Source organism: Rosa chinensis, chromosome 3 (assembly GCF_002994745.2).
Source record: "Rosa chinensis cultivar Old Blush chromosome 3, RchiOBHm-V2, whole genome shotgun sequence".
Taxonomy (NCBI): domain Eukaryota; kingdom Viridiplantae; phylum Streptophyta; class Magnoliopsida; order Rosales; family Rosaceae; genus Rosa; species Rosa chinensis.
In genome coordinates this window covers 5112072-5223647 of record NC_037090.1, presented here as the reverse complement: position 1 = coordinate 5223647, position 111576 = coordinate 5112072, and the positions used below count along the sequence as shown (strand labels likewise).

The window sequence follows — 111576 nt, the reverse complement described above, 5'->3', positions numbered from 1 at the left end:
AAAGTCAAATTATCTGTGAATCCTACAAAATGGTGCATTTTTTGTGGTCTATTGGGGGCAGTAGAGACATTGGACTTTGTATTGGGGGGCAATAATATGATTAATTGTGACCTATAGTGTATTCATTTTGGTTTTGGGAGTTTAATGTGTCTGTTGGGGGCAATAATATGATCAATTGTGACCTATAGTGTATTCATTTTGGTTTTGGGAGTTTATACAATTCACTGGACGGAAATAATATGAATTTGGGAGGCAATAATATGATTACTGGGGGTAATAATATGGTTATTGGGGGGTAATAATATGGTTACTGGGTATTATTATGAGGCAATAAATTCAGAATCCGGTTAATCGCCAGATTCCGGTCACCGGTCGCCTGAGCCCGGGGCCGGCAGCTGGTCACCGGAGCACAGCAAGGTGGAGGATGACTTCTCTCTCTAAGTGAGAAAGAAGGAGAGGGCAAAAAAGTCCCAAAAATAAATAAAAAAGAATTAATTGGGTAAAGGGGAAATAATCCCTTAGAGTGTTTTGGGTAAACGGGGTTAAAAAACAGTTTGTGGAGCAAGTGGGCAATTTTTAGCCTAAAATCGGGTAAATGATCATTTTCCCTTCATATAAACCATTGTCTTATCAAAAAATGGTTGTTGTGGCAAAAAGCATTGCTATGTAGGAAGCAAGAAATATCTACCTGGCTCCATTGATCTTTTACTGACACTATTCTAAAGATGGTCATTCAAGTTTTCAATCTTGCTTGGCATGCACTTGATGCAATTTTGTAGTCTTTGCTATCCTTGTGTGCACTTGTATTTTGAAGCATTGAGGAATAGATAAAACGCTATGTAGTTTTTCTTCCACAAGAAATAATTATGAAAAATGAAATCATCCAACACACTCCATTATGGCTGGATTGGGCTGAAAACCGACCTAATTAGGCCCAACCGCTATAGAACCGAAGTTGATAGGTAGGCCAAAATCCTGAACCGACTGTTCTCTAATCCTAATATAGAGAACACATGTTTGAAGTACTTTTTAATACTATTATGTAATTAAAATGAAATTGTTAAATGAACTCTCGTGGTAAATAAAAAAATGGTCCGGATCAAGGGACACATAAATTTACACAATTTTTGACATTTCTTATAGACCATTGGATTTTAAATCTTTTAATGGCTAAGATTAATGGTGTGAACGATTTTTTTTTTTATTCTACTTTTTTGTTTTTTAATGGTGTGAGCGATTAACATATCAGAAAATAACAGGGCATATGACATGACATCAATTTAATTTTACAATAATGAAATTGGATTAGACTTTATTTCAAAAAGAAAAGAAAATTAAATTAGATTAAATTTTTCTTTATATAAATAGAAGATGAACATACGTATTACAAGATGTGCTTCTTAGACTTCTGGAGGGTATGGGCTTCTTAGACTTCTGGAGGCCTTACCTAATGTCCAGTATTTTAAATAAGGAGACTGCTGTTATCATGCACTCGATTGATGTCACAGATAAGCCAAGTTTTCCATTAGTTTTTAGTTTACTTTTCTTTCTCTACAGATTGATGGAGACAATTCTCAATGACTTCAAGGAGTCTTACTTGGGCTACTATACTGTAAGCACCTCAATTGCGAGCATTGGCGAGCAGCATAGCCGGTTTTTAATGGATGAGGATAATTTATATCACTTTGTTTTCTTATTTCCAGAAAGTGAGCTTCAACTTTGTAATCGAACAACCATTCCAATGAAATATGGTCTGTTTTACCTTAGATTTTCAATGTAACCTTAGTAGGTCAATTTATGCTCCTGTAAATGTTCAGGATGCCCCTATAAACGATTGTAACCATCGTATATAATCAATATAAGTTTTATTTTATTCAAAAAAAAAACTAACAAGTTAATTGAGTAGATGTATAGAAGAACACAATCAAAAAAGAAGAAAAGAAAAAAAAACAAAAAAACACACATGAACAAGAACGCCCAGATGAAGAACCCTATCTCTATCTCAATTAGTAATTAAACTAATTTAATCCATGAATTTGTCAGTATCAATTTGGTATTAAAACTAGTTCAATCTTATTTTGTTTCCCACGCTGCATAACGAAATTTCAGCTTTGATAGTTTGATTAGCCCATAAACATTGTCAGCAAGAGGCTAGGTTCTGTTAGAAAGTATATATGAGAACTTGATCAAATCCTCTTGAAGAAAAAGCAAAACACATCTCATTAGGAACTTAAGAGAAGAAACACCTCCAGACCTATATAGTTGAAGTCCCTAATCCTTATGAAGAGAAGTGAATGGAGGCTAACAATATGATAATTAATATATCAATGAGAGGAGTAGTTGAAATAAGAAGTTTATTACAAGAAAGGGGAAGAACGACTAATAGCTTCTTTGACTAATTGAATAAGATGAAATTGGGCAAGGGAAACAGAATACAATCCATACTTTTGATACCAGCTTGGAGAAGACGAATGAGATATACAAGAGCTAGGTTCTTTGTTTGTTGTTTATGTTTTTCTGGGAGGTATTCATCTAATTGCATTTTTTTTTTAAAAAGAAAAATTCAATCTAATCTAATTTTTTTTCTTTTCCTTAAAGGTTATTCTAATCCAATTTCGTTATTGTGAAATTAAATTGATGCAACGTCATATGCCCTGTCATTTTCTGATATGTTGACATCATTCACACAATTAATCTTAGCCATTAAAAGATTTAAAATCCAATGGTCTATAAGAAGTGTCAAAAATTGTGTAAATTTATGTGTCCCTTGATCCGGAGTTCCGGACCCTAAAAAAAATTTACATTCATAAACTTAGATGGTGTTAAAGGAAAAACACATTCTATGTCTTCGTCAAAGTGATTGACAGAGAGAGAATCAATCAATTAGCAATTACCATCAATCAGCATGAATTACGGACCAATTAGTAATTAATGTCATCATTGTAATTGATATTTCAGCTGTAATTCTCTCCCTATATAAAGGGGCTATGAAATGAAATGAGTAGACCAATTCCAATTGTCATTTTACTTTTACACATTATCAGCACGCTCAGAGCAAATAGCAAAAAAAAAAAAACCTAATTTTCAAGTTTGTTTCTTTCTCCCGTCGAAAAAAAAACCCTAGAAGAAAAAAACTTTTTCTTCTTTTCTGCCGCCACCCTAAAAATAAAATTAAAAAAATTCAACCTCAGCCTTACCCAGCGCTTCCCACCTGCAAGTACACCTCTTGCTGCCAAGCTTGCAGCCCTGTCACACAGCCTGCAGACCCTGCCTCAGCCTTGCATAAGCGCTGCACACACACTGCAACACAAGGGCCTGCAGCACTTGCAAGCCTCAAGCTTCCAGCCTCAGCCCAGCAGCCCATCTCAGCTCATCAGCGTCACAGCCGCGCCAGCAGCCTACCTGCCTGAGCAGATCCCAGCAGCCCCACCCTATCCCGCCTAGCTGCTGCCTCGATCCCGCCCCTGCATGACCGACCCAGCAGTCCACCGTGAGCAACAAGCCCAGCAACGTGACCCCTCGCCTGCAGGCCCGCGCCTCCCTCGCCTCGCTGCATCTCAACTCCTTGCCCTGCCGCTCTCCCGAAAGCCAGAAAACCAGAGAGACGAAGAAGACATAAGGAATAATAAGAAGAAGAAAAAACAAAACAAAAGAAAAAAGTGAACCGGCCCAAAGAAAGGGTCCGGCCCAGAGAAGAAAAAGAAACAAGAGAAGGCCCAAAGAAAAGGGCGGCCCAGAACAAAAAAAAAAGAAACAGGCCTTGCGGCCCATAAAGAAAAAGAAAACAAAACAAAAAGAAAAAAAAAACCTTGTGGCCCTTTGCTGAAAAAAAGAGGAAGCGGCCCAGTTTTTCTCAAGCTCAAGAATATTACTACGAACGCCTACATCAACACGCTTGAGAGCTAGGATCGTTTTCTTTTCTCGAAATCAAGTATGTTTTCTTTATTTTATTTTATGATTTTAACCAAGCATGTGAATTCTGTTTGGACCCAAAATAAGCATTTTGGCCTGACAAGGCGTGTTTTGGAGAAATTGAGTCAATGTCAGTGGCTCAAGCTATATATTGTCGACCAGTTCGAAATATATTATTTAGAGGCTAAATAAAGCCTACTATGGAAGATTATGCGAGCTGCAAGAAAATGAAATGATGGAAGCATGGAAATGAAAAGTCAACTTTAGCACATTTTCCTACTTCGACTAGGAGAAACCGAGCTAAACAAGGAAGGAGGGGCAGAAGACTAACCAAATGAAATTCAAATGAGTTAAAACTGTCCAGATTAATTCTAGACATCCCAAGAATCATTTCCTATGAAGAGTTCCAGTGCTAGTTATGAGTGAAAAGCCTTCAAACAATCAGTCCAATTTTTTGCATAAGCAAAACTGGAAAACTGGACCTGTAACGAGTCCAGCATCATTTTCGGCCCAACCACATGGAAGAAAGCTCTGAAAATTTGGCACAATGATCTACACTCATTTTTAATCATTTAATATGAAGAAGTCGAAGGCCCATTATGATTTCTTAGTGGAGATATAATTGAAGGAATAAAGGAGCCGAAAGTGCTTCCTTACCTCCCAAATTCATCATTCCTTATCTCCAATTAGTGTCTCCTTATCTCCTTATCTCCAAAATTCATCATTTCTTATCTCCAATTAGTGCTCCACTATCATTTTTTTAAGGCCAACCACTTTGGCATGGTAGCCTATAAATAGAGGTTACAATGAAACACTTCAACACACAATTCACAACAACAATCTCTAAGATTATCCAAGCCTCTCTAGAGCAACCCTCTCTTTCTCTTACCGGTAGTCACACTTCAGTCCTAGTCTCCTCAAGAGCCGACTATTAGTGCCACCAAACCTTCCAGCCAAGCTAAAGTCATGCTTTAGCAAGTTCTCCTCACTTCCTAGTAGTTCTCGCTCTACTCGATCTACAACATCGAGTATCGATTGTGATTTTGAATAAGCTCAGCAAAAGTCATCGCCACGAGAACAGTTTACCTCAACTGTTCAGTGCACGCCTATCTTGGGGATTTCCTTCCTCTTTGGGGCGAGAATATGGACCAGAACGTCCAGAATTATCCCTACTCTTAAGGTTTCGCTCTTTGCATCCTCCCTTGGAGGCGCGACTATAATTAGACTCCGGATTTGACTTGGTTCCCACGGGTCTGGAGTTATAGTTCTTCACAAGTATGTTGTCGTGCTTTTCAGCTACGTTTGAGGCACCAATTAGCTCATGAAATCTTGTGATGCGTCTAGCATTGACATCAATCCGATAGTTTTTGGCTATCATCAATGCAGAGACGGGGAAGGTGGAGAGAGTCTTCTCGATCAACATTGTATCAGTGCTGTTTTGTCCACAGAATTCTATCATAGACTTGATACGAAGTGCTTCTGAATTGTAGTCAAGTACAGACTTGAAATCACAGAAACGAAGGCTATGCCATCTCACTTTTAAGTCCGGAAGCAGGGAATCACGGACGTTGCGAACATGCTGCTCGAGTTCTACCCATAGTCTTGTTGGGTCTTCCTCATTGAGGTACTCATTTTGGAGCGGGTCATTCATGTGCCTTGTCATGAGAATGATGGCTTTAGCTTCATTCGCCTCTCTCATAACTCTATTTGCTTCAAAAGCAGCAGCTTGTTAAGGAGTACGCAAGTCTTGACTTGGCTCTTGGATCGTACTCAGGATCCCATCAGTCTTAAGATGTTGGGGCACATCATGGACCCACTTGTGGCATCCAGCGCCTGTTGTCTCTAGTGGAGCGAAGTTCAACTTGTTCAGGTTACTCATCCTAATAAACAATAAGAAAATAGGGTTAGTTTCGGAGAGAAGAAGGCTACCAAGAAAAACTATAAAATTTCTGAGCGTAGTCGCTTCTAAGAAAATCCGATTCCAAGAGGGGTTTTGGATTAGATCGAAACGACGATGTATGTGGTCGATCGTTTTCTTCTCAACAAACTCTAAGTTTAGAGGACTCTACAAGCTCCAAGGTTGGAGTGAGCACGAACCCCCACAGTTCAGCTTTTGGTCTCACCTATGAAGAAGAAAGGGGGGTAGAAGAAGGGATGTTGGAAGTCCCCGAGAAAAAGAAGAAGAAATTGAAAAACGGGAACTTTTAGAAAAGATTTACCTTGAAAAGTGGTCGGAAATACTTGACCGGAAAAGTTACTGTCAATGACCGGAAAAAGTGGCCGGAAAAAGGTTGATCGGAGGGTTGACCGGAGGTGCTGACGTGGGCTGCTGACTGGATGCTTACGTGGCAAGGGTCTGACGTCAGTGGGCTTTGGGCCTAGTTCTTTGCTTTTGGGCCGAGGTCAGCTTCTTTGCTTCTGGGCCTAGAGCTGCTTCTGGGCCTGTGGTTGACTGCTGGGCTTGGTTAACTGAAGCAGGGGCAGAGGATGCAGGAAGCGGTTCAGTGGTGCAGTCACTTCAGGCGGCCGGTTCGGTGGTTGAAGGCCGGTTCAGGTGGTGATTTTTCGGCTCTGGTGATCTGGGGTCAGGCTACAACTTCTGGTGGAGTATGGCAGCAATAGGCTGTGAGGAAGGCTTCGAACCGGGCAGAGAGGTTTTCGGTATTTCCGGGGGCCGATCCGGGTCTTTTCCGACCTGTTCTGGGCTTCTGGAGGTAAAAGCTTCAAGGTGGGCGGCGGAGGTTTCTGGGATTTGAAGGCTACAAATATTAGGTTTCAGGGTTAGAGCTTCGTGATAATAACGTGTTGTAGAGAAACTGAAATTGAGAGGAATTTGCTGTCTATTCTCATTGATAATAGGGGCCTCGTTATATAGAGGATTACAATGCATATAATCTCAATCATATAAGGAAAGTAATCGTACATTGAATAGGAATCTAGATCCTTCTAATTTAACCCTATTACCACTAGGTCAACTAACCTAAAGTTTGGGCCAAACACAAATTAGGGTTTTACTTGAACACGGATAAATTATTCTCAAATCTTTCGTGTTTAATTTTTATTGTGAAGAGGATATGTCAAACCCTAATCTCTCTCTAGCGGCGCTCCTTCTCGGGATCACTCTAACGCTACTCTCTTGTGGTGGCGACACGCACAGTAGTTCCTCACATCAATTTATTATTGACTTTTTGACCCAAAAAAAAAAAAAAATATTACTGACTCAAGCAAGGCTGTGTTTGTTTCACGGAATCTGGGTATTGAGAAAGGAAAGTGTTTCCTTTCTTGTGTTTTCCTTTGTTGGGGATGACCAAGGAAGGGAAAATGATTCCCAAAGGAAAAGAAAAAGGCCTCCCCCACCCAGCTCAGGAAACTGTTTTCCCCCCACGGCCCCACCCACTTGCAAAATTATATGACTAAATTGTCCCTGCTCAAAATTATTATTTGCTAATATAACCAAACTGTACTTGTTGTTTATATGATTTTTGCACTACCGAACATTGCTGGGAATTGCAATTTCCCATGCCTATGAAAAGAGCAAGGAATTGATTTCATTTCCTTTCCTTTCCGAGAACCAAAGGCACGTGACTCAACCCGTTGTTGCACGACATGCCGTGCGCCAAGAGAAAACCCAGCCTTCAAAATTCCCCAGTTCTGTGTTTGGCGGGTCTAGGTTCGCAGAGATAGAGACTCTTCTTCGTCTCGGTCTGAACTCTGATGAGCTCAAGTAAGCGCTTTTTCTTTTACCCTTTTGCCTTTTCAACCTCATTCATATTAATTTCGTTTTATTTTATAGAATTGAATTGAATTGTTAACCTATTGAAATCGCTGAAAAATTCTTAATGTCTGCTATAGTTTTCACGCTTCTATTTGCATAGAAAACCAAGGTAACAAGAAATTAATAAAGAACTTATCTTCAAGCAGTGAACCCAGTTTCTCACAAGTATTGGGTTTTTCCTTTCTTTGATAACACACAGCATTGCTTGGCTAAATTTGATGTTGTTATCAAGAAATTGAATTAGGACTTTTTTTCTCATTTCTTTAATTCTGTTAAGGGAGATTCTTAGGTAAAGAAAGTTCAAAGCTTTATTGGATTTGGAATAGTGATTTCGTGTTACTGCATTTTGACTTTGAATGTTCATCAACTTTTGCCTTAGGGGGCATTCTGCATACCATGAATGGCAATGGTGTCTCATCTGATGAAGTCATTGCCAAGCTGCTTGAAATGGGTTTCGAGAATTCCAGTGCCGTGGAGGCTGTAAAAGAAGTAGGGCCATCATTTGATGATGCATTGGAGTTTATATTGAATGGTTGTTGTAGAAGCAATCAGAGAGCATTGAGTAGTTCTAGATGTTCTACAAGCCAGGCAAAGGCTCCAGAGAAAAGAGCTTTGCCCTCCTCAAAACCGTTGGGTCAAATTCGGCAGTCTAGCATACTGGACCATTTCCAATCCTCGAGTGGACCTAAGCGGAGGAGGACTCATGTGTTACCTGATGTACCTGTATCAGAAATGGTGCGTGGTCCTGTAGAACAAGGTGTGGAACCTCTTTCTGGTGTGGATAGCATTGAAGTTTTATCAGAATCATCTCTGGTTGATTGCCTTGACATTCGATCAGATTGGGAGAAGAAAGTCAGCAGTCTCTTGCAAAAGCATTTTGGTTTTCTATCATTAAAACCTTTCCAGAAGGAGGTCTTAGCTGCTTGGTTGGCTCACCAAGATACACTTGTTCTTGCTGCTACAGGATCTGGTATTATTATCTTCCTTAAGTTTGTATCTATTTATTGCTATTCTATCACATAGGTGCCTATGTTTTATTCATAATTACCTTTGGCAGGAAAATCTTTGTGCTTCCAGATTCCAGCATTGTTGACAGGGAAAGTGGTTGTTGTGATTTCACCATTGATAAGCTTGATGCACGATCAGTGCTTAAAGCTGGCAAAACATGGGGTTTCTGCTTGCTTTCTTGGATCTGGACAACCTGATAGTACTGTGGAAAATAAAGCAATGAGAGGCATGTACAACATAATATACGTTTGCCCTGAGACAATATTAAGGTAAGGGACTTCCTTACTACATTGCTTTTGTTTGACTAAGGTGTTTCCAAGGTTCTCAGACTGAAAAATTGCAATTTAACATGCTGCAGACTGATAAAACCACTCCAAAAGTTAGCAGAAATACGTGGGATTGCTCTTTTTGCAATTGATGAAGTGCATTGTGTTTCAAAGTGGGGCCATGATTTTCGGCCTGACTACAGGTTTGTCAGATAGCCGTTTACAACTGTAATATATTTGTATGTACATATCAATACTACTATTGTGGTTGGATTTTGGGATGAGGAATAGAGGACTCTACTATTGTGCTCACATAAATATGAGCTTGATCAACCACTCTGAATCCCTTTTGTCCTTGCTGTGCTCTTAAAGTAGATATTCAATCCATTAAGGAACCACTCTAGTTCTTTAGATAGATGACTAACGTTGTCACGATTGCTTGACATATCAATTTTCAAATGTTTCAGGAGATTGTCTGAGTTGCGAAAGAACTTCAGTGCTAACAATTTAAAATTCTTAAAATTCGATATACCACTGATGGCATTAACTGCTACCGCCACAATTCAGGTTCGTGAAGACATTCTTAAGTCATTGTCCATGTCAAAGGAAACAAAAGTTGTGCTTACTTCATTTTTCCGGCCGAATCTAAGGTTCAGGGTAAGTTTATTGTTTAATTTTATCACATGTTTCAGTCTTATTCCACTTTGTGTGTGTGTGTGTGTTCTTGTGTCTAGTTTTAGGTTCTTTATATTAAATTATCTGCAATATTGGATTTGGTTCTGCATGTATAAATTCAGAAGTTTTCAAAGAATTCAATTTCATTGTTTGCTTCCTCCATTGTATAATTCATACAGGTACAGCATAGTAGAACATCAACATCATCATATGAGAATGATTTTTATGACTTGATAGACATGTATACGGGCAAGAGAGGAAAAGGTGAAAAGAAACAAATGATCATCTCAGAAGAAGTAAACGAAGCGCTGGACAGCTCATCTAACAGTAGTATGTCAGAGGCTGATTGCATTTCAGAGCATGATTTGGACAATATCGAGGATGGTAATTCCGACAGATATGATGAAGCAAGTTCACTCCAGGAAAATGGTTCAAGTGCTTCAAAGGGAAGGGAGCTGTCAGTTGACTACTTGGAAAATGATGTTGACATCTTTCAGAGTGTTAATGATTGGGATGGTTAGTTCATCATTTTGACATATTTATGACTGATTGACTATTGTGCATTGCACTGATCATTTCCATACTTGCAGTTAGCTGTGGTGAATTCTGTGGACTACCTCTTTGTGAGGACTTGAATACTAGAAAAGAAACTACATCGGAGGTACTTGATCCGCTGAGTCAACCAGAAGAAAGACTGAGACTTCTGCAACAGCCCCTAGAGAAAGGATCAACGATCATATATGTTCCTACGAGAAAACAAACGTTGAAAATTGCAACTTATCTTTCCAAGTGTGGAGTGAAGGCTGCTGCCTATAATGCAGGGGTATGCCTTGCAGATTGTTTCTGTTCTTTCTTACAGTCTAGTGTAGGGTTCTCTCAATCTTTCTGCCTACTAAACTAATCTGTTACTTCTTAAAAATGCCTTTCTCAATATTCCCAAAGATTCTAGGCTACTAGAATTTATTATATGGGCAAAAATTCAGTGCAGTCTAAATGATGTGGAAAGATGTTGGGATGTGGAGATTGGCTGCATTGCTGAAATGACAGTAATGTTCATACACTTGGAGATGAATACAGATGATAGATTGTTTTAAATTGTCTATTCTCTTTGAGTTCATTATCTTGCTAACTTAACGGGTCCCCATGCTGCTTGAAACTAGCTTTTGCTTTCTAAGCAACTTATATGTGGGTTTAATCTTTCTGCAGTTGCCAAAATCACGTCTGAGGCAGGTCCACAAGATGTTTCATGAAAATACATTAGAGGTATGAATTTTCAGGCTCACGGAAGATACTGGAAATACTGAATTTGATATTATTCTGTGCATGTATGCACATAAATCTGTGTGTGTGTGTGTTTTCTTTTCTTTTCTTTTGTGTATATATATCACCTTAGAAAACTATGCAGATGTTGTTGCATGTATTAGACTTCATCTTAGGCATGCGCTTACTACATTTTAAACAGCAATTTAAGATTTCCTTTTGTAATTCAGTGACCCTTGTTTTGAGATATCTTAGTCACCGTGAGCCTTAACATCGAAGTATTGAAGAGAACCTGTTGGTAGTCTTAGGAATTCTTGTGTTGTACTTTTGCACGGAAACTAAACTCAAATCATTGAAGAGAATTCTGTTGGTAATCTTGGGAATTCTTGTAATGTACTTTTGCACGGAAGTTGAACTTTTTTATGAATTCTGTAAGGCAGAATGTTTTATATATTCATTCTTTTTATGCCAAAAACAAGGTCAGACAGTATATTTTGATAATAAATGTGATTTCCCCTCACCTGTAGGTTGTTGTGGCAACAATTGCTTTTGGAATGGGAATTGACAAGTTAAATGTCCGAAGAATCATCCACTATGGTTGGCCACAGGTTTTTATTTTTATTTTTTTCTTCTCATCTTATTTTGCTTCAACGTTAAGGTATCATCATTCTTTGTTTAGTCACAACTATTGATTATTTCCCTTCATGTATTATGTCATCATTTCTCTGAGCTAACATTTTAATTGGTACAGAGTTTGGAAGCATACTATCAAGAAGCTGGTCGAGCGGGAAGGGATGGAAAATTAGCTGACTGCAGTAAGTTCATTTATCTCTTTAGAATATAAGAGTGAGTTGGGCTAAATTGAAGTCTTTAACCTCTTTGCCCCTTGTTGCAGCAAGTATTGTTTTTGAGCAAACTTTTTTTTGTTTCTAAGTTGATGGAAGAGCACCATCACTTTTTCCCTTTTTGTGGACTCGACATTGTCGAATAGCATTTCAACATAACTGACACCCCTGTTTTGCTTGAGCAGTTTTATTTGCAAACCTAACAAGACCACCATCACTTTTACCGAGTCGAAGAAGTGAAGAGCAGACAAAGCAAGCATATAAAATGTTGTCTGATTGTTTCAGGTTAATGAATTCATCTCCTTGTTTTTTATATATCTCCACTCTTAATATATTATTAGAGATCTGATTGGTTTCTCCTAGCACAATAACTTCACAAACTTGCACGCACCCACACATCAAGCAAATACATATGAAAGATCTATTTTCCATTGTTTACTTGCAGGTATGGAATGACTTCCTCATGCTGTCGGGCTAAAAAACTTGTGGAGTACTTTGGGGAGGATTTCAGTTATGAGAAGTGTCTCTCGTATGTATCATTTCTTCTCTTTCTATGTAATGGTTTTTTTTTTTTTTTTTCAGTCAAGATGGCTTTTGGACTAGAAACTACATTAATGCTTAATGTGTTATCTTTAAATGTTCCTCAATCAATCGTATATACTGCACTGAATCGATTTGTAGCCCTTATAAAGAAGAGATCAAATTAGCTTTTTTCTTCTTTTTAAATACACTAGCGAGATAGCCCGCGCGATGCTGCGGGTATATTATCAACATTATTTAATTTGACGATATTGAATTTACAAACATTAGGTACAGTATATAAATATTAGGTACACTATATAAATATTAGGTACACTAAAACACATTATTTTACATAGTACTTTAGCCAAATTTCAAAATTACATATATGTTACACATTATTTGAAGTCCGATACTTTAGCTAGATTTCAACACATGCTAACCAAGTAGGTATACATGAGCATATTACAAAAAATGGTTAAACTTCGCAAAAAACTTGTCGACGATAGCAGTTCAGACTCCGCATCTTTAGCTGGTTCTTTGTTCTATTTATTGCCTTTGTTCTATTTACTGCTATCAAGTCCTCACAAATGGTCACCTAATTAGCCAAGACAAAGTAAGAATGCAGCAGAAGGGAATAAGAATGGATAACAGTTGAACATGTAGCAAGTAACGGAAAAACAGAGAATTCCAGGAGCTGTTTCAAACTGGAAAAACTTAATCAAAATTTGTTATATTAGAAGAATAGAGAGAGTAGCTATACATCCAATGCTCTTGTTTCCAGTTAGTGTCGTCTTGAGTTCCTTACACCTTCATCAAAGTAGATGGCCTCCATGCCATATCTGTGTTGTACATAAAACATCAGGGCAATAAAGTCAAAAATAGAGACAATAGAAGCTGAAGAATCACTGACAATAAGAGTTGCTAATGCACATAAGCAGAAATACAATTAACCATATACAAAGCAAAGCAGAACTTACTCAGAAAAATACGTGTTTAGGATGCAGCTGAGCTACTTGCCAAAACTTGGTACCGAACATATTTATGAAGCAATGAATAAGGACATTGCTTGCTGGTATAGTAATATGTGGTTTGATTCATTACAACTCTCTCATCTGATTCAGTCGAGACAGTTGCAAGTGCATAAATTCCTGGAAAGAATGATGACAAAATTAATCCAACTATTTCAGTCATTTGGAGAAAATGAATTGTAATATATATGAAAAGAGTAGTAGATATGTTATTTAGCGATTTCTAATTGCTTGTACACAAATTCATTCTCTTTGTATCATTTATTTGGGATAGAAAAAAAAAATAGAACAAAAAAAAAAAACAAAAAAGCCAATCTTTTCAGGATTATTTGGTTGGGAACAAAAAATAGACAGAAAGTAGGATCAATATTTGGGAATCCCTCCTTCTGGAAAAATAGGTTCAGTGGGGGCTGGAATTTGGGCTCAAAGCTGAAACTATTAAATTAAAGTGATTTGAGTGATCAATCCGTCTATTCTCTACTTGATCAGAGTACGTATTTGAAAGAAAAAGCTAATGTTTAGGGTACCAGAATTATTGCATGGGTCTTTCTCCTTTTGATTCTTTGTGAGGTGATTTCTTTGTTTAGGGTTTTTTGGTCTTCAATTCCTCTGTTCCACCATAATTTCCATCGGAATAACAAAAGCTCTTTAAAGGCCAAGAACTAAAAGCCAAAACCTCAATTGCTAAATACTGTCCCCCGCAATGTAGAAGGTTCTTGTTCTGTATGATGGGAACTTGAGAAACCACTTCTGCAGAAAAGCATATGCATCATTGGCTGCATTAAGTAACCCAAGTAAATAGAATGAATAACAAATTACATTAAAACGTTACAAAATCTTACTAATATCTTGATTAGGCTTCAAAATATGTGTGTAAAATTGAATATAGAGCAGTAGTACTGACTTTAATTTTAAAAAGAACACATCTGTTAGAGAAGTTGTGCAGCAATTAGTGAAACTCTTTTAAGTTGTGCAGTAACTTACCTGTAAAGGCATCTCCAAGATTATCATATTAAGTAGAAGTATTGGGGTATGAAAAGTCAACCCCAACTGGAGATTTCAGGAATAGCATGTTGGCCTCTGCTTCATCATAGGCATCTAATTTAACATATTAGCACAACATTGTGATCACAAAATGGAGTAGCAAACGGTACAAAAGCAAATGAGATATTCAAGTATACAGAAAAGCATATTTGCAATCTAACTGATTTGATTAAAGTGTGAAGTAGTGTCCCATAGCCCATAGGCCATACCTTTATTCCATGAGTAGTTATTAAATCTAAGTCCATGGCCATCAGTTTCCACTATGAATGGACCAATGTCTTGGGTTGCTCCATATCCCACAGAAGAGCACTCGGGAACTGAAACATATAGCATCTTGTCACCTTGGTATATAACATGAAGTAGAAAAAAGTGCCTGACCATGGATTAATTGTATATAAATTATTGGAAACTGTGGATGAGTCGGAAAGGGAATAAAAAAAATTGATCTCCACTAAAACAGTAAAACCAAGTACATTAGGATTATTTACAATATATTCGAATAGAACTTTACACAATTTTTTATTGGCAGTAATTAACATGTTTAATATTTTATTGGCAGTAATTAACATGTTTAATATTGGGTGACGAACTGTCTAAAGATAAGGCAACATAAAGATATGAAGGATATACGCTGGCTTTCTCTTCCACACATATATAAATAAGCAAAGACCATAAATCAGACATGTTGATAGTGAAATTGAACGAATACAATGGAAAATAGAATCATTGATGACAGTATATTAAGCTGAATCCTGAACAATATGGAATAAATTGCCTAAATGACAGAGATCAATCCCAGATTTCATTGATATATAACAGAAGGACCAACACTGACTTCTATCACCCCTAAATCATCCGAATCCGTAATAGACAGGAGATGCAAGTTTATTGGATGCAATCACCTATATATAGATCAACATCCCGGTATGCAGCATATCCATTTATATCTACATCAAAGTACAGCAAGTTAAGTGATTTGCTAACAATATCACAGAAATGCAACCTAATTAAATGTGCAGCATCACCCGGAGCCACTGAAAAACTTTCATGTAATATTAAAGATTCCACCTACAGTTGAGTTATCCTTATCCATCTCTTGGTCAATCATATAAAAATTATCCGGCCTAATCTCCCTACTTGCACCTCTACTCTGATAATTCGGCACATGAGTGGTCAAGGTTAGCAGCCGATTTCAGAGCAAGATACTCCACATCAGGGACCTAAAGTCTCCATAATGTGTCACTAAAAGGAGTTAAGTTTGAACCCTCAACATTGATCCTATAAATAGTCTCTAAAACCTGCGAAGAAAGGTTTCTGTACTCGTCTACAATGGCATCCACCAACTTAGCACCATAGTCTACTCTATGAAAAGAAGTCTGAATGGCAGTTCCAGGTTTTGTCATAAACATGAATTCCCACCTCTAAGCCTAACACAATTCAACTCCAAAACTCCAGATCACCGAACCATGCAAGAATTAAAAGAAACAGAGATCAAACCTGGTGTCGGCATGCGCCAAGACTCCTCAAGATTGACAAACCTAGATGCACAGATCAAATTTTCTATAACCCATCATCAAAAGAATGGGAAATTTATTGAGACTCGGTAGATGGGGATATGGACAAAAGAACAGATGAGGGCATAGGAAACGCACAGGTGTCAGGAGTAAAGTAGGTAAACCTCAAATACAGATAGCGTTGTGTGTTTTGAAAGTTAAAAGAGTTTTGTTTCAGCTTTGCTTCCTTCTGCCACGGAAATTTTGTTTTCAATCCCTGCATTGATAATATCTAAGCTGCAGTTCAAACTGGCATTAATTTGAAATTACAAAATCGGGGTACACCAGAAAACACAAAATGTCGAAAGAGATATTAAAAATGGAAGGTTTTGAAACATACAGCTATTCAAAGGTTACATAACATGAGCACATTCTAAGATCCTAACCGTCCAAAATTTGCAATGAAGCTCTTGCCAAAGGTCTCTGCAAAACAACAAATATGTAAATAATAATATTTTTATTGTGAGCCTTTGTGATTAACAAACAGATATATTGCATAGCGAGAAAGTCAAAGTTAGAAAGTGAAACCCTATTCTTGTCCAAACATAGATATAATTGCATATATACTAAAGACATGGAAACTAAATCATTTGTATCACATATTTGGATCAACAATTAAAATGTAAAAGTTTTCAGATTAAAATCACCCATAAGTATACATGAATATTTACAAATGTCTGAACTAAAATATGTTAATGGTATGGGAGTACGAACAATTATAGGAGAGATCTTTAATATCGATTCTTACCGTTGTTCTATTTATACAGGAAGAGCCGTTGAGAGTGAATATATTGAAAGTATTTATGTCTTTCTCTATTGATTATTTGTTGTATATCAAGTAACAAAATCTTTACAGTATATGAGAATAATTAACATTTTCACAATATAAAATCTTTATGCGTTGTTGAGAACTTGAGATCATAGATTCCGGAGAACATCTTTATAGACTATATTTTTTGTATATTTGTTGGGTATTTCATTATTATTGTTTATTAAAATTTTTATTCCTTCTCTGGATGTAACTCTAGACAATGCAACGTATAGTTGTCCATGAGTGAAAACAGGTTCTGGAAGATATAAGCCGACTTGTTTCAAAGACTGTCCTTGACTTTTATTTATTGTCATTGCATAACATGGTCTTATTGGAAATTGACGTCTTTTTAAAACAAATGGCCATTTATTTTCCGATGCTGTAAGTACTATTCTAGGTATATAAAATTTATGATTAATGTTGATGCCAGTTAAAACCTTTGCTTCAATGATTCTATCAAATAAATTGGTAATCACTAATCTCGTACCATTGCACAAACCACATGTTTGGTTTAAATTTCTCAATAACATAATAGGCATTCCTTTTTTCAAAGTTAATTTATGAGATGGTAATCCGTTTAGTTCAAGACTGTTTAGAAATTCTGGAGGATATAACATATTTAAATTTTCTATATTTTCAGTTGTCGGACATATAGTGTCGGAACTTAAATAAATGGCTGCGTCACCTGGTAATAAATTTATTACGTAATTATTGATATCATTAACTGTAGCATTTTTTGGTGTAATAATAGCGCGTTCTTTTAAGTAATCAAATTTTTGGTAATTTGTATCAAAATCTGGGTAAGTAGCAAGAAATATTGCGCTAATCGGATCACTATAAGTATGAATAAGCATATCGTCTGGAATTTCAACCCAAGAAGCATCTTTATCATCTGAATCTTGAATAGCACAAATATTTCCATCACCGATTTGTAAAATCCATTCTGCAAATTTTGATATTCTTTCTTTTTCTTCAATGCTTAACCCTCTCTTCAATAATCTCATATTTTCTTTTAAATAAAAAATTCTAAAAAAAGGCCATAGACATGAATTATTTAAAGAAGCATCTATTATTTGAGCTTTTGTTCCTCCATTAATAACTGGTAATATCTGTCTAAAATCTCCACCAAGTATAATAGGTTTTCCTCCAAATGGAACATTAGTCTGAGATGGACGGAGGTGTGATAATATATCCATAAGAGACTTGTTCAAAGATTCGAAACAATGTTTATTGGTCATTGGAGCTTCGTCCCAAATGATTAAATCAGCTTTTTCAATCAATTTTGCTAAATGAGTTCCCTTTTTTATTGAGCATATTGAAGATTCTGTTATAGCAAGAGGTATTTTAAATCTGGAATGAGCAGTTCTGCCATTTGGTAGTAATAGTGAAGCAATTCCAGATGAAGCCACTGCTAATACAATTTTTCCTTCAGAACGTAATTTGCTGATTATTGTATGCCACAGGAAAGTTTTACCTGTTCCTCCATGACCATATACAAAAAAAAGTCCGTAACTCTTATTAGAAACTGTTTGAATCACATTTTCATATATAATTCTTTGGTCATCATTTAATTGCAGTACTAAAATTGAATGCTCTTTCTGCAAAGCAAGACAATCATAGTCCAATTCTTCTCTCAACAATTTGTTCTTTAGTTCCAGCATTTTGTGTTCATTTGGCATAGGCAATTTATGATCTTTTAAAGAGCTAGATGATGCGTTAAAGATTTGTTCTAATTCAAACAAAAGTGAATTTTGCAATTCTGAATCAGGTATAATTAAATTTGGCATCGTAAAATCTGATCGGATTTTGTATACAATGTCATCACACATATGTTGCCAGTGAGCATTAAAAAGTTGTTCTGGATTTGCTACATCACAAAATAATATGATTGTGACAAATAGATGGCGTAATTCTGAACATGATGCTGTGTACAAAGCATTTGTGAGAGCTTCAGACCATTCTTTATCATCGCCTAATAGTCCTATAGCTCGACATGCATCTTGATATGAAGGATATACAATATTGTCAATAGTTCTAACAGAAGTGTAATTTGAACATCCTCTTTGTGTATTTAAAAGTAATCTCAAATAATATAATTCACCAGATGTAGGATAAACATTAGCTATTCTGCCTATTGAATATCCTTTCTTTCGAGGCGTCCATAATTTGTTACGGTGATTCCAAACAAACTTTGATGGAAATTCTGCGTAAGTTAATGGTTTGGCTTCATGGTAATTTTCATTTGCTTTAAACCACGCTGTAAGCATTGTATCTTCTGAAGACTTATTTGAAATGATTGATTCAAGAGATTGAGACTCACTGAAAATGATATTTTGTTCCCCTGGCATATGCACTGGCAATAATTCAACAGCTAGATGTCTAGAATGAATAGGATATTCAAATAATCTCCAAACTGCTTCAGGAGGAGATATGTATCTACAATTAAGATATGTTTGAATTTCATCATTTAAATTTTCTTGAAAGCCAACTCTAGCTCTATCAGGACCTTTATTAATGTATTTGAACAAATATTTGATTAACATTGATTGGGAGCAAGATTCAACATTTATATGAGCGTTGTATCTTAACAAAAGATCTCGATTATAAGGTACAACAAAACGATTATCGATTTGAACACCGTTTTTTATCACAAATTTCGTCTCATCATCACAACGTCTATATATGGGTGCAACATTTGTTTCAAAAATGGTCTTGTCCTTGTATGGCTTTGGGAAGAATTTTGAACACTTGCCATCTCGCATACATGGAGCTTTTAAATTTAATTGTCCACAGGGGCCGTGAATCATAAATTGACTAACAATTTTGTACAGAGATGGATCAATATTTCTATCTGGTAATTCAGCACAAATGATAGAATCAATATCGGTTGCTGTAAAACATTTATAGTTTTTCTTCAGCCAAAATAACATATGAGAATGAGGAAGACCTCTTTTTTGAAATTCAATCGTAGAAACATCTGTTGGTTGAAAAGTAAAAGAGAAGTTATAATATGTTAAAAAATTATAAAGAAATAACTGAGGTAAATGTAAATATCAAACGGTAGATGATGAAAACTCACCTGCTTCAATTTCTCCGAATGGTTTACCAGATTTGATATATGAAAGAAGATCATCATGTTTCATTTTAAAAACTCTTGATACTATATCTGGTCTGTCTTCTGGTTTACAGCCATGTTTGTTTTCTAACGCTCTTGAAATTTCAGGCCATTTTACATTACAGGTGAAAGTTATAAACAAATCAGGATGACCGTATTGTCGACAAATTGCCATAGCATCTTGATAATTTTTCATCATATATCGAGGACTTCCAGTATATGAGCTCGGTAAAATCACTTTTTGTCCTAAATTACTGGCATCATTATCACCTCTTGATACAGCATCACATATACCTTTATAAGCATCGCTTCTCAAACTGCTTTGATTTTTTCTTAAAAAATGTAATCGACTTTCTTCTATAGTTGCGTAAGCATCAACCAAAAATTGTTGGAATAATCTGCCACCTTTTAGTAAAGTGTTTGACTGATTATATCTTTCTTGAACTTGATATGCTATAAAGCTTCGCATAGAGACATTTTCACGCTTATATTGCCTGTTTCCTTTAGGTGGTAGCATTTTAAGTTCCGTTTTATAACCGTCTTCACCATATGGAAAAAGAATTGGATATTGTAGAGACATATATTTTGGATGTATTTTTGATATTCGTTGTAAACGTCCATCATGCGTCTCTGCTATAATGTCTTTGTCTGAATCATAAAGTCCAATATCACCAACCACTAAACCAGCAACTTCATCACATGTTGGTTGTTCATATTGTTTTTCTCGATTTTCTTCATGATCCAAGATAGTTAAATTTAAAGAACGTAAAGAATGATCATCATATTTATTTCTGACATTTCTGAAAAATCTGACCAACTCATTGACTTCATCGAACATTTTAATCAAGTCTCCTACAATTTCTGGATTGAGACCTTCAATAGCATGTTGTCGATTTGCAACTTCATTATGAGTGTCATATATATACAGTTGTGCAAATTTCGGAGATTCACCTTCAATAGGTAAGAGAGAACCCATTAGATGATGTACTTGGCCACTAATTTTAAAAATGTAGGGTCCGGATCCATCATTGATTGTTTCATCGATTTTAGCTCCCATCGACGTAAATGCAAACATAGAATTATAAGCACGTATGTTTTCTCTAAAATGTCGATCATTATTCGGATCAAGCAAATGTTCCAAAAAAGGAGGTGTAGGGAGTGATACTTCAAGTTTGATTCTACCTTCTTGACAACATTTTGTATATATTGGGGGGTTATTTTTGGACACTTGCTTTTTCGATTCATTTAACCAGAATAAAGCGTTGCAGTCGATACAAACATAACTCATATCTCCAATATCTGAGTACACCAAGGTTTCTCCTGTCCACGGAAAACAAAAGAAACACGTTAATTGAAAAGCATACGTGCATGTACAATAAATCATTTTCAATAATGATTTAAAAAATTGATAACAAAGTATATGAAAAGTATCTAGTCGCACCACGTCTTTTTCTTTGATAGAATGCTTGTCCAATACTGTTTCCACATGAAGTTTCATTTTCAGGTTCTCTATTATTGGATGTGCTTGCATATGTACTGATATTTGCAGAATTTTCAGGTTCTTCAGTAATGGATGTGCTAGTATATGGATTGATATTTGCAGTAGACGCATATTTGTTTCGTTTCCTACTGCAAACTTCGTCTGCAATATTTTCAGTGCTTTGCAAGGACACATTTCTTCTAATTTTTCTCTGCCGAGGGGTAGCACCAGAATTTTCCACACTGTGTAAATGCACATCTCCTGTAACTCTTCTTTGCCGACGCGTCATAGCTGCAAACAAAAGTTTTGACTGTCAAATTCAATAGTATAGCATCTCAAGTTGTATTCAATTTCGTCAATAGAGACTGAAAGCTTACCGAGTTGACACAAAATGTTTACCATATATGCAATTTTGGCTAACACAGTTCAAAATTGTCACATCCCATATTACTTTCAAACCAACCAATTTTAATGAGACTATTTATGATAAATAGAAGTGACTTGGATTTGTCAAGACTTCCATTTCTTCACATCTACACAGATACAGAAATTAAACAATCATACAGCTCATACAATATTATTAAAATTTCAGTCTGTAACCTAAAATCTTCAAAATCTGATTAGCTAGAAACCACGGAAGCAATGAAGTAAATGTAATTAATCCACATTGGTTAAAAATCCATACCGGGATATGAAACAGTTGGACAATTTGACAGCAGACTATTCCTGAAATCTGCAAAATGAAAAAGAAGAGTTTAATTCACAAACAAAAAATACAAAGGTCCTTCAATTGATAGACGAAGTTTGTTGCTCTCCTTTAAAATTGCTTTTGATGAAGGAAAGTACATTGATTTCACAATGTAAACAGTGGGGCAGATACAAAAATGTGGTAAAGGAAAGCAGTATTACTTCTGACGTAAAAAAAAAAAAAAAGTGTAGGATATCAAAAGATCTTAAGAATTGTAAGATACAAAACTAAAATCTGTAAATTGGGTTAAAAAACTTTTCAAACTTGAGCTGCTAAGGATTATGGATGAATGAATATATTTGAACTTGACTATACTAAAGTTCAAATTAATACTCCTAACCATACTCTATACAAAAACCAACCATTCCTACAAATAAGTTTTGAATATTGTTCATTGTAATAAGAGTATATGCAATTCACATTGTTCAAAAATCTATACCTGAATTTAAAACAGCTAAACAATTTGCCAGCACACTGTTCCCAGAATCTGTAGAATGAAATAACAGAATTTAGAGAATTCGACACTATGACGGTTATACAAACTATAAACTGAATACACAAAAGGAAATAATGAATGCAGACGAAACCAACAACCAAGCTAATAAAACTGTAGGATTTATACCTGAATAAGAGTAACAAATCAAGATAGTATTAACCAATAGACAAAGGAACAGTGGCAGCAGAATGACATGTAAACTCTTTCGCATAGAATCTGCAAAAGCCAAAGAAAACAACAATAAAAACCTGAAATTAATTATGAAAATACCAACATTAACTTTAATACAGAGTTTCTATAAGCAAAAGCATCAATAACACTCTGTCACTGATCTAAAAGTAAAAATTGATAAAACGAAAAGCTATTATCATCCAGCAATACAGTGAATTACACTTAAAATTTGACTGCGTAATTTAGCTCTAAGCTTGAAAAGTATTTGCCAATCTCTGAGCAACCTAAAAAAAAACTATACACCACTTAAGATTCGTGTAATTAAATTTGATGTGCATCTATAGAATTTCAGACAAAACAATATAGCAAATAAAAAATATTAATCCACAGACACCTAAAACTAATCTTCAGTGCTCAATACCAGGTGTGCAACATTGCATCATGCACAAACCAGAATCCAAAATCTAAACAATATAGTACTCCTTTTTCGCAACACATGACCCAAGAATATTCCAGATAATCTCCATAAAAAAACCTTAGACAAATATCAAAAGCACATCAAAAACTCAAAAGGATTGACTTCTATTTGATTTTTAATCTCAACGTAGCTATCTATTTCCAAACCAAGTGAAAACTAATGTCTTCTAAGGAACAAACTCGTTCATCTTATAACCATTATAGGTTATCTCTCCTCGAAGTTAAAAATTTGTGAATAAGTAATTACCCCTGATAAAAGTTTAAATACAGAACTACCTTTGCTTGCACTTGAACTACCTTCTGATTCTACAAAACCAAATACAGAACCACTACACAATTCCACCACAAAAATCCATAGCTATCCCTACTCTCTATTAACCACCATAACCAAACAGCTTTTCCTGGATTCCATGCTCCCTTTCCAAAGCACCAATGCACTCACTGGTAACCCCAAAAACATGTACTGATAACCCCAAAACCATAAATACTCCGAAACAACCAAATATATAATTTGCCTAAACATTTCAGAGCATATCAAATAATTTTTTTTTTCACACTTTTTGCTAAAATAAACTCTGAGTACCATTGAGCCAGCAATCAAATATACGGTGTAAAGGCAAATCGATCAACTCTATGATTGTTAAAATTCAATTATTTTTTATAGCAAGCATATGACCGCTACCTTAAGCACTGAACAATCAAACTTAATATGAGCAATTTCCATTTCTATGGCCCAAGTCGTATATAGGACCAAAAAACAAACTCAAATGGTAGATAAGGAGACAACAGCAAAATTCCCTGGTCAAAGTTCTGCATAAAAAGACACTAAACTGCTCTAACAGCTCTTTCCAACAAAAATGGCAGAAGTTAAGCCTTTAGGACATGGTAACTCATAACTCATTGAATACACAACAAACCAAATCACACAGACGCTGAAGCCATTTGCAAAACTCAGTTCATTATGTAACAACAAAAAAATAATCATGAAACAATAGAATATGAGAAAAAAAAAAAAAAACCATTGCAAACAATGGGTTAAATGAGCAGAAATAGAGCAAAAAATCAAAACCTATTGCAAGCCTTAAAATTGAAGGGTATATTAAGAAATTGGTCTTCTCCATAACCTTTTTTTAAGAATCTTTTAAGAATCCTAAATGAGCAGAAATAGAGCAAAAAATCACAGACCTATTGCAAACCTTAAAAATGAAGCAAAGTTCCTCTTCGCTGAATCTATTCTTGCACAAAAGAACAACATGCATGAAAAAAAACAAAAATTGAACAATCTTCGGTAAAAACCCAGAATTCGCCCACCTAATTACTTTGCTGATGACGAATCAAAAGCAAACAACTGGAAAAGAAAGACATAGTCAAAGACAATTGGAAAGAAGGAACAAAAGCAAAACCCCGATTATCTGACTACAATTACCTTGATCCAAATCAAATTCGCAAATCGCAAGTAACAGCTCCTCTCTGCCCTAATAACTGTGGATCAACAAACAAACCAAAGCAGTACTCTTCGCTCTGAGAGAGATCCAAAAGCGTTTTGGGGGAAAATCAAATATTGAGAAGGATCGGTTTACTGTTTTGGGGCTCTGATGAAACGCATATGGTGTAGAAGGGTCGGTTCATTGTTTTGGGCCTCTGATGATGTTGAGACGCATATAGTGGGATATTTTCTGTTTTAGAGGATTGATGTCTATCTCTTTGGGGGCAAATCTGGAAAATTACTGTATTACTATTCATTCAACAGTGCCAGAAACATTTTACTTTTATATATGTATAATTGCTTATATGTATACTATGAAGATTCTCAGTATCATACTCATATGTTTTCTGACATCTCGCAATTAAACATGATTGAATCTTTCATGCTCATTAACCTCTTTCCTTTAATGTAGGTGTGATGTCTGTGTTAACGGACCTCCAGAAATGCAGAATTTCAGAAAGGAGGCAGATGTCTTGATGCAGGTTATTGCTGCTCAAAATGTAAGTATGCTATATTTGAAAGTTTCTTGGGTTCAAGGTCACATTAATTATTGTTGACATGTAAGTAATGTGGTGACGAGCAGACTCAAAACAGTTTATGTTGTTCTTGCCTCAGCATCCTTTCAGCCGTTTTATAATAAAAGTTCTTATTACCCGTATTGTTTTCAAAATTCAGTGCAATTATACTTCTTGTGCTCAAATATACTGTAGCCCAGTAACTGCTATATCCATATTAAAAAGTGACCAACAGCTTGGCATAGCTGATACATATGCTTATCAATGGAACATCTGTTTAACCCATGAAACAGATTATATCCTTATTGATGTGGGAATGTGGTTTCAGAGACAAAGCAGATACAGGAATGATTCATATGATGATGCCATGAGTAGTGATATTAGACGTGAGAGCTATATGGGGAGACTCAATCTCAGAATGATTGTCAGTAAAATAAGAGAGCAGGTACTTCTCTCTCTGTGTGCGCGAAGTTCTTAAGATGCAACTATTCTAACACATAGTTTTGTGATCTTCATTTAATTGCCATGACAACTATCTGCAGTCCCAACAGTTCATGGCAACTGAGCTGCTTTGGTGGCAAGGTCTTCTCCGAATTATGGAAGGTAAAGGGTTTGTCAGAGAGGGAGATGATAAGGTATAGGCTTCCGTTCTTCACTGGAAAATGATGAACTTATGCCTCTGCTCAACTCCTTGTTCACTCTGACTTGAACTGTAAAATGAAATATTTTCTGCAGAGACATGTTCAATTGAAGTTCCCCAAGCTAACAGAACTCGGCCTGGAGTTTCTGCGATCTGAAAAGGAGAAAACTTTCTATGTTCACCCTGAAGCTGATATGCTGCTCTCAAAAAGCATGCCCAAATCTTTCTCAACTTTCTCAGAGTGGGGAAAAGGCTGGGCTGATCCTGAGATTCGACGCCAGCGGTTAGAGAGTTTTCGACACAACAGAAGCCCACAAAGCTCTTTTGGTAAAAGAGGAAAACGAAAATCACGAAAGAGAAAATCAAGTGCAAGTAGTCAAAGTGTTAGAACTGTTCGAGGTAGAATAGAGGCTAAACTCTCCAAACAAAGTATCAGACCAAGGTCATCGAATCAATAAAATGTCTGTAATTAGCATGTAGAGTATATAGTAGCTTTCGACAAAATACATAACGGATCCTGTATGATTCGATAAGCAATTATTCACATCAAAGTTTCCCATCTTATGGTTATTTAGGCCCTAATGTGTCTATCAAATTAGCTGCTTAATCAATAGTTTTAGGCAGCTTTTAGTGTTTAGTAAAGAATAAGCGAAGCAACTTCACAACATATTTTACAAATTGGTAAAATGTAATCTTCATTAGTTAGAAAAACTACAACCGTCTATTTCACTCTCAAAAGTGAAATCTTCTATGTTGAGACATGAGTAATCATAGTTTACTGACTATACAACTACCATAGGTGGTCAAGTTGGTAAAAGCTTCCAGGTGTGGAACCCCTACACTCGAACCCGGATCCCGCCGACGCTTATTGGAGTTAAATCCTAATATATTCTTGGTGGCCAGGGGGGAGGAAGCATTCTAACAAGATCTCCCGACACGGATCAGTCTCTGAGCCTATAAAGCCTTTGAGGACTGATTGCAAAAACAAAACAAAAAATAGTTGACTGACTACACGACCTTTATCCAAAACCAAGGTACAAGGTTACAACACTGTCAACACAGGAGAACAAGAACAGTCACAAGTAAAGTAAGACTCCCGAACATAACCAGATCTAGACGAAGCTCTGCAAAGGGATCCGGGTCCTCACTTGGGTATTTTCTAATTCCTTTGATATATATCAAGCACTATCTTCAGAATAATTCCTAGCTAGCTACCTCATGTTCGAGTGCTTTTTCCCAAAATATATATATATCCGTTCCTCCTTTGCAGTGATCAAGTTAACGTGTGCCAGCATGGGACTGAAAATGGAGTTGGATAGACTTAGCAGTTTACCAGATGATGTTACAGAAAAGATTTTGGAACGTTTGCCGCTTAAGGAGGCTGTAAGGACAAGTGTTTTATCCAGAAAGTGGAGGTACAAATCGGAAATGCTTCAAACTCTATTGTTTCATAATAACTGTGTTTCGACTCAAAGTCATCCAACCTACAGCTTTGCGAATATTGTTGATCATGTACTCTTACTCCATAAAGGTCCCATACACAGGTTCGAGCTTTCTTTCAATGGTAAGCTAGCCACTAGGGATATAGATCGATGGATTTTTCACCTATCCAGAAACCCTGTCGTCGAACAGATGATACTTGACAATTTTGAAGGGGACATCTACAACATTCCGTCATGTTTGTTTTCTTTTCAAGATATCGTTTATTTAGAGTTATACAGGTGTTTGCTAAACCCTCCTTCCACATTCAAAGGCTTTGGCAGCTTGAAGAGCCTTGATCTTTGGTCTGTTACTTTGGCCCAACATGTGTTTGACAACTTGATTGGTTGCAGTCCTGTGCTTGAGATATTGAAATTGCAAAGATGTGATGGTTTCACCAATCTCAAGATTGATGCACCCAAGCTCTGGTTTATTTACATAATAGGGGCCTTTGAAGATTTTAACCTCGTGGGTTCCTCAAATCTTGTGGATGCTTCCTTTGATTTGCAGGTCATTGTTGATCAAAGAGGGAATTGTACTAGTTTTGGGAATTTGCTTAAGTTTTTTGATCACCAGCTGCCTCATATTCGAAGGCTCACAATAAAGAGGAACTTTCTAAAAGTAATGATTTTGACTGGGAAGTTTCATAAGTGATTTAGTGATCATTGACATTGCCATAGGAATTTGACCATATTCATTGATATGTTGTTAATTTGCTGCTTACATTCTGCTCCAGTACTTGTCTATTGGTGCCTTGCCAGAGAAGCTCCCTAAACCGTGCCAATATCTCAATTTTCTTTCTTTAGACATGAGCTTTGACAATCCGGATGAAATTTCAACTGTCTTATGCCTTCTGAGAGGCTCTCCTGCTCTAAAAGAACCGAAAATTTTGGTTAGTTTTTTATGCCGAGTTAAGAATTTCTACCATAAAATATTTTAATTAGTTTTGACAGCTATATATGTTGTCAAAACTTCCAGATTTTGATGCTACAGAGCTCTTGTAGGTGGACCCTGAAAAGGATCACGCTGCTGTGGGAGAAGTGGGATCTTGTTTATATGACAACTACAACTGTGCATACACTCAACTGCGGTTTGTGGAAATAACCAAGATCTCTGGTGTAAAAGCTCAACTAGATTTCATCGAATCTCTGCTTCTAAGTTCACCTGTGCTTGAGAGAATGACTGTTCAACCTGCTTCTGTCGATGGTTTTTTGAAGCTAGTAAAAGATTTACTTCTGTTTAAGCGTGCAGAGATAATGGTTTTGGACCCATAATTCATGAATGAGAGTTGCACCAGCTGAGAGGACTTTCTTGAAGAAATGAATGTAGGCTTGGAGTTGTACAGTTTACTGTTAGTCTTTATGTACAGTATGATGTATGTCTGTTTGTTATTTGTTAAGAAAAGTTCTCATGTTTTCCATCCAAATTTCCACCGTCCAAGTGTGAAATTTGCTTATCAATTGTTGTGCATGATAAGTACATTTTCTTTCCATATGCAAGTTCTGGACGGAATTCATCTTTCTATAAGATTGAATCTAGTTCTATAACATCAAATAATTATTGACAAGCAATTGAAGAAATGATGCATGTGAAGTATGGTATCATATCTTTGATTCATATCTAATAATTAAATGCAAACGCCTCCGCATGCAGGAGCTGCAGACGCAGCACCAAGAACTTGTTTGGTCTAGTCCAGGTCGAACTCGTTTTGGGCCAAAAGCCGAGCAGGCTGGACCCTGCTTTCTCAAAAGATTATGTGCCACTTAATATCATTCCTTGCCTTGTAAATTCATGGCCAAGACCTTTAATATAGCTCAGTAGCAATTATTCTAGTAATTAAGAGAAATTTTCGACCAGTAGAAAAGGGAGCCAAGATATAGTTTTGGGGGTGCGGTTCCGATCAAATTGATTGAAAATCTCCTACTTAAATCAGAGATGATCTGAGCCTTCATAGGCATATTATTATTCCAACAAAAATGAAGGAAATTCTCAACACATGAAAAACAAAAACACAAATATAAGGGGGGGGAGGACTTATTATAGTTATAGATATTTTCTTCATCTCGAAGTATCAAGCGCATCTGGTGTAGTGGTATCATAGTACCCTCCCACGGTACTGACCAGGGTTCGATTCCCTGGATGCGCATTTTTTTTCCTTATTTTCCATTTTATTTTGGCTTCACCAGATTTTCCACACGCTAACGTGATTGAAATGGAGTCTACCAAACAAAAGAGAAACGCAAAGAATATGCCTTTACTAGTTAATATGGCAAACCCACATGAGTAATCCAAAAGAATTGAACCTCCTTCCATAAAGGAAGCATCTTGCTCTCATTTTATATCTCATCTCCACCAAACTAAACCGGATGTCATACTATTCAAAAAAAAAAAAAAAAACCGGATGTCATGAAGAACTCCATGGATTATAGCCATGTGGTTTTCACCGTCATCGGCCTCTCTACCTCACTCATCTTCTTCGTGCCGACTGTGAAGAAGTGGCGCAGGCAACAAGTCATGACTGAGAAACTGAGGATCATCACCGAAGCGTTAGAGCAAGCCGAAGAAAGAGCGGCCAAGTTTCAAGAAAGACATGACCGTGTGTTGAGTCAAATGTGCACGTTTTACTTGACGAACAAGGAGCTCGAGGAGGCCTTGGCCGGTGCTCGAGCTGCTGCGAATGAGGCCGTGGACTTTGCTGCTCAGTTGAGGAGGATGCAGTTGAGCGTCATCAGCTCTTTCCCAGGTGATCAGCTACTTAATTTATAGGTACTTTCACATACTTGTATATGAGAGAGATTATATATGGTCACTCTATTAAATTACATTGCCATGAATCAAGGCAATTCTTGGTGTAATGACTGAAGCAAATATCATTACCATATTTGCCGTATTGGTTTCCGCACTTGTGATTACAGATACATTTACAAAATTTAAGAATCCATGTTTGGATGGATATCATCAAGCTTCAGAAATTTTAGCTTAATATTTGGCTGTTTGAAGTTGTCCAATTAATGTTAAGTTCCCTATTTAGCTTAGGATTTAAACCAAAACTCGATTTCATAATAAGCATATGAGTTGGGATGGCATTATGATATACTCGAATTGTCCCGTGACTCTGAAATTTTAGTTTGTTTAGCTGCACCCAAATTTTTCTATTTTTTTTGCCAATTTATTCCATATAGTCAATTTGTCTTCACAATTTCTTATTTTCATCCAAATTTTCATTGAATTCACATTAGGGCAAATTTCATTTTACCTCCCTGATCTTTACACCTTAAATCATCTGTGCCCTTGCACTTTTAATTGCATCACGCGTGCCCCTGTACGTACCAATTTCAATCAATATTGTCTAAACCTTAGCTTTTTTGCCAAATATTGTGTGATGTATTTTGAAATTGTAGTCACATACGATATAATTTTGCATGCCACATTATTGAATCGTCATCATACAAGGGACCCCATTAGAGCCACATTTTCAATTTACAAAATACTTGGCAAAAAAATGAATTATTAGACATGATTGATTAAATTGGAAAGCATAGGGATACATGTGATGAAATTAAAAGTGCAGGGCCACAACTGATTTAACATGTAAATGTTAGGGAGGTAAAATAAAATTAGCTCTTCACATTATATGTCTAGCATGGAAGGGTAATTTTATAGATTCAATCTTAACAAAATAGTTTTTGTGATTGTCATAGTGTAGATCTAAAAAACTTTTTCAAAACTTCAAATAACATGTTTGTGGTAAAAATTAAAAAATATATTGACATGCTGAGCATAATAGTTAAGGTTCACAATATCCAAAATTAACAAAAATAACAGCAAATTGACGACAGGGGGTAAATTGGTATAAAATAATAGGTGTGGCTATTGTCACCCTGTCATTTTCTTTGTTCACTCTACTTGTTCATTACACATTACATTTTAATTTCAATTATTAAATTTACTTATCTAACTCATTTATCTTTCCAGGAATTTCCTTATATAACATATCCAATTAAAAAAAAATTTGTTTAACAAAAATCTCTCATTTAATTTATATCATTTAAAAAATAAAATATATTAAAGTTTCCTAATAAAATCATAATTTGATTTACTTTTTTTACTTTTTATTTTTTATTTTAACATTCAGTTTCAATGTTCGTCTATTTTAATTGATATCAAAAAATTAGTAAGTTAACAACTATGAACAATGAAGAAAAAATTGAATTTTTTTTTTTTAAGTTTTAAATTTCTACCTTCGGTGTTCATAAACGGTATTGCAAAGATTTTAATGAAGTTAACATTAAGGGCACATTTACTTACTTGGAATGAGAGAGAATGATTACGGGATAAAAATATTCTCGTGTTTACTAACACATACACATAAAGGAATCAGAATGATTTCGGGTAAAAGAATTTATGATTTTAGTAACACATAAAGGAATCAGAATAGGTGTAGGCTAGGTCCCACCTCCTTATCAAGAATCGATTCCTGAATACTCAGGAATTTGATTACGAAATGGGGAGAAGAGTTTAGGAATCAATCCTCTTGAATCAATACCGATTCTTTTATTCTCTCATTCCACTTGTCTCCGATTCATGATTATTTTATATTCCAAGTAAATAAACGTGTCATTAATAGTTTTGTCAATTGAATAACGAATTAACGGTGAGGAGGCAACAAAAAGATAAATAAATAATAATGAATTCAAATTTGGGTGGAGAAGATGAAGATTAATTTTATTTGATGAAAAATTAAGTAATTTTGTATTTAATTAATTAGTTATGTATTTAGTTTTCCTTATAGATTTGAATTTTACAAAATTAGTGTATTTATTAGTTATTTTGAATATGGGTAGCATAGTCTTTCAATAATTCAAATATTTATAAGGTGAATAAAGAAAATGGTAGGTTGACAATAGCTAGCCTCACCCATAAGTCGAGGGATAAATTGGCATACATGATAAAAGATAAGGGCTACTTCGACTATTTTGTTTATAAAAAGTAACATTGTAAAAAAGTGAAAGAATATGAATGAGAAAATAAATGCAAATCTACCTTTTTGAGGATGGGTGAAAATTGACCAAGTAATGCACTGATACTCAATTGAGAAGTGCTATAAATACGTTGAACGGTTCTCAAGCGTTCAATGTAAAAGGTTTGAAATTTTGGGTTTTATGTTTTCACCGATGACGACTCGTGGTGGGATTTTGGCCTCTATCGGCGTTTCTTCCATCTCTCTCGTAGCCTTGAAGCAAGGTCGTCTTTCGCCATGGCTTCCCTCTCTTGAGGTTATATCATAATCCTTTATGTGGGTCGTAATGACTTACACAATTATGAGATCAGCTTTCATTAAGTAAGGAGCATATTTAAGCATATCTCAATTTTTCAGATCCTGCATTGTCTGTATTAGTTTAAGGTGTTTTTTTTATATGCATCTACGATCCATTTCTTCTTTTGGTGATATACCTTGTTATGATGCTTTGTTTGGATGAAGAACATAACGATATTTTGAGATTGTAGCTCGTAAGAGTAAATTGATACACGTATTTTTCCATAATCGATTGAATTGATTCCTTATATAATTTGTTTGGTGTCCAGAATATGATAATTTCAACCTTCATCACTTTGAGTTATACAAAATCACAGATACATTAGTGCCATATAGTGCAGGTAAATTGATAATGATCTAATATTATCGGTGAAAAGCCTTAGATGTATGTCATCTCCCATTGGCTAAAACTCACACCCCCACGGATCGCCAGCGTGGCAATCTCTGGACCCCAATTTTCCACCAAAAGCCAAAAGCCAAAACCGAAAAGCCGCAGATCGCCAGCGTGTCTCCTCTAACAGCCGTCGATTCCGACTCCAATCTCAAATCTCAACCACCCACTCCCTTTCACTCAAAACCCTGTCATTGGCTAAAACCAAAACCACACGGATCGCCAACGTCGCTCACCTCCTATAAATACCTCCCAAATTCCCCTCATTTCCCAAATTCAAATCTCACCGCTCACAAATCAAAGTTTTCTTCTTCCCTCCGATTCAAACCCTTTTTCCAAACCCTAATTTTTCAGAGATGGAATCCGCAAAGGTCACCAGAGGCGCCGGAGGACGAAAGGGCGGCGACCGCAAGAAGTCGGTCTCCAAGTCCGTCAAGGCCGGCCTCCAATTCCCCGTCGGCCGTATCGCCCGGTTCTTGAAAAAGGGCCGCTACGCCCAGCGAACCGGGTCCGGCGCCCCGATCTACCTCGCCGCCGTGCTCGAATACCTCGCCGCTGAGGTAATGGATCCACTCTCAGATCCAACTCTGTGAGCTTCAATCCCATCGTGTGTTCAATTTTTTTTAATCGGTCATGTCCTTTTTGGTAATTTCAGGTGCTGGAGCTGGCCGGGAACGCGGCACGTGACAACAAGAAGACTCGGATCAACCCGAGGCACGTGCAATTGGCGGTGAGGAACGACGAGGAGCTGGGGAAGCTTTTGGCCGGAGTGACCATCGCCAGCGGCGGAGTGCTTCCGAACATTAACCCGGTCTTGCTTCCCAAGAAGACCTCAGGCTCTGAGGCCTCTGATAAGGCGACCAAGTCACCCAAATCTCCCAAGAAGGCTGCTTAAACGACGTGTAGTTTTTAGAGATAGTGTGGTGGTAGTAGTTATCTAGGTGTCTGTTTCGGTTTATGTTCAGTGAAAAAAAAATGGTGTGTGTAGTCGGTTGGTTCATAAATGGAAAAGTCTGTTATTTCGTTTATCCCAGTTTGTTCACGTTCAATTTCAATATCGTTGTTGGGCCTATTGGGCTTTGGGCTAATTAAATTAAATCAAAACTGACAAGCCCATATTGGTTTAAGAATTGAATAGGGAGATTCTGGAGATAAAGAGCTCCATTCTCATCTAGAAGAAAAAAGGGTTTAGCTTGGGTTTTGTGTGTTTTTGAGGACCAAGATCCAGGAACTTGTGTTTGAGCTCTACCAAATGAGTCATTTTCTGGTATGGTTTGCTCAATTTGGTTACATTTTTTGGTCTATTTTGTTTGGAATGTTTAGTATGCGGTTTGATTTGTACATATTTTGTGGATACTCAGAGGAATGTTTTGATGGTAAACCGGAATCGACATCGGATTCTGGCCATTGCTGCCGTTGGTTCGGCTTTTTTGTATGCCAAAGGGGACGAGAATTTCAGTGAGAGCTCTCGTTTTACCTTAAATTTCATTTTGATTTTTGTTTTGCGGTACCGGGAAACTAAAGAAAAGAATCAACTTTTGGTTTGTTTTTGCTTATTATGTAACCCATTAATAAGAAATGAATTAAGAAATTTTGATTGTGATTTGGGTCGAAAACAATGCCCATTTTCAATTGACTCATTGTGTTGAAACTGAAATTGTAGATTCGTCATTCTCGGTGTCAATTCCTGCACCATGGCGTGAATCGTTATCACTGCCGAGGCAAAACTGGCCATTTGGTTCGTTCCTTGTTATTCACTACCTCATTACATTATAGAATGTACTAGGTGTTGTTTCTTGTTTTTGTTTATTGTGTTTGTGTGCGTTTGAATTGTAGGAGTTGTACCATTATTTTCTGTTGCACATGGTTCGGGTCCTTCATCGGATGTATCTGGTTTCTCCGTAGCTCCAGAGAGCCCAAAGCCATGCTGTGGATGTTTGGGCAAAGATACAATTGCAAAGGCCGCTGCGAAGGTCGGTCCTGCTGTTGTCAATATATCTCTTCAACAGGGTAATTCTACATTTTCAGTGTTCTTTTTCATAGTTTTAGCATTTTTTGTTTTCGATGTAGTTGTGTTATCGGGTAATTGATAGTGGTGGCGGCTTGTCTACTTTTTGTGTCTTGTAGGTATATATGGGGTTGGTGTTGGAAAGGGTATAGGCTCTGGAACTATAATCGATGAGGATGGCACGATCCTAACATGTGCTCATGCTGTGGTTGATTTTCACGGGCTGAGAGCTTCATCAAAGGGGAAGGTCAGACACTACATGGACTCTAATCCCCTACTCATTTCATTTGCAATTTCAATTCATCACATAGATGGTTCTGGTGTTCCCAAGTGTATATCGGAAAACAGGTTTTTTTAAATTCTGTATTAGTACATTATTGAGTATGCTGTAAATGTGTTTCTAAAACGAGGCATTTGGGAATAGATCATAATCGTTATTAATCTTTGGCATACTTGTTACAGGTTGGTGTAACTTTGCAAGATGGTCGGACATTTGAGGGTACTGTGGTGAATGCAGATCTACAATCTGATGTTGCTATTGTGAAGATCAATTCTAAAACCCCCCTTCCAACAGCAAAGTTGGGCACCTCAAGCAAACTCCAACCTGGGGATTGGGTGATAGCAGTTGGCTGTCCACTTTCGCTTCAGAATACCGTCACAGCTGGCATTGTAAGGTAGACTAATAGTGAGTAATATAGATCTGATCCTTTTCTTTTACCTGTTATCCAATAAAAGTTGTAGCACACATACAAATGCGGGCAAAAGATGACTAAATGAAGCTTTAATTTCCCTGACTTTTTATTGTAACATGTTCATCATCTATGAACTCACACTTTGTGAACGATTGCTGTAGAGCAAGTCAGCATGGGGTTAAAACAATTGTTGTGGGACTGGGTTATACCAGTTAGTGTTGTGTGACTTGTGTCCTAATGGGGGCAATACTTAACTAATCCTTGTGTTTCCGTCATTTTGTGTTTTTCCTTTAAATCTAGTTGTGTCGACCGCAAAAGTAGTGATTTGGGTCTTGGTGGACTGCGGAGAGAGTACTTACAGACAGATTGCGCAATCAACCCGGTATATCTCTCTCCCCTCTCTGCACATATTTCCTTAATCCTTATTGATAGTTTTGTATTGCGGAGGATGTCTGTCCAAACTTGGGGTTATTCTTATAGTATTGAGTTTATCTGCATGAGTGGTGCAGGGGAATTCTGGGGGACCTCTAGTAAATATGGATGGAGAAGTTATTGGTGTTAATATCATGAAAGTACTTGCTGCCGATGGATTGAGTTTTGCTGTACCGATTGACTCAATCGCCAAGATAATGGAGCACTTTAGAAAAAATGGGTACGTTTTGGTTTCAGTTTAAGAGTAATTAGCTTCAGGTCGTTTATATCTTTAGTCTTTAATCATTTTTTTAATAACAAATGTGAGATAATTGACATGTTTGGCAGGAGGGTTGTTCGGCCTTGGCTTGGACTGAAGATGATTGACCTAAATGATATGATAATTTCTCAGCTTAAAGACAGAGATGGTTCATTTCCAAATATAAAAAGAGGGATTCTCGTACCTATGGTATGTTTTCTACTTGCTTCTTCATTGTTGTTTAATGAATAACGGGAGGAAAAGATACCTAGGTTTGATATCATTTAGGACTTGGTTGAATGAACTAGTACACCCATATCATGAGTGTATACAAGCCATGAATCACTTGTGTAATAACTGCTGATCATTGTTCAACTAGGTAACTCCTGGGTCACCTGCTGAGCGTGCTGGGTTTCGTCCCGGTGATGTTGTTGTCGAATTTGATGGAAAGCCTGTTGCAAGCATCACAGAGGTAATGGCAGTTCTGAATCCTTATTATAATCAAGTCGTGAAGTTCTTTGGGTGAATACTATAGTGGGAGAATGTGGCAGTATGAACTGGACTTACCATATTCGCAAATGGCACAGATATTTGCTGGAATTTATCTGAGTCCATTGTAGTTGTGTATTAAGGACTGTTCATCTATCTAAAGTTCTCATTGCGTAACCTAACAAGAGCAGTTTAACACACAATAAGGAATGCAGTAAATTGTTTAAAGCCAAAGGATACTAAAATAACTTGTTATATACAGGGGGTGGTGTTTAGTTCAAGATTTGGATCCTGAGAAACTAAAGCTTCACCGGCGTTAGCAAACTCTTAGCTAGTAGTACATATGATAATATATTATGATGGTTAATATGATTGATGAATTTGTGACAGATCACTGAAATTATGGGAGATAGAGTTGGAGTACCATTGAAGGTGGTTGTGAAGAGGGCGAAAGATGAGTTGGTGACTTTGACTGTAATCGCAGAGGAGTCCCATACAGATATGTGAATGACAAAGCTTTTGACTGTAAAACTCCCTCCCTCCGTGCCGGTCCTCCGATGGCAGCTTAGATGGATGTAAGTTTAGTGATAGTTACATGTATTGTAACAATGTGGATTTTCTTTATCAATATTTCTTAGTGAAGAACCAGTTAACGAGAGAAAAAGGAACAACGGCAGTAGTACCATTTTCTGATGAAAGAGTAGTGAATGTTAGTAGTTTATTAAATGGCGGACGACTATGCAAACTACACAAGATCATGGAAAGAAAGATTAGATCATCTTGGCAATATAGTATCAACTTTTGGATTTTGGGGTTTGAGAACAAACACCAACAACCACCGACAGTTCATTCCAGATCCGCTCTGCTTAATAAGCTGTGGAAACTTCATCTATCTCTTAAAATCAAGGTTTTTGCTTGGCAACTTATTCGCGGACGTCTTAAAACTAGAGATACTATTTTCACTACACAGACAGACATAGCCAACTGGCATCATGGTCTTCCTCTTTCTTTCCTTCATGGTTTTAATTTTGACTTTCATGGATTAGGTTGTTTTAGGAGTTCTTCGCTGTAATTTTCTTTACTCATCGAAAAAAAAAAAAACAACCACCTACAGTCACCACCACCAGACCAGCTGTCGAACCCCTCTTACGCTCTTAGCTTTCACTCGATAAATTATCCAATACTTAACAGCATGCACCGAGCACGATTGGTTTTGGGCCATCTGGGCCTGGGGAGGGATAGTAAAGCCCATTTAAACTTGTCCACAAAAAATGAACTAAAACTGTTTTGTACTTTTGTTTTGAAACTCCAATAGGAACTAGGAAGCTAACGGCAGAAGCTGTCTGAAAAGAGGCGGGGTTTTTAGAGCAGAGCAGAGCACTTGCACCAACCACGACGTCCACCATCTCCCGATCAACAACTCCCATTTCCTTTCCATCCAACATGACCCATTCTCTGGTTTTCACTCAAAATCACTCTCTAGATTTCTTTTCCTGATTTACCAACATTTTCTTGCATTTTAGTTTCTTTATACACTGACTTCCTGGGAAACTAAATAAAAAGAAGTCAACTTTTTTCCAACCCAAATGAAAGAAATGAAAAAAGATCAAACCTTTGATTGGATTTTACTCATTTTAGTGAGTTTATGACTTTATGTTTAATGATGTTGTACTACTTTATGTGTTGAATTTTAGAATGGAGGATAGTGGGATCTATTCCTACACCAATAAGGGAATCATGGCTGTTTCCATGGAAAACCAAGCAATGGGAACCATGCCACTTTGGTTAGTCTACTCCCTTCATTTGATTCTTTTGTTCATTTTCGAAAACTACATTGTGTTGTTTTTTTCTTTTTCTTTTTATGTATTGTGTTTGTGTGAATTTGAAATTGTAGGAATGCTTCCAATGCATTGTTTTCGTGATGGTTCGGTTCCTCCACGGGACATAAGGAAAGATGATACTTCTGGTGCCCCTATAGCAGGGGAGAGGCCGGACCGTACTTATGCCAGTGCATTTGCTAAGGTTAAACCTGCCGTGGTGCATATTCATGCTCCAACTAGGGGCCATTTGCCCAATTGTTGACCAGGTTCCGTCCTGGTGACGTTGTCTCCGAATTTGATGGAAAGAATGTTCAAACTGTTAAAGTGGTATTGAACACCTCAGTATCAACATTACTTATTTTGGATGATTGCTATATGAAGTTCGTAATCTTTTAGAGTGTTCATGAATTTCCAGACATTACCCAACTCCTTGTAAAGACAGTAAAATTATAAAACTAAAGGATACCAATATCAAACGTAGTTGCCCTGTACCAATTTATTATTATTATTTTTTAAGTTGAAAATTCAATTCTGTTGTTGAGGATGTAAAGCATCTCTTGTTCTGCTACGAGCCGGTATATATTCATTTCTTACAGCACATTTGATGATTCTTGTGATTGTTGAATTTGTTGCAGATCATTGGAATAGTTGGAGACAGAGTGGGGGAACCCTTGAAGGTTGTTGTAAAAAGAGTGAAAGATGAGCAGGTGATACCGACTGTGATCCTAGAGGAGTCAAGTTTCAGAAGTAGTAGTAGTTGTAGACTTTGTAGTAGCAGTAGCAGTAGCAGGGCTAGTCTATCACTCAATTATCAAACTGAATGTCTGAGAGTGAATTTGAATGGTGTAATGATTGAAAGGAAATGAACCATGATCAATTGTAATACAGATTGAAGTTTATAGATCCTAGTTTATTAAACGATCAGCGATATATTTGAACATGGGTGATAGTATTAGCCCACAGCAGCAGCTTGTTCATCTCTGGAACAACCTGAGCTTCTGCACTGGTTTTCAAAGTAGCTAGAAATGAGAGGTTTTTAATTGAAGCAGATATCCATAGAAGAGTCAGATACGGCTTATATATCTTAATTTCAGTTGGAAGGGTGAAAGGTATTCATAATGTTTTGCCTCAAATGGGGAAAACCAGAACTTCATATTGTTTACAAGCCAAATTCATCAACCTAGCTAGAACAGTAGCAAGAGGAAGCAGAAGCTCAAGTAGCATCATATCCAATTACACCTTTTGAATATTAAACTCTTCTTTTCTGAGGCTAAATTGCTTCCCAGAACCAAATTTTGGAATCTTTGAGCCAACTAACATGATGGACTAGAAGTCTAGAACATATATCATAACAAAAATAAAGGACTAGGATAAAATCTAAATCCTCATTCAAACTTTATAGAAAAACAAAGGGTTTTTGTCCATTTACACCATTTTTAGAGATTTTTTTCCCACTTACCCCACTAAGTTTTTTTAATTCCCTCTTACCCCAAACACTCTAAGGAGGTCTTCCCTAATACCCCATTAAGATTTTTTTTTTGTTTTTATTATTTTTAATACCATTTTACCCTCACCTTTGTTACTTAGAGAGAGAGAGAGAGAGAGAGAGAATGGAAGAGAGAGAAACCATAGGGGACTTCGCCGGAGTCAGATCACCGGTCGCCGGAATCTGGTGAGCGGTTGCCGGAATCCGATCACCGGCCGCCGGATTCCGATCACCGGCTACCACCCACCGGAAAGTTTTTTTGCCCCCAATAGACGTCTATTGCCCCCTAATAGACGTCTATTGCCCCCCAATAGACGACTATCAGCCATGTATTGCCCCCCAATAAAGGGGCATTAGACGACTATCAACCATGTATTGCCTCCTAATAGACGTATATTAACCATGTATTGCCCTCCCAATAGACGACTATCAGCCATGTATTGCCCCCCAATAGACGTCTATTGCCCCAATAGTCTCTTGCCCCCTAATAGACGTCTATTGCCCCCAATAGACGACTATCAGCCATGTATTGCCCCCCAATAGATGACTATCAGCCGTGTATTGCCCCCCAATAGACGTCTATTGCCCACTAATAGAACTTTCGGTAACAGGAATAGGAACTAATCTTCATAAAATTAGACAAATAAAACTTTAATTAAAGAAAAAAGAAAAGATTATATCAATTTAAAAACGTCTATTGCCCTCCAATAGACGTCTATTACCCCCCAATAGACATTCAAATTTTTTTTTTCTTTCTTTCTGTCCCGTTACTTAAAAAAAAAAAGAGAGCTGATTTGGGCACCAAACCTGGAGGAAACCCATAGAAATCAGGCTGAATTCCGGCCACCAGAAATCAGGTCGGATCTTGGGTGCAGGCATGCAGCTGAGGGATCCCCGTCATCATCATTATCGGAGAGACCGGTTCCCATCGAAACAAGGCCGAGTGGTAGGCCAAGTTCGCGTCGGCGCTGTCTCCGGCCACGAAGATCCGGATATGCCACGCCACGCCACTGTCTGCGCTGGGTGCTCCGTTTACGGCTTAAACGACAAGGTCTCGTTCTCGGGATCCGACTGGAGGGACCAGCCGGCAAGCCTCTACGCAGCGACAAACAAAGCCGGCGAGGCCCACACAATCGACGGCGGAGGATTGGCCGATTTACATGCCTCGAGAAGAGTAATGAGGTTGGCGATGTTGCTGTGGTTCTCCATGATGTATCGGACTCCGGCCTGAGAGGCCAGGTGCATGTCTTTGGGCCGTCGCCGGTGAGAGCGTCGTCGACGAGGAGTGGAGCGACGGGGAGAGAGAGAGAGAGAGAGAGAGAGAGAGAGAGAGAGAGAGAGAGAGAGAGAGAGAGAGAGAGAGAGAGAGAGAGAGAGAGAGAGAGAGAGAGAGAGAGAGAGAGAGAGTAGGACTGTAATTTTTTAATTAGATTGGGGGCAGAATGGCCATTTGCTGATAAATTGTGTATGTGGGAACAAAAATTTGTTGCTGGGGTAAGTGGAACAACTTTTGCTTATTTTGGTGCTTTGGGTCAATGACCCAAAAAAAAACGCATGGGCAGTATTAGGAAACTAGTGAATTCCCAAACTAGACTAAATTGCTTCCCAAAAGCATCACAGAAGATTGCAAATTCCACCAGTCAGTAAATAACACAAAAGCTAGGAACCAAGTGGCATATACTCCTCTTCTCTTCCTCTCAGTCTTAGCTAAGACAAGGTACGTTAATGACCCTTACAGATAAGGTTTATGACGCCTACAGACCTCTTATTAACACCTCTTAGAGTTGGGCTATTCTCTGCCCTATGAACCAATGAAGTCAAGACAACAATTGACTGAAGCATTGAAACAGTCAAGTCCAGTCGTAATTGGATGTGCAGTGTTATGGATAAGTGAGATCGATGTTCTACAAACCACAACTGGGCAACAGAAGTTACAGAACAATGGCCTATAAAAGATTCTATTACATTATTGCAACTTTGCAAGTAGGTTGCCCATGAGTCCATGACTAGGATTATCAGTTGGGACATGGCTCTAGCTGTTCATCATGAATAATAGAAGCAAAAAACGGAATAAGAACCAAAATCAAATAAGTACTCTTTGTTCACTGTGCCATACTCAAAGAAACTGCTAAAGACAAGGCAAAATGATCTTGTATGGATATCCTTGTTCTATAAGGCAGTAGTCGCAGTACTGAAATTTGTATTTCTCTACAACTGCTATTCGACTGTTTGGAGCATGAAAGGGACCGAAATAATGAGACTCCTAAAATAATTGATCTCAATTATTATCCCCTGGAACTCAAATTTCCAGTAACATGGGTTTTCTGCATTGTTACCTTATGTTGCAAATTTAATCAAGAAAAACGCGGTGTCCCACAATTAACCAAGAGTTTAAGTTTAACTGAAACATTCATTAATTGAACTTCCCCCTATCTCAGATTGTGATAAGACAGAAGTACCTCAAAGTGCATATCATGCTTCCTTATAAGGACCACGGTAGCTAAGCCAGCTAGAGAGCTTGGAAGGTTGTTTAGGACACAGTACACTAAAACAACATCATCACTTATCCTAAGTACACAGAGGCCTCTTTCCAGGAAACTCTTCAAAGAACAAGAAGATAATGAAAATGAAAAGTGGGGGGTTTATAATGTACATGCACGTGAAAGTTTTGTACGGTCAATCTGATTGACTGAGGTTTTGAATCATATGGACCCCATATGATCGAGAGAGCAGGCAAGTTAGAGAGTAAAACACGAAGGTAATCTGAACGAAATCTCAACAGATGAAGAAGCTCACCTAGATAATATTTCCACCTTGTTTTTTCCTCTGTTGGAACGCTTATAATCTTTTAATAAACTAAACCTCTAACTTACCAAACTGCCCGCTTCATGCAGAAGCAGGCAAGTTTCCTAACTTACCAAATTGGAAGATAAGTGTTGAGATTGGTGTTCATTCTCATGCAAAAAGAGTAAGAGTAATGTCCCACAAGTATTAATGTGGCAACTATATATGTTTGACAATTGACATAGTTGGTGTAGAAAACATTGTTGCATGTTTCAGGTGTGCATGGGTAAATTGGCAAGGTGAAATGTGTATGTGAATGTATTAATTGATGTAAGCTATTGATGGTGGTATCATGTTGAATGAATACTTGTTTGGTCTTTGTATGATGCTCCATGTTATTCACAAGATGGGAAGCTTGCCACCCTTGATCTTGATATGCCTATATATATGTAGCAAGGCTGATGTATTCAAGCATGCAAGTGCTAAGAGGGAAATTCTCTTAGGTGAGATAGTGTGTTATTGATTATTTTATGAGTGAGGGTGTACAAGGATTTTGAAATTTGGGTTATGAGATTTAACTCATGTGTTTTGTACTAGTTTTTTTTCTCATAATGAAAGAGCAAATATCTTGGGTGGACGTAACTAGGAAAGTTGCCGATCGAACCACGTTAAAATCTCGTGTCAACTGCTTTATTGTAGCTAGTGTTGTTGCGGGGTGTGTTTAATTCTCAATTCTGAATCTCAATTCGTTCGTGGGGTTAAAATCCCAAACAACAAGATCATCTGGGTTTCTGGGCTTGAATTGACCAGTTTAAATGGTTTTAGGACTTCTAATTGATCATTTCATTAACCCAAAATTGTTCTGCAATATGCATACAGAATAAGAATGACTTGAATCAACTTCATTGCTAGTTAAATTAGTTTGTAACATAACCAAGAGAATAGCTTTTAGGTTTGCGGCTAGCCCTTGAATTTCAAATAGACATATAGATTAAAAAACAAGTATTGCCAAGACAACAAGATGACTGAAAATCCGATCATGTTTAGAACTCGTAATGTATCCCATACATTATTTAACCTCCATGCTCTTAAGGTCTTAATAATGAAAACTGTCCTGATCGATATAATATACATAAAGAGAAGGGCAGGAAAGAAAAGGACCTTGATCAACTTTATGGATTGTCTTTATCAAAAATTCTTGGAGATACTGATTCGCCTACCCTTCTGTTTAGTCGTCATCTTGTCCTTTGCTTCACTTAATTTTGTGGTAGCTAAGGAGACAAATCATTCAAATTCCACATCATTTGCAAGATCTCTTCGCCAACTGGCACTACCCCACTCCACCCCACCCCAACCCCCTCAACCTTGCTTATAACAGAGTAGGCATTTCCCCCACTTTGCACAGATCACACAACTCTCGACTTAAGTCTTTATCTCTATTCACTCCTCCTTACTCTCACCTTTGCCCTTCAACCCTTCAGAAAACCATTTCAGCACTTCTCATCAATGGCATCCAGCTCAATGAGTACTTCCTGTAACTCGGGCTCGTCTTGGACTGCCAAGCAGAACAAGGCCTTCGAGATAGCTCTAGCCCTTTACGACAAGGACACCGCCGACCGCTGGTACAATGTTGCCAGGGCCGTTGGGAATAAGACTCCCGAGGAAGTTAAGAGGCACTATGACCTTCTTGTGGAAGATGTGAAGCTTATCGAGTCCGGCCAAATTCCTTTCCCGGATTACATGACTTGTGGTGGGAGTGGGAGTGGCAACATCGGTCATGATGAGGAAAAGAGGTAGTCTTTACTGATACAGTGATACTATTTGTCAAAGTCGTCCTCCTCCACCTAATTACGCAGCAATTACATTTATAAATGTTACTTTCTGATTCTTTGACAACCCAACGTGAAATTTCTGTGCTTGAATTCTTATTCTACCATTCAACATCAGCAAGCTTTTTCTTTTCATCTTATTATGCTATAACATGACCATCCATTGGACCATTGACCTCTGCTAACCCACTTCTTACTCTTACGTACCTTTACATATATATCTAATGGTCAATATCTTAGAAGCTGTTAACTTACCAGGAAATTGGGTATCCAAAACTACAAGTAATTTCCAAACTTCAGACAAATAGTGGGTTCATTAAGCCTATAAAGTGGGTTCATTAATTAAGCCTATTTTAACCTCTAGCAACACCAAGCTAGTTTCAAGCCTTCAACCGCTTTTCAACATGCTTTTAATTAATTAGTTGTCGTAGGTAAGATTTAGCTTTGAAATACATGCATGTAAGATTTATTGTGATACACTAAACTCGAACCTATTAGAGTTAATTTTTAGCCAAAGCTAATCCCATTAATTAGCCTTGTCTGGTAAATTTACATGCAGGATGAGGAACCTGAAGCTCCACTGAAGCAGCACAACAAGAAGTCTCCATGCATGTACCCACTAATTAATACATAAAGATTCATCGTTAGCTCGATCTTCTGATCCGTTAATTCGATGACAACGCTGTGGTGTAGTACTAAGTAAGTTCTAGTCGTTGATCGAAGATATCACAAACCCGTGATTCTTCTATGTACGTTGTTAGAATTCCCATGCCAGTTTCTTAATTTGTTGCTATAAATAATCAATCCTATGTATGTAATCTACGTACTCTAATTTCTGAGTGTAAGATTCAGCTTCTAGCTGCTAATGGAATCTTATATATAGCTTTATGTGTCGATCAGTTACTTCTTCTAAACTTGTTGTATAACTTTCATTGCTTCATCATATTCATATGCATGTATACAACATAAGGTTCAGACTCGAACCAAAACTCAAAACGAGAAGCCACAGAAATTGGATCAATTTATAACAAGAAATTAATAATCACTCTAACGTAGATTTGGATCCCTAAACGCCTTGAGGCCTAAACTTGAAGAGAGAGAGAGAGAGAGAGAGAGAGAGAGAGAGAGACTCGTAAGGTTAAGAAAAGGCGGGAAAGTGGGTTCCACTCAGAAAGAAGGAGTTAATAAGAAAGTTTCGGGCGATGAGGTGTTTACCACGTGGCCAAACACCCAACAAAAAAAGGGACGTCAGTACCTGACCGGTACGGTTGAACCCAAAACACCAACACTTGTGCGACTCGCAATTTTTGGGAACCTATTCAATGTGATCACCAAATAGATTTTAGGATTGAAATTCATAAATTATGAAAAACAATAATTATATATATATATTATATTATAAATTATTCATGATATATATAAATTTATATTGCAGTTAAATAATTGACTGGTTACAAGACTAATGACTGGACGTGGATGATATGAATGAATTAGAATAGTATTGAGACTTGAGGTTAAGAGATCAACACTGATCTAACAAAACATCCACTTCTTGAATGCGCCACACGAGTGAGAAAAGAGAAAACCCCTAGAGAACGATTGATCTTCTCCCAGTCGGACAGCAAAAGCGCCTTTGCCGCTACGTCTTGGTCCAAGACTCTTTTTTTTTTTGTACCCTATTTAATATATATTTTGAAATTACCTTAATAATATTTACAAAAATTAGTTAATGTGGTTATATTCAATTAATTATCTCTCCAAATTTCTCAAAATTAATTGTTGTTTAACAAAGAAAATAAAGCTTACTAAATCAACTACAAAATAAGAAAGGGGGGGCTCTAAGTTGTATGTGCATAAAAAATAAAAAATAAAAGATGAACATATTTAGAAAATAAAAAAGTATCAGGGCTCAATTAGGCGGGCTTACAGGGCTAGGCCGAGCTTCATTTGCATGGCCCATACAGTAGCTTATTTGAGAAAAGGCCGGGCCGATCCGTTCTAATACAAAGGTTTGTCGGGCGGGCTTGAAATGAGCTTAGGGCCCAAGGGTCAAATGATAACCCCTAGTCTAGATGCGTTGTTGCCGAATTATTTTATCTGGACGTCCTTCTAGCCATGGCTTAGATCAAAGGCTGCTCTAGTGGGTGTCTCTGTTAGAAGCTTGGTGGAAGTCGGCAGCGGATCTAGCATAAGGTGGCAATGGTAGTGGTAGTGGTAGTGGCAGTGGCAGGCGGAGTGAATCGGAGAAAGTTTACATATCGATGGGTTGGGGCTTGAAGGAAATTAAGTTTGGGCCAGGATCAGTGGGGGGATTACAGTAAAGCTTTTGGGCTTGAGTCTTTCAAATCTGGACATGATCCTGGGCTTGGTTTTTAGGCTTGTGCCTCGAGTTGGTCTGGGTCTAATGAGTGTGTCTTCTGTTTTTGCTTTTTTTATTTTATTGTTTCAGTAATAAGCCTGATCCTTTGTAGTTCATTACAAGACACTGCTGATGAGTGATGACGGTTTCTATTTGAATTTATCACGTATATTCATGATTCAGGAGGTGGAGTTGACTCGAAAAATTAAAAGTTTTTCTTAAACTACGATAAGTGTGCTTCAGCCAAAATGTAATGCTCTTATTTTCTTGCAAAAAAAAATTCCCATTAGTAAAGTATGATTTTTAAGAAATTCTACACATGCCTTCTTATTCCGGCAGCCCATGTCTTCGAAATCCACAAAGATTAATGATGGATCGACTAGAAGGCTTGAACGCTTGTGCTTAATTAGCATAAAAGATTGTTAATTCAACATTGGCAATAAGACTGCAGGGGAAAAAGCTTGCCTTAAATGGAGAAAACCACAACTTCGATATGTTTACAACCCAAATTCATCAACCTAGAACAATAGCAAGATGAAGCAGAAGCTCAAGTAGCATCATACCCAATTAGACCTTTTGAATATAAAGCTTTTCTTTTTTGAGATGAAATTGCTTCCCAGAAACAAATATTTGGGATCTTTGAAACTCATATCAAACTAAACCCTGATTCCAACTTAATAGAAATACAAACGAAGTATTAGGGAACAAGTGAATTCTCAAAATAGCAATTTATGCTTCCCAAAAGCATCACAGAAGCTAGTAAATTCGACGACTAAGTAAATAACTACAGCAGCAGTGAATATTTCTACACAATCATCACAGAAGCTAGGACCCAAGTGGCACACACTCCTCTTCTTCTCCCCTCAGTCTTAGCTAAGATAGGGTTCATGACACTAACAGACCTCTTAGAGTTGGCCTATAAGCTGCCGTGTGAACTCCTCAATTTCCCTACCCGCGTCTTGCAACGCCTTATTCAGTGTTTTATAGGTCGAATGATTGCGCGCCATTCTCTTTTTCCCAATTTCCAGCCAATATTGAATAACATCATCAAGGAAGTTATCAGAGATGAGTGTCCTGATGAGAACACCATTGGTGTAGGGGTTGGGGTGATCCCAGAGGATGTCATGCCCTGGTATACACTAAAACCTCCTCTATTATTCGGCCTCCATCAGGCCGATCTGAATGACCACATCAGGTATCAAACCCTTCTTCAGCTTCTTGATCTCCATAGCCACTTTGAAGGGGCCATCATCCATCAAACCAGCAAACATCTGGGTGAAATGCTGGGCAGCATTGACACCCTCGGGGGATTGCATCTTGGAGGACAAGTTGCTGCAAGACATCGTCGTCTGAGTCCTCTGAATCAATCGATTAGGGAGAGACAAGTTAAGACAACAACTAACTGAAGCATCTTAGCACTTCCATTACAAGTTTTTAACTCTTAACATCAATATCAAACGAAAAAATAGAAATAACTAGCAAAATCATGGAACCAACAATCAATCAACCAGTCAATTTATCCAACAAGTTAAGATGACAACTGAACTAAGCAATTTGATTACAAGTTTTAACTTTCAACACCAATATCAAACATATAAACAGAGCTTAGCTAGAAAAATAATGGATTGAGAAATTGAGCAATCAATCAATCAATCAAGGAACCAACCAAGTCATGACAACAAGTCAACAACTGACTGAAGAACTCAAGCAATTCCATTACAAGTTTCTACCTTTGAACATCAACATCAAACATATATAGAGCCAATTACCAAATAGAAAGTTGATCGAGGACCCTTTCAACCATAGCAGCTTCAGTATTTGTGGCTGTAAGAACCTCCCTCACAGTCTCCTTCTCCGGCTTAAAGCCTCTTGCTTTCATTAGTTTTACATACTCCTTCACCTTATCATCACCTTCTTCTTCTTCCTCCCTCTTCCGAGCAAAGGCCTCTAACACGGCAACATAGGTTTTGGCATTGGGATGAATTCCCTTCGTCATCATCTCAAGCATGTCATGCATGGCAAGCTTGACAAACCCAGGTTCTGCAGCCAGAGCCTTGATGATAACATTGTATGTGTAAGCATTGGGCCTGTTGGGGGCGGTTCGTTTGCTGTGTAAGATCACGGTAAAGACCCGGATAACCATCTCAATGTCCCCGGCGTCGTTTTATTCCTCCATGATGCCGGTGAGGGTTACGAGTATAGGAAGACGACCCTGATCGATTTGGGTCTTCAGCACTTAGGCCTTATGCGAGTAGCCCTCTGTTTGTAGAGCGTGTAACATACGTCGAGCGGCCTCAGTGGTGCCTCGGAAGCTATACACCTTACTGTACATTGCTTCAAGCTCTGCCATTCCTTCCTCTAGTGATCTGATGTGCAACAATCTGAGGGTGCTAATACTGATGGGTGGTGGTACCTCTTTTTGGGATGATGAAATTAGTGAGGAGGATGAGAAGCTGGGGTCAGCAAGAGAACGAAAGGGCCGAGATAACAAAATCCTTGCCATGGTTAGATTGTATGACGATGAATAAAAGAGAATATGTATTTGAATATTCAGTCTCAAAAGAGCGTGAAAGAGGGAGAGGGATGAAATAGTGGTAGGACAAATTTGAAATTGTAGTTTTGAGTCAAATCCAGTAAGAGAGAGATGCATGGTTTTTGTTAGCAGAGAGAGGATGTTTGATGAAAAAGGAGCAGGATTGCTTTACTATGTTTATGAAGGAAAAAAGTGGTGCCTTCTATCAGTTTATGCATGAGAACTCCCTTGTGCATTTTGTCTTATCTGATTTTATCTTCATTTATATGTGTATAACTTTATACAACTTGACTTGCCATGAAAAGTACGTCCTTGCCCTTAATCATTTAGCTCTGTCGGAGACTTGCTTCTTTGGTGAATTACTTGGCTGAGACGGTTCTGTACGTCCTCCCCGTCGGTTGTAGAAGACATAGAGCTGTGTGCACCTGCTAAAGTTGCTCTTGATTGTGAGTTTGTGACCCCTCAAATCAATGGTCAGTTCTGTAACCACTCGGTCTAACCTGATATTGCTATAGCAAGTTAGCAACTACTCGGTCTAAGCCTACTCCCTCTAGTTCAAACTCTGGGCCTTCTTTGGGTAACCAGGCCATCAAACTTGGATCTTATTTTAGTGTGTGAAAAAATATTTCAAAGCTCACCTGCTAAGCCCTCGCTTGGATCTTATAAACTAGGACTGGGCACAGGCCGGGACCGCATGTCAATTTGCTAGGCCCGGGACCAGGCCCCTTTTTTTCGGGTCGGGCTCAAAAAATGTTTTTCAATTATAGGGACCATGAAGGACAGGACCATACGAGCCCGGACAAGTCATGTCGGGTTTTCGGGCCCAAAAGTACTATTTTTCTTGCCTTCATTTTCTCCATAGTTTCATCATGTTTCTGATTTTCTGGTTTGGAAGAACAATATAAAATCATACAAATCACAAACTAAGCTACAAAATGAAGAGAATAACATCAAAACTTCATAGCTTCTTCAAAGTTAAAAAGTACAAACAAATGAAGTTTCACAGTTTAAAATTTTAAATACAAGTTATACAACCAACTGAAGAATTGAAATTTCAGATTTATCAAAGTTCTAGACAAGTAACTACGTTTAACAAAAAAATAAATAAACTAGTCATGGAATTTTGAGATAGTGAACCATTTACTGGTTCCAAACCATGACTGAAAACTCAATAACCATTTATTGGTTCCACTGCACCTGCAACTGGTTCCAAGCCAACTCGTTCCAAACCATTTACTGCTTCATATCAATGAGCACACGGAAACCATGGCAACTCTATTTAAAACTTGCAAAATACAATTACCATTTATAGAATAACAGAACCAATATTTGCCAACTCAAATTTTCCATGTAGCAGAATACAAAGAAATTAACTATAAGAAAACTTCACTAACTGAATGGAAACCTTGCTTAACGAGTTATGACCTCCACCCTAATCTTAGGGCTAAGGAATCGAGTTAATAATCCAAGAACGCCAGGAATCAAAGAACTCGAAGGTTGTAGATGCTATGGGTTTCTGGGTTTCGATTGCTGGGTTCGAGCTGCTACGATTGCTGGGTTCGAGCTGATCGAAGAAGGGTAGAAGGGATTGAGGGCTAGGGATTTTCTGGAAGTTTTGAATTTGAAATCGAGAAAGCTCCTGGGCTGGGTTCGAGGCTTCGAGCTGCCAAAGGAAACTAGATAAGTGAAGACTAAGATGTTGTTGTTGCCAAGGGAATCGAAGAAGTGAAGAACTGATTCAACTGAAGAAGGCTGTCGTTGCGTTTGGCGGTTTGGGAAATGCTCGTGGTCAATTTTCAGAAGGAGGCTATGAGTTTCAAGTCTTTTAGTCAAGGCAGTATACCTGCAAATGTAGGGTTATATGACTTCGGGCTTTCAGCCATATGAATAACAAGGCCCGGGACCAGCCCGTTTAAACACAAACAGTCCGGGTTTTTTTTCTTCAAAGCCCGGCCCAGACCTGACAGTCCGGATCGATTCGGTCCGAGTTTTCGGACTTTCGGGCTAAAATGCCTAGCCCTACTTATAACCATTCTTTTGTCGAGGCTCACGATGTCCACGCCGATGTAACACGTAAAATTTGGTTCAAGCTTTTTTAACTCTATGGAAACCGATCCTGAAACGTATTGTGTTTGCTTGACCAGATTTAAGACCATTTGAAGAAGACAACGCCATCTTGATCCCGGCAACATTAAGTCTTCGAAATCCACGAGTGTTTATGATGTCAGCAGTCACACGGTACTACAATTACACCGAGGACTCAAATGGTTGGAGATCAATGATGAAGCGACTCGAATGCTTGGGCTTAATAGCATAAAAAGACTGTTAAATCAATATTGGCAACAAAGACTGCAGGGGCAAGCTTGAATGGCGGTCTTCTCAACCTTTAGGCCATTACTTCCAGCTCTAGTAGTTGACCTAACCCAAACTATACGACGTGCCTTGATAAACTGCCACTAACTGGGAGACATTTTAACGTAGAAGAATTATGGTACAAGTATTTGGATACAGTGGTTTAAGTTGAATGATCCATGTTGGTAAAATAAAAAGTAGTTGGACTCGTTTCATTTTCCTCGGATATTTACAATGTATACGAGTATTTCAGTCCCCTAATGAATTTAGAGAAGAGGAAGCATGATATAAACAGAGATCAGAAATCACTACCAAGGAAAAAAAAAACATTTACAATGATTCAGAAGGTTTCTTCTGGCTTCAAGAAATTATAATATTCAAGCTGAGTCATTTCTCCTCCATTGACAGGGTCAAATTCACATCGATAGAAGCTGCAACAAATCAAAACATAAAGCATAATTCATTTAAATCACTTAAACTAATGAAACAAACTGGGTTGTTCTGCATGTTTAATGTTGATGGATATTCTAGATTTGCAAAACATTATGCAATTACTTGTATTAAAAGGGGAACGATTGCCAGGCATCACAAGGAAATTACTAGGGAAAAGTATGAAATGTTTCGACCTCTAATCGTGACTCCCTAATCCTCTCCTCAAGAAAAGAGAACAGAAGAGCAATATCAAGATCAGTTACCTTCCATCCATGCCTAGAACCACGACAGTGTTCTTCTGGTGGCCGAAGGCAACAATGTACTCCAAACCTTCGTGCAAGTGAAATTTAGCCACTGACCATTCTGAGCTGAAATACCTTGGCAGAACACCTGAAAAAGATAAACCCAGTGTCAGGTTGAACACCTATCATCCATTAACAATTGAACTTTATCGACAGTCCCTAACTGATAATCTTGGTGACAAACTTTAAAATTACCCTGTGATGAGAAATGAATTATAAGCCAAGTGGAAGATGTCAAACTATATTACCTTTCATGAAAGAGAGAGATGAAACGCCTGATGGATGAGGAGGACTGGATTCTGATGGACTGATATTCCCCAAGGATCCTGAATCAACCTTCAGATTGAAAACATGGATAGTTCCCTTGTCACTCGAGACAGCTAGCCATTGGGCACTAGCAGAGAAAGCAAGACTATGTATCTCTGCTCTATCTGCTCCTCTCCTTACCTACAAAACATACCAAGTAATTTCTTTTAAGCTATCATACTAGATAGCGGTCACCAAAGTTCACATTTTTTTAGTAAATTTAAATCTCTTGCAGCAAGTAATAAACATACAGTAGCAAACATGCTATATTACAGATAAAATTTACTGCATGGTTCAGAAAAGGTTTGCCAGACACCTTATGAAGACATTCTCAGTAAGTTATGAAGTAATCCTCATATTGGATCATAACCCCCGAAATTGATTACATACATTACCTTCAACTTAATCTATATTCACAAATTTCTCTAGCAAAAACTTAGAATCACATGCAATTATACCTTTTGAATTCAAACAAATACAATTGAATTCTTGGAAAGCAAGAAATGAAATCAAATTTTAGAGCACCTCTTGCAGCAATGAACCATCCAGAGTATTGAAAACTCTGATCAAAGTCCCTTTACTGCTGGCCGTAGCCAGCAACCTGCCGTCCTGCGTGAGAGCGAAGCAGGCCAGCCTGGAATCGTGGGCCATAATAAACTTGGTCCGCTTCGACCCGTAATGCTCGACCCGAATTTGACCTTTCTGGAGCCCCGGGCAGACGAGCACCGCCTGAGGGCCGACGTGCGAGACCTCGCAGAGTCCCTTGGGGTTGGCGATGGTCTCAATCTGGTGGAGAAGCTTCAAATCGGCGAAATTGTAGACGAAGATCTTCTGGACCAGAACGACGACGATGCGGTCGCGGCGGAGCTTGACGGCTTTGACCTCGGAGCGGAAGGAGAGCTCGCCGATGCAGCGGGACTGGTGGTCGTCCCAGATCATGACCTTGTTGGGCGAGTAGAGGGGGTCGGGGCCGCCGCCGACGATGGTGAGGATGTTGCAGCGGAAGAGCATCTGGACCAGCCCGACGGCGCCGCGTGGGCCGAAGTCGCGGCGGAAGATCTCGCGGAAGGGGTCGCAGTTGTAGATGCGGAAGCCGAGGTCGGTGCCGGCGGCGAAGCAGCCGTGGTCCTGGTTGAAGGAGAGGTTGAGGAGCTGGGCCGGGGGAAGAGTCGGAGTCGGAGTCGGGTTTTGGGCCGGGGAGGGGCAGTAGGAGTCGTCGGGGGCGCAGTCGGAGGCCATTAAATCGGGGACGGGGAATTGAAAGGGAGGTGAGGAAAAGGAAAAGGCGGTGGTGGTCATGGGTTCATCGGAAAAGTGGGGAAATGACGAAGTTCAAAGGGAGTACAGCGAAGTATAGATGTGATTTGGATTGTGAGTTGTGCCAAAGCTTGAAGGCGAGTTTCTATCTATCTATAGCTCTCATGCCTCTTGCGTCGTTGAAAAGACCGTTTTACCGCCACTTCGGACCCCCATACGCTATTGAAATTATTTAATTAATGTTTTTACGTCATCAAAAAAATAAAAATTAATGTTTTTTCGATTGATAATTGTTTAACTAATGTTATTGCTTTTATGCATGAAAGGTTCTTTCCTTTCAATGTATTATGCAACTTTTCTCATCCATTTTTACATGAAACATGTGAAGGACATTAGTGCAAAGCTTCAAAATTGATTAGTATATGTCTTTTGAGAAAACAGATCTATATGTGAGTCTGATAATACTTTTCTTAAACAATTTATATTGTCCACACTTAATCAGCATTCCTAATTATCAATGAGAATTTGATTTACCTGTATAACTGACATTTTTTTTTTTTGAAATATATAACTGACATCTTAGATTAAGCCGAAGTTGAAATATGTTTTTGTGAATAATCAATTTACATATTCATCTCTCCGGTCAATAATATGTGAAAAAGAAATATTCCGAATTTAATAAAAGAGGGCATAACTAAAACCCGCTCGGTAACCTTGAGAATTTTTCTTTTGGAAATTGGAATCCGGCTTATAATCGAACTAATGGAATCCTTTTCAAAAATTGAATTCAGGGCCTATAATCGAACTGAAAAGGGTTCAGAATGGCATCCTTGTCAAACTTATAATGGCTCAAAAAATCACAAAATTTTGGTTTGCTGAACCAAACCAGATGATTTTATGGAAGAATATGCTACACACTTCAGTGCTTAGCTGTCCAAACAAAGAGTCTTCACTTACCCTTGCCATACTTGTTTCCTAGTATTAATCTTCTCAAATGTACAGAACTACGGGATGAGAACTGCATAATTTACAAACTTTCACCTATGGAATTTAAAAAAGAATGTACGAAAGAAAGCATAGTATAACAAAAAAACCATAATTTGATGGTGCATTCTGTAACTTCTACTGCTGTAAGTTGATGTTTGATCAACTTGGTATGATTATCCACCACATTGGTTGATTACTCGAGTCTAATCTGATATGTTAGAAATGTAATCCTTCAGGGAAGTCCGTGGTTCTCCTTTCAGGCTAGGTTATAATGAGGCCACATTTTGCACTCCATGTATCTTCCTTCTCCCTTCTATCACAAAACCAGAGATCCCTACCAAAAACGTTGTGTATATGCCAAAACCCCGAAATTCTATTCCGCCTTTAGGAAATTGGAATATTCAAGCTGAATCATTTCTCCTCCATTCACAGGGTCAAATTGACATCGATAGAAGCTGCATTGACAGATCCAATAGTTTCGTTAGACATCTAGCTCGATATTCAAAATGCACATACACCAACAAATCAAATTATATACAACGAAACAAAATGGATGATGATGATCACACATGATACAGAGTTTTAGATGATAGCTCAGAGTCAAACTAATGTTGTTGAATATTTTCAATTTGCAAAACAATTACCAATTACAGCAGATAAATGGATCAAACTAAAATGAGGAACAAACATTTTAGTTGTAGCCAGGGCAAAAATCAGGGCAAAAATCAATAGACTCAGATAGAGGCAGATTGCCATACACACTGTATTATTGAGTAATGGGAAGGAATTGCAGGATATTAAATATGTTGTATGGTAAGCAGTAAAATAGTCAACCTTCAACCCCATATACCCGACAAATAATAAGAGAAATGACAAATTTGGTTACCTCCCATCCATGCCAACAATGATAACTGTGTTCTTCTGGTGGCCAAAAGCAACAATGTACTGTACACCTTCCTGCAAGCGAAATTTGGCCACTGACCATTCTGAACTAAAATACCTTGGAAGGACAGCTGTAAAATATAAGCTGACAGTGAGGTTGAAAGACCAGACTTGAGATCCAAAACTATTTAAAAAAGGCTTCAAACGTTAGAAGAATTCAATAATTTCTTTTAACTCAAATCCTGGCATCTGTTGATTCACTTGATTGTAATACTAAACAAGAAGTCAACCTTATAATGTTCATTAAGTCTCTAGATCTAGAAAACATATGGGCCCCAAGTTATTATGACAAACTCTAGTGTTTTACTATCACTATAATTGAGAAATCAGAACTTCAAGTGCAAGATACCAAAATATACTACCTTTGATGTAAGACAGAGATGAAATGCCTGATGAATTAGAACCACTAATTTCTGATGTACCGCATGATCCATCATTCCCCAAAGATCCTGAGTCAACCTTTACGCTGAAAACATGGACAGTACCCTTGTCACTTGAGACAGCTAGCCATTGGGCAGTGGAAGAGAAAGCAAGACTGTAAATCTCCGCCTTGTCTGCTCCTCTCCTCACCTACATAAAAACCACACAACTTTCTTAAATCAAAATTATTTCGATGGGGTTGGTAAAGTTTAGTAAAGTTCATATACATATGTAGACTTAACCTCTCACGGTAGATATAAAGATGGCTTCTAAGTAAACATGACAACATTCAAAAACTTATGCACAGAGCCACAGCTTGTCAGATAAATTCAAGCGGGCTACCATAATTTCTTTGATCATCAAGTGATCTTCCATGACCTGGAAACTCAAAGCCCCATGAATTGAGATTTCAACTCATCTTATTCATATATACATGCAATTTACAAAAACCAGGGTGTTCGTCATTCATGACTATTAAGAGATCCAGGATCACAACTAGATCCGGTAATCACAAGGAAGATAAACCACAAGCGCAATTTAGGGTTAACATGCATATCTCGACTTTAAATAAGGGGTACAAGCTTTTCAACTGCATATCTAGAGCTTGTTATGATGTTCATGCAAAACTCATCTACCTAAAAGGCTACACCAATGGTAAGAGGAAGCAAAGCTCATGGTACCATCAATTCACATCCCAACTACCATTCAAAACCTTTAACCACAACCAACATGAATCTCAGTCTCTTTTCCAAGAGTAAATTGCTTCCCCAATACGAAATTTGAACAAACATAAGCAAACTAACACATGAAAGAAAACAAGCACATTCATACTGACATAGCATCAATCCCACATTAACTTCTTCATATTCAACTAAAAGTCTAAAACCCAGATTCAAGCTTCAACCACCAACACATATAATACCGAAAACCGCGAAGACTTGAAATTTAAAGTACCTCTTGGAGCAATGTACCATCCAAAGTATTGAAAACTCTGACCAGAGTCCCTTTACTACTCGCCGTCGCTAGAAACTGACCATCATGAGTGAGAGCAAAGCACGCCAGAGCGGAGCGATGTGCCGTTATAAACTTGGTCCGCTTCGACCCGTAATGCTCAACCCGAATTTGCCCCTGGTGGAGGCCGGGGCACGCCAGCACGGCCGGCCCGGAATTATGCGAGACCTCACACAGTCCCTTAGGGTTTTCCACGGTCACAATAGAATCCAACAGCTTCAAAGCGTTGAAATCGTAGACGAAGATCTTGTGGAGAACAACGACGACGATGCGGTCGCGGCGGAGCCTGACCGACTTGACCTCGGACCGGAACAAGAGCTCGCTGACGCAGCGGGACTGGCGATCGTCGTAGATCATGACCTTGTTGGGCGGGCAGAACGGGTCGGGTCCGCCGCCGAAGATGGCGAAGTAGTGGCAGTGGAAGAGCATCTGGACGAATCCGACGCCGCCGCGTGGACCGGCGGGGTCGCTGTGGACGCGGCGGAAGGGGTCGCAGGTGTAGACGCGGAAGCCGGAGTCGGTGGCGGCGGAGAAGCAGGTGTGGTCTTGGTTGAAAGCCAGGTGGAGGAGGGTGGTGGGGGATGGAGTCGGGTTTGGGCCTGGGGTTGGGGTTTCTGTAATGGACGGGTCGGGTTCGGAGGCGGAGGCGGGTTTGGGTGGAATGAGGGATTTGGGAGCGAGTTTTAGAGGATTGAAACTCGGAGGAGGAGGAGGAGAGAGGGTGGTCATGGTTTTGGGAGCAAAGCCGTTACTGGTTTTTGGTGTACTCCAGAGGAAGAAGAAGACGATAGGCGCCTCGGATTATTTATAGTGCCACATGGAATTGAAAACGTTTGGACTCTAGTCAACCCAATTTCTGGCCCAATGGGACAAGTTTATTCACTTCTCTACGGATCGGCCCAACTTATGGCCCAACGAAAACTAATGGAACTAGTTTATCTACTTCTCTGCGGCCTCATTTCTGGTTTCTTCTTCTTCTTCTTGACCAAATTGACTTTTTAATTTAGTTATCTATTTATACCAGATTTGCTCCCTTAAGGGACAGTTTTTAAGAGACTGTGAGAGATAAATGCATCTCAACCACATGTATTAAATATAAAATTAGAAATTATAACAACTTAAAACTGTGCATTTATTTTCAGCCGTCAGATTCACTTGTCTCTCACAGTCCCTTAAAAACTGTCCCTTAAGTGAGCATGCCTTCTATTTAAAAAAAAATATACTATTATTAAAAAAAGAGTGTTTGTTAGTCAAAATCTAAAATTTTGACAGAAATGATTATAAAAATTAATAAACTTTGAGAATTAATTAAATCAAAAGGACAATTATGACATTTATAAAATATATTTTTATTTAAAACAAGAACAAAAAAATTCACAACCCACTTTTCTCTCCCATTATCTATTCTCTACAATAACCGTTTTTCTTTTTTATTTTCAGAAAAAGAAAAAGAAATACTTGCACATGCAAAACATGTGTGGAGAAATGCTAGTTTATTCTAATTACTCCTCTTACACATGCATCACATAAATATATATGTGGGAGATCCGTAGAATGTTTTTAGGGTTTGAAAAGAAAAAAATGGATAATTCATTAATTTGATGCATTGTGAGTTTGTGACCGGCAAATTTCTCCTTTTGTTACATGTTCAAAGTTTCTGTCAATCAATATCGTAGGACATATAAGCTATTAATTAAATTAGGTTAACACTTAAAACATAAGAACATCGACCAAAATTTACTGATAACTACTTGACTTAGGTTAGTTTAAAATGACCAAGGGCAGAGTTACCATCTAAACCCTTTGATTTGTAATAGGCAAGATATTCTCCCAGATGAGTTTCCCTATATATAGGTAAGTCGTCAGACGACAGAAACTCCTTAATTGGCCCATAAGGTTTAAATCTATGTGTAGCACTTGGATAGAGAAAGCATGCAGCTGATATCCTGGGGCCAATCCTTCCTGCCAGAACCCTATGCTCCACGCTTTTGAACTTGTCATTGGTGATAAGCTGCACATAACAAATGCATGCGTATACAGTGAGGTCTCGAGTAGTTTGACATGTTATGGTATCGTACTGTCGGTTTAGACTATATATGAAGTTTTGTTTGATGTGTTGTTAAAATTATTGATATGTAGAGACTTAAATTACCTGCATAAGATCACCAATATTAGCCACCAGGGCTCCGTGCCTTGGGGGAAGGTCGACCCAGTGACCTTGGTGGAGGACTTGGAGGCCGCCGATGTTGTCTTGTAAGAGTATAGTTAAGGAGGAAGGATCTGAATGATTGGTTGTACCAATGGTGAGGTCTGGTTCTGGACATACCGGGTAATAATGGCACACCAGAGTTTCGCTCTTCATGCACTCTATGCCAGCTAGGTAGTCACTGCTGATCCCCAAGGCCTCTGACAACAAACTTGATAGCACGTCCCTTAGGTTGATCACGTGTTGTGTGTATTCTTGCACTGCCTGTCTGTGACTCAAATCAAATCCAAGTTAATAGTTCGTCATGTTAATTATGTTGCTAGACTGTTGGTATGAATCAAACCGTTAGTAACAAAGTGTACCTGCAAACCGAGGGAAGTGCCTCAGGGTCCAAAGGACCATCCTGGAAATCGAAAGCAATTGAATCCCTCCAGTTTGCTGTTTTTGCCACCAACAGATCTCCATTGCAGTAGTATCTTACCCTTTGCTTAGAGTCGCGTGAGTACCACTTCATCTTCATCTCCTTTGGCTGCTCATGAAATTCTCCTATTGCTTGTAACAAATTGTCCATAACCCTGTTTGGAACTCCATGATTAACCATTTGAAAGAACCCCCATGTTTCCGATGCTTTGTGGATTTCCTCCACAATCTGCACCCGCCGGAGATCCTCATCGAGCCCGTCAAGATCTATAAGTGGAACTTGGAAGTCTGTAATGGTTGGGGTGCTTGAACTTGAAAGCTTCTCTGGTGGATGAACGAGGAACTTTGGCACTTTGGTCCCCCCTGAGTCCATTAGCCCTTTCACTCCGGCTTTTGTTTCATCAAACTCCTTTACTTCTTTGGCTCTGTCATAACTTCCTGACACATCTTCCATCTTCTAGCACTCTCTGATGCACTAAGTGAAAAGGGTTAGTGTCTTTTTTAAGAGAGATGGAAGGCATTGAAAAGCAAAAGATGCTATGGCCCCCATTTTAAAAATTGTGCACAAAGAAATTTTTAAGTTAAACAAAAGGCCAAGATAGTGAGATACTCTTTTCTTTCCCTGGCTATCAAAATCTTGGGCTGTTAACAGCGCAATAATGTAATAAGTTGAAGAGAAAGTGTCGTTTCCTTGGGTTGTTTTTTGCTCCATAATATATCTTACAGGAGGAATGTCTTGGCTTCCCAAAACAAAAAAATGGTTCGATCAGGATGAGGTAATTAGGTGTCACCTCCCAAACCAGTTTGAATGTTTATCCTTTCGAGAATCGATTATAATTTTAGTATGAAACTTAGGATCAGGTGCAAGTTGTTGAAATGTAAATATATTGGATTCTGGGAAGTGTACAAAAGCAGCCTTAATGAGAATTTTGTGTCCTTGATGCAAGATCTGTCACTAAAGGGTGACAAAGATCAGCACATAATCTTTCATTTTTTTTTTTTTTTGAGAAATCACATAATCTTTCATTAAGAGAATGTAAATATCTTCCAATCAATGGAACACATCTTTGAACCACGTTTATGCTGATTGATTGGTCTTTTGACAGAAATTGGGAGAGTATCTCATGCGAACTCATTGGAAATGAGCAATTATTAACCGTTAATGTGATATGTCTTGTCGATAGATTATCAATTATGTAAGTTCTGTCTTAGATTTTTTCAAGAGAAATGTTTTTCAACTTAGAAATACATGCATACATTGTTGTCAGATTATCAATTTGAACTATCGATCATGGATGTTGTCAAAGTAAGAGGTTATATATGATTTGATGATGTGAACACATACTGAAAAAACCAAAACTTGTAAAGATAGAGTTATATGCTTCTCTTTTCTATTGACATGAATAGACTAGTAGGGGATCCTATACTTGTGTATGAGAGTACATAGTAGCTGGTACATCGGAGTTGTTATATCCACCCAGTTCATAACTAAATCATTTCATTGAACCTCTTAGAGCATCCATCTCTACTCAGTTTATATAAATTTCTCATTTTCATGGTAAATTGAACTGAGAAGTTAAATTTGGGAAGAGCTTCAGTGCTAAGGTCAATTTTTTCTCATACCTTTTTGCAAGTTCCCCACATTATCTACAAATACCCTGTGTACTTTTTTTAGAACTGATCAACTTGTTTTGCAGATCCCTATCCATCAAACCTAATCGAAGAAACGCTTAGCAAAGTGTACTTTGGGTCATATAGATTTTTTACTTGTTTGGTTTCCATCTATACAGTGCCCAGTTGCTAACTTGCTAACTGGAACTTCAAAAATGAGGCCCACTTTTCTGTCAGGATCTTCATGACTAATTATTGCAAAGAGCCAAAGCTACATTATATAAGTTAGCTAACTATGGTGGCCGCCTTGGTTGAACGAAAGCTTGGTTGGCGCAGACAATGTTGAGCATGAAGAAAACTCGTGTAAGCTTGCCTCAAAAAGAATAGTGCATGTAAGAAAGTTGTCCAAAGAGGGCATTTGAGCTTCTGAAAATCATTCTGAAGAAAATATGCCCCTAAATAAGTTTAAGGTACATGAAGTCATAAACCAAAAAATGATTCTGATTACTGATGCTAGCTCACTCTTTACAAAATAGTTACCGTTTACTGACTTTTCATCTCAAAGAAGATCAGCAATGCTCCCAATAATTGAGCCATATTCTGCAGAGGAAACGCAAGGGAAAAAAGTCAAGTGTATGCATCTAAAAATTACTTAAAAAGCTTACACAAGTAAATTTGTTGTGATCAGAAAGATTGAGTTGAACTTGTAAAAGACAACCGAATGAAACAAACAAACATGGCACCCCCTTATTTTACCAACAGTAGGGAAATCACAAATTCAAGTATAGCTAGCATTAAGCCTTCTCTTCTTCTTTGTGAAACGCACAGCCCTCATTACATGGTACATATCTTGTAGATTTTCTAGAAATCGGAAGAATGCATATCTCCATGTCTTGTTGAAAATCAATGAACTACGGACTCCCCAGAATCCTGCAATGAACCCAAGCGCAGCAGAAACATAAAACCATTGAGTTTGATGCTCGTTGTCCACGTCTTTTTTTTTTTTTTTTTTTTTATAAGGGAAAGACGTCAAACTATATTAATTGAAACTGAGAAGTACAAGGAGCGATGCAAAAACATCGGAAGAAAAACAATAAAGCATAACAAGATGCACAAACGCATCTATAAAATAGAAAAAACAATAAAGGATAGCAAGATGCACATACACATCTAAAATGAAAGGTAACCATATGACTTGATGTCGGACGACATCGCTGCACTACATATGTCACGAAAGCAGTGTAAATAGAATAGTAACTGTAACTGTAACAGTAACCGTAACAGGTGATATGACCACTTAGGAGAGGTGATTCGCTCACCGGAAGCTCGAAAGTAACCGAGGGTGTCAAAAACTCCAAAATTAGCAAACGAACTCCTAAGAACCAGAACAAATACCATATCAACATGAGCAGCTGTCTCGGATCCAAGATCAGGATTTGAATACTACCCGGGTCCCAAATACGGATCCAAATCCGGCCCGAATCCAAAGTGATCAAATCAGACGGGTCAAACTTGACAAAATCCCAAGCCCACCTTAATCTGATCTGGGCACCCGGGCTTCAACCCGATGTCCGCTGCCATCTCCTCTTGAAGCAAAACGCCACACTGCCTTTGCCTGAGGGAGGAGAGCAAACAGGCGGGAGAAACCCAGCAATGGTGACCTCCACTAGCGCCAGCCGTTCCTTGCTGCAGTACCATCGACTTCTTCTCTTCTGCGTCTCACCGTCACCGTCGCACCTTGATCTTTCCATAGGACCCAAATGGACAGCCGAGCATCCAGACGCAGAACAGCCAGAAGCTCTCCATGTCGAGATTGTTGCTGACCCGACACGGAAATTCGGCCAGTCGCCAACTGCGCCCACCAAGGTCTTCCCAGATCTGCCAGCGCTGCCGCCATCATCATAACATGACGTTTGAGTCGCGCTTGCCTAGGCCTAAACGAGCCACCGCAACACAGCGCCTCCAATGGGGTTGCACGGTGCACAGCAAGAGAATGATCCGATAAAACACAAGCCTCCACGTCAAACAACCATGAAGGCCCAAAAAACTTCTGCCGTAGAGAAACCACTGCGACAGTCGAAACGAATTTGGGCAACCCCAAAGGGGATACCGAAGGTGTACTCCACGCAGGATGGAGAAAGGTACAGAGATACCAAGCCTAAAGGCGGCGCTCTCCCAACCCTAGCAGAGCTCTGCTAGGTCGAAACATTTTGCTGCAAAAAACCTCATTGTCCACATCTTGATCAAACCCTCAATTGCTTGGCACTCATTGGGATGTGGAAGACCACAAAGTTTCGGGTTCCTTTCAAATGTGGATACATCAAAGCCTCGGAACTGAGTGCCTTTTGGTATTTGCCGCCCTTCCAGATTGCTGTAGGAGACATTGAGATATGAAAAAAAAAAATCAGACTAGTCAATGATGATGGGATTTCTCTAGACAAATGATTCAGGGAGAGATCCAAATAATTCAAGTTGCAATAATGTCAAAGGGAAAATTTCACAAATGGTCACTCAATTATGACTCATTCGACACTTTGGTCGCTGAAGTTTCAAATATATCACTTTGGTCACTCAACTATTACACTCTCAATCACTTTAGTCACTTTGTTAATTTTTTTCATTAAAAAAAAAATACTCTTTGGGTGACTAAAGTGATTGAGAGTGTAATAGTTGAGTGACCAAAGTGGTATATTTGAAACTTCAGTGACCAAAGTGTCGTAGTTGAGTGACCATTTGTGAATTCTCTCAATGTCAAATTGGATAGTAACTATCAACCTCCTGAGGAGAAAGAGAAGATGAAGGAAGGGAAGTTTAGTGTTGTGGATGCCTAATTGGTGTTTTTACCATCACTACAATAGAACGATAGATGTATTAAACATATCTATGTTTTTATCAAGACTACAAAGAAAAGCCGCTCTCCTTCATCAGAGAATTCTCCTTTGTTTGTTACAGAGTGGTAAAATTTAGGCAATTGAGTGAAAATTAAAAGTCATTGGCGGATGGTAATGGTTATGTAATAGGCCACCTGTATTTGCCGGAGTTCAGCTTATTGGGGTGTAAACATAGATGCTTCTTTCCCAATATCGGAATTGGTTTTGAACTTTAGCACTACTCATCCATGAATTGAAAAGTACAGGTAGTTGATCAGTGAATGTAACTAATGAAGGCACCAGAAACTGTAATTTATGTACAGTAATTTTAACTCCACAGATATTTACAATGTATTTTTGGTCACCTAAAGAATTAAAGAAAATATAAGGATTAAATACTGTTTACTCCCTATACTCATAGGATTTTATCGTTTCAGTTTCTGACATTCGAATTTCACCTAAAAAGTCTCTGAACTCTTAATTTCCTCCAAATTGGTCCCTGCCGTCAAAATTTTCTGTTAAAATTGCCAAAATATCTATTATGCCCTCACTTACTTTTTTTTTTTTAAATTTATTTTTTCTCTCTCTTTTATTTCTTTTTTTCATTTCACCTCTTGAAGGTGTGTGGATTGGAACCATCTTGATGAGGAGATGAATAGAAGGAGGTAAGAGAGCCAGAAGAATAAGAAGTACAAAAATAAAAATAAAAAAAGAGAAGAAGATAATTTTTTTTTTAAATAATTGAGGGTATAATAGACTTTTTAAGGGAAGATAATGGAGTTTTTGACGGATGCTTGATGACAGAGACTAATTGGGAGGAAATTGGGAGTTCAAGGACTTTTAAGGTGAAATTCGAAAGTCAGGGACTGAAACGATGAAATCCTATAAGTATAGGGAGTAAACAGTATTTAACCCAAAATATAACACCTTAATATTACCAGGGATACTATAAAAATCCTCGTCTTTACAGAATTTAGAAAGTTTCTTCTGGCTTCAAGAAGTTATGATATTCAAGCTGCGTCATTTCTCCTCCATTCACAGGGTCAAATTGGCATCGATAGAAGCTGCATTGACAATCCGATAATCACATTAGATGTAGAAAAGGAAGGCATAACCATCCCATAATCTTATTAGGAAATCACAATCAAATCCAATCATAGAGATCAGTTGACTTTAAAGCATATAATTTGATGCAATGACCAACAGATGGATCATGAGAATCCAACCAAAATAAGGAACAGCCATTCTAGTTATACGCGGTACACGAATCAGTACACTCAGGAATGGCGCTGGCAGGTTGCCATACCATTATTGGGTAAGGAGGTAATTGCAGGCAATAAAAAGAACTTTAATAGGGTTAGTGGGAAATGTGTTGACCATCTACCCTAATCCCCTATAACTACAAAGGAAAAAGAGCTAGATCATTTTGGGTACCTTCCATCCATGCCAACAATCATGATGGTGTTCTTCCGCTTGCCAAAGGCAACAATATGCTGCAGACCTTCCTGCAAGTGAAATTTGGCCACCGACCATTCTGAGCTGAAATACCTTGGCAGCACACCTGCAAAAGATGAAACCCAGAACTAGGATAAGAAACCAGATCTGTGATCCAGAACTAATATTATTCGCTTACAAACTGTGAACATGTTTCCTTGCCACCAATGCAGTAGACATTAAATAGACACACTAATTAACTATAAGTTGAAAGGTGTATTAGCTGTAGCCAGAGGAGGCTACAACACATAATAATTTCACAAAGGTTCCATTTGGTCAGTGTCATTCCAATACAGTGATTTGTATTAGATCTACAAGACATTATGACTAGATGCAATAGGCATTGAATGGATTTTGAATAACCATATCCAAGAAGTCATTTGAAATTCATTTGTTTTATTGTTCTTCTTCTTCTAACTCAAATCTTGGCATACAGGGATTGTAACTAAACAATAATTGACCTCATAATGTTAACTATATCACCAAACTCCACCCATATGGCCCCAAAGTCAACTTATGTTATCAAATTCACTTTCTCACTACAATTAGAATATCGAAACAGAAACTTCAAGTGCCTCATATCAAAGCACCTTACCTTTGATGAAAGACAGAGATGAAATGCCTGATGGATTAGGAACACCGCCTTCTGATGTACCGCGTGATCTATCCTTTTCCATGGATCCTGAACCAACCTTTACACTGAAAACATGCACAGTTCCCTTGTCACTAGACACAGCTAGCCATTGGCCAGTACAAGAGAAAGCAAGACTGTAAATCTCTGCTCTGTCTGCTCCTCTCCTGACCTACAAAAACCACCAAAACATCACAATGTGGTTCGAAACATTCATATGTAACGTTTCGCCAAAAAATCAAATCTTTCGCATTATATATGAATACTCCTGTAACTAAATTACCTAACAGCCAACAGAGCTCAAGTAGTATCACAATCAAAATATACCAAACACGTTCATATTCACATAAATATTTTCAGTCACATTCAGCTAAACCCTGATTAAGCTTCAAATATAAACACTAATACCAAACGATTTCAAAGTACCTCTTGGAGTAATGTACCATCCGAAGTACTGAAAACTCTAACTAGAGTCCCTTTGCTGCTCGCCGTAGCCAAATACCGGCCGTCCGGAGTGAGCCCAAAGCAGGCGAGACTGGAATCGTGGGCCATTATGAACTTGGTCCGCTTCAAAGCGTAATTCTCGACCCGAATTTGACCTTTATGGAGCCCCGGACACGCCAGCACCATCGGACCCGGACTCTGCGACACCTCGCACAGCCCCTTAGGGTTCTCCGCGGTCAAAATCTCGTGCAGAGGCTTCGAATTAGGGAAGCTGTGGACGACGATCTTCTGGTTCAAAACGACGACGAGTCGATCGCTCCGGAGCTTGAGCCCCCTGACCTCAGAGCGAAACGACCTGTCGTGGATGGGGAGGGACTTGTGGTCGTCCCAGATCATGACCCTGTTGGCCGGGTAGACCGGGTCGGGTCCGCCTCCGACTATGGCGAAGATTTGGGACGTGTTGAGTATCCGGACCAATCCGAAGCCGCCGCCTGTGAAGAAGTCGCGGCGGATGGTGATGACGAAGGGGTCGCACTTGTAGACGCGGAAGCCGAAGTCGGTGCCGACGGCGAAGCAGGCGTGGTCCTGGTTGAAGGAGAGGTTGAAGATGGTGGGGAGTCGGGTCGGGTCGGGGTCGGAGTCGTCGGGTTCGGGGTCGAGTTTGGGAACCGGAAACTGAAAAGGAGGGGAGGAGACGGTGGCCATGGTTTCGCGGTTTCAGATTCTTCGGTGGGTTTCTTTTTATGTATGCAGAGATGGCAGTAACAAAACCTTTTTACCGAAGTTAAAGAATTCTAGTTCCAGTCAAATTCCCCCACCCACTTTGTTTCCGATTTGTAAATTTCTTTCTTTTTACATTATGTTCTTTTTTAGTTGAAAAAAAAAAAGTAGACTAGTTCAATACAGAGTTAGACCAACTCAGTGAATGAGTAGACTCACATGCATGGAGTTAGTCTACTATTGTACTGAGCTAGTTTACATCTATATTAAACTTAGTCTACTAAATATATCGTTACATTAATGTACCGAAGTATTTTAAAAAATAGGGGCTGTGACCATTTACCCAATTTTAACCTAAAAATTGCCCACTTGCTCCACTAAGAGTTTTTTTACCCCATTTACCCAATCTAACTTCTACTGACATAATTACCCTCATTTTAATCTCTCTCTCTCTCTCTCTCTCTCTCTCTCCCCTTCCCCCCCCCCCAGCCGGACTGCCAGATGTTGAGCCACGACGCCTTCAGCACCATCTTCTCCGAGATCGGTGCCGGCAAGCATGTCCCAGGCGTAATCTTCGCCGAACTCGAGCCCACCGTCAAAGCCCACCATCTTCTTCTCCGAGATCGGTGCCGGCAAGCATATCCCAGGCGTAATCTTCGCCGACCTCGAGCCCACACTCAAAGCCCACCATCTTATTCTCCAAGATCGATGCCGGCAAGCATGTCCTAGGCGTAATCTTCGCCGACCTCAAGCCCACCGTCAAAGCCCATCGTCCCAGTCGCTGCTGCTCGTGCTTGAAGCACCCGGAGGCGCTGGTCCCGATGTGGGAATTCGGGTCGGGTTTGTTTGATGGTCTACTGGGGGGCAGTAGACACATTATTGGCCCCCAGTAGACTTTGATACGAGGGACATGGATCACTATAGTGTGGTGTTTTGATAAGTTACATGTTGTTTTTTGTGTATTAAAGTCAAATTATCTGTGAATCCTACAAAAAGGTGCATTTTTGGTGGTCTATTGGGAGGCAGTAGAAACATTAGACTTTGTATTGGGGGGCAATAATATGATTACTGGGGGCAGTAATATGATTAAAATTGATCAATTGTTCCTGTAGTGTATTCATTTTGGTTTTGGGAGTTCATACAATTCACTGGGCGTCAATAATATGATTTTTCGGAGGCAATAATATGATTACTGGGGGGCAGTAATATGATTACTGTGGGGCAATAATAGCCGGATTCTGGAATCCGGTCACCGGTCGTCGGAATCCGGTCACCGTTCGCCGGAGTCCAGTCACCGTTCGCCGGAGTCCGATCACTGGTTGCCGGAGTCTGGTCGCCGGCCACTAGTCACCGTAGCACAGCAAGGTGGAAGGTGAGTTCTCCCTCTAAGTGAGAAAGAAGGAGAGGGAAAAAAAGTCTCAAAAAAAAAGAAAAAAGAAATAATTGGGTAAAGGGGAAATAATCCCTTAGAGTGTTTTGGGTAAATGGGGTTAAAAAACAGTTGGTGGAGCAAGTGAGCAATTTTTAGCCTAAAATCGGGTAAATGATCATTTTCCCTAAAAAATATATATTATTTTTACATTATGTTCTTTTTTTTTAATTTGAAGACCAAAAGCAACCATTTTAAACTAATTTGAAGAATTGAAACTTTAATTCACATATGAAATGTTGAGGGGAAAAAAAGTTGCTTTTATTAAATGATAAAAGATGGGACAGCTGCTTTTCTAACCATTGTTGTGAGCTTGATACTATTGATCACCTAAGCTATGATCAAAGAAAGGGTATACAGTAACAACACTACATGCATCATTTTACATTTCCAGCTTTTTGGGGCACTGTTGGACCTGTCTGAGGCAAACACGAACCTCCAGGAGATGGAATTTCACTATTCATCTTCTCTGTTGCGCGAGTCCAACCCCACAATTTCGGGGTGATCTCCATTATCTTGTGCTCTTTGACACATCTCCTGGTTGTTTATCTGCATTTAGTGTTGGCTGTGCTGAAGTAGGAGGATTTTGTTGCACAGGGGGGCCAGTCATGCTAAGTACGTCTTCGCAGATAGTTTCAAAAGAAGTCTGCAGAGACTGCGGGGCAGTTCCTTCCACAAGTTTGCACATCTACCAATAGCATAGGAAGAAGATACATATATCAAATCTGACACGTTATTATGATACGGTGAAGGTTAATATGCTCAAAGCCATCGACAAAATTATGTCCAATAATAAATTAATTTACCTCATTAAAAAGCTGAGGCAATTTTAAACGATCTGGATCATTGTCACAAGCTGCAGCTAGAATTTCTTCCGAACCTGCAAGGCATGAATATCAGTTGTCACTGAGAAAATCAAGGCAGAAAGAAAATACTGATTTTGATCTACTAGGAAGTGCTTCAAGAAACAGACAGCGCTTACCGATTTCTTCAACTATTGGCAACTGATCATCACCCATTTGCTTATCAGTTTCCCCAGTGTATGGAAAATTCGTCCCCATGGTTTCCTTCTCAAGCTCCGCAATCTCATTTGCATACAACTCATCCTGAGAAAACAATTGAAGTGAACAAAAATTCAGTAGCCAAAATCAAATTAAAGGATCATATGTTCCTTGCTTTTCTTCTATTTCTGAATAGAAATTATACATCATAGTTCATATTTCATAACCTTAAACTATTAAATTTCTGGATAGATTTTATGAGAACCTTAGGAGTTATAACATGGGCAATGATATTTATAAAAGCAGTAATTAATGGTTTAAATTTTCCTATATGCTCCAACATAGTATACAATTTGCCCACGTGCAGGTAACATGAGACATTATAAACTTACGTAGTATTCTTTCTGGGCTTCTTTATTGTTGCCATCCTCCAAGAGAAGCACTCTTCGCTTGATAAATTCTACCAATCTTCTTTGCATATCTCTTGAATAATGCGACGTAGAAGACTCTGGATATGATTGAGGCTGGTTTACTGGATCAATGGTTCCCTGAGCTACATTTTCTCCTACGTCATTCCCATTACCATTTCCAGCGGCGTTACCAGGTGCTTCAGTATTAGCATGTGCTCCATTTTGTGCTTTAACCTGCCCTGGGAAAGGAAGGTTCAACTCTTGACAAATAACTTCTTGAATCCCCAGGTCCTTGTCGTCAACAATAGCTTGCCATCTTCCATATCCATGCCTTGTGACCCAAGCACAAAAACAGTAAGTAAAGAATGACCATACTGTATATTTAAACGACTGAAAAACTCTGGAGAAATGTCCCAAGAACATTAAAAAAATCAGATTGGCATAAACGACTCAGATTCAGCATAACTGCATAAGTGAGAGTTCTGGCCACCAACTTCTAAAGCTAGATGCAGAACGAGTTAATCATGCCTTCCACTTTCGATATGGTCCAGGAAAATTAAATGTAATGTATATAGTGTGCTCCTAGGGTTAAGAAGTATTGGCCCGGATTATGTGGAGCACACTTCGCTTGATAGCCAACACATGTGCTGCTAACAAGACATTAACACACAGAATGATTGACGTACATATGAATGTGAGAGAGCTAATATTGATCTATGGGGCTATGTTGTGTAAGTTTTGCCTCCCACACGATGCTATGTATTTTTACATCATGCAGACAGGAAAATAGATGCAGAAGCAAATTGCAGAAAAAGCAACAGCAATAGTAAACATATAAGATAAATTCTTACTTTAATACAGCATGCAGTAATATCCCATCGTGATCCACCTTCCAAAATTTGCCACCCTTCAATCCTGGGTAACGGAACAGGACGTAATCTTCATATAAAGGAGCGCCTGGATTTTCTGTTGCAAACTTTGCCTATACCAAAGAAAAAAAAAAAAATCAAATGGGATGAAAGGTTGGTGGAAACACACACTATACATAAAAAATAAACATAGATAAGCAAATAATCCTCTTTACTTTGGTTAGAATATATCACAATACCAGAAATCCAAAGACAATATTGCATACATAACAATAAAGTTTAGTATAACATGTGGCTACAAACTTACTTTTTTATGAATCATAGACATAACTGAATACCGAACAAGTACGTCCGTTATATTGAGTCCTTCTTTAGGGACACCATCTATAACAAAGATCAGGACAGTAAAACTTTCTTTGTCAGAAATGGTAACGTATTGAGAGTAAACATATAAAAGAAAGGGCAGATAAGAATGACGGGATTTCCAAGGATTATTACCTGAAAAGGTTGGAAAGTCTGTTAATGGTTCAATTATGTGTTTCAAGAATAGAGTGGCATAACTGAAATGAAATTTATATAAAAAAAAAAAAATCAAAACACACTCACAGCACTCAAAGAATATGTACATGTATTTTGTCTCCGATAAATAGTCTATTTGTCCCTTGTTTAGGGATATGATATGGATGAATGTAAGATAAGAGTATAAGTACATAAAATGAAGCCATTGGAATTTACTTTTGTCACATTGAGATGAATATGAGACTCAGGTTTAAATGAACAGTACAAAAAGAAAATCCCATTTGCATGCCAAGAATACCAACAGAAGAGAACTCCTACCAAGCAATATCTATTTACATCATTACCTTATGGTATAGGTGCAGTCAGTTAAACAGGAGACCATAAATAACGATCAGGAATACAGCTATTTTCTATTAACTTCTAAGATAGGATGCAAATATGAAGGTTAAGGAGAAATTGGCCTTCTACTTCTATGATTTTCATATAAAAAACTGAGAAATTTGTATATGGTAGCAGCTAACAAAATATGAAGAACAGATCCAATCTATCTAGTAATTATCCATGTGTCCCACTGTAGTATAGATGCAAGTAGGAAGGAGTTGTTACGCTTTTATTTCTTCATATGTCTTCTGCTTCATGCGTGCTACAAACTCCTTATAGTCATCATCCACCATCCCAAACCTGCAGGGTATCCACAAAATCTCATCAGAAGAATTATACACATACAAGACTATTTGAAATGTCGACACACTGTTATATATCGATCACAGATCCCCAGCCCCACAGGCTCGATACATTCCAGACATTCTTGTCTCACAAAATAAACACAAGACAAATTCAGTCGACTCATACAAACCACTTTCACAGTCAGAATATTGTATACAGATCAAAATGAGAGGGAAGGAGGGTACGCAATTAATGGATAAACATAAATTATATGTATAAGCACTGGAAAAGAAAATACAAATTTAAACGGTACCTCATAAAATTTTTTAGAAATGCAGCCCTCTGATTTTGATTGAAACCCAAGACTTTGAATGAATTTCCTTCTCCTTCCATCAAAGGAAGGGGTTCTGCACTATCCACTGCAAAATAATTCATTTGAAAGTGGAAAAATGATCAGCATGAGATCAGCTATTTTTCAAATTATTAATACACTACCATGTCTCTCAATATACCACGACTTCTCTTTTTATTAGGCTTTCTCCCTGCAGAAAGATTTCCAGAAAGAGGTCCAGAGGAAGCTGTTTCGCCATCCGTCACTTCAGCTTCATAGTTATCATCCTCTCCATCAGAACTTACATCTTCCAAACCAGCGAGATCATCGTCTTCAACAGATACCATCTGAACAAATTCAACACTATTTAAATTGATACAAATTCATAACGACCAAGATTCTAACAGCACTTTTTGGTATGTATGATAGTGTCTTTACACCTTTTTTACGAACCAACCCAATTTAGAATTTATTAAAAAAAAAAAAAAAATTCAAACAGAAGAATTAATTTATATGTAGATTAGTTAAGATGATATTCAAAGAACATGCCCCATGATGCAAGCACACACAATCAGACCCCCATATATAGTTTGCAGCAAAACCACATCTCTCGTACAAAAAATACATAATAAATAATGAAAGATCCCTACAATCAGCAACTTGAAGAACTACCTGCTTACGACTTCTCTTCCCTTTGCCTAAAGCGTTTAATTCTTCAACTTTATGCACTTCATATCTGTCCTTTAACAAATCTTCCCAGAAATTTGATTTATCATCGTCAGTAGGACTACTGTCAACTGCAGCCTTTTTTGGTTCCTCCTCTTCTACGCCCTCTGCTTCGTCAATGTATTCAAAATTTGCAACCTATAGCACATGATGCAGGTTTATTTAGTTTTGGGGGAAAGAAGTTTAACAAAAGAAAATCAATAAACAGAGGGAATGAGATTAAACAATAAGAAATCTTATGGAACATGACTGTCAATGAGTCAAGTATGTTTTTATTGCCTTTATAAAACCAAGGAACTATCAAATGTTACAACCCTTGATGACTAAACAAGACTGACGGAGAATTCCAGACTAAGTTTGCAATTTCTACAGACAGAAATTTCAGACTCCAACAATACACAGATGAATATCTCTTTCCTCTACATAAAGGTAAGCTATTTCATCAGAAATCATTTCAGAAAAATGATATCTCTGGGACGAACCAACAAGGAACGAGTGTGCCACCGTCCCTTTATTATATTTTTGTAGGTAGCTTTGTTATATTGACCTTCATATATATACTCAATTACTCATAAAAAACCACTTGAGGCATAAATTCTTAAAATGATAGATTTGAATTTAATTTCAAAATTTTCTATATCTTCAAATTTTGGTAATTGTTTGACTAAAAGGATTTATTAGGATACAGCACATATATTTGTACAAGGAAATAAACTCATGATAAAATGGACAAAGATGGTAAAGAATCAAGAGTATTACAACCACCCCCTGCCCCAAAAGAGGAAAGGAGGCAAGAGCAAAATTAGAAACCATTAAAACTATGCCATATTTACTATTAACCAATTGATTCTAATAACTTGAAACCTCCTGTGGAGAGGCAGTTATTGCAGAGAATGAGGATAAGGCAGAGCAAAAAATGGAGATAGAGCTTTTTATTTATATATTATTTTGTTAACTACTATAATGCCTGCAATTTTTTCCCAAAGTAAGAAAAAGGTGTTATGGAAAGTTTTGGCCAAAAATAGGGAAACACAGTTCTGTGAATAATAGTATAGATACGATCAATTTCCAGAGACTCAAAATTAGAACCACTTCAAGATTGCGCATAGCATTTCTTTCTTGTGAAGAACTAAATATCAATCTAAATGCTACAACCTTAAATTTAACCATATAGTACCACAGAGAAGCAGATTGTGTACAAATTTGTAAATCCCTATACGTGACTCTGCTAGTATGCAATAGTTCAAGCTCATCTAGAACACTACTTAAAAAGTAAAAGAAATGGCCTGACAAACTACCACACTAAATTTATTAAACTGATGCTTATGAGTTACCACAACATCCACTCCTTTCTTTAAGTGCTAAGCATTATGTTATTATCACTATCAAACAGTTTATGCAAGAGAAAACAACAAAACACAAAAAGTGTCCTGTTAGGGAATTAAGCTTCATGCACAGCACCACTGCGTCTTATGCATATAAACTATAACCTTAGTGACCTTAAAAATCATAAAATATATACCTTAAAGGCCTTTAAAAATCCATCTTCATCTTCTTCCTCCAAAGGAGTGTCATCATCCCCAGCTTGTTCACGATCAAGTAATCTATCAACAAAGAAAGAAGAAGCATAAATAAATTAGTTGGGCACATACATCTAAATGCTGTCAAGGGTACCAAAACTTGCTACAAAATTTACCTCTCTATCGCAGCATCATCATAATGAATTTGACGGGATTTTCCCGCTTCATCATTTTCATCAGCAAATAACTCCTTTGATCCGTATCGAATGATATCATCTAGCTCTTCCTAAAGTGAAGTTAGAACCATTTAAAACTTTGATTAAATTTCAGTGGAACATAATGTTTTTGCTCCAATTATTAATTAAGAAATTTGCAAACCTGGTTGATGTTTCGAGCCTTTAACCTTCCAACAACTAAATGTTCCAGTACCATTTTCTTCTTAGTCAGTTGCATCATTCTTTCTTCAATTGTTCCTCGTGTTATTAGCCTATAAATCATCACCTGCAACCCCAAAATCCCTTTTATAAGACTGAAACCAAAACAAAAAGAAAAAGAATATTGATAACATTGAAGTAATAAATCCAACCTTGTTAGTTTGCCCAAGTCGATGAGCTCTAGCCATAGCTTGTAGATCTGCATGAGGATTCCAATCACTGCAGACCAAAAATATTCCTTAAACTCTGTCCTGTAATACTTCCTTCATATCTTTTATTTAAAATGATTTCAGAGTTCCATGATAAATTTTTTTGAAGGATTTCAAAACAGTAAAAAAAAAAATGTTAGTGAAGTTTAAGTATTTACCTATCATATATGATCACTGTGTCAGCAGTTGCAAGGTTTATGCCCAAGCCCCCAGCTCTAGTGGAAAGCAGAAAGCAAAACCTGGAAGAATTTTTGGCATTGAATCGATCTATCCTTATTTGTCTCTCAGCTCCACCAACTTTACCATCTATTCGTTCATACTGCCATTTCTGACAAAATTAAAAAATTTAAAACTGTCAGACATAACCAGAACAGTTACCAACTATTTCATTCTGCAAAACTAGATGCTAATACATAAGAATGTAGACAAAAACCAAAGTAACTATGCATTTATACTTTGTATGTACAGTAGTCTTCTAGCAAATCCAACATGTGTTGAAATTGTGAATAGATAAGCACCCTGTGCCCTTGCTGCTTAAGTTTTACCATCATTCTGTCCAATACTTGCAGTTTTCCAGAAGATTCCAAAAGTTGCCTGTCAAATGGTAAAGGAAAGTGGAACAACATATCTCAAAACTCCACCTATGAATGCACAAATTTAGCTAATAGAATAACATTCTATCAATCAAAACAAATTCAGTCACTATTTTCAACTCCATACAGAAGAAACCAACTTCTTTGATAGACGGTGATCTCGAAGATTAGGCAAGAAGAAAATTACTTGTGAGATTCATTGGCATCTTCTATGTAAGGTTCGACTCCCTCGAGCATATAAGCATGACAACAGAGCTTGCGCAACTCCATGACCACATTGATAAGAGATATCTGATAACCACTTGTTAGGCTAGAGCGAGAGAGAAAGAGAGAAAGAAAGAAAGAAAGAAAAAAAAAAACAAGAAGAAGAGATTAAATAAGAGTTTCATTTAACTAGATCACACAAACTTACCTGTGCACCACCATGACGAGTTAGTATCTGATAGTTACGAGTCAGAATTGCTTTGTAATAGTCTTTCTGCTTGCTGCTTAATTCAATGCGTAATATAAGTTCCTTCTTAGGAGGTAATTCTTTCATGACGTCTTTTTTCACCCCTGCAGTACCAATTACCAATTTCCACACACATTTCAGCAATTTTTTCCTAGAATGGTTAGAAGAAATTAGAGCAATTAAACTTAAACACAGTAACAACCACCATACATATTGAACTTTGAACTACATCAAAGAGGAACAGAACTACATAAAATACACAAGGCTGCAAAGTGTTCAACAGGTATCAGCGACAAATGTTTTCACGTCTTTAAACCATGTTAACTATTATCTTTCATGAAATGAATAAATATAAATAAATCTGGACATTCATGACATGTGTTGATAAAAAGACAAAAGAAGACTGAAAATCAACCACAATAAATCCAAAAATTGAACCACATAAAAAGAGATTTTTTTTTTTTTTTTTTTTTTTTTTAGAATGAAGAGTTCCAAAAATTTCAAATTGAAGAAGATTGAAATTCTAAAATGGTTCCAGGCCAAAATTTCAAATTTAGTCAGGATGTCTTCAAGAAACAAAAAGAAAAAATTCAAATAACAAAGCTAACAGTGTATATCACTGTTAAATGCATCTAATAGGAAATTATATGTGCATATCTTATTAGTAGAGCACGTTTTTCTTGATAGAGTTTTGAATTTATACTTCTAAGAAGATGAGGAGCAAGAATTTTGTGAAGCCTGGAGATCTGCTGTTCCTCGTTGATATCCTTAAACTCTTCCTGGAACTCCTCTAGACTTGCAAACTGCATGTAAAGTATGCATGAAAAGGTATGAAATAAAAAAAGGAGTTCATTTTGAATTAGCTGAATTCAATTTCATAAAATGCATGGCTGACACTCACCTTGCCAGCATCAAGGAAGTGCATAAGCATGAAAAGTTCATCCAGATTATTCTGTAATTGTATAACATATATGACCACAAGTAAGTTTCCAATGAATAACTTTGATGTATCTAACTAGTTTATTTATGTCAGCTAAATCATAAGAGAACAGAAACAAAATCAAGCTGACTATTTCTTGCAATACCCAGAAAACCCTAAGGCACAAAAGGGCGATTAATTGAGAAACAAACCAAATCAGCATTCTGCCCAAAAAGAAAGTGCAGAACGTAACTAGAATGGTTCAATCTTTCAGAATGACAGGATAGGTGTTAGAAAGTATTAGAAAGGGAAATATAAGGAAAAGCGTATCTATCACACAAGACACTGCGTGATCAACCTGAAGAGGAGTTCCAGTCAGAAGTGTGCGATGATTCGTCCAGAACTGCTGTAATGATGAAAACAATTTTGAATCCTTGTTTTTGAGACGATGTCCTTCATCAACAATCTACATATGGATTTCTGAATTAGGCACAAACCAAATATTCAAATAAGTATGGAATGTACATATAGAGCAACAGAAATTTACCATGCACTTCCACTTTATCGGTTTCAGTGATGTAGTGTCCAAGTTAATCATCTCATATGATGTGAGAAGGACATCAAACTTGATCCTATCTTGCTTGCTCTCACTAATGATCTGACCAGATTTCTTTTTCTTGATATTCTTGTGATTCTTGGGGAAGTAAAACTCGTATTCCCTTATGACCGCACGGGCTTGGGAAGAGCCAACATACATAACCTGGACCAAGTGAACGTTTATTCAGAATCACATTTGATTGATGAATGATGATATATCATATGAAATTCAATGCACTTACAACATTCATTTGAGGTGCCCATGTTGCGAATTCCCGTTCCCAATTTCGTAACGTTGAAAGTGGAGCCACCACTAGATGTGGATAGACTTTCTCTTCAAACAGAGATGCTAAAAAAGCTATACTCTGTATAGTTTTGCCTGCAACCAAATAAATCTCAAGCCGCTGGTAAAATTCAGCTATCAAGAAAGAAAATTATACCATAGGTTAAAGTGATAAATACACTGACCAAGTCCCATCTCGTCTGCAAGTATTACAGGAGTTTGTTTGGACCAGGAGAAGCGTAAAAAGTTCAAACCTTCAAGCTGATATGGATGCAGTGTACCTTTATTTACACCAAAAAGCACTCAGGCGTCCGTAGTCAAAACAAATCACTGAGGAAGAGTGAGGCAAGCCAGATTCAAAGCTCATAAAAGACAGAAATGGTACCTCCAGAAAGAAATTCAGGACTGTGTTCAAACTGTTGAAACTCTTTCTGCTTCTTTTTTGATTCGAGAGCATCTTTAAGACTGCTCTTCTGCTTACCAGACAATTTGTGAGATCTAGACTGGATTCTATGGAATTTCTCTATTTCTGGCTGAAATGTATAGATATCAGCCTCCACTTCCCAATAGCATTCATCGTAAGGAAGTTCTTGCCACTTTACAAGATATTGCTTCTCATCATCGCCCCTGCAGAATCCAATAAGCATTACAAACATTCTAGACTTCCCATACAGCACTAAGTTCTTCCCATTAACCTCCCATATTGATTTGAATTTCAAATGAACTGAAGCATACAAACATTTTCATGGGAAAATGATATTGGTATTCAATAGACAAAAGAAGATAGAAACGGAACCTGCAAGCAAGGATTCGGTCAACAGTTGTCCATTCGGGTCGAATGGCAACAAATTCCTCCTCTGTGTTATTAATGGAAGACCTTTGACGATTGAAATTGTTAACCTTCTGCTTTAGACGCGGGTATGTCTCGAATGCTTTGAAAAATTCTTTCTCAGGAATCCTGACAGAAAATAAATTGGGAGGTAAATGGAAACTCTCAAACTGACTATTAATGTCACATAAAACTAGCCTACTATCCAAAATGGATACACAATTTGCCAGAGTAGCATGAAAGACAACCAGTTTGCATTTAGGGTTGGTTTTCAGAGTGAGAGGATTTTTTTGTAAGCCAGCCACTATTCTTAAAGATAGTATAAGAGATCCAGCGAAGAGATTTAACCCATATACATAGAGATAAGCTGAAACCATTAACAAGTTACCATGTGCAATGTAGATATGATAGTCCCTTCCACTTCACAAGATATTGTTTAACAAAAATCTGCCTTGAACCCATCTTTGTGGCATCACTATCATCCGCCACAGTAGGTCGCCTGTCACAATCCAGAATCTTGTCAATATCAGTTAGAGGGCTCACCTGCAAACATAGGAAAGTTTGTTCTCAGCCATCACCGAAGCATATCATCTGTAGCTGGTTTAATAGAAGCAAAAGTAGGCAAGGAAACTTACACATTCTGGACATCGCCATCTGTCAGGTAGAGGAGCCCTTAACGGGGGAAGTAAACACTTAGCATGATATGCATAGTTGCATGTCTCACATTCCATAAGATTCTCAATTTCACCACAGGCTTGACAGGAATTATCTTTCTACATACCTCAAAAAAGAAGTATAAGAAAATACTTGTTGTAATTTCTAAATTGAAACAAAATATGGCAACACAACAGACTTCAAAGTATTATAAGACATCGAAGAAGTGATAAACAAACCACGTCAGTCCTAACAATCTTCTCAAACTTTTCCTGAGCTCTTCCAGGTTTTCCAGTCCCAAAATCGGGATCATCATCAGATTCATCAATATTATAAATTGGCTTTCGGTCTGATCTAGTGCGCAGCCTCTCAACCAAGCTACTCATATTCTGCAGAGTGAGAGTAGATATTGATCAGCATCCATTGATATGTGAGGAATTTGGAAAGGTTCTTACAGGCATAATGAAGCTGTATTCCAAATTTAATGGTCCAACGACCTGTATCAGTAAATGCAGTGAGAATCCAAACCCAACAACCTATTTAATTAAAACATTTTCTTGTGTGGAAATTTGTGTCATTTCCCACACTTCCTGTTTGGTAAAGATTGTTTTGTGAGAAAGATATGCCTTAAAAGCTCAGTTTCAGGTACTCTCCCAAAGTACCTGAGCAGATATCTGCTTCATTCCCCTGATTTGACTGATCATTCTTTTCTCAGAAGGAACGATCGGTTCCCAAACTATCAACTATTTGTAGCAAAGGTGATATTCTCTTTAACAAAAATGGAAAAATGTAAATTCTCATGAACTAAACCGAAAAATCTTTGTGCATAAAATTATTAAATACTAGGCCTTAACCAAAAGGGGAAGAAAAAAAAAATCCTATAATCGACAAATAAAGAAATAACATTGAACCACCTATCTCGTTATAAAAGAGCGGTTCTCTTTTGAAAAACCATGGATGAGTAATGCAAAAGGAATTTACTTTGATATATTGGTGCAAGGAGAAACAAAAGAATAATGCTTCATGCGTATATGGATACATGCATCATATATAGGTACCCTGAATGGTTGCAGCTATACATGAAACTAAATACTTACAAGGGCATATAGATCAGGAAAATCAGCTAATCAAGATGACTCGATCATAAGAATTCCTCATGATCTTTTTTAAAACCAACATACTTGGTCACTCCATAGCAACCTCTCAATCTTCAAATTGTGAACCAAGAACAAATATACACATGCAGATATAAAATATAACTGCTGAAAATTCAAGTAACTGAGTCCACATTGTACACAGAAATCAACAGCGCAGCATCATCAAAAGGCTGATATCACATGAAATGACAAGTCTGATGGATAAAACCCTAATAGACAGTGAATTGGGACCATTAGAAGGGTTTCTGCTTGGACAGAAAATTCAGAAATGGGCCACCTTTTCTTAGGCTGATCAGACCTAGTGAAGTGCTATGTGTGAGTGAACGGTACAACTGAGCAGAATGTAAAGGAGTTAGAGAGGGTTACCCGGATTTTAATATGCGTGCCTGAATTCCCTGAGCCCTGAGAACCCGGCGAGAGAGAGAGAGAGAGAGAGAGAGAGACAGTGATATTAGAGTGACCTGTCGGGCTTTATATAGTTTTGTTTTGGGGATGAAAATATAATTTGGTGAAAACACAGGGGTTGTGTAGTGAAGTAGTGAGACGATGCCACTTGGTTGCCATGCGTATAATAATATTTAAACTTTTTGGTGGGAAACATTTTGTAAAGCATTCTTTTATTTTTCTTAGGAAGGAGTCAAGGAGATGTGAATTTTGTACATCATATTTACCTTTGAAAAGAGAAATGTGATCATACTAGAAGCATCTGCTCTTCTATGCGCCAAACCCTAATGCACATAGATGGCTTTTGATTGTTTTTGTTGATTTGCTTTGCTCTTTGATGGGCACTGATATATTATTTCACTCCATACTAATTTTTATCTTATGTTTTGATTTTTATTCATATTGTTATGATTGGTTGAGGAAAGTAAGCAATTTTACGTAAAAAGTTTGTAACTGAATATGCATGATCGGATGAATTTTATTACGTATTTAATAAACTTGTGTTTACTTTATTTAAGATATATTACATGTTGCGGCTCACATGATATACTTTACTTTTAAAAATACACTCCATTTTTTACGCCCGTTATGTTACGTGTGTGATAAGTAAAGTGTATAGTAATTGTGCTAAGTAAATCACGTGTACGGTGTGTCAGGTCTTTGGCATGTGCCACTGAGAAAAAAGAAAATATTTACACGTGTACGTTTTCAAGTCAATTGACTGCATGTTGAGACTACGAATGAAGTAATTTCTACTAATGTCGCTAACTAGGCCAACTCAATCATCAATTTTGTAACATCGAGTTTATGTATTCAGTTAGTGATTTATTTTTCATGACTTACAATATGAATGCAGATTTCTCAATACTTATAATTCTGCAAATGCATACGTCTATTCCATGATCTGTGTATTCCTAGTTCATCGAAGGTTTTGTAAGCACTTTCCTAACTACCCAAATAAAAAAGTTGAGAAAACTATGAATATATGAAGCTCATGGGCAAAAAAGAATTACTTCAAATCTTTATGGACCATTTTACAAAATCCTAAAATTGTAATTATATGAAATACATGCATTAGAGGCCTTGTATGCCAAGTTGCCAACTAAACATGAGGGCAATATGGTTTCAACAAAGAAGGCAAAATAATAACTCATATAGGATTTCTTAGCTTTTTAGGAGCAATTAATGCCCCTAAATTATGCTCATATGCGAAAATAATGAGTTTTCCTTTCTTTCTTTTTTCTTTCTTTTTTTGAGAATGTATTATGAGTTTTCCTTTTGATGCTCAAATATGAAAAAAAAAAAAAAAAAAGTTTTCCTTTCATGCTCATATGTGAAAAATAATGAGTTTTCCTTTCATTCTCATATGTGAAAATATGAGTTTTCTTTTTTAGAAATATGTAGAAAGGCAATTCTGTATTATCCAAGCAGAATACAGGTTATCCACATCATAATCTCATAAAAATTTGAAGCCTCATTAAGAAGCTAATCTTGAGCATATCCAACCTGCTGCAATACAATATCTAGAAAATTCACCAACCCCTTTGCATGTTTAGGAAACTCATCACCAACTCCCAAGAAAGAAAGAAAAAAGATGGCAAGGTGAGAAATTTAAAATAAAACTTGAGAATTTAAGTTGCTTCAATACAATATCCAATATCAAGAACACTCACGAACTCTCTTCCATTAAAAAAAAAAAAGATAGCAAGGTGAGAAAATAAAAATAACTTGTAAATATATAGAAATGCAGTGTGCATGGATAGAACACAAACCACTGAGCTATTTCCCACATCTATTGATTAATTTAACACTAGAAAAATTAAATTTGGGTTATGATCTACAGTCCAGTAAATAATTTTAACGAGTTCAACATAATCACTCATGTATTAATAGTATAACGTCCAAATTCAAATGTTATTACTCTTCAGAGTCGAAGATAATATGAAGTTTTGCTCTCGTTTAACCCCAAATACAAAAGTTAGCATTCATCAAATGCCAAAGACCACAATGTCTGATTTACGAACAGAGACTCAAAAGCAAGACAAGAAAAACGACATAGCCAGAAAGAGAAGCAAATGACATATTGAGGGACAGAGGGAGGCTAGCTTTTATTATGACGCATTGGTGAACAGAAACTGGGCAGGAAGCAAAGAGTTGATTGAAACAAGGGGAAGACCATGTACGTGTTCCATATCTTCAATCCCAATTCTGACAAGGCCAAGACCTTCATCAAGTATTTGGCTTCTTTCATAAACCAAGAATACGGCAAATCAATCTAGAGAGAAGCTTTACCTATTTGTAGGAGGATAATAGAGTGAAGATGAGATTACTGGTGTGGGTGGGACTGGAATTTCCTGATTTAATATTTTGTGTTTAAGGAATGATCATGTTTTGGGGAGTCTTATCTAGTCGGCCTAGACTTGTTGTTATGACTCGTTTTGTTACTTCTACAGTTTTCTGGTAATGTGGACGTTATAGATTGAGGGTTTGGACGGAAATACAAATATATATAGGGTCGGCAGTATCATTACAGCTACAAAACCTAAATCTCAGATCTCAGAGAAGGAAGAGGTACCAAACAGATAAAATGGCCGGACCCAATAACATGAAAATGGTGACAAAGTCTCCCAAGATGAAAGTGGCGAAGCATCTTCGTCCCGGGCAGGGAAAGGGCCAATCTGGTCTTGGCCGGGGCCGAGGCGGAGGCCAAGGTATTGGGCACTGAGGTGGAGGAACTGGGCCTGATCTGACCGTTGCCAGGTGAAGGAGGAGGTCGAAGTGGGTTAATTTGGGCCGAGGTTTCGGGCATGGTCTTGGAGGAGCTTCTGGATCTGGCCGAAGAGTGGGGAACAAAAGGCAAAAACAGAGGCTACCAATTTGTCCAATAGCTCGATTATTCCTATCCCCACTCTAGGAGGTAGGAGGTGATGAAACCATTACTGAAAACAACCCTCCTGCGGAACATGACTAATTAGCATCACATGTCTGGGTACCACTTCATGAACAAACCAAAGAAGGGAAAGCATGCATTGAGAAGACATAAAAAGAAGTTTATAACAGATGAGTTATATGATCCACCTTGAGTGGCTTTCTCATTCTACCGATTTCATTAAAATCCTCAAACCTGAAATTTGGAACAAGCCAACATTAGAATTCAGAAACGGGGGACAACAAATTGATTTCATGTAAAAGGAACGAAAATAGACTGAATTAATGCAAGCAGATGTAGAGGGGAAAGAGAGAGCTGGCCTTAAAAAACTTGAGAGTGGTACGTGTCTCCTATGGTGGATAACCCCATGGTCAAAACGAACTAAAAGGTCTTGAGGTTCTGGCAAAAAGCAAGTGATTTCAGTTTCTTCCTCGTCCTGATTTTCTAACTGAGATGGAGAATTTAGAGAGAACAAAATGGCAATGCTGGTGGTGATTATAATCTAGGAGAAGACATTGATATATACAAGGGAGCTGGAGGAAACCCTGCAAGATAAAAGAACGAAAGTACCCCTAATACACAGATGAAGATTTTCAATCAAAGATAGATCTGTATGACCAAAATATCTCTGGTGCTTTTTCTGAAGATGTTGATAGGGGCTATCTAAATTTCTTACCCCTTTGCCTGTACAAAGTACAGTACTGTTGTACACTTGTACTGGTCCTTATCTTAGCTTTGACTGGACATTTTGAGATTGGTTCCCCCCTTCTATACATTTGAAATTATCGATCTTTTAAGCTAGAAAACTTGCGCTTATTGGTTATCATTATGAGTTGATCTTCTTATTAATTATAATAGCAAATATAACATTGCTTAGCTTAAACTCCATCCAGTGAAACAGCATAGTTCTATTTTTCCAATTGACAGTTTTCGATTGGGTGTTGAGTGGTGGAAAAATCAAGTACTTATTTCAACCCTACTCTAGTACCTGCAACAATTTGACACAAATTAGTGAGTGGTAACTTTAATTAGGGCTGAATTTTAATTTTGCTCTGACCAAGTTCATGCTCTCGAACTTCGCAGGCATCTATCTAAAATGTCGCCCTAGGTGTAGCTGTGGTTGCTGTAAAGTACTTGTGTTTCTATCTGATCGCTGCTTATACAGTTGTAGCCATGTAGGAGTAATTGGGAAGAATTGATGCAGGAGGTCATCAGTGGCGTATTTCCAACTTTGGCTGTTGAAGGGTTCTCATATTCCTAATCCGGCGATTATTTCCAACTCCGAACAGCAGGTTACAATACAGGTTCCTTTTGACAATGATCCCAGTCAACTTTCTTTTGTATATGCTTCTACCTCTTATATCAAACGCAGGGATTTATGGCAAGATCTTAATGCTCTTCGTCCTCAAACGTCTATCCCATGGATGGTAATCGGGGACTTCAACGCTATGTTAGGAGCCCATGAAAAATCAGGAGGCCCATCTCCCTCTCGCCTCTCCTGTGCAGATTTTCAAAGTATGTCAGATACTTGTGATTTTGTTCATCTAGATACTTCCGGTTTGTTCTTTACTTGGTCAAATGGTTGGAGCACCCGTGGACATGTTGAGCTTCGTTTGGACAGATGTCTTTGTGATACCACTTGGTTTGAAGCTTGGCCTTTTACTAGTTGTGTTGCTCTTCCCCGCGTTGCTTCTGATCATTCTCCATTGATTTTCTCTGCTTCAAAACTCTCCCCAAGTGGTCCCAAGCCTTTCAAGTTTCAGTCTATGTGGTTGCAGCATCCAAATTTTCATGCAGTAGTGTCTAATTGTTGGAATTCCTTTCAACTTTGTGGCTGCCCAATGTTTGTTACTTTGCAGAAATTAAAGGCTTTGAAACATTGTTTGCGTGATTGGAACAAAGTGGTTTTCGGTAATGTCCATCAAAAGGTTGCTACTGCTCGTGAAAATTTAGTCAACATTCAACAAGATATCGCGACCCGTGGCATGACTGATCAAAGGTTTGAGGATGAGATTGCTGCAAAGTCTGCAGTCTTAGATGCTCTGAGGATGCAAGAAACTTATTGGAAAGATAGAGCTCGGGTTAAGTGGTTTACTGATGGGGATCGCAGTACATCTTTTTTCCATACTTATGCCAAGGTTCGTGCAGCCAAAAGTCAAATGTCTTCTATCCGTGTGGGGGAGAGGATACTTACTGACCCTTCAGACATTGCAGCACATACTGTGGCTTTTTATCAGAATCTCTATGATATTTCCTCCCCTTCTACAAATGTGGATGAGGTTTGTTCAGTTATTCCATCTCTTGTGACTGACGATGAAAATGTGGTGCTATCTGCAATTCCTACATCAGAGGAAATTAGAAGTGCAGTCTTTTCTATGGATGGTTCTAGTGCTCCAGGGCCTGATGGTTTTTCAGGGTCTTTTTATCAAGCTTGTTGGGATATTGTTGGTTCTGATGTGGTGGCATGTGTTCGTCAATTTTTTCTTCAAAACTGGATCCTCCCCAACATGAATTGCAATTTTTTAGTTCTCATTCCAAAAGTCCCAAATGCTCAGCTTATTACTCAGTTTCGCCCAATTGCCTTAGCCAATTTTCTCTTCAAGATTATACCTAAGATTTTGGCTTCTCGCTTGGGGTCTATTGCTACACGTATAATTTCTCCTCAGCAATCAGCTTTTCTGCCTGGTAGGCGTATTAATCATTGTATTGGTATGGTTTCGGAATGCTTTAACTTATTGGACCGAAAGGCTTATGGTGGAAATGTGGGAATCAAAGTGGATATAGCAAAGGCGTTTGACACTCTTAACTGGGATTTTCTGCTCCGAGTTTTAAGTAATTTTGGGTTCTCTCCCACTTTCACTAGTTGGATCAGCTCTATTCTTCACTCAGCAAGACTATCTCTTTTAATCAATGGCTCTCCTCAAGGTTTCTTTACGTGTTCTCGTGGTGTTAGACAAGGAGATCCCCTTTCTCCACTTTTATTCTGTCTTGCTGAGGAGGCTCTTAGCCGGGGCCTTCACTTACTTCTCCAAACCCGTCAATTGAAGCCAATATCTTTTCCCAGGAAATGCACTGCACCGTCTCATGTGTTATATGCAGACGACCTCATGGTGTTTTGTCGTGGGGACAAAAACTCTCTTAAACGGCTGCGTGGGTTTTTTGACCGTTATAGTGCAGCTTCAGGGCAATTCATTAATGCGGATAAAAGCACTTTCTATCTTGGAGCTAGGTCTCGTCACAGGAAAGGTACAGTTCAACGTATATTGGGTTTTCATGCAGGGCGCCTACCTTTTATCTATCTGGGAGTTCCTATTTTTTGTGGAAAACCCCGCAGCTGCCATCTCCAAGTTATTGCCGATAGAGCTAAGTCAAGGTTAATGGGTTGGCAGGGGAGGCTTCTTTCTATGGCTGGACGCACTCAACTTGTGCAATCTGTTTTTCAAAGTATGCTTCTCCATAGTTTTTCTGTGTATCAATGGCCTGCATACCTTGTGAAGAAGTTATCTACATGGGCGCGTAATTTTATATGGTCTGGAAATATCGAGACTCGGAAAATTGTCACTGTTACTTGGACTCAAGTTTGTGCTCCGAAAAAAGAGGGCGGGGTGGGTATTCGTGACCTGGCAACTCTTAATTCGGCAGCTGTTTTAAGGTTTGCATGGAACTCTTTCACTTCTTTGACCCAATGGGGTGATTATATGCGAACTCGTTATCCTTTATTATCTAGTTCCAAAGTGAGCTACCGCAAATCCTCAATCTGGCCAGGTTTCCGCTCTATTGCTCTTCATATCACCCACAATTGTCGTTGGATCATTGGAGATGGTCGTTCAGTGTCATTTTGGAAAGATAAATGGCTTCAAGATCCAATTTTGGAAATGTTGGGTTTTTTCGACTGGTCAGGATTCAGTGATCTTCGTGTGGCTGATTTCATCTCTGATCATTCTTGGCAGTTTCCCTCTTTTTTCCTAGATACCTTTCCAGACTTGTACAGGAAAATTTCTGATATCTGTCTCCCTTTAGACACTGAACCTGATATGCTCATTTGGGAGTCTACAGCCTCTGGAGAGTTATCCTTCGCTGATTCTTACAACTTGCTTAGACGACACTTTATTTTGAGAGACTGGGCTTCTACTATTTGGCATTCCTTCATTCCTCCGCGTTTTTCTTTCTTGGCTTGGAGGATTCTCTTAGATCGCTTGCCCACTGATGATCGGCTGAAAAGAGGTGGGATTCCGATTGTGTCCATCTGCCAATTATGCAGCAGTTCGGCAGAGTCAGCTTTACACTTATTTTTACACTGCCCTTTCTCCCAACATCTTTGGGGATGGCTGGCAACTCAGTTTGGAACCTCATTTCCTGCTTATGACTCTCTGTTGGATTTTTGGGTTGGCTTTTGTCACAAGGGTTTTTCCCCTCAGCTTTATAATTTGTGGTTGGCAGCTGGTTTGCTTACTTTCATGGAAATTTGGAAGGCGCGAAATAGACTCAGGTTTGATAATCGCTCCCCTATTTTTTCTACACTGTGTTGTTCAATTATGGCATGGATTCGGCAATTCGGTTCTCTTGTTCCTGGTTACTATAAAGGCGTCCTGGATTCCCGCCTTCTCTCTTCCCTTGGGGTGTGCCCCAAGCCTCGTAAAGCGCCCAAGATTCAACGTGTCCTATGGCATCCCCCCCTCCCTCCTTGGGTTAAAGTTAACACTGATGGTCTGGCGAAAGGTAATCCTGGTCCTGCAGCTTGTGGAGGAGTTTTTCGCGATGCTTCTGGGGTTTATTTAGGGAGTTTTTGCCAACCTCTGGGTTGCAATTCTTCCTTTTATGCTGAACTTTATGCTGTTATTGTGTCTATTGAAGTTGCTTTCACTAGAGGTTGGACTACTCTGTGGTTGGAAAGTGATTCTATTAGTGTTTTAGCATCTCTTTCCTCCAACTCTTTCTCTCCTCCATGGGACTTGAGAGTTAGATGGCAAAACTGCTTGAAGAACATTCAGCAAATGCAATTTCGTAGATCTCATATTTTTAGGGAAGGGAATGTAGCTGCAGATAAGATGGCAAACTTAGGTGTTTCAAAACACTCATTTACTTGGTATCCTAGCCCTCCTGCAGAGCTTCACAGGTACTTGCAGGCGGATTTTTTGGGACTCCCAAATTATCGCTTCACAGGTTGCTGAGATGATTATGTTCGTCTGCCTTTCTTGCCCGCTCCTTCTCAGAGGCTTTTTTTCCCAGGAGGTCGTGCGCAAAGTTAGCTTCATATGCATCTACATGCAGGCGCAACCAAAATTCTGGCGTATTTCGTGTGTCCAGTTTTCACTTATGTGGCTGATTTTTTCTTTTTGTAGATTTGTTCATGAGGGGGAAGTTTCCCTCTCTTTTATTTCGCTGTTAATTTTGTTTTATCTCTTGGACGATGTATTTTTCTTCTTTATTATTAATAAATTGAGTTGGGGGACGGGCGGTGGGTTCCCAGAGTGGGGCAGACCCTTCACCTTCGGGTTTGAGGGTGGGACTTGTGCCCTACATTGTCTGTCTCCGAGGAACTAATATCGCCTAATCCCTTTCTCCTTAAAAAAAAAAAAAAAAAAAAAAAAAAAAAAAAAAAAAAAAAAAAATAGAACAATACACCATTAATTCAAGCACATAAATAGTTAATTTTGTAGAAGTGACTGCAAACAACTTGAAAATAAATGTACCTTGTCTCTGCATCTTCCACTCACTAGCAAGATTTTTCACCGTCTTCCTCATCTGTATTTTGACATGGTAAAGTTTAGATACAGATTTGGAGAGAGCGAAAAAATTACAGTGAACAGAGCTAAGAATGGAGCTCTTACAGAATCAGACATGAAAGCTCGATCTGGGTCTTCGACTATGGGCGAAAGAGTGCCATCGTAGTCAAGAAACATGACTATTTGCTTGCCTTGGGAAGCTCCAATGATTTGCTCAAACATGGCCAAGGCAGATGGATGCTGCAGCTGTATTTCATCAACATCAAAATCCATAAATGAATCTGAACCAGGAAGAGAACAAAAATACAGAGTTTGTAACTTTCAGCACTAATCAACCCCAAAGCTAAAAAGCACAGATAGAAGTTAAGACATGCAGCAGAAGCAATTCTATTCCATTGAAAATCTTTTAACTTTCAGCACCAATCAAACATCCACAAAAAAAAAAAAAAAAAAAAAATCAGCACTCTATTTGCCGCATCAACACAAAAGCAAATCACATACATTTACCAATTCACTCCACAATCTTAACAAACACTCCTTTAATAATCCTCAAAGCTCAAACGAACATTTTAATAATCCACGCAATACTTGGGCCGTAAAACATACTTTCTTGCTTTCTTTAGTGCCGCACATCAAGTGTGATACATCCAAAGTTCCATACCACCTTACAGTGGGGGAAAGCACCACTTCACTGCTTGCCACTGTTGGAGCTGATAAAACCATTGGTGAAAAACACTCCTCCTGCTGAACATGACTAATTAGTATCACATATCTGGTACTAATTCATAAACAAACCTAAGAAGAGGAAAACAATACAGTGTATGTTTTAAGACAAAAAAGAAATTTAGAACAGATGAGGTATTACTAAGTGACCTTGAGTGGCTTTCTCATTTTACCGATTTCATTAAAATCTTCAAATAAACCTGCAATTTGGAACGAGCCATCATTAGAATTCCGAAATGGGGGACAACAAATTGATTTCATATAAAAGGAAAGAAAAATAGACTGAATGCAAGCAGATGTTGAGAAGAAAGAGAGAGCTGACCTTAAAAGCTCAGAGTGGTGTCTCCCATGGTAGATAAATCCATGGTCAAAACGAACCAACAGGTTTTGGGGGTCTTTGGTTATAAACAAAAGGAAGGAGTTTCTGTTTCTGCCTCGTCCTAATTTTCTAACTGAGATGGAGAATTTAGAGAGAACAAATTGGCAATGCTGGTGGTGATTAAAATCCGGGAGGAGGAGACAGTGATATATACAAGTTAGCTAGAGGAAACCGTACAAGGTAAAAGAACAAAAGTACCCCCTAATAAACAGAATTAAAGATTTTCAGTCAAAAGATTGATTATGAACAAAAAATATCTCTGGTCCTTTTCTGAAGTTGTTGTGTGGGGCTATCTAGATTTCTCGTCCCTTTTCCTGTACAAAGTAGAGTACTTCTGCACTGGCCTTATCTTAGCTTTGACTGGAAATTTTGAGATTGGTTTCCTCCTTCTATACATTTGAAATTATCGATCTTTTAAGCTACAAAACTTGTATGCTATGAAGCTTGTGCTTTGATCGAATTATAAAGAATGTTTAAACAAAATTTGTACTACTAAGTTGGCCTCAGAAATTACATTCAGATACAATCATTGAAAAAGAAAAGAATATTAAAATCTCGAAATCTGGCAAGAAAGAAATTACAGACCAAAGCTAGCTAGCTAGGCACTGGCCTTAATTTGCTGATTAGCAAGGAAAGCGTATTTATTGGCCTTTTGTATATATCCAGAACCAAGAAACAAGTAAATAGCTAGCAAAAGAGTTTATCTTTGTAATAAGACCCCGGCTCTCTTCTTTGCAGTTTGTTGGCATGGAGTCATGGACTAAGTGAACGAAGAAAGAATTGTGTCCTCAGTTTCTCTTTCAAGTATATTTAACTTGTGACCCTACCTTAATCTGAACGAGTTTTTGAAGTCGGGAAGTATGCAAGACAAGTATTAAATTAAATGTTGCACGCTGATCATAAAACGAAGTGTTTCCGAAGCTGAAGAGGTATTATTAAGCTTCAATTCTGGGACAAGTTTCCCCGGCATGATATTATAAGGAGGCCGTAGAGCAGAGTCGGTGGGTTGTGATTTACAATTGCCGAGCTTAGGGGGGAAAGAAGAGAAGAGAATGGTTTATAGTGGTATAATTTATTTCATTGAAATAGAGGCTTTTTCAAAATTGAAAGCGAAAGTTCAAACTCACTGAGCCAAAGAAATCAAAATGCATGCTTGGAAGGTACACTCACGGGAACTGTTAAGCTCTGGATTGAGAGTACCACTCAATTTCAGTCTGGTTTCTTGACTCACTCGGTGTCCTTACTAGATAGGTTGGCCGATTAACCGGACTCAAAACCAGTTTAGGTTAAATGCTCAAGTTTCTACACAGATAACTTCTGCACTCTATCCCTCGAAAAAAACCCATAATCACTTTTAGTTTTTTTTTTTTAGGAATAAATATCCATAAATATATTTGCGATTTCACTGAATCACTATCATGATATTATATACACAAGAGCAAAAGCTCCTGCAGCATAAACTTGCTATATATAATATATACCAAAGTAAAAGCTCCCGAAGCATAAACTTGCTTTTGCCTATTCGTCCTAAACAGGAAACGTATCCCTAGCAAATAATACCCGTTTTAGAATTGCCTGCACATTTAAGAAAATGATACTTGCCCTAAACCTTGACCGAAATGATGCTACATAATCCAACCAATAAGCTAGTACTTCCGCTTAAGACCGCAATCGGTGTACTTCCGTAACTAACCTACTGTACATGTAACATCACAAAGACCAAGTGAGGCATAGAAATGCCATGCAACCAAGAATTATGTTTCAGACTTTCAGATACAGATAGTAAAACACACAAACAGCCTCAGATCCTTTAATTAATAGATTTTATTCAATTTCAACCATTATTAATTGGCTATATGATATGCTAGGATGAATGGATGCGCGCGGGAGAGCTCCCTTCAATCCAATGGGCGGGCTAAGCAAGCAGAAGGAGTTGCTCCCACATCATGCACCTGGCCAAACCCTTCACATTACTTTCCATAACAATCAAGGGTAGCCAAAATGCATGAGATGACAGCTCGATCTAACCACTCCTCAGCCCTCTTAATCAGTTAATTGGACCAAAGGGAGCTCTCTTTTCCCTCCCATTCACAACTTAGTTACAGAGATTTCTCTCTTCAACTCGCTCTATTTATATCAATAATATCATCTAGCTAACTCCTTTGCACTAGTGTTGAAGGAGAGAAGAGAAGAATGACCACAAGGGAGGCTATAATATATATATATATATATATATATATTATATACTACTGCTTTGCTTCACACACATGTCTCAATAATTGTTATGGGAACCTTCTCAATCCTTCGGCTTGATAGCTTGTGATATATGTAATAATAGTACGTACGCGTGGTGATGACCGTGATGTTTGCATGCATGGGGTACATTTCGTCCCCATTAATTTACTTTTATCTTGGATAAATATTGGCACGCATGCCTGCAACCCTGCATAGTGCTCGATCCATCAATATCACATGCACGACGTACGTTATAAGAGCAAGGACGACAGATAGTACCTCTAATTAAAGCATATATGATTAATAATATTTCTATGGGGTGAATATTTACCAAAAAAAAAAATCTTTCAAAGAGATATAAGGTCAGAACCTACTGCAAATAATATTCCCACTCTTAAGAATCCCACCATTGAAAGAGCAACAAACCCCACCAAGCTAGGTCCAACAGTCGTATTCAACACTTCAAAGATTTGTTATATATCTTTCCTGCACTATGTGCATGGTGGCTATGTACCCCAACAGTACTATATAGAAATGTATAAACTTTTACCCTAGCTGGCTAGCTTGATATTCATTATTGGTGGAAATCAGATGCACATCATACCAAAGTATGATTCAGTGGTCATTTAAAGTAGATGACTCAAGCAACGTACGTGGTGTTTGTCATTGATGTTTCCAATTCCCAAATGCTTGTTGGATTAAGATTCTGAGTTTCTCTAGCTCAATAAATTTGGGGAAAATGATCATTTACCCGATTTTAGGCTAAAAATTGCCCACTTGCTCCAACAACTGTTTTTTAACCCCATTTACCCAAAACACTCTAAGGGATTATTTCCCCTTTACCCAATTAATTCTTTTTTCTTTTTTTTTTAGACTTTTTTGCCCTCTCCTTCTTTCTCCCTTAGAGGGAGAACTCACCTTCCACCTTGCTGTGCTACGGTGACTAGTGGCCGGCGCAGTCTCCGGCAACCGGTGACTGGACTCCGGCGAACGGTGACTGGACTCCGGCGAACGGTGACCGGATTCCGACGACAGGTGACCGGATTCCAGAATCCGGCTATTATTGCCCCCCAGTAATCATATTACTGCCCCCCAGTAATCATATTATTGCCTCCGAAAAATCATATTATTGACGCCCAGTGAATTGTATGAACTCCCAAAACCAAAATGAATACACTACAGGAACAATTGATCAATTTATAATCATATTACTGCCCCCCAGTAATCATATTATTGCCCCCCAATACAAAGTCTAATGTTTCTACTGCCTCCCAATAGACCACCAAAAATGCACCTTTTTGTAGGATTCACAGATAATTTGACTTTAATACACAGAAAACAACATGTAACTTATCAAAACACCACACTATAGTGATCCATGTCCCTCGTATCAAAGTCTACTGGGGGCCAATAATGTGTCTACTGCCCCCCAGTAGACCATCAAACAAACCCGACCCGAATTCCCACATCGGGACCAGCGACTCCGGGTGCTTCAAGCACGAGCAGCAGCGACTGGGACGATGGGCTTTGACGGTAGGCTTGAGGTCGGCGAAGATTACGCCTAGGACATGCTTGCCGGCATCGATCTCGGAGAATAAGATGGTGGGATTTGAGTGTGGGCTCGAGGTCGGCGAAGATTACGCCTGGGATATGCTTGCCGGCACCGATCTCGGAGAAGAAGATGGTGGGCTTTGACGGTGGGCTCGAGTTCGGCGAAGATTACGCCTGGGACATGCTTGCCGACACCGATCTCGGAGAAGATGGTGCTGAAGGCGTCGTGGCTCAACATCTGGCAGTCCGGCTGGGGGGGAAGGGGGAGAGAGAGAGAGAGAGAGAGAATCGGTGAGGGGGGAGAGAGAGAGAGAGAGAGAGAGAGAGAGAGAGAGAGAGAGATTAAAATGAGGGTAATTATGTCAGTAGAAGTTAGATTGGGTAAATGGGGTCAAAAAACTCTTAGTGGAGCAAGTGGGCAATTTTTAGGTTAAAATTGGGTAAGTGGTCACGGCCCCATAAATTTGATCGATCACGTACGTAGACGTACATGTTTGATATGAATTTTCGATTTTGTTGTTTCTCCTTGGTGATCTTTACATGTCTGTCTATCTAGCTAGCTAGGTTCTCCAACCAATTGTCCCCACAACTCCATGATCATTGTCATGTGTTAATTAGAAATGTCATAATGCAATTGAATTATTAAACGATATAAATTTATTTAGTTCAATTCATGAGACTATACAACAGGATGAATCGACTGAAGTGCTAATGGTATTGTGGGCAAGAAATAGACCTTATTATAGAAATCGAGAAGTTAGGTAAACAAAAGTTAATTTTTTCTTTAGATTGTAGTATTTTTTTTTTTCGTCTGTACATTGTAGTATCTCGGTAAATGTCGATCGAATATTCAATTTATGTTCACATGAGAGGTTTGAAGCAAACTAGGATTCAATTTGATATACAATGGAGACAACAAAATCCCAATAACTACAGTAACATGACAGATAAACCAATAACTTCAACCATAAGCAACTATGTGAAACTAGATTTTTTTTTTTTTTTCCTGGCAAATGAAACTAGAATTTGTTGAACATGAAATCAGGTAAGGAGGTACTCCATAGTCTCCCTATTTACATTACTTAACGAAATTAACAATTTAAAACCCCCCAAGATGGTAAAATTTCTGGAAGTCAAAAAGTCATCTCCGAACCCATCAATATAACCAGCATCACAAGCAGCCATGTCCTCCCTAATAGTCCGGTTACTGTGAGGGGTACGGGGTACCTGTGACCGGATTATTGTATCGGGTACCCGTAATTTTGTTGCACAATCGACGAGTACTCGTACTCGGCTTGCGGCTGTAACGGATACCCATAACTCAAATGCAAAAGTGACGAGTACTCATACTCGGCCTGCGGATGTGGCATGGACATCAAACTCCTTGGCTGCTCGAGAACCTCCTTTTGGGCCTTGGGCTGAACGGGAAGAGGAGCCCAAAATTTCTCGCCGAACTTGTAAACAAAAGTGACGTAGCCCTGGGGTTTCTCCTTGGGCCTTAAAACCGTGTAGGTCACGTACGGGATGTTGTCCTTGCCACTATTTTCTAGCAGCTGACTCACCGGAATGACGGCCTTTCCGATCTTGGTTTCCTTGAGGATTCGGTCGGAGATGAGCTTGATCTTAAGCGTGAGGCGGTTCTGGTTAAGAGCGGCGTCGTCGAGAGTGAAAGTGAAGGGGGAGTGGTTCCATCTGGGGTGGGTGCCGCAGTTTTTGTGGATGGGTGTGATGAACTTGTGCTTGTCGGCTCCGCCGGAGACTGAAACGACGGCGTAGACGTCCATCGTGGAGAAGTTGTTGACGTTCTTGATCTGGTCAGCCGATAACAGCCTTAGTTCCAAGGTCCTGCAATCCATTGAAACTGAATCCAATTCTTGAAAATTCTTAGGGAGCGAACTTGTGAGATTAGAATAAGCTTTACCTATGTGTAGTAGGATATATAGAAAGAAGCTTTACCTATTTGTAGTAGGATAATGGATTGAAGATGAGATTATTTGTGTGTGTGGAACTGGACTTTCCTAATTTAATTGTTTAAGGAATGATCTCGTCTTACCTAGTCAGCCTAGACTAGCTTGTTGTCCACCTCTATAGCTTCGGGTTCAAGGCAATTTAATTAGATGCGTTCCTGTTGTGAGATTGAGAAGTGAAGTGCTAATATTTTTCAATAATCTAAATTTGACACAATATACAAGTTTCCGATAAGTTATAATTTGAAATTTGACACACTTCCATCTCCATTGGGAATAGCATAATACTAGCAAAACATAAAAAATATGTCATTGTTAAGGCGTACGTAGGTGTAAAGCACTGTTTCCGACTTTCGTTACCAGAACTCTACTCTTCTTATTTGGATCATCTCCTTTGAGTGCCAGTTCCCTGAGATAGATTCGAAACAAGAAAACTTTGACGTAAGATTTTTTCATAAATCAAAAAGCGGATTGGCAGAGCACAACGAAAGAGAATAAAGTGACTATTTTCTACATGTGCATCGTGCTACTTGATTACTTAATATCTTGCACTCATAACATTAGATCTCGACAAATAAACCATTTCATAGCCATACTGAAATGTAAAGTATCTCTAGTAGATTTAGAAAGCATGCGTACACCTCTCATTCAATTATTGAAAAGAAAGTGTCTTGAAACGGGAGGCTCGTTGTGGTTGCATCACGGAAGTGGTAGTATTCTTCACGGCAAGAAAAGAATTTAGGCTGGTAGTGATTGGATAAATAAACACAATGAGAGGGAAAGAGCCAAAAACCCTAAAGTTGAAATAGAAATATGAAATGACCAAGACTCCTTCAATTCATATGCATGAAACCTTAGAGTAGTACTAAAAGAGGGTTTACATTAGTCTCTGTAAATTTGATATTTAATGAGTGGACCTATTTCTATGTATCATCGTGGGTACTACCACACTTTCTTGATCTGTTTAGTTGAATGCAGCAGAAGGGTATGTAATGGTCATTCTGGCATGTGATGAATGACATTGACACCTGATTTAAATTTAATTCAAATTATACATGAAACCTTGAAGACGGTTCATTTTCTTCAAGTCATATAATATTTTGCCTTTTCTTAGATCAGACACTAGTTCACTACAAACCTAAAATAACAAACTCCAATAGAAAAGCCCAAAAGACCATAGAGAAGAGAGTTTTTGGAGGTTGAACAACATTATCACACAGTTGACCACTATTTGTATGAATTCTATATTTGTTTAGTTGACTCATTGACACTCAAGTGTTATTATTTATTAAGTTCTTGATCAGTTCAGTTACACTGTTGATTTTGAATTCTCTATCTTGAAAAATAGAACTGTCATATTCTCCAAAAAAAAAAATATATATATATATATATATATAACTGTCATAGTGCCTATGTGCCACGGTCCTAAAACTTTTATGCTTCATACTTCATACTAATTAGGGGTCGTCAACGGGCCGGGCCGGGCCCGGCCTGGCCCATTCATAGCGGGCTTGGGCCGGGCCGGGCCTTGCTATATTTTTAATTAATTGCGGGCCGGGCCGGGCCGGGCTTTATTAAAAATCAAAGGATCCAAGCCCGTCCATATAAAGCGGGCCTTGCGGGCTTTTTCGGGCCGGGCCGGGCTTGGCCTTGCGGGCTTTTTTGGGCCGGGCCTTGCGGGCTTTATTTATAAATAAATATTTAAAGACACAAGTATTTTTTTTTTTAATCAAGCTTTGGAAATTCAATGGATAATGATCAAATACAACCAAAGATAACATATCTATATAACTATATTGTACCAAAAAAAATCTATATTTATATATAGATACTAATTTATTGATAAATAAATTTTTAAAGACACTCATTTTTTATAAATCTATATTTATATATCATACACTCCAAAGAGCAACCCCTATCAATTCAAAGAAAATGAAAAAACCGACCGCTGGATGAGTTTATTACAATAAATTATGAGTGTGGTAAAAAATTTAGCCAATTTCACCATATTTTCGAATCCGATCGGATTAGTCAACCGTAGACACTTATATGTTTTATTGGTTGACCGATGCCGTAACAACCTCGAAACGTGCTTATTTTTTCACATCACATTTGTATATATTCCATCAATGGATGTGCGTGGACATAAGATAAAAAAAAATTAATTTTAATTACAAACACATTGGTCTATACCAATTTTCCTCCTAAAGTTGTATGACATATTCATTGTATTTAAATTGTTTAGGTTCATTCTAAAGCAATCATGAAGTGGAAAATGAATTCAGAGAAACCAACCGCTCGATTGAGAGATTGTAATGTTTTATGGTGGTTGTAGAAAATCCAGCCAATTTGGTTATCGGTTCGAATTCGATCAACTAGGTCAAACTTAGTTACTCTTATAAACCTATATTTATATATCATATACTCCAAAGAGCAACCCATATCAATTCAAAGAAAATGGAAAAACCGACCGTTGGATGAGTTTATTACAATAAATTATAAGTGTGGTACAAAATTTAGCCAATTTCACCATATTTTCGAATCCGATCGGATTAGTCAACCGTAGACACTTATATGTTTTATTGGTTGACCGATGCCGTGACAACCTCGAAACGTGCTTATTTTTTCACATCACATTTGTATATATTCCATCAATGGATGTGCGTGGACATAAGATAAAAAAAATTAATTTTAATTACAAACACATTGGTCTATACCAATTTTCCTCCTAAAGTTGTATGACATATTCATTGTATTTAAATTGTTTAGGTTCATTCTAAAGCAATCATGAAGTGGAAAATGAATTCAGAGAAACCAACCGCTCGATTGAGAGATTGTAATGTTTTATGGTGGTTGTAGAAAATCCAGCCAATTTGGTTATCGTTTCGAATTCGATCAACTAGGTCAAACTTAGTTACTCTTATAAACCTATATTTATATATCATATACTCCAAAGAGCAACCCATATCAATTCAAAGAAAATGGAAAAACCGACCGTTGGATGAGTTTATTACAATAAATTATAAGTGTGGTACAAAATTTAGCCAATTTCACCATATTTTCGAATCCGATCGGATTAGTCAACCGTAGACACTTATATGTTTTATTGGTTGACCGATGCCGTGACAACCTCGAAACGTGCTTATTTTTTCACATCACGTTTGTATATATTCCATCAATGGATGTGCGTGGACATAAGATAAAAAAAATTAATTTTAATTACAAACACATTGGTCTATACCAATTTTCCTCCTAAAATTGTATGACATATTCATTGTATTTAAATTGTTTAGGTTCATTCTAAAGCAATCATGAAGTGGAAAATGAATTCAGAGAAACCGACCGTTCGATTGAGAGATTGTAATGTTTTATGGTGGTTGTAGAAAATCCAGCCAATTTGGTTATCGTTTCGAATTCGATCAACTAGGTCAAACTTAGTTATTCTTATAAACCTATATTTATATATCATATACTCCAAAGAGCAACCCATATCAATTCAAAGAAAATGGAAAAACCGACCGTTGGATGAGTTTATTACAATAAATTATAAGTGTGGTACAAAATTTAGCTAATTTTACCATATTTTCGAATCCGATCGAATTGGTCAACCGATATGTAGAATATATATATATATGCACATATTCTATATAGAATAATAGAATTATAAGAACTTCCACACACACACACACACACACATATATATATATATATATATATAAACACACACACACACACACACATATATATATATCTCTCTATATATATATAAACACACACACACACACATATATATATATATATATCTATCTCTATATATATATATATATAAACACACACACACATATATATATCTATATATATAATTATATATATATATATATAAACACACACACACACATATATATATCTCTCTCTATATATATATATATATAAACACACACACACACACATATATATATATATATATCTCTCTCTCTCTCTCTATATATATATATATAAACACACACACACACATATATATATCTATATATATAATTATATATATATATATATATATATAAACACACACACATATAATATATATCTATATATATATATATATATATATATTTATTATGCGGTAATGCATATATATCTTTTCTATATATATATAACACACACACACACACATATATATATATATATAAACACACACACAAATATATATCTATGTGTGAGTGTGTGTATATATATATTTATAAACACACACACACACAAATCTACATATATATATATATATATATATATATATATAATATTTTATGGGCTTTTACGGGCCGGGCCAAGCGGGCTTTTACGGGCCGGGCCTACGGGCCGGGCCGGGTTTTTGCGGGCTTTAGGCGGGCCGGCCTCGGCCCACCGAGGCGGGCTTTTGCGGGTTTTTTGACGGGCCGGGCCGGGCTAAAAGCCCTCAGGGCCGGCGGGCCTCCATCGGCCCACTTGATCCGCGGGCTTTTTGATGAGGCCTAATACTAATTGGCATTTGGCAACACTGTCACTTAAGGTCACCAATTTCATATGTAATGCCATGTTTGTTTATGTTTGTATTCACCTTAATTAATTCGATGTTACTTGTTTGTTTATGTTTCTAATCAATCTGATTACGACAAGAACCATCAATTTAATCGCCACCGACAAAAGAAAGAAAGTGGCATCCACAACAACTAGGTGGATGAATGGTACATGCTCCCTTCAAACAAATTTGACCTCTACAGCATAACACAATTCCAAAACTTCAAGCTTGTTCTTCAGCAATTGCTCAAACCAAACCGAAGTTAGGCCGAATTCCTAACTTCAACCACAAGCAAATAACTGATAGTAGTCAAGAAATCAAATATATACATCCATTATAGGCAAGAAGGTATAAACCTCCATTGATTTATTGAGCGTCACATAAACCCTCAAAACCTTCTCAAAGTCTCCCATTTACATACTCATAAAAACTAAACTACAAATAAGAACCGAAAACAAACGTAACAAATCAAACAAATGGAAACCCCAATTCTAGAAAACCTTCTAGAAATCAAACCCACCACCCAAAGCATCATCATAACCAGCATCATACGCCGCCATCTCACCGACATCGGAAACCATATCTCCGATCAGCAACCCACCCAACAGTCCCGCTCCCAACCCAAGCGCCATGTTCCCTCCTCCTCCTCTTTTGGGCTTCTGCGGCTGCTGCACGTACCCATAACCCGGCTGCACTACCGGCGGGTGCCCGTACCCGGCCTGCTGCTGCGGCGGGTACCCGTAGCCCGGTTGCTGCTGCGGCGGGTACCCGTAGCCCGGTTGCTGCTGCTGCGGCGGGTACCCGTAGCCCGGTTGTGGCTGAGGCGGGTAAGGATGATAGACCGGGTGGGCCACGCCGGGTGGCGGGTAAGCGGAGCTCGACCCGGCATGACCGACCGGGTACGCCACAACGGGCTGGTGGGCCTTCTTGTGGGCCTCATGCTGGACCGGAAGAGGCGCCGTGAATTTCTCGCCGAACTTGTACCCGAAACTGACGCTGCCTTTGGGTCTCCCCTTGGCAGTCACCACCGGGTAGGTCACGTGCTTGTCGTTCTTCTCGTTTTGCAGGAGGTCCTTGACCGGAACCACGGCCTTTCCGATCTTGGTCTCGCCGAAGGTGCGGTCAGAGATGAGCTTGATTTTGATTTTGAGGCGGTCGAGGGCGGAGTTGTCGAGGGTGAACTTGAGGGTGTGGTTCCATTTGGGGTTGGTGCCGGCGTCTTTGTGGACGGGGGTGCGGAGCTTCTGCTTCCTGAAGCCGTTACCGGAGACGGAGACGGCGGCGTAGACGTCCATCTTGGAGAACATGTTGACGTCCTTGATGTCATTGGCGCCGAACACCGTTATTTCCAAAGGCCTGCAATCCATTGATGATGAAGATCGAATCGGATATTGTTGAAGATCTCGAGATTTAGATTGAAGAGAGAGAGAGAGAGAGAGAGAATCAGAGAACTGTAATTTTTGGAGAGGAAGGTGGAGGAGGTGGGGGTTATATATAGGAACGGACTGTGGAGCAAGAATAATGAAAGGCGAAGCTTCGTAGAGGTGGGGAATTACGAGTTTGCCCTTTAGAACGCGGGTGGTTGCATTGTTTTAGCGAGTGAGATTCCAGTGCAGTTTGGGGAGTTCTGGATTCCGGGGTCGCCTAGAAGGTGTAGGATATAGTTCTCTTCTACGTGTTTCATGCGTGTGACGTGGGGAGCGTAAGAAGTAATTAAAAATAATAAATCTTAGATGCTTTATGCTATTGCCAAATGGAATACTGCTTAAGCAACACGCGGTTTTCTTTTTTATCTTTTGTTTTATATGTTATTAGTTATTCAGAATTAAACCATATAATGAATAAAGAGTTTGTTTTGATAATCGACCGTGTCTATACCATAAAAGTATAAAGTTAAAGTAATCATGATAAGTGATTCAGTGGATGTATTGGCTTCTCTAACAAGAACGTTCAAGATATGAAATTCTCTTGTAGATAAATATTAGATTATATTAAATTAATTGATGAATTATAAATATGATTAAAAATACATATCGGGGATTAATTTTAAGATACAAATGTGATAAATATTAGGAAAGTGTTAAATGACTCAAGTTTCTGAAATTATTTGTATAAAAGCTCAATCATATAATTAATAAAAAATTTGTTTACGGCGGATCAAATACACCACATTAATATTGACATAGACTGGTTTTATCTAGTGGTAAATCAGGTCGGGTCGAGTTCAAAGCGGAGATCAAAAAAGTTGATTTGATGTTATAGCCTTGTCTGCTATTAAAGTACATATACATTGAGTAGAATTTTCATTATAAATATTTATGATACTATTAATAAAGTTATAAAATTAGATATTAAGCCTTGGTGTGACATAAATAATGGAAGAATATGGGAGGACAAGCTCATTCAGAGGCTGAAAGAGAGTGTTGTTTCTTTTCTTTTTCTTTTTTACTTTTGCTGAAAATAAAAGTAGGAAAGAAAAGGATAGGTGATTTTGCCATTTTGGTAAGCGTGTGAAGGCCGGCGTGACCTTACTCTTTACGTCATCGTCAAACATTCCCCCCCTTATTTTTTTATCTTCAGAAAACATTCCTAAAGGATTAGTTCTTCCATTTCCATCTTTTCGAAGATTCTTTGTTTTACACTTTTATAGAAAGTTTTTTTAATTTAGTAACTATCCGGACAAAATGAGTGGAGAATAAACCATAAATATCTTTTTCAAGTGAAAAGATAATTAAATTCGCGGATAAACACATAATGTACAAATTTGAAATAGTTGAATCTGTTACGGAGAATAAAAGTTAGATTCTAGAGAATGATAGCTTTAACACCATGAATCGGCAAATGTTGTTTAATGAAAATTATTTTCTACAACCATATTAAAAAAAAATATTTGTTGTGGATCGGTGTAATAATTTTATTTAGGCCTTTATTCAAAAAAAAAAAAAAAAAAAATGTTCGTCGTTTCAAAAAAACAAAACAAGTCTACATGGATTGTGGCCTCTGCTGGGGTGAGCAATGGGTCGTGTCGAGTTGGGTTCATGTCGGGTCAAGATATTTGTCGTGTCGCAAAATATAAACTCAAACCCAACCCATTTAATAATCGTGTCAAAAATTTAAACTCAAACCCAACCTATTTATTAAACGGGTTACCCGTTTTCAACCCGCTTAACCCATTTACAAATATGTTGTGTCGTGTTAGACAAAATGACCCATTTAAGGGTTAACAATGCGACCAATTTAACTAAAAAAAATGCAGAAATTGATTAAATTAACTAAAAACTCCACAATACGAAGAATATAAATAATTATATATATTCATAAATAATTAAATCCAATAATTATAAAGCAAGATATTTCAAATTGTCTAATCTTATGATCAAATACTCCCAATGTCTAAAATTTCAAGAAGCATAATCGGGTTATTCGGGTTCACTTCGGGTTGGCGGGTTGACCCGTGGCCAAAACATTTATTAAATGGGTCATGGCGGGTTGACCCACGGCCGACCCTCTTTTTAATCGTGCGGGTTCAACCCGCTTTATTTCGTGCGAGTTTCAAGTCGTGTTATCGGGTCGTGTCAAAATTGACAGCCCTAGGTGAGCTCTTATCCGCCCAATTCTATACTTCTTTCACATATTGATCAATGGTGGGTATCAAACCAATAAAACTATATTCACTTTTTCATAACTAGTTATATTAAATGTAAATGTAAATGTAACCGATTATGAAACATTTCACCACTATAAGATGTCTACATCTAGGATGGTGGGCTAGTCTTTTTCCACATTCCTGATGCTTGCTATTTTGTAATCAAAAGACACCGGGTGCACTTTGTTGGTCGGGCTCTGTCACCATGCCCGTATGCCATTATGTGCTCTAAACAAAATTCAATGCCATTTGGTGCTTGCAGAGCAGATTTGGTGCTTGTAATCCACAAGGTCAAGGCCATTTGAGCACAGTTCTTCCATTCACCCCAATTTGTATGAGCACAAAGCCGGTCTAAAATAGAGATGAGAAGGGTTGCGAGACGTAGCCCGCCGAACAAACCTCAACAAAAAGTCAGCCAACGAAAAAAAAAGAGCAGATAAACAAAATGCCACTATCAATATCATGAATACATATGCGAGTATTTCACCAGTAAAAGAAACTACATGGTCCGCTGAGACTACAATTTGCTTAAATTGGTAACCTCTTCGACAGCTTCACTGCAAATTTATAGCCGGTAAGGGAAAGATTTCAAGCCTACTTGAAGCTTTCTTTCAAACGATGTTGACGTGAGATGTAATTTTCTGGTCTTGCTTTATGGGCATATATATTCAGGGACTCATCAAAGAGGATGGTAGGGCACATATCCAAGCAAGCCCTGTACGTTGGTCACAACATCATTGCACCTCGTCAACAGGCTTAGCATCTGCTGGGAAATATCAACTGTGGGTGCACTCGGAAATGTGGAGGGTGTGTTGAGAATATTGTGACTGCTTCTGCTTGGTGGTGGTGGTGGAGGTGGCGTCATTTCCGTATGCTGCTGTGAAAAATTACTATGTGGTGGTGGGGGTTTTGCATATTGAGAAGGTGGAGGCCGACTATGAGGAAGAGGAAGTATAGGAGGCAATGAAGAGGGTGGAGGAGTAACCTTTTGAAAGTTTCTAGCATTATAATTCATCATAGCAACAGAAGTAGAAGAAGAAGGTGCACCATCATCTGCAAAACTAGCACTGTTGTTGTTGAAGTTGTTATTTCTATTACCAGGCATCATCAATTGCTCATTTCTACTAGGTTCTTCCCCACCCAACATGAATTTTACACGTGCAGTTCCTTTACTATTTCCATTGCCACCAGTTACCTGTCCTCGTGGTTCATCACCCGATGACTTCTTCAGAATCGACTTCGGTTGGATTGCACTGTGTGAGAGAGACTGCAGCTGCTGCCGCTGTTTGAGTGCCGGAGATGGCATGAATGCAGAATCCTTAGCCCGCGGGGTCTCAGTAGAATTGTCATCTCCATTGCCCTTCCCAGATGCAGGAACTTCAGGACCATCCACCTCTCGAAGCTGGAACCTCACACTAACATTGCCAAAAAAGGAGTTGTTTGAAGTAGCAACCTTCAATGCTGCTTGTGCATCAGATTTGTACAGAAATACAACTCTGCATGTCGAGGACTTGTAGAACACACGGAGACCAGACTGATCCATTGGTCCAAAACGAGCAAATTTTGCCTTCAGTTCTGCAGGTGAAGGCAGAGAGATTTTGGGAGGGAATTTCATCACAAGCATGGTGGGCTCAACAACCTTGGATGGAGGTTCCATTTTCTTCAAAAGACCTGGCTTCAGTGACTTCCGCGATATGGGCACAGCTGTTTCTTTTACCTCTCCACGCTGGGTCTCTGAACTTTTTAGACCAATCTTCCTTTCTGCAGCCAATGATTTTAAATCACTCATTTTCTTGGACTTCTTAGCTGCAATCTCTCCTTGACGATCAGATGGAGCACGTTTCCGCCCAGCTATGGTGCGGTCATCGGATCTGAACAAGGGTTTTCCAGCCTTCGAGGAGGGTACATCTCTAACTGGTTCCCGAGGAGAAATTTCTGAGGCTTTGAGACCAGATGGAGTTTTAGAGCTACGACCTTCAACAAGCTCTGTTTCAGATGGCGGTGATAGAACCAAGCTTTTCTGATAGACAAGGGCCCGGAATTGCAGAAAGAACTGCCGAACAATTGCAGGGTTGTTTGTTTCACGACCATGAAAAGGATCAAGTGCAAGGGCTTGCAAATCGCTTACTAGTTGTGGTAATTCAAGCTCTTTAAGAATCGGCAATGTTCCAGCAGATCCAGACAATTCATTATTAACAGCAACATCTTTCTTATGATGTTCTACCTGAAACTCTTCTTCTGGAGCCAATCCTGCATGGTTGGGCTTTCCAGCTACCTTACCCACCAAGGAACTCACTTTTCCAGAAGTCAAAGTCCTCTGTGGATCTCTGAAGCTTGTTTCTGAACCCAACTGTTTCTTCTTCTTCTTCTTCTTTTTGTCTCCCATAATAGAGTTCTCAGGGTTCATGTCACCCAGTGGCCGTTTAAGAACCTTTGCCTTTTTCACTCCACCAACAGCCTTCTTTCCAGCTGAACTCTTTGCCTCAATTGGTGAAGAATCTCCAACACTGTGACCAATATGAACTTCATTTAATTCATTGCCTTCCTCCACTTTCTTTGGAAAACTCAAAGGTGGTTGTAAATTGTCATATGAACCAGACAATTTGGCACTCTCCTCATTTTTAACCTCCATCGGACCCTCCCCTTCCTGCTTCAAAGACTCTGATGTTTCATCTTTTATACATTGCTTGGTCCCTTCACCCAATAAATCAGAGCAGCCTGTGCTTGCAGGACCTACAGCTACATTCTGTGTCAATACCTCTTTCACCTCCCGCAGGGCTCCACTTTCCTTGTCCAGAGAAAGCTTTAGAGATAGCTTTGCACCAGTGGTAACACCTTGGCTGGTAAGAGAGCTGTTTGCTGGTACCTGATTTAAGTTTACAGTTTCTTTGCCGGATGCATCCTTGCTCATAAACTCAGTCTGCTCATGTTTTAAAATCTGCAGTTTCATAGAGGGAGATGGAGCCCTCTTTTGTAACATAAAATCTCCATCTCCTAATGCTATTGATCCCTCCAAGTACGCAAATGGGGCTGAGGAACTCGCTTGGCCCTGTGTACTTTGGTGGGGTTTCACATTGCTGGCTTCATCTCTCCGCTTGAAAAGGTATTTGTCTTTCTTTGAATGGTCCTTGACTTTCATAGATTTTGTGGCACTCTTCCGCCCACCCAGAGCTTCAGCAATCACCAAAGGACCACTCAAAGGTGCTGAATGAGGAAAAATTACCATCAGAAACAAGGAGGGGCAGTGCACACATATTAAGCCAATTCAATTTGCAAGACAGATGAAAAGGCATGAAAACAATTAAACTGAGCAGAGGTACAATAAAAAAATGTAAGGATGATAAAGTATTAGTACAAGGAGGGTAAAGTAGAAGGATTTCTAAACACAGTCATGGACTGGTACAAGTTAGGAAGAAATAAAAACAGAACAAAAATTACAGGAACCTTGATGTGGAAGGCTACTTCAGATCACAGGACTACCAAGACTATCGATTCAAGGTCTTGAACACATTCTCATAAAACTACTAATTTACATAACCCGTGCAAGAATAATATCACTGGAAACTGATAAAGCTTCTCCTTATCGGCATAAACAACACAAAACCTATGCAAGAATGTAAAACAAATAGTTTTTGAAAATATTCAGAACCAATAAAGCAAATTACCAAACACACTCATATGCAGCTATGGTTAACCGCCAAAGTAAGATACAAAAATGAAGTGTTCAACCATAACAACGATGACGAGAAAGCATTGATATACCTCGAGGCTTAACAGGCTGATCTGACACTGCAACTGCATTACGTGAAGACGACCGAGCCCCAAATGCCTGAGCATAGGTCTCATCATACTCTTCAAACACAGCCTTCCGATAAGCAAATAGAGTAGCCTTATTCGTAATGAAGCTAAGGCTCTTCTGATCACCTTGGACTGGTGAGCTTGCCAACTGCTTTACGAGAGCCACCATCTCAGCAGGATTAAAACCATCCCTCGCCTTCCTAATCTGATCCGTAGAGTACACTGCTCCATGCTCATAATCCGGCACATCAACAACAAAGTACCCCGGCACACTAGTGGCCCGAAAATTATACGGATTCCTACATTTACACACAAAACCAACTCCACACCTGCGACTTGCCTCATCAACAGCCTCCTCTACAGCCCTGTTAAAATTCCTGTAATTCGTCTGCCGAGACTTCTCAGCGAAATGGGGCTCGAACGGGATAAGCTCAGCCGGGTCGAACCAGCCATAACTACTATCACCAAAGAAAGCCACCAGGACATGACCTTCCCTCCGTGTCCGGCGCACCTGAGACGTGGCAAAGGCCTCATTAAATATATGCCCCGGCCACCAGGGATGAGACTTGACCTTCCCCCACACCATATCACCGACTTCGAAACCATAGCTGAGAGCTCTGGAGGTTCCCAAAGCCATTCCGTCCTTCTCATTAGCCACATACTCATCAAACTCAGATAACAAATCCACACTCTCATTCTGAGCCTCAGAGCTATCCTCATCCTGATCATCAATTTCAACTCTCGCAATATCAAACACGTCATCAATATCATCGTTACCCAATCCATCGCCGCCCTGAATTTTAAACCCTTTCGATTCCATTCCCTTATCTACATTTCCATCGCCACTCTCCGGACTAACCCTAACTCTATCAGATCTCCCGCCCTCGGAGCCCATAGAACCGCCGCCCTCGGCCTCTAAATCGAGCTCCATTGGCGAAACCCTAGCCTCATCCTCGGGGCTACCAACGCCGCCGTCCTTAGGTTCAGCTTCCTTAACGTCGTCAGCGGATTCCAACTTCGCATCCGATTCCAAATCGTTGCTCATTACAGAGATCTCTGAACCAGCTATAAGAAATTCTTCAAAACAGTGGAGAGATAGAGTTAGGGGTCCCGATGTGGAGCCATAGGAATTCGAAGGTTGTGAATTTGATAGTGAGAGAAAGTGAGGGATTAGCAGTAAACCCTAGAGAGAGAGAGAGGAGAAGGAAGAATTGGGGGGATTGGGAATTTGTGAATTTTTTTTTTCTGGGCTGGGTTTGAAGAAAACGAATGATGCGCTTTACTCTTTGGGCTATTATATCATACGGCACCACTGCCAAGTTTGGCCACTAGAATGCTGCCACTTCTTTTCTTTTTTCTAATTTTTTTTTCTTTCTAATTTTTATCACTAATCACTAGTTTGTTCTTCTTCACTACTTTCGGGTGCTATTCCACTAGCTCCATACTTTTCTCATCCATCATAAGAATTTGAAAGAATATCATTCACATGTTTTTGATAGTGAAGTGTTTTGTAAAACTATTGGAAGATGATAATAAGGGGTTGAGAAACGACTTTTTTTTTTTTTTGGAATAAATGGCTGCTGCGGCTGTCCTAAAGTCTTGATTAATGAAACTGTCGAATATGCGGAGGGGGGGGGCATTGAGCCTAAACCCCTGATTACAATAAATATATAGAGAATATCCTGAAATACTATCATGACAAACGACTTTTTAACAACGAAGTTTTGTAAACGTATTTGATATCAATGATGTGAAAGTTATTTTGATATTTACACGATTTTGGAACTATTTGAGTTAATTGAGAAGCCATACAAAAAGTTTACTTGTTCGATATCAGTTTTCAAGTTGAGCTAAAGTGATTAACATGAGTTGAGCTATAACCCCAATAGTGATATCATAGTTAATTATGTAGCTCAAGGGACTAAGCATCATTTCTAAAT

General features: G+C 38.4%; 14 protein-coding genes, 2 long non-coding RNA genes and 1 other non-coding gene across 24 annotated transcripts; 6 read left to right on the top strand and 11 right to left on the bottom strand.

The window, feature by feature from the left end:
- Positions 1–7456: 7456 nt before the first annotated feature.
- On the top strand, positions 7457–26397 carry LOC112193113 (ATP-dependent DNA helicase Q-like SIM). Its single transcript, XM_024333149.2, has 16 exons — positions 7457–7636; positions 8067–8657; positions 8745–8964; positions 9054–9164; positions 9429–9618; positions 9816–10152; positions 10227–10459; positions 10843–10899; positions 11424–11504; positions 11648–11711; positions 11927–12026; positions 12187–12270; positions 25085–25172; positions 25516–25632; positions 25730–25822; positions 25923–26397. The coding sequence occupies exons 1-16, from the start codon at positions 7627–7629 to the stop codon at positions 26283–26285; spliced, it is 2739 nt and encodes a 912-aa protein (XP_024188917.1). The 5' UTR covers positions 7457–7626; the 3' UTR covers positions 26286–26397.
- Positions 12578–16085, bottom strand: LOC112193116. 6 transcript variants are annotated; one of them, XR_005808542.1, is made up of 8 exons: positions 15833–16085; positions 15238–15282; positions 14545–14708; positions 14276–14389; positions 13819–14041; positions 13241–13411; positions 13024–13102; positions 12578–12858 (listed from the first exon to the last, which is right to left on the bottom strand). It is a non-coding gene; the product is annotated as an uncharacterized LOC112193116 (long non-coding RNA). The 6 variants fall into 6 exon arrangements; XR_002933782.2 differs by having other exon boundaries at positions 14545–14652; positions 15833–16084; XR_005808541.1 differs by lacking the exon at positions 15238–15282 and having other exon boundaries at positions 15833–16084.
- LOC112193115 lies at positions 20717–24887 on the bottom strand. The gene is made up of 7 exons (XR_005808544.1): positions 24613–24887; positions 22665–22754; positions 22482–22529; positions 21980–22027; positions 21672–21827; positions 21256–21585; positions 20717–21134 (listed from the first exon to the last, which is right to left on the bottom strand). It is a non-coding gene; the product is annotated as an uncharacterized LOC112193115 (long non-coding RNA).
- Positions 26398–26838: 441 nt separating the features above from the next.
- Positions 26839–28710, top strand: LOC112193974 (F-box/FBD/LRR-repeat protein At1g13570). Its single transcript, XM_024334241.2, has 4 exons — positions 26839–26979; positions 27098–27927; positions 28043–28198; positions 28311–28710. Exons 2-4 carry the CDS (start codon positions 27121–27123, stop codon positions 28578–28580), a joined length of 1233 nt encoding a protein of 410 aa, XP_024190009.2. The 5' UTR covers positions 26839–26979; positions 27098–27120; the 3' UTR covers positions 28581–28710.
- A 671-nt stretch (positions 28711–29381) lies between these two features.
- Positions 29382–29452, top strand: TRNAG-CCC. The gene has a single exon. It is a non-coding gene; the product is annotated as a tRNA-Gly (tRNA).
- Positions 29453–33277: 3825 nt separating this feature from the next.
- Positions 33278–34042, top strand: LOC112194801 (histone H2A.1). The gene is made up of 2 exons (XM_024335032.2): positions 33278–33574; positions 33670–34042. Exons 1-2 carry the CDS (start codon positions 33371–33373, stop codon positions 33907–33909), a joined length of 444 nt encoding a protein of 147 aa, XP_024190800.1. The 5' UTR covers positions 33278–33370; the 3' UTR covers positions 33910–34042.
- Positions 34043–34124: 82 nt separating this feature from the next.
- On the top strand, positions 34125–37571 carry LOC112194800 (putative protease Do-like 14). The gene is made up of 11 exons (XM_024335031.2): positions 34125–34281; positions 34376–34472; positions 34678–34752; positions 34851–35024; positions 35142–35269; positions 35485–35696; positions 36015–36096; positions 36224–36366; positions 36474–36594; positions 36764–36856; positions 37264–37571. The coding sequence occupies exons 1-11, from the start codon at positions 34267–34269 to the stop codon at positions 37378–37380; spliced, it is 1257 nt and encodes a 418-aa protein (XP_024190799.1). The 5' UTR covers positions 34125–34266; the 3' UTR covers positions 37381–37571.
- Positions 37572–44378: 6807 nt separating this feature from the next.
- LOC112195279 (transcription factor RADIALIS) lies at positions 44379–45672 on the top strand. The gene is made up of 2 exons (XM_024335658.2): positions 44379–44756; positions 45352–45672. Exons 1-2 carry the CDS (start codon positions 44470–44472, stop codon positions 45374–45376), a joined length of 312 nt encoding a protein of 103 aa, XP_024191426.1. The 5' UTR covers positions 44379–44469; the 3' UTR covers positions 45377–45672.
- Positions 45673–52198: 6526 nt separating this feature from the next.
- On the bottom strand, positions 52199–54478 carry LOC112194981 (autophagy-related protein 18a). The gene is made up of 4 exons (XM_024335254.2): positions 53602–54478; positions 53019–53217; positions 52732–52858; positions 52199–52467 (listed from the first exon to the last, which is right to left on the bottom strand). The coding sequence occupies exons 1-4, from the start codon at positions 54373–54375 to the stop codon at positions 52377–52379; spliced, it is 1191 nt and encodes a 396-aa protein (XP_024191022.1). The 5' UTR covers positions 54376–54478; the 3' UTR covers positions 52199–52376.
- Positions 54479–55292: 814 nt separating this feature from the next.
- On the bottom strand, positions 55293–58482 carry LOC112193103 (autophagy-related protein 18a). The gene is made up of 4 exons (XM_024333133.2): positions 57637–58482; positions 56625–56832; positions 56207–56333; positions 55293–55775 (listed from the first exon to the last, which is right to left on the bottom strand). The coding sequence occupies exons 1-4, from the start codon at positions 58420–58422 to the stop codon at positions 55694–55696; spliced, it is 1203 nt and encodes a 400-aa protein (XP_024188901.1). The 5' UTR covers positions 58423–58482; the 3' UTR covers positions 55293–55693.
- A 778-nt stretch (positions 58483–59260) lies between these two features.
- Positions 59261–60851, bottom strand: LOC112193104 (1-aminocyclopropane-1-carboxylate oxidase homolog 1). The gene is made up of 3 exons (XM_024333136.2): positions 60262–60851; positions 59846–60167; positions 59261–59704 (listed from the first exon to the last, which is right to left on the bottom strand). The coding sequence occupies exons 1-3, from the start codon at positions 60771–60773 to the stop codon at positions 59450–59452; spliced, it is 1089 nt and encodes a 362-aa protein (XP_024188904.1). The 5' UTR covers positions 60774–60851; the 3' UTR covers positions 59261–59449.
- A 4231-nt stretch (positions 60852–65082) lies between these two features.
- On the bottom strand, positions 65083–68100 carry LOC121048789 (autophagy-related protein 18a-like). The gene is made up of 4 exons (XM_024333134.2): positions 67352–68100; positions 66890–67097; positions 66235–66361; positions 65083–65864 (listed from the first exon to the last, which is right to left on the bottom strand). Exons 1-4 carry the CDS (start codon positions 68072–68074, stop codon positions 65774–65776), a joined length of 1149 nt encoding a protein of 382 aa, XP_024188902.1. The 5' UTR covers positions 68075–68100; the 3' UTR covers positions 65083–65773.
- A 1657-nt stretch (positions 68101–69757) lies between these two features.
- Positions 69758–80915, bottom strand: LOC112191650 (CHD3-type chromatin-remodeling factor PICKLE). Its single transcript, XM_024331033.2, has 30 exons — positions 80769–80915; positions 80511–80648; positions 80264–80418; positions 79843–80004; positions 79432–79673; positions 79232–79327; positions 79006–79142; positions 78714–78926; positions 78525–78632; positions 78149–78199; positions 77951–78050; positions 77209–77351; positions 76984–77087; positions 76659–76797; positions 76362–76531; positions 76147–76213; positions 75939–76061; positions 75737–75846; positions 75563–75644; positions 73987–74178; positions 73496–73661; positions 73297–73402; positions 72924–72998; positions 72297–72358; positions 72106–72182; positions 71781–71911; positions 70912–71260; positions 70501–70624; positions 70325–70398; positions 69758–70206 (listed from the first exon to the last, which is right to left on the bottom strand). Exons 1-30 carry the CDS (start codon positions 80913–80915, stop codon positions 70030–70032), a joined length of 4020 nt encoding a protein of 1339 aa, XP_024186801.1. The 3' UTR covers positions 69758–70029.
- A 2988-nt stretch (positions 80916–83903) lies between these two features.
- On the bottom strand, positions 83904–92038 carry LOC112193972 (probable trehalose-phosphate phosphatase H). 3 transcript variants are annotated; one of them, XM_040516136.1, is made up of 7 exons: positions 91831–92038; positions 91659–91708; positions 91392–91526; positions 90891–91031; positions 90753–90804; positions 85209–85254; positions 83904–85084 (listed from the first exon to the last, which is right to left on the bottom strand). In XM_040516136.1, the coding sequence occupies exons 2-6, from the start codon at positions 91674–91676 to the stop codon at positions 85223–85225; spliced, it is 378 nt and encodes a 125-aa protein (XP_040372070.1). In that variant the 5' UTR covers positions 91677–91708; positions 91831–92038; the 3' UTR covers positions 83904–85084; positions 85209–85222. The 3 variants fall into 3 exon arrangements, with proteins under 3 accessions (XP_040372070.1, XP_040372072.1, XP_040372071.1); XM_040516138.1 differs by lacking the exons at positions 83904–85084; positions 85209–85254 and adding an exon at positions 90483–90623; XM_040516137.1 differs by lacking the exons at positions 83904–85084; positions 85209–85254 and adding an exon at positions 90483–90616.
- Positions 92039–96911: 4873 nt separating this feature from the next.
- LOC112193337 (protein SRC2) lies at positions 96912–97529 on the bottom strand. The gene has a single exon (XM_024333439.2). It carries the CDS (start codon positions 97527–97529, stop codon positions 96912–96914), a length of 618 nt encoding a protein of 205 aa, XP_024189207.1.
- Positions 97530–102433: 4904 nt separating this feature from the next.
- LOC112193336 (protein SRC2) lies at positions 102434–103666 on the bottom strand. The gene has a single exon (XM_024333438.2). The coding sequence runs from the start codon at positions 103557–103559 to the stop codon at positions 102696–102698; it is 864 nt and encodes a 287-aa protein (XP_024189206.1). The 5' UTR covers positions 103560–103666; the 3' UTR covers positions 102434–102695.
- Positions 103667–106276: 2610 nt separating this feature from the next.
- Positions 106277–110900, bottom strand: LOC112191724. Its single transcript, XM_024331125.2, has 2 exons — positions 109601–110900; positions 106277–109042 (listed from the first exon to the last, which is right to left on the bottom strand). Exons 1-2 carry the CDS (start codon positions 110679–110681, stop codon positions 106518–106520), a joined length of 3606 nt encoding a protein of 1201 aa, XP_024186893.1. The 5' UTR covers positions 110682–110900; the 3' UTR covers positions 106277–106517.
- Positions 110901–111576: the final 676 nt, after the last annotated feature.

Coding starts and splice junctions, on each gene's coding strand:
- LOC112193113 (XM_024333149.2), top strand. Junction 10,900..11,423: donor TTCATGAAAATACATTAGAG/GTATGAATTTTC, acceptor CCTCACCTGTAG/GTTGTTGTGGCAACAATTGC. Junction 11,505..11,647: donor TCCACTATGGTTGGCCACAG/GTTTTTATTTTT, acceptor TAATTGGTACAG/AGTTTGGAAGCATACTATCA.
- LOC112193974 (XM_024334241.2), top strand. CDS start 27,121: ATGGGACTGAAAATGGAGTTGGATAGACTTAGCAGTTTACCAGATGAT. Junction 27,928..28,042: donor TAAAGAGGAACTTTCTAAAA/GTAATGATTTTG, acceptor ATTCTGCTCCAG/TACTTGTCTATTGGTGCCTT. Junction 28,199..28,310: donor TAAAAGAACCGAAAATTTTG/GTTAGTTTTTTA, acceptor GAGCTCTTGTAG/GTGGACCCTGAAAAGGATCA.
- LOC112194801 (XM_024335032.2), top strand. CDS start 33,371: ATGGAATCCGCAAAGGTCACCAGAGGCGCCGGAGGACGAAAGGGCGGC. Junction 33,575..33,669: donor TCGAATACCTCGCCGCTGAG/GTAATGGATCCA, acceptor TGGTAATTTCAG/GTGCTGGAGCTGGCCGGGAA.
- LOC112194800 (XM_024335031.2), top strand. Junction 34,473..34,677: donor CAAAGGGGACGAGAATTTCA/GTGAGAGCTCTC, acceptor CTGAAATTGTAG/ATTCGTCATTCTCGGTGTCA. Junction 36,857..37,263: donor CTGTTGCAAGCATCACAGAG/GTAATGGCAGTT, acceptor AATTTGTGACAG/ATCACTGAAATTATGGGAGA.
- LOC112195279 (XM_024335658.2), top strand. CDS start 44,470: ATGGCATCCAGCTCAATGAGTACTTCCTGTAACTCGGGCTCGTCTTGG. Junction 44,757..45,351: donor GGTCATGATGAGGAAAAGAG/GTAGTCTTTACT, acceptor ATTTACATGCAG/GATGAGGAACCTGAAGCTCC.
- LOC112194981 (XM_024335254.2), bottom strand. CDS start 54,375: ATGACCACCACCGCCTTTTCCTTTTCCTCACCTCCCTTTCAATTCCCC. Junction 53,218..53,601: donor ATGGTTCATTGCTGCAAGAG/GTGCTCTAAAAT, acceptor TATGTTTTGTAG/GTAAGGAGAGGAGCAGATAG. Junction 52,859..53,018: donor ATCTCTCTCTTTCATGAAAG/GTAATATAGTTT, acceptor TATCTTTTTCAG/GTGTTCTGCCAAGGTATTTC.
- LOC112193103 (XM_024333133.2), bottom strand. CDS start 58,422: ATGACCACCCTCTCTCCTCCTCCTCCTCCGAGTTTCAATCCTCTAAAA. Junction 56,833..57,636: donor ATGGTACATTGCTCCAAGAG/GTACTTTAAATT, acceptor GTTTTTATGTAG/GTGAGGAGAGGAGCAGACAA. Junction 56,334..56,624: donor ATCTCTGTCTTACATCAAAG/GTAGTATATTTT, acceptor TATATTTTACAG/CTGTCCTTCCAAGGTATTTT.
- LOC112193104 (XM_024333136.2), bottom strand. CDS start 60,773: ATGGAAGATGTGTCAGGAAGTTATGACAGAGCCAAAGAAGTAAAGGAG. Junction 60,168..60,261: donor GCACTTCCCTCGGTTTGCAG/GTACACTTTGTT, acceptor TTTGAGTCACAG/ACAGGCAGTGCAAGAATACA. Junction 59,705..59,845: donor ATATTGGTGATCTTATGCAG/GTAATTTAAGTC, acceptor TGTTATGTGCAG/CTTATCACCAATGACAAGTT.
- LOC121048789 (XM_024333134.2), bottom strand. CDS start 68,074: ATGGCCACCGTCTCCTCCCCTCCTTTTCAGTTTCCGGTTCCCAAACTC. Junction 67,098..67,351: donor ATGGTACATTACTCCAAGAG/GTACTTTGAAAT, acceptor TGGTTTTTGTAG/GTCAGGAGAGGAGCAGACAG. Junction 65,865..66,234: donor ATTGTTGGCATGGATGGAAG/GTACCCAAAATG, acceptor TTGTCAATGCAG/CTTCTATCGATGCCAATTTG.
- LOC112191650 (XM_024331033.2), bottom strand. CDS start 80,915: ATGAGTAGCTTGGTTGAGAGGCTGCGCACTAGATCAGACCGAAAGCCA. Junction 79,674..79,842: donor GACCGAATCCTTGCTTGCAG/GTTCCGTTTCTA, acceptor TGGATTCTGCAG/GGGCGATGATGAGAAGCAAT. Junction 75,645..75,736: donor GATGATGCTGCGATAGAGAG/GTAAATTTTGTA, acceptor CTTTGTTGATAG/ATTACTTGATCGTGAACAAG.
- LOC112193972 (XM_040516136.1), bottom strand. Junction 91,032..91,391: donor GCACTAAAGAAAGCAAGAAA/GTATGTTTTACG, acceptor GATGAAATACAG/CTGCAGCATCCATCTGCCTT. Junction 90,805..90,890: donor GAGCTTTCATGTCTGATTCT/GTAAGAGCTCCA, acceptor GTCAAAATACAG/ATGAGGAAGACGGTGAAAAA.
- LOC112193337 (XM_024333439.2), bottom strand. CDS start 97,529: ATGGATTGCAGGACCTTGGAACTAAGGCTGTTATCGGCTGACCAGATC.
- LOC112193336 (XM_024333438.2), bottom strand. CDS start 103,559: ATGGATTGCAGGCCTTTGGAAATAACGGTGTTCGGCGCCAATGACATC.
- LOC112191724 (XM_024331125.2), bottom strand. CDS start 110,681: ATGAGCAACGATTTGGAATCGGATGCGAAGTTGGAATCCGCTGACGAC. Junction 109,043..109,600: donor TCAGCCTGTTAAGCCTCGAG/GTATATCAATGC, acceptor TTCCTCATTCAG/CACCTTTGAGTGGTCCTTTG.